The 116,914-nt window shown below is 47.7% G+C and overlaps 4 protein-coding genes, 1 long non-coding RNA gene and 4 other non-coding genes across 20 annotated transcripts in view; all 9 read right to left on the bottom strand.

The window, feature by feature from the left end:
* Positions 1-4,966: 4,966 nt before the first annotated feature.
* On the bottom strand, positions 4,967-28,122 carry WDR74 (WD repeat domain 74). Of its 3 annotated transcripts, none has more exons than XM_029614830.1 (11): positions 27,943-28,122; positions 22,262-22,368; positions 22,055-22,176; positions 14,203-14,272; positions 8,872-9,015; positions 8,680-8,781; positions 7,216-7,316; positions 7,011-7,066; positions 6,760-6,902; positions 6,248-6,304; positions 4,967-6,090 (listed from the first exon to the last, which is right to left on the bottom strand). In XM_029614830.1, exons 1-11 carry the CDS (start codon positions 28,001-28,003, stop codon positions 5,923-5,925), a joined length of 1,131 nt encoding a protein of 376 aa, XP_029470690.1. In that variant the 5' UTR covers positions 28,004-28,122; the 3' UTR covers positions 4,967-5,922. The 3 variants fall into 3 exon arrangements, with proteins under 3 accessions (XP_029470690.1, XP_029470688.1, XP_029470689.1); XM_029614828.1 differs by having other exon boundaries at positions 4,967-6,096; positions 27,943-28,121; XM_029614829.1 differs by having other exon boundaries at positions 4,967-6,093; positions 27,943-28,118.
* A 5,002-nt stretch (positions 28,123-33,124) lies between these two features.
* Positions 33,125-44,426, bottom strand: LOC115098303. The gene is made up of 2 exons (XM_029614827.1): positions 43,716-44,426; positions 33,125-33,642 (listed from the first exon to the last, which is right to left on the bottom strand). Exons 1-2 carry the CDS (start codon positions 44,005-44,007, stop codon positions 33,218-33,220), a joined length of 717 nt encoding a protein of 238 aa, XP_029470687.1. The 5' UTR covers positions 44,008-44,426; the 3' UTR covers positions 33,125-33,217.
* Positions 44,427-57,760: 13,334 nt separating this feature from the next.
* Positions 57,761-65,466, bottom strand: LOC115098302. Of its 5 annotated transcripts, none has more exons than XR_003858466.1 (13): positions 65,397-65,456; positions 65,163-65,202; positions 64,630-64,684; positions 64,328-64,412; positions 64,088-64,125; positions 63,770-63,803; positions 62,129-62,164; positions 60,548-60,717; positions 60,260-60,307; positions 59,970-60,003; positions 58,428-58,453; positions 58,101-58,136; positions 57,761-57,903 (listed from the first exon to the last, which is right to left on the bottom strand). It is a non-coding gene; the product is annotated as an uncharacterized LOC115098302 (long non-coding RNA). The 5 variants fall into 5 exon arrangements; XR_003858463.1 differs by having other exon boundaries at positions 62,138-62,164; positions 65,397-65,454; XR_003858465.1 differs by having other exon boundaries at positions 62,138-62,164; positions 65,141-65,202; positions 65,397-65,411.
* LOC115098419 lies at positions 57,974-58,042 on the bottom strand. Its single transcript, XR_003858507.1, has one exon. It is a non-coding gene; the product is annotated as a small nucleolar RNA SNORD31 (small nucleolar RNA).
* On the bottom strand, positions 58,204-58,326 carry LOC115098420. Its single transcript, XR_003858508.1, has one exon. It is a non-coding gene; the product is annotated as a small nucleolar RNA SNORD22 (small nucleolar RNA).
* LOC115098417 lies at positions 62,248-62,312 on the bottom strand. The gene has a single exon (XR_003858505.1). It is a non-coding gene; the product is annotated as a small nucleolar RNA SNORD29 (small nucleolar RNA).
* LOC115098418 lies at positions 64,826-64,900 on the bottom strand. The gene has a single exon (XR_003858506.1). It is a non-coding gene; the product is annotated as a small nucleolar RNA SNORD26 (small nucleolar RNA).
* Positions 65,467-78,729: 13,263 nt separating the features above from the next.
* On the bottom strand, positions 78,730-109,378 carry LOC115098300 (calmodulin-like). Of its 6 annotated transcripts, none has more exons than XM_029614821.1 (7): positions 109,354-109,378; positions 99,025-99,107; positions 98,715-98,745; positions 82,753-82,896; positions 81,896-82,002; positions 81,186-81,321; positions 78,730-79,388 (listed from the first exon to the last, which is right to left on the bottom strand). In XM_029614821.1, exons 2-7 carry the CDS (start codon positions 99,046-99,048, stop codon positions 79,360-79,362), a joined length of 471 nt encoding a protein of 156 aa, XP_029470681.1. In that variant the 5' UTR covers positions 99,049-99,107; positions 109,354-109,378; the 3' UTR covers positions 78,730-79,359. The 6 variants fall into 6 exon arrangements, with proteins under 6 accessions (XP_029470681.1, XP_029470682.1, XP_029470678.1 ...); XM_029614822.1 differs by lacking the exon at positions 109,354-109,378 and adding an exon at positions 108,696-108,953 and having other exon boundaries at positions 98,715-98,742; XM_029614818.1 differs by lacking the exon at positions 109,354-109,378 and adding an exon at positions 108,690-108,944.
* Positions 109,379-116,904: 7,526 nt separating this feature from the next.
* Positions 116,905-116,914, bottom strand: part of SLC3A2 (solute carrier family 3 member 2) — a 12,872-nt gene continuing 12,862 nt past the window's right edge. Inside the window, exon 10 of the mRNA XM_029614816.1 lies at positions 116,905-116,914. This exon is cut by the window's right edge and continues 835 nt beyond it. The gene's annotated coding sequence lies outside the window, so the exon portion shown is untranslated.

Here is a 116,914-nt window from a genome sequence, read left to right as displayed (position 1 = left end):
GTGGGGGCACCCCTCATTCCTCCCATCCGGCCTCACATATTCTCCAGATCCGTACACACGCCACTGACATTGAGAACTTCCACGTGCAAGCCCTCTCAAGCCAGAACAGAGTTGGGTCCTCGTGAAGGAGCGGACCTTGTTGGAGAAGGTCCCTTTGCAGGGGGAGACAGAGGGGACTTTCCACGAGAAGCCGCCACTTGTCTGCATACCACGCGCGTCAGGGGCAACCAGAAGGACTAATCGTCTGGTGTTTGATCTTGTGGATGATCTTGCCCAGCAGAGGCCACGGAGGGAAAGCATATATAGTAAGTCCTCCTCTGGCCCAGTCTGGACAAGGATATTGATCCCATGGGAGCACTGATCTCATGTGCGACTGAAGAACCGGGAAACCTTTGCATTATGAGATATAGCCAGTAAAGTTGATGGATAGGAGGCTCTAGTTAACAATACCCATTCCCCTGGATCCAGCCTCTCCCTGCTGAGAAAGTCTGCTCTGAAGTTGTCTTTTCCCACAGGGGGGGGCGCAGGACGAGATCCCTTGTAGATTTAACTCAGCCCATTCCCTATCTCCAGAGATAGTTAGTGGCATTTGTTTCCTCCCTGGCAGTTGATGTTGGCTACTGTTGCGTTGCCCGACATCACACAGACTGTCTGGCCCTGGAGTCTGTGGCTGAACTGTAGACATGCTAATCTGACCATGTGGCTTCCAGGCAGTTTATGTTCCAGCACCCCTCTTCCTCTGTCCATCATCCCTGGGTTGTCAATTCCTGACAGTGAACTCCCCACCTTCAGAGACTCACATCCATCTTAAGGACGATCCAGTTTGGTAGGGACAGGCTTACATCCTTGCTTAAGTGAACTTCCTATAGCCACCACTGGAGCCGAGAACATACTTCCATCAGTAGGTGAAGGCAAATAGAGTAGTCTTGAAACAGTGGGTTCCAACATGACAGTAAGGAGTGTTGGCGTGGCCGCATGCGTGCCCGCACCCACAATACTACTTCCAGGGTTGATGCCCTCAGGCTGGGGTGCATTGTATTTGTCAACCAACACAATTGGTACATCAGTTTCCTTATCCTAGAGAAAGAGAGAGAGGAAGACCTTGTCCTGCTTAGTGTCAAACCAGATTGCCAGGTATTCTAAGGACTAGGAGAGCTTGAGGCTGCTCTTGTCCATGTTTACAACCCGAGTTCCTGTAGGAGGGACCTGACCCTGCTGGTCACCTGGAGGCTCTCTTCTAATGACTTCGCCTAAATAAGGGTGCACCAGGATCCCTTCTTTCCTCAATGCCGCTGCCACGACCACCATAATTTTGGAGAATGTTCTGGGGTGGTTGTCAAGCCGAAGGGCAATGCCTGGAACTGATAATAGTGGCCCAGTACTGCACAGCATAGGAAACGCTAGTGATCTTAACAGATTGGAATATGAAGTTAGGCCTCCGAGAGGTGCAGGGAGGTTAAGAGCTCTCCCAATTGTACTGCCATTGTGACTGAGCGAAGAGTTTCAATGCGGAAGTGAATTATTCGCAGATGACTATTGATCCTCTTGAGATCCAGGATGGGTCAGAATGAACCCTTTTTCTTAGGTACGATGAAATAGATAGAATAACCTCCTTATTTACTTGGGGTGTAGGTCCCGGGGTTATAACCCTCAGTCTGAGGAGCCTTATCAACATTGATTCCACTGCCAGTTTTTTGGACTAGGAGTGGCAAGATGACATCATGAACATGTCCCAAGGGATGCTGCGAAATTCCAGAGTGTATCCTCCTCGTATGATGTCCAGTAACCATTTGTCTGACAATCTCAACCCACCGCTGATAGGGGGGCCGACTATCCCTCTTCTATCATCGTCCCATCGATAGGTCGGCCAAACTTCATTGGGAAGTTTGGGTTGAACCTGAGCCTGAACCCGTTCCACTTTTTGGTTGTCGGCTCCAAAAGGACTGAGACCTTCCCGAGGGCAGAGATGTGTGAAATGACGAATTCCTGTAGGGCTGGAAGCCCCTGGCCTGCCCCCTCATGGGCAAGGGGCGCAGCAACCTCTTTTCTTATCTTCCAGTAGTCAAGGCACTGGAGATTCACCCCACTTACTGACTAGATTTTCCAATTCGCTTCCGAATAGGTGGGATCCCTTAAAGGGCATCTTTGTGAGGTTTGCCTTAGTGGTCGCATCCACTGACCAATTTCGCAACTGTAGCTGTCTTCTGGCCACCACCACTGAGGCTACTCCTTTGGCCGATGTACACACTAGGTCCGAGCTTGCATCTGCTAGGAAGGCGGCGGTGGGCTCAATCACCTCTCTGGTATGCGCCCCTGAGTTATCTGCCTCTCTCTTGAGAAGCAGACACGAACAAGCCACCAGGGCACAATAGGAAGCGATCTGCAGTGTTATTGCTGTCGTGTCAAAGGCTTGCTTAAGGATGAATTCCAATCACGAAATTTAAGGCAGCTCCACCCTATACTGGGATAGTTCGCTTTGCGATGGCGCAGACCAGGGCGTCCACTTTCCGGAAACGCAGGCATTCTTTGGCCACCGGGTCCAGAGGGTTCAAGGCCCGACCTCCTTTAAAACTGGCTTCCGGGGCATCCCATTCCATGTCAAATCGACTCCTAGATGGTTTCCAGCATTGGGAAATAGCAAGAGGCTTTCCGTAGAGTCACCAGGATGGGATTCTCTTTGGCTCTGACATAGGATCCATGCCAGGAACATCGAGTCTTCAGCGTCTGAGAGACTAGGGCCGGTAATTCATCTCTGTAGAAAAATCGAAGCATGGTCCAGTATGGCTCCAAGCCTGGAGGGACTTCCCCGTCCTCCATTGAGTCTGCATCCCCTTTGTCATTCGTGGTGTCTGGTTCCCTGTCAAGGATACCCTTGGTGAGGCGAGGCATGTCCTGAGGCATGCTGATAGGGCGAGACCTTTGCAGCTGGGGCTTGTAGGCCCTGAAAGAATTCCAACCAAGAAAAGGCCGCCGGGTCCATATTTAGCCCAGAATGAACTGGGGTAGGAGCTGCTGAACTACCCTCTCCCAGGGAGGACGTATCCCCAGAATTGCTCAGGTCCGGGGTGCTACCAGATAAGGTCGTGGCAGACCAGTTCTCCGACAGGAAGGGGACAAACTTGGAAAAGTTCTGAGAGTCCAGCCTCCCTGGGCTTCCTCACAGTGCTGACACAGGAAGGATTCCAGGTCAGACCGTGCAGCCCTAATATGGCAGGCAGCACAAAGGGAGTGTCGCTTGTGCTTCTTTGCTGCTAGGGCCATAGTACTCTGTAGCTTGTGCATTAAGCTGGTTAGCACCTCTCGAGTGCGCACAAACCCTCCTTGACACGCGTAAGTCTAAGCAGCTGTGTGCACTAATATATGCATTTGCTTATACATGCAGTTATGTGGACAGGTGTACACACACTTATGCGTGCGTTAAGTGCACAGAGGGCTGGCCAGCACCGCATGTACCAATAGACAATGGGAAAAAATGGCACTGCAACAAACCGCACCCAAGATGGCATTGCCACGTGGCGTGCCCACCAAGCCTGAAGGGGGGCCTAGCCCATCAGGGGACTGCTCAACCCGCTCGGAAACCCCCTTCCCTTGCCCCAACGGGATCGGGAACTACGTCGGTACAGCGCACCGAGCAAGGAGACCGGAGGAAAGACTTACTGAAGCCCTTCCACGTCTCTGAATAGGAGGCATTCTTCTTTACGTACCTGGGCTCAGCACTTACCGGCTGAGTACAGAGATGGTCTCCGGCTGTGGGGGGAAGAGGGCTTAGGCCGTCACCGCCACTCTCACCTTCCTGCATCCGCTGCCTTTCAGCTGCTTCAGCAGCAAAGTCCACGCCGGGAACCGGCTACCGGACCAAGGCCCACCTCTGAGGGATCTCAGAAATCACCTCAACTGGGGGAGGGGACCCTTAGGTATCACCACAGGAGAGCGGGGCTTGATCTTTCTCCAAATTTAGAGGTAACATTTGAATTTCTTCTTCAAACAAAGGTTTGTGAGTACTTTAATGATTTTTTTAAATTACAAAGTTCAGTTTCTTTTCATTTTGCATAATTCACCTACTTGGTTGGATTGTAGATACGGTGCAATACATCAAATAACATTTATTAAAAGTACCATTCACATTAGCATTTATTTGGTCTTCTGACGAGTGGATTTGTTTTTGGCTTAGAACCCCTCCCTTTTCCCTGGGTTACTTCAGCTACATTTAGTTTTACTTTGAGCTACAAACCCCATTTAAAATCTGTTCTGGGGCCTTCCTCCAAACTCAATGGAGGGAGAACTCCGGTTCAGGTCGGCTTTCCACTGATCTGAGCAGTGGGGAAGGCTACAAACTTGCCAGCTGTACCCAGCTCTCAACCTGAAAAACTGTGCTGCCAGCGCTAAACCTGGAAGGGTGGCTGCCATTCTTCTACTCATGAAGAATTGCATCTTTCTCTGTCCACATTCTTCTACTCATGAAGAATTGCATCTTTCTCTGTCCAGAACTCTCACTTACAATGATAGCTGGTAAGACAAATTGGCCTAGTCGGTCTGCGCAGTTCATTCTTCCTCTGCTTTTCAACTATCTGGGCCTCATCTTGCACATTTATGCTCTGATTTTAAACTGCAGTCACTCCCCTGCAGGTTACCTTAACCTCTTTGGCACAGCTGTTTAAGGTTGTAATTATCGCTCCTTATAAATGCTCAAAAAAAGTCAACTTCCCACTATTTTTTGCGAGGTGCTTGTCAAAGGAATATGTATGATTATAGAAAGACAAAACCCCTCTATTTTCCAGCAAGAATACATGCAGACGCAAAAATGTTTTTGTTATTTAAATGACCTCACATATAAGCTGTTAATAATGCAATTTCTGCACAATCATTTGAGCCATTGTGTACGAGGCTTATGTATAATCATTGGTCACATTTGAATGACCAATGATTATACATAAAGCCTCGTACACAATAGCTCAAATGATTGTGCAGAAATTGCATTATTAACAGCCTATATGTGAGGTCATTTAAATAAAAATATATTTGTGTCTGCATGTATTCTTGCTGGAAAAGAGGTTTTTTTGTCTTTCTATATCATACATATTCCTTATAGATGCTCCCACAGTTTCTCTATAAGCCCAGTCAGATAACCATTCAAGATCCTATACTTAATCCCACACTCAGCATTTCCCTTCCATATCTTACCCTCAAGCTTTTTACTAATCTAAACAGCTTCCAACATGGCAAAACCTTTATACCCTTCTCCAAAATAAGAATGTTTTCTTCCCACCACCAAAAACATTCTCCTGGGCTGCCTTACGTGGATCACACCCTGGTATTCAAAAGCACACTACTCACAAAGAACATTTCTGTTTCTAATAAACAGCATTTATATAAAAAAATATTTGACCCTGAAATGTCTTGGATATTTCTGTAATAAGATCTGGTATCAGATGCATAGTTACATTTAACATTGTGACAACGTAAAGGCTAATGCCTCCTGTACGTCCTCTCCCTTGGGGGCTACATTTATCTGGCAACACACCTACTGTGTAATCACCATGTGTGTTCTCTTGGGATTGTCTTGGTCTCATCTCCTGAGACATTGTGGTTTTATGTAACCGAAGCTATCAGTTTTTCTTACAGTATTAAGCATCCGCAGGATGGTTAGATCAATGCTGAAGCATTCCAATCCTCAGCAAAGATGATTTCCCCTTAAAAAGGGGGGTGTTTAACCTTGCAACCGTACTCATCGTGGAAGCATGTCATTCTCCAATGCGGAAGTGGTGCCAAGGCGTCTGTCTAATTTGGAAAAGTAGGACAGGCTGTGGGTTTCTAGCAGCCTCTGTATCCCCATCCCCCTTGCTGGTGGCAGCTCGTGTACGTCAGGGGATCCCATCTGTTTTCCTGCAGCATCTGCAGCCCGGTGATGGCAATTTCGGCACGTCAGGGAATCCTTTTTGGTTTCTTGCACTGTTTGCACCCTTGGGGTGGTGGCTCTGTGCTATGCTTACTGCCGGTTTTGTCCTGCACAGTTTCCATTGTGCTCCAGATTTCATCCTCTTCCTCCTCCTTTAGTTCATGCTGGGCTACGGAAGGAATCTCCTCCTCCTCCTGCTGAAGAACAACCAAAGAACAACATCAGAACAACCAACCCTCCATAACCAGAGGTTACCATCTTTTCTCAGTGCCTTCTTTTCGTTTCTGCAACCTCAGGATGAGGCAATCAGCAGGGCCAGATCTTCTAAATCTGCATAACTCCCACACTCACCTCCCAACTCTCTCGCCCCGTCATCAGGAGACAGTTCAGCCGAGACTTCAGGAAAACCTGAGACATACAACAGGACATAGTCAAGGGAGGTACAGCTAAAAGGGAGGGGAGAGGAAGATTTTTTTTCTCATTTAGAAATACTACAGGAAGTCCTAATGCTTAATCCCTACGTGCAATAGTGGAAAATCAGGCCTAGCTGAGCCTTTCCCCTTTTGACCTGATGTCAGTTAGTAACCCTAGACAGAACCTGTAACCATACTACGATCCAAGAGACGTTAAACCCCTTCCACCACCTCATCTGTCCTAAAAATCTACATTCCTCTCACCTTTAGAGTACTCTCTTAGTGAAGAGGGCCTTTTTTTTTTTTTTTTTTCAAGCAGCAGAAGGCATTGCAGGGATTACTGCAGGAAAGTTGGATGTGGGTGTGGGCTCAGGCTCACAGCTCCTACAATTGCAGCCTCTCCTAGCAGACTGTGCTGTGGAGGAGCAATACCTAAGTACATTTTCTTACCTTGTACTGTAGCTGCTTGTCCTCAATATTATGAACCCTCAAGAATCGATCAAGTCCACAAGATGCGACCAGCGGAAGGGATGCATGACATTGGATACTTCGAACACTGCCTGCAAATCCCTTTAGGCACTTCACCAGCCGCCCTTAAAAGAACAACGGATTAATTACATGCTTCACTTGCCCTATGAGCACCCATCGTAGTCTCAATCACTGCTAACCCCTACACTTCCCAGGACCTTGCTGCTGCTTACCCTGGCGCAGGTCAATCACTGCCACACTCCCATGGGTGTTCCCAACAACCACATAACTGCAGAGAGACAAGAAGGCCGAAAACAGAATACACGTTAAAAGAATTGTATGGAGTACCTTATCTACAGCAAAGAGGAAGGGAATATGAGAGAGAGAGAGAGAGACACAGACTCAGGCATCAACAGCTTGATGTTCACAGAGACTCACTTAGCGTCTGGCGTAACAGAGAGTGCTGTGAGAGGATACTCCTGAAACAAGGCTTCCAACACTGGTCGGCACTGAGGAGAGCAGGGGTCATATAGCCGAACCTAGGAAAAGTAATAGGACCTCAGGTTAATGCCAAAGGAGTGATCAGGACAGAGTACCAGGAGAGGCTTCTAGGAAAAGTAAAAAGTCATGGGATAGGTGGCGATGTCCTTTCGTGGATTGCAAACTGGCTAAAAGACAGGAAACAGAGAGTAGGATTAAATGGGCAATTTTCTCAGTGGAAGGGAGTGGACAGTGGAGTGCCTCAGGGATCTGTATTGGGACCCTTACTTTTCAATATATTTATAAATGATCTGGAAAGAAATACGACGAGTGAGGTAATCAAATTTGCAGATGACACAAAATTGTTCAGAGTAGTTAAATCACAAGCAGATTGTGATAAATTGCAGGAAGACCTTGTGAGGCTGGAAAATTGGGCATCCAAATGGCAGATGAAATTTAATGTGGATAAGTGCAAGGTGATGCATATAGGGAAAAATAACCCATGCTCTAGTTACACAATGTTAGGTTCCATATTAGGAGCTACCACCCAAGAAAGAGATCTAGGTGTCATAGTGGATAACACATTGAAATCGTCGGTACAGTGTGCTGCGGCAGTCAAAAAAGCAAACAGAATGTTGGGAATTATTAGAAAGGGAATGGTGAATAAAACGGAAAATGTCATAATGCCTCTGTATCGCTCCATGGTGAGACCGCACCTTGAATACTGTGTACAATTCTGGTCACCACATCTCAAAAAAGATATAGTTGCAATGGAGAAAGTACAGAGAAGGATGACCAAAATGATAAGGGGAATGGAACAACTTCCCTATGAGGAAAGACTAAAGAGGTTAGGACTTTTCAGCTTGGAGAAGAGACGGCTGAGGGGGGATATGATAGAGGTGTTTAAAATCATGAGAGGTCTAGAACAGGTAGATGTGAATCGGTTATTTACTCTTTCGGATAGTAGAAAGACTAGGGGGCACTCCATGAAGTTAGCATGGGGCACAATTAAAACTAATCGGAGAAAGTTCTTTTTTACTCAACGCACAATTAAACTCTGGAATTTGTTGACAGAGGATGTGGTTAGTGCAGTTAGTGTAGCTGTGTTTAAAAAAGGATTGGATAAGCTCTTGGAGGAGAAGTCCATTACCTGCTATTAAGTTGACTTAAAAAATAGCCACTGCTATTACTAGCAACAGTAACATGGAATAGACTTAGTTTTTGGGTACTTGCCAGGTTCTTATGGCCTGGATTGGTCACTGTTGGGCTTGATGGACCCTTGGTTTGACCCAGTATGGCATGTTCTTATGTTATGTTGTGCAAGAGAAGCCCATGGTTCCTGTCAGTCTGCCCCGCGCTCACTTCCTGGAGCTCAGGGCTTTGAGATGCTGCTTGTCCCCGACATTAAGGGACTACACTTACTTGGTGATACCCTGTACATGTCACAATCTTCTGAGATCCTGGTAGGAACTGCAGGTCCTGCACCCAGACAGGAACACGAAGGTCTAACCAGTCATTGCGCACCTAAGAAAAGAGCAGAAAAGCATGAGGCAGCGACAGATGACGGCAGAAAAACAGCCGCAGACAGAGGCAAGAAGAATTTCTGTCACTTACGTTCTTTGCTTTGAAAATTGGCTCATCGGGTCTCTGCAGGTCCCAGACTTTCAGATCGTTTTCTTTTCCACCCGTGCCTATGCAGTGCCGCATCTCTGGGTTTTGGCGCATTTTTGCAATGTTTGGCCCAGCATTTATCTCTGTCTGCCAGGAAAGACAAAAAAAAAAAAAAACTGTCCATGAAATATCAGTGTAGAGGGACTCGCAGCCTAAACATATTCCAGAGACTCAGCACGGCTAAGAGCTTGAATCCCAGAAGGGGTTCCTGCAAAGGTTAGGAGACCTGGGTTTGAGTCTCAGCTCAGGCTCCTGCTTCTTAAGGCTAGGTGTGCTGCAGTAGTGTCTCAGGTCTTTTAAGAACATAAGAAGTTGCCATACTGGGTCAGACAGACGTCCGTTAAGCTCAGCATCCTGTTTGCAAAAGTGGCCAGTCCAGGTTACAAGTACACAATAAATAGATCCCAAGATACTAATGCCAGTAAAGCAGTAGCTATTCCCTAAGTCAACTTGATTAATAAACCCAGCTACACTAACTGCCCTAACCACATCCTCTGGCAACAAATTGCAGAGCTTAATTGTGCATCGAGTGAAAGAATTTTCTCCGCTTTGTTTTAAATGTGCTACTTACTAATCTCATAGTGCTCCCCCTAGTTCTCCTGTTATCTGAAAGAGTAAATAACCAATTGGAGAAAGTACTTGTCTGATAATTTCGTTTTCTTTAGTGTAGACAGATGGACTCAGGACCAGTGGGTTTATGTTCCCTTGCCAGCAGATGGAGATAGTTGAAGCTGACGTCACAGTATACATAGCCCTGCAGTGACCTCAGCCTGCCAGTGTTCTCTTCAAAAGCAACTGTGGACAGACTAACAAAAAACATGATCAGAAACAGGTAACCAGAACTGTACTCGACCAACCATAAACACTAAACTCACGTAAGATTCTAGGTACCCCAAGCTAGGGACTGAACAAACACTTACCAATAATTCCTTGGGACCCAGAGCCCCATAGAAGAGCTATTGATACTCATGCAGCAGCCGAGGGCAGGAAGCTGAGTCCATCTGTCTACATTAAGGAAAACAAAATTATCAGGTAAGTAATTTCTTCATTTCCTAGTGTTTAGACAGAAGGACTCAGGACCACTGGGATGTACCAAAGATACTCCCCAACAGGGTGAGAGGCTGCCCGTGGTCCAGTCAACACCGCACATGCAAAGGTTGCACCCTCCCAGGCCTGCACATCCAGACAATAAAACCTGGAAAAAATATATGTGAGGACCACGTCGCAGCTTGGCAGATATCGACGGGAGACAACAGACTAACCCATGTAAGAGACCTCTTGAGTCATAATTGATAGTCACTTGCGCTTAAAGAAGTTCATAAGCCACACTACCAAGGAGTGCTTCTATAAATTACAGGTGCTCAAAAAAACTCAAGCCTCTACTATACCATCAAAATTTCAGATCTGTTCTCCAAGGTTGACTATTGCAATTCTATTCTACAAGGTCTCCCAACATCTACGATGTTGCCCCCTCAGCTCCTCCCTGCTCGACCTTACACCCCCTGCTCCCCCGCCTCTCAGCTCCTCCCTGCTCGGCCATCCACCCTCACTCCCCCTCCGCCCGACCTATCCCCATCCCCTCCCCCCCCCCCCCAGCCACCCTTCGATCCCTTTGCCACCCGGCCGCCACCAAATCCCCCAGTATTCCTCTTTCCCTCTACACCTCCAGTATACCCTTTAAATAATCGATATCCTAGTGAATACCGTCGCCCAGTTAATACGGCCGGTTTTTCAACACTTCATTAGTACTACTTAAGTTAATGGTACCTGTACATACTTCAACTGTACATAGTCTCCCTCTTCTCTATTTTATTTTTTTGTTTTTTACTTCATCTATCTATGCCTCTTCCCCTGCCTATCCTCCCCCACCTCTCCTTCCCCTATCCTCCCTTATTTTATTGCTCCATTGGTTCATTGTATTTTTGTTTTTTGTTATTAATGTTATATTGTTTTATTGTATTTCCCGCCTGAGTTCATTGTAAACCGGCATGATGTGCTTCACGAATGTCGATAAATAAAAGTTAATAAATAAATAAATAAACCTCCGCCCATGACACTACCTGAGCATGCAATGGCTTCCCAGCATCCACATATGTGGCTGTGACCACCTCCTTAATCCAATGAGCTACAGTAGCCCATGAAATCGAAGCACCCTGCTTACTCCCACCATGGGAAACAAACAGGCAATCCATCTTTCAAAAGGACTCAGACCTCCAGATACCACACAAAACGCTCAACATCCAAGGAGTGCAAAGGGCAAAACTCCTCCATATCCCTGACCTTATCCAAGAATGGCAAGGAAATGGACTGATTCAAATGAAAGTCCAAAACTATCATGGGCAAGAAGGGTGGAACAATACATGGCTGTAATGCCTCCGGAGTCACCCGAAGGAATAGCTCCTGGCAAACCAAGGTCTGCAGCTCAGAAATCCGACGCAGAAAACATATAGCCACAAGGAACAGAGTCTTCAAGGTTAACAATCATAAGGAAAAGTTACGCAGTGGTCGGAACATAGGGCCCGCCAAAAAGTCCAGCACCAAATTAAGACTCTATAATAGAACTGGTAACCTCAAGGGAGGCCCAAGATGCTTCACTCCCTTCAAAAAATGAGCCACATCAGGATGAGACAAGGAAACACCATTAACCAGGCCTCTGAAACAGGCAAGCGCCACAACCTGCACCTTCAAGGAATTATGGGCCAAGCCTTTATACAATCCATCCTGCAGAAAATCCAGAATGAGAGGGATCTTAACTGAACAAGGAACATCCCCACTCCTCACAGCAGGCTTCAAAAACTCTCCAAACTTGCACATAAACCAAGGAAGTGGAGAACTTGCGAGCGCGGCGTAAAGTGGCAATCACCACAGAGGAATAACCACTCTAACAGACGAGCCCTCGAGGGCCAAACCGTAAGACAGAACAGAGTCGGATCCTCATGAAGAACCGGTCCCTGCTGCAGCAGATCTACATGCGGCAGAAAACAAAGGGGGGCCTCCACAGGAGTCGTCGCAAATCCACATACCACGGACACCTGTGCCAGTCCGGCGCCACCAGGAGTACTAGCCCCCTGTAGCCTTCGATCTTGAGAATTATCTTGCCAAGCAAGGGCCACAGAAGAAAGGCATAAAGCAATCTGTCTTCCAGCCAGACATGTACTTCTAATCCCAGGGACCACGATCTCTCCTGCGACTGTAGAATAGAGGAACCATCGCATTTCAAGACGTCATCAGCAGGTCTAGGAACAGAAGACCCCAGCGATCCATAATCAGCTGAAATGCCTCGGCTGACAACACGCACTCTCCTGAGAAAGTCCACTCTTACATTGTCTTTTCCTGCAATGTGAGAGACCGGGATCATCTGCAGATGGCCTTCCACCCCTTCCATTAGCTGGTCTATTTACTGCGACACTTGCTGGTTCTTGGTTCATCCCTGGCGAATGATATAGGCCACCGTCGTCGCGTTGTGAGACATCATACGAACCGCTTGATTCCACAGCCTGTGGCTCAACTGCAAGCATGCCAACCGTACTGCCTGGGCCTCCAGGTGATTGATGTTCTAGTGGGACTCTTCGGCATTCCAACTCCCCTGGGCTCTTAACTTCAGACATTGAGCTCCCCATCCATGGAGACTCGCATCGGTCGTGAATCCCAACCGGGCCAGAGAGGACAAGGAAACTCCTTTCTCAGATGATCCTCCTGCAACCACCACTGGAGGAATGAGCAGATTTCCATCGCCAAGTGGAGCCAAACCACATAATCCTAAGACTGCGTGTTCCAATGAGATAGCAGAAAGCGCTGAAGAGGACACATATGCGCCCTTGCCCACGGCACCACTTTCACGGTATCCGCCATCAAGCAGAGTACCTGTAGGTAGGACCACTCAGTCGGCCGTATGGCATTCATCAACTGATGCACTTGAGACATCAATTTCTGGATCCGAACTTCCAGTAGGAAAACTCTCCTGTCCCATGTTGAATCGGACCCCCAGATATGCCAATGACTGAGATGGCTGAAGAGATGGCTGAGTACAGAAATGATCTCCGGCTGCGGGGGAAGAAGGCATCTGCAATCATCACCGCACTCAGCCTCTTGCATCCACTGCCTTTCAGCTGAACTACTAGCTAAGTCCACACCGGGAAACCCAGCTACCGGACCAAGGCACACCTCTGAGGGACCAGGGAAATCACCTCAGGAATTCTCATCTGGGGGAGGGACCTTTAGGTATCACCGCAGGAGAGCATGGCTTTCTTTTCCTGAATTTAGAATTTCAAATTTCTCCTTCCAAAAAGCAATCCCCATAGGGAGATGCACATCCACCATCTGCTAGAGACTGAGAATACTGGCAGGCGGGGGTCACTGCAGGGTTATATATAACTACTCACTTCAGCCTTGGTTCTTATCCGCATCATGAGTACTCTATCCAACTTGAGGCCTTCATAGTCCTCCCCTATTTAATGTCCCTGCTTTTCGCCCAAGTTATACAGACCCAATTCTCTATACTTGCTTCACCCATTTTATGTTTATCCAGGTTACTTCTACCCTGTTCATTGTTTTAATCCAGGTTACGTCTACCCTGTTCATTGTAAAACAAGACTTTGTCTCTGTTATTTTTTGCTGGTTGTAATGTAAACCGAAGTGATAATTAATCTTGTTAATTGAACCTCGGTATATAAAAAGTTATAAATAAAATAAATAAATATATACTGTGACATCAGCTTGCTCCATCTCCATCTGCTGGCAGGGGAGCATAAACCCACTTGTCCCAAATCCATCTGGGGAAATCACATTTACCCATTCTGGTCTTCTCATGATCTTAAAGACCTCTATCATATCCCCCCCTCAGCTGTCCCTTCTCCAAGCTGAACAGCCCTAACATTTTAGCCTTTCCTCCTAGGGGAGTTGTTCCATGCCCCTTATCATTTTGGTAGCCCTTCTCTGTACCTTCTCCAGTGCAACTATATCTTTTTTGAGATGTGGCGACCAGAATTGCACACAGAATTCAAGGTGCGGTCTCACCACGGAGCAATAGAGGCATTATGATAGTCTCTATTTTATTCACCATTCCCTTCCTAATGCCTAACATTCTGTTTGCTTTGTGACTGCCGCAGTACACTGAGCCAATTTCAATGTATTTGATGTCCAGACTGTTAAAGCAGCACTTGTATCTCCCTAGGGTGAGGAAGCAGAGTTCAAATCTGAGAGCTGCACCATATCCTGCTTAAATAACCAACATGGCCCTGGAAACACTGTAGGAAAGCATAAGATGAACTTTACATTTCCATTTTCAGGGGCACCTTCTTTCCACACTTTCACAAGTCCAGACTCCACACAGGTGATTAAAGAGCTGTGAGAAACAGAAAAAGATTGGGGGGATTATATAGCACTGTAATTGGCTTCTCCTCCTCCTCATTCACTGCTCAAATTACCCAAACATACATCTGTCAGACTACTAGTTACATATTTCCTACTCTGATTATTACAAAGCTCAGTGGTAAGGCATGTATGGAATGGGCTAGGTGTTAAGACTAAGCATGGGAACTTGTATGCTCATCTACTCAAGATGGTAGAAACCCAAAAAGGATGACATAAGCTGACGAATCAGAAGTGATGCCCTAACAAGCTTCTATGGCCAGCAAAGAAAAATTGGTACTTACCTAATTTTCATTCCTGTACCTCCACAGATCAGTCCAGACTCCTGGGTTTTGCCTCCCCTTCCAGCAGATGGAGACAGAGAAAGCTTTGCTGACACTGCCACATAACCTGGTGTGCCACCTGTGACATCTCAGTATTGACCTGTACCCCAGCCAAGATACTAACGAACGTAACTACGAGAAAACAATCACATTCCCCTGAACGAGCAGTAGGAAGTGGAACTTTATAATAGGTACAAATATTTCCAACCTTGAAGTGAGAAAATTAACAAAACCTGTGCCATTCTTCAAACCAATTACCATTACACAACTAGTAGACTCTCCAATTTTCCCCACCTCGACTGGGCGGGACGCTGAACTGATCTGTGGTATTACAGGAACGAAAATTAGCAGGTAAGAACCAAATTTCCTTTCCCTGTTCATACCCAGATAAGTCCAGACTCCTGGGATGTATCCAAGCTTCCTTAGGGTGGGACTATGAGAGTCCCGCTCGAAGTACACTTTCACCAAAGCCCATGGCCTCTGGAGCCTGGACATTTAAACGAAAATGCCTGGCAAAAATGTGCAATGACTTCCAAGTAGCTGCCCTACAGATCTCGTGGTGATACTTGCTGACATTTGGCCCAAGATGCCGCCTGAGATCGAGCAGAGTGAGCCCTTAAACCCTTAGGGATAGGATGGCCCTGACAGATGTACACCGACCCTATCGCTTCTTTAAACCACCATGCTTTGGTGGGCTTTGAAGCCAATTGTCCTTTTTTGCACTACTCCATAGCACAAAAAGATGAACTGATATGTCAAAGTCACTAATAGCTTTCGGCTACCACAGCAAGGGTTGCTTTAAATCCAAGAGTCGTAATTCTCGTGTGAGGAACCGCCACATCCAGGTTTGGGAAGGCCTGAAGTTCTACCAATTGACTCAAGTGAAACGATGATGCCACCTTCAAAAGAAAGGACAGAACTATACGCAAAGAGTCACCAGAATCCGTAATTCTAAAAAAAAAAAAAAAATTCCTAAATGACAGAACCCGAAGTTCCAAAATCCTTCTAGCGGAACAAATTGCCACCAAAAAAAAACAATCTTTAAAGGTGAGATCTTTCATAGTTGCCCTTCTAAGCAGCTTGCATGGAGTCACACACATCCCCTTGAGTACCAAGTTAAGGCTCCAGGGGGGGGACACAACTTCCGCACCGGAGGCTGCAAATGCTTCAGCCCCTGGAGAAAGCGCACCACATCTGGATGTGCAGCTAGGGCTGCTCCCTGCACCTTGCCTCTAAGACAGCCCAACGCTGTCACCTTAACGCTGAGAGATTTAAAACCCAAACCCTTCACCAACCCTCATTGTAAGAAGATCAAAATGTGCACCACAGACTCTCGAGTAAGATCAATCCACTGCTCTGCACATCAAACCTCAAAAACTCTCCAGACCCTCACTTAAGATAAGGATGTTGAAGTCTTCCTAGCTTGCAACAGGTTGGAAATTACATCCTCGAGATACCCTTTCCACCTTAAACGCTTCCTCTCAAAAGCCAAGCCACGAGACAGAAGCAAGCCACCTGATCAAAAAATATGGGACCTTGGTGTAGCAGCTTCGGAAGATGGGCAAGATGCAACGGACCGACCAAATCCACAAAGCATGGCCGCCGAAGCCACTCCGGTGCTACTTGAATCACCTCTCCCGGATGAATCCTATTTGCTGTAACACTTTGCCCACCAGCGGCCATATTGGAAAAACGTACACGGGAACACCTTGTGGCCATGGAAGCCTCCACCCCACGTTCCCCTCTGCGACTGAAGCGCGGAGCCTTGGCATTTTGATGAGGTGCCATTATGTCCATATGCTGCATGCCCCATCAGCAACGGATAAGCTGCATTGTTTCCTCCAACAACTCCAACTCCCCAGGATCCAGCTGTTGACTACTGAGAAAATACGCTTGCACATTGTCTATCCCAGACATGTGAGAAGCCGCCAATAATTCCAGATGTTGTTCTGCCCAGAAAATTTAGCTCCTGGGCCTCCTCAGCCACCACCTGACTCTTGGTATCACCCCGTCAGTTGATGTAAGCCACAGTCGTATCGTCTGACAAAATCCTTACCAGCCACCCACATAAGAGAAGTAGAAACACACCCAACGCAAACTGCACCGCTCTCCTCTAAGCGATTGATCGACCCCAGCGCCTCTTCTGCTGACCGCTGGCACTGTGGTTGAGTCTGGCATACCACTCCCCAATCGGAGAGACTGGCTTCGGTGGTAAGTACTATCCAATTCAGAACCTACAAATCCATACCATGATCTAAGTAGTCCCACTCAAGCCACCATGAGAGACTGGACCTGGCTATCTCCATAAGAGGCAGCAGCAGATTAAACTGTTCTGACAACAGATTCCACCGGGAAAGCAACACCCTCTGCAGAGGCCTCATATGAACGAATGCACAAGGAACCAACTCCAACATGGAAGCCATGGAACCAAGAACCTGTAGGTAATCCCAAACTCTGGGAACCACTTTCTCCAAACTGCAAACCTTCCTCTTTAGTCTGCATATGCGTTCCCTGGTGAGATACACTTTCCCGATTTTGGTGTCGAAATGTGCCCCCAGGAACGCCAACACCTGAGAGGGGTAAGATGACTTTGACAGATTCACTACCCAGCCCAGGGATCTCAACTGCTGCAGTACCAACACTACTGCTTGTCTGCAAAGAACCTATGACTTTGCTCGAATAAGCCAATTGTCCAGATATGGGTGAAGTAGAATACCCTCCCTTCCTAAGAGCCGCCACCATGGCAACCATCACCTTGGCGAAGGTCCTTGGAACAGTTGCCAACCTGAAAGGAAGGGTACAAAATTTAAAATGAGTCCCGAGAATCATGAACCTCAGGAATCTCTGATGATCTGGCCAGATCACTTTGTGTACAGCACCAATGACAGAGTGCAGGGTCTCCATCCAAAAACGAGGAACCTTAAGAGCCACGTTCGCTTTTTTTAAATCCAAAATCAGGCAGAAGGTCCCTTCCTTTTTTGGAACCACAAATTAAATGGAATGCCTTTCCGTCCCCCATTCCTCCATGGGGACGGAAACAATGGCACCCAGCATCTGTAAGCAGTTGGTTTCCTGTACCACCTGCCTTTTGTTTACGGGAGCGCAAGGAGAGACCATGAACAAGTCCTTTAGCAAGCGAGCAAATTCTAAAGCATAACCTTGTCTTATCACACTTAGGGCCCACTGGTCCGTTGTGATCAGGGCCCACTCATAGAAAAAAAAAAAGTCAACTGATCCCCTATGACTGACACCGAGGAGTGGACCGGCCTCGATACATTGGGCTGACTTGGCTCCAGATGCTCTGGCCGGAACCATCGCTGTTCGGCTTTCAACCTCGAAAGGACTGGTTCCAGAACTACTGCCTCCCAGTGCCTTGTCTCTGGGCTGCTCCCGACGCCCTATTCTGCCGAAACCACCACCTATTCACGCTAAAGCGAGGCCACATAGAAAAGGACCCTTTTCCGCCCTTTGGCTTATCCTCCGGTAATCTATGCCCTTTATTCTCTCCAAGATGCTTTACGAGCTCCTGATTCCTCTCTGAAAAGCAGTTTGCCTTTAAAAGGTAACACTCCTAACTGAGACTTAGACCAAACATCCGCTGACCAGTTCCTTAACCAAACGAGCTGCCTGGCCGAGGCTGCTGAGATCACAGTCCTAGATAACATTCTGATGGCCATAACACGCATCTTCTCCATAGATCACCATGGCTTCCAGCTGCTCGGCCTGCTTTACACTTCTGACACAGACATTGTCAGCCTGCAATTGCTGTACCCAGCACAGACCAGCCTGAAGCATAAAACTGCTGCAAACTGCAGCACGAATGCCCAGGACAGTCACCTCAAAGATCTTTTTTTGCGATGGACTTCTAACTTCCTGTCCTGCATATTCTTAAGCGCTGCAGTACCAGCCACTGGAATGGTTGTTTTCTTCATAACTGCAAACACTGAGGCATCCACCTTTGGCAGCCTGAACAATTCAAGCGTGTCCTCTGGTAACAGACATAAATTAATCCATTGCTCTACCAACCTTCAAATCTGTCTCTGGAGTATCCCACTCCCTGACCACTAACTTCTTCACCAATGTATGAAAGGGGAAGGCTTACGCTGGACCACTTAAGCCAACCATGTCTGGGTCCACCTCTTCCTGATCAGATTAGTTTCACGGAACCTTAATTCCCAGCTCCTTAAGGACACAGAGAATCATGGGCCACAGTTCTTCCCTGTGGAGAAGACAAACCATCTTCGGATTATCACAATCAACAGTTGGGGCTTAACCCCTCTCCTCATCCGGATCCTGTTCCTCCAGAGAAGAATCTGCCTCAGGAGGCTCCATATCCCCCGAATCCCCCAAGGCCTTGTCCATAGCATCTGAATGTGCGGCTCTACCAAAGGCTTGCCGAGCCTTGGTTGACCACTGATCCACAAAGTTTTGGACCTCTTCCTAGGCCGCAGACCCTGCAAACCTTTTTTGCCTGGGAAAAAACTGCCCCATGGCCTTCCTCATGAAATACACCTAATGCATCAAAAGAATAAGTTTGGAAGAAAAAAAAACTGCAGGATTATCAGAATCCTCCCCCAGGAGGACCTCATCTTCACCCGACAGACACTCCCGGGCTCCCTGGTCCTCCACAGGACCTCTGATCGGCTGGGGACAGTGGTGGAGGGCGATTTCCCCCTCCCACCCCAATGGCTTCAGAGTGAAGCCAAAATGACCGCCATTCCCACGCTAACCGGGAAAGGGCCTGCTGCTGCCCTCACATAATCTGCAAGCCCTGCGGGATCTCGTTGCCTCCCCAACCCTTTCTCGGCCGTTCCCAAGCTGCCCTCTCCCCCAAAGGGGCAGCAGGAACAAAGGCTGGCTTGGGACAGCTGCGTGCATCCCCGCACGGCATAGCTTTTGCTGGCTCGATCATGCGCCCCGACGGCCACTCAGACGCCGTCAAAGAAAACAAAGCGAGAGCTGTCGTAGCCCCTGTACAGCTGCCTGCAATCTACCCCCAGCGGCGAAAGGACCAGCTAAATAAGGGTCCCCTGCTCGACCAACTCAGCACCAGAAGGGATGGTGCCACCAGAATCTGCCAACCTTCTGGGACGAAATCCTCTTCTTTCCTTTTTTCCCCCTTTCTATTTTTCTTTGATTTTTTTTTTTTTAAACTAATTTCCAGACTGCAAATTTTGCACCTCTACTATTTGCTGGAGACAGAGAAATATTGAGGAACTGCAGGTGGCAGCTGGTGTTATGTGGCAGTGGCAGCAAAACGTTCACTATTCTCCATCTGCTGGAAGGGAGGCAAAACCCAGGAGTCTGGACTGATCTGGGTACCTACAGGAAGCAGATATAGCCTTAGTAATTTGTAGATTGGAATAACTGCAAAGACTTATGAACTAATCGGTTTACTTGCTGTCATCAACTTATGTTATTCACAGAAACACTGAATCTGATGGCACAGAAGGGCCCTTAGGCTCTGCTAGTCTGCCCAATTTATTTTTTTATCCAGTGCCATAGAGCTTTGCTTATCTCTGGCTTTCCAGTCACAATTAGAGATGCTCTGTGTCTGCCCCAGGTCGTCTTACATTCTATCATTGCTTTTGCCTCCTCTATCTCCCCTGGGAGGCCGTTTCATGAGGTCTTTTTGAGTCTATATGGGTGATGACCACACTCAGCCTGACTCGGAACGTGGTAAGGACGCAGAGAAGGGACATGTTATGATAAAATGCAGAGAAATAATGAATTGTGACTTTGAAAATTTGCTTTAAGAGCACACTGGTTTGCAATAAACATAACGTCTGGAGCAATCTGTGTTAGTGCCATTTGTAATCCACACAAGTCTGCTGACTTTTTAGGGGTTCAAATACTTTTGCAAGCATTTGTGTATGTGTGTGTATTTTATTTTTTCAAGTATTCTCTTTAGTAGTTGTTACATTATCTGCAATTAACTCTTCTGATGTATCTGATTTTATTTATTCTCCGTTCTATTCACTTATTGCTCAAATAAACCTATCATAAAATACTGGAACCTAATATACTGAGTCAGAATGTGCATGTGGGTATTTGCATGGGGAATAAGCCCCTGGGTATGTTCATTGTGTGTGGGTATGTATTTATTGGGTAATCTCCCGAAGTATAGTTCTGTGATTGTACAGGTGAGCCCCGTGGGTAAATCCCACCTTTGACCTAACCACCTCTCTACTAGCTTTTTCTTCAGCCTATCCCTCTCACCCACCCCTCCCTCTACCTCTTGCCCCCTCCTCTATCCTCATCAGTCCCTTTATTTAACCTTACTCATCTTAAAGGGATGGAAGTATTTCAATTCCTCTGATTCTCGGATGAGCTTTTTATCAGATATGTATAAATAATTTCCATTGATCTTAAAATGCAATGTTCAGATCAGAATGTTACTTTTCTTTTTCCTGTTAAAACTGTTGAATTCGCTAACTTGTTTACTGTATCGCTATAAGGCGAAATTGAAGTTAAATGTAAACCGGTATGGTTTGTATCTCTACAAGAATATCGGTATAGAAAAAATACAAATAAATAAAATAAATAAGTGTGTTTACATTGGGTAAGCTCCCAGGTAAAAGTTCAGTGAGCATGTAGGTGAGCCCCTGGGTAAATCCCCCGAGTGTGAGGTCTGAACCCAAAACAGTATCTATCTCCTTTTAGTATTAAGAAATATTTTTTATGATATTGAGTCTATCCTCTGAGTCTAATGCAATGACTTCTTGTTCTAGGACAGTGGTGGCCAACTCGGGTCCCCAAGGACCACAAACAGGTTTGGTTTTAGGATATCCATAATGAATATGCATGAGAGAGATTTACATGCACTGCCTCCATAGTAAGCAAATATATCCATGCAAATTCATAATGGATATTCTGAAAACCAGGACAGAAGTGGCCACTCCTTTTCTAGAACATTCTTCTCTCTGAAAATGGATTGCTTCATGTACCATTGTTTATACCTTTGAGGTATTTGAAATGTTGCTATTACATTCCTTGTTTCTCCTCTAATCTAGTATATACATATCTGGGTCCTTAAGTCTCATCTCATAGGGCTTTTGGTACAGACACTGAACCACCTTCAACCTATCTCTATTCTAGATGAGAACGCAGGCCCATATGGAGACCATATGGAGGCATAATCACTTCCTTTATCTATTGGTAATGACTCTCCCAATACAGCTTAGCATCTGTCTGGCTTTGGCCACTGCCTTATTGCACAGTTTCCTTGCCACGAGATCATCAGACACAATCACTCCCAAAGTCTTTCTACTGATTGGCGCACATTGGTATCTAACTTTCTACCCCTATCATGCACTGCTCCCTTGGAGTTCCGCATCCCAAATGCATACACACACACACACACACACCCCTCGTGACACCACCGGTGATTCTCTTCTCTCTTTACCACCACCCATGACCCTCGCTTCCCTTACCTTTCGTGCACTGCTAGGCCCCGGAAGGGCCCGTTTCCTCCGGAGCAGTCGCGGAACTCAGTGAATTTTCCTTTCTCTGGACTGAAGACTTTCACTGTGCCATTTCGGCAGCCCAAGAGGATCTAAGAGAACAGAAGGAGACTCAGCCATAATAAAATTCCACTAGCACTGCAGAGAATGGAGTAGAGAAGGCAGGTCCTCCCTCACCTCTGACTCCAGCTCATCCCCCCAGCACATAGCGCACACCTCCTGCGCCCGACTCAGAGAAGACACCTCCATATAGTTTGTGGCACGCTTCCGATGCAGGTTCACACCTGGGGAGACAGTGCATCACAGGATGAAGCACGATTATGGTCAAACAAGAAATGATTATTACTGGCAGTAAGAACTAGGAACATAAGAACTTGCCATGCTGGGTCAGACCAAGGGTCCATCAAGCCCAGCATCCTGTTTCCAACAGAGGCCAAACCAGGCCACAAGAACCTGGCAATTACCCAAACACCAAGAAGATCCCATGCTACTGATGTAATTAATAGCAGTGGCTATTCCCTAAGTAAACTTGATTAATAGCAGTTAATGGACTTCTCCTCCAAGAACTTATTCAAACCTTTTTTGAACCTTTTTTGAACCCAGCTACACTAACTGCACTAACCACATCCTCTGGCAACAAATTCCAGAGCTTTATTGTGCGTTGAGTGAAAAAGCATTTTCTCCGATTAGTCTTAAATGTGCTACTTGCTAACTTCATGGAATGCCCCCTAGTCCTTCTATTATTCGAAAGTTCAAGACCTCTCATGATCTTAAAGACCTCTATTATATCCCCCCTCAGCCGTCTCTTCTCCAAGCTGAAAAGCCCTAATCTCTTCAGCCTTTCCTCATAGGTGAGCTGTTCCATCCCCTTTATCATTTTGGTTGCCCTTCTCTGTACCTTCTCCATTGCAACTATAACTTTTTTGAGATACGGCAACCAGAATTGTACACAGTATTCAAGGTGTGGTCTCACCATGGAGCGATACAGAGGCATTATGACATTTTCCGTTCTATTAACCATTCCCTTCCTAATAATTCCTAACATTCTATTTGCTTTTTTGACTGCTGCAGCACACTGAGCCGATGATTTCAATGTATTATCTACTATGACGCCTAGATCTTTCTTGGGTGGTAGCTCCTAATATGGAACCTAACATCGTGTAACTACAGCAAGGGTTATTTTTCCCTATATGCAACACCTTACACTTGTCTACATTAAATTTCATCTGCCATTTGGATGCCCAATCTTCCAGTCTTGCAAGGTCCTCCTGTAATGTATCACAGTCTGCTTGTGATTTAACTACTCTGAATAATTTTGTATCATCCGCAAATTTGATAACGTCACTCGTCGTATTCCTTTCCAGATCATTTATATATATATATTGAAAAGTACCAGTCCAAGTAAGATCCCTGAGGCACTCCACTGTTTACCCTTTTCCACTGAGAAAATTGACCATTTAGTCCTACTCTCTGTTTCCTGTCTTTTAACCAGTTTGTAATCCACGAAAGGACATCGCCTCCTATCCCATGACTTTTTAGTTTTCGTAGAAGCCTCTCATGAGGAACTTTGTCAAACGCCTTCTGAAAATCCAAATACACTACATCTACCGGTTCACCTTTATCCACATGTTTATTAACCCCTTCAAAAAAATGAAGGTTTGTTAGGCAAGACTTCCCTTGGGTAAATCCATGTTGACTGTGTCCCATTAAATCATGTCTTTCTATATGCTTTACAATTTTGATCTTGAGGATAGTTTCCACTATTTTTCCCGGCACTGAAGTTAGGCTCACTGGGCTATAGTTACCCGGATCGCCCCTGGAGTCTTTTTTAAATATTGGGGTTACATTGGCCACCCTCCAGTCTTCAGGTACAATGGATGATTTAATGATAGGTTACAAATTTTAACTAATAGGTCAGAAATTTCATTTTTTAGTTCCTTTAGTACCCTAGGATGCATACCATCCGGTCCAGGTGACTTGCTACTCTTTAGTTTGTCAATCTGACCTACTACATCTTCCAGGTTGACAGTGATTTCGTTCAGTTCATCTGACTCATCACCCCTGAAAACCATCTCCGGTCATTACTCCAGAAAACTGAGCAAAGATGATCCTGTTCTGTAAGGTGCCTAGTCTCTTCATAGCTAAAAGAGTTCAATAAGTTACAAAAAGGTGATTCTCCATAGAAACATGGAAACAGAATTTCCAAAAGAAGGGGGGTCACAATGTGAAGCTGGACAGTTTAGAGGACGCATGAGAAAATGCTTCCTGTCTGAGGGGATGTAGATACCTGGAATAATCAAAAGAAGTGCTGGAAATTAGTACAGTAAACAGAATCCAAGTAGGCTTGGGACAGATATAGAGGACAGTAGTGGGGAGAGGACTGAGAGGCGACAGTACTGCAAACAACCCACTCTTCACTTGAGGGCAGGCTGGTGTAAGGTTCCCTTTTCCCCACAGAGCGCGGGGGGAACTCAAAACTGAGCTGTTTTCTAATAAGGGGGCACAGAGGAGAAATGGGATCCAAGGCCCCAAGCGTGCATCGGCAGGTAAAAACAGACTCCCAGGATATCCGGCAGACATTGCCGATTTCCCTGGTTGCGTGGGCTCCCAGGAGAGCAGGCAGAGAGCCTGATTTGTCCCTGGCAGGAGCAGGAACTGGAGAAGACACCGCATGCAAGGTGGAGGAAATCAGCAGGTCAGCTGATGGATGAGAAGATGTTGGAACATTTTGCCGGGGCTATCAAACCCATTTAACTTTGTGAGCCGCCTGCAGGGAAAGGCAGCAATGCTCAGTGATTGCAGTATCAAATTCTCAGCGGGGAGAAATTGCTTGAGAGTGTTTCTCCAACAAGTAGGCAAGGTCAATTAGGAGCCGCAGAAGCAAGGTTGTCCATTGTGAATGTGGCGGCCCCGAGGGCAAACGTGCGATTGGTATTTGGGTCCCAGGTTTAATACCCAAGAAAAAGATGCTGGCGATGGTAGAAGGTTCTTGTTATAATGGTAATTAGTATAGCAGAACTAACAATGACTCCTGGTTGTTTTCTAGCTTCAGCATAGCATACCAAAGACATAAAGCACAACTTGACCTTTAATAGAAAGTGAAGTCAACTCTTGAAGTTTTGTCTCTGCTTCCATCTGCTGGCCGGAGAATAAGAACATAAGACATTCCATACTGGGTCAGACCAAGGATCCATAAAACTGTCTCCAACAGTGGCCAATCCAGGCCATAAGAACCTGGCAAGTACCCAAAAACTAAGTCTATTCCATGTAACCATTGCTAATGGCAGTGGCTATTCTCTAAGTGAACTTAATAGCAGGTAATGGACTTCTCCTCCAAGAACTTATCCAATCCTTTTTTAAACACAGCTATACTAACTGCACGAACCACATTCTCTGGCAACAAATTCCAGAGTTTAATTGTGCGTTGAGTAAAAAAGAACTTTCTCCGATTAGTTTTAAATGTGCCCCATGCTAACTTCATGGAGTGTCCCCTAGTCTTTCTATTATCCGAAAGAGTAAATAACCGATTCACATCTACCCGTTCTAGACCTCTCATGATTTTAAACATCTCTATCATATTCCCCCTCAGCCGTCTCTTCTCCAAGCTGAAAAGTCCTAACCTCTTCAGCCTTTCCTCATAGGGGAGCTGTTCCATTCCCCTTATCATTTTGGTAGCCCTTCTCTGTACCTTCTCCATCGCAATTATATCTTTTTTGAGATGTGGTGACCAGAACTGTACACAATATTCAAGGTGCGGTCTCACCATGGAGCGATACAGAGGCATTATGACATTTTCCGTTTTATTCACCATTCCCTTTCTAATAATTCCCAACATTCTGTTTGCTTTTTTGACTGCTGCAGCACACTGAACCAACGATTTCAATGTGTTTTCCACTATGACACCTAGATCTCTTTCTTGGGTTGTAGCACCTAATATGGAACCCAACATTGTGTAATTATAGCATGGGTTATTTTTCCCTATATGCATCACCTTGCACTTATCCACATTAAATTTCATCTGCCATTTGGATGCCCAATTTTCCAGTCTCACAAGGTCTTCCTGCAATTTATCACAATCTGCTTGTGATTTAACTACTCTGAACAATTTTGTATCATCTGCAAATTTGATTACCTCACTTGTCATATTTCTTTCCAGATCATTTATAAATATATTGAAAAGTAAGGGTCCCAATACAGATCCCTGTATCAACTGTATCTATTAGGACTAAAGGAAAGGAAATTAATGGGAAAGTATAAATTTTACCATATCACCTTTCCTCTAAGGTATAAATGTTTAGATTTTTTAGGTTATCCAAAAATACTTTAGAGCGAAGACCACTGACCATTTTAGTAGGCACCCTATGGACTGACATTAAGACCTGGTATTTGTGGTGCAACAGGCAATGATAGTATAGCCTTTAAGCACTGAATCCAGATTAATCATCGGTCATTCCTCACCTCTATCTTTATGTTGGCATTGAAATTGCTTTTTGCTATAATGAACATGAGAGAGTGCACCAATCAGCATTAAATGAGCATATTCTCGCCAGGAACTCATACATGGGGCAATATCACCTCTTTTTCTGCTGACCATTCCTCTCCCTATGCAGTCAAGCATCTTTCTGGCTTTTGCAGATGCTTTATCCTTCATCAGATACGATCACCCCCAGATCCTGTTCTTTCGTGCTTAGAAGAATTTCACCTCCAATAATTTACCTCTCTCTTGGGTTTTTGCAGCCCAAATATTTTACTCTGCATTTCTTTTTGTATAATTGTTTATTGAATACTATACAGTAACATTATCACTTGCACAAAAACTGTAAGAATGTCCCTGAAATAGAGTACATTTTGTTCATAGCAAAAAACAAGGATTTTTACAACAAAGAATAAGTGGTTTTACTCTTTTAACCCCAAATCCCACTACCCACCAGCCCCCCCCCCGAGCCGTACTGGGTTTTTAAATCCCACCTGAACCTCTTAAAATCAGTTTGTAGTCTCACATGCATCGATAGAGTGTTCCATAGTTTAGATCCAGCCAGTGACAAGACAAATATGATGGTCATCCACCATGAGTCATTAGTAGCAGATTTTTTTTATTTTTTGATGTAGAGATACTGGCAGGAGAGATATCAAATCCTGCAGCTTGTAGGATGTCCACCGCCTCAGTTACTGCAGATATGCGAGAGGACCCTCCGGCAATGGTGAAGCTCACGCCAAATGGGAAACGCCATCTGTACTTAATGTTATTGCCACAGAGCACAGCTACAATATCATGGAACTCCCTGCACTTTCGTATGGTAGCAATTGCCAAGTTCTGATATATTTCTACCTTGCGGCCCCTCCATGACACAGGGCCTGACTTCTGAGCCGCCCAGATAACCTCCTCCTTTTGAGGAGAACTGTGATAGCAGGCCACTATGTCACGGGGAAGACATTCCCGGCACTCTATGCACTCTCTCCAGCTTTACCACAGGAACCCCCATAGTCTCTGAATCCAGACCAAGGACCAGCAGGCCGATACTGGTGACCATCTGCTTGCAGGTTCATGAAATCAGGACTCTCCGGTACCCATCTGAATCGCAGGTTCGATCTACGGGACCTGTTTTTAAGGTCTTCAATTCTATTTAGAAGCTCAGTGAAAGCTTATCCTGGGTGATCTTACAGCCCGCTAGCTCTGAAGCCTGATCTTCTCACTTCCGTCTTCTCAACCCGCCTCCCCAGATCAACAATATCATTCTTCATCTCAGAAATTAGAACACTAAAGTACGATTATTAGGCTAATAAAGATATCTGCCCTGCTCAGGAGGAATTCCTAACACTCAAAGGCTGAGCTCCTGTGACTGTGGTATCTCTCTCACCCTTCAGGATTCCGGTCTCGCTTCCAACCCACACGTGGTTCCACCGCGCCGGGGACGCCATGCCAGCGAATCGACGGACGGACGTCACTTCCGGCGGCGCTTCCTTGCTCGAAGTCCTCCCAGACGAGAGTTCCGGCGCAGCATGGTTCCGACTCTAGCAGCTCTTCCGGGTTGGCAGGTCAGCCGCCTCCGTGAGGGAAGGCCCCCCCCCGGGATGCGTTTTCTCGCTCCAAACTCGGTTGCTTCTCTACGTTCAGAAGCCATTTAAACGGATAACTGAAAAGTTATCCGTGTAAATGGGAAGTTGGTGATATTTAGCGCTACATGTGCCCGGCTGGGGGGGGGGGGGTTGCTGGTAAATATCAGCCCGGGGGATTTTTTTTCAAAACCGGCCCACGAGCTACCTGAATCCCTTATATACTTTCCTTGCAGTGCATAACTTCAACAGCTGACCCGTTTAGAAAGACATCATGTGACCTGGAGCCTGGCAGAACTGAGCCAAAAAATCTCCAAAATAAAAGTTTACATTTTTTCCTAAATAAGAACAGGGATAAGCAAACAGAGCTGTAGTGCCCCTTCTATCCATTCAATTGGTTAGGTCCCCCCACAAGTTTGGTTACATCTCTTATATATATATAGATAGATATCCTAGTACAGTGTTAAAGTCTCTTGCCTTTCAATCAGCTCTTGAACCAATTGCCTAGCAATGAACCAGGTTCTTATGGCCTGTATTGGCCACTGTTGGAAACAGGATGCTGGGCTTGACAAAACTTTATTAGTGCATACACACTGACACCCACACACTGCAGCAAGAAAGTGTGGGCATCTTTGTGTAAAGAGACACTCACACCGTCTCGCTCTCTCAGGCATATACTCATTCTGATGTTCTAGTACTGCTCCTCATGCTCCCACAGTGAATTCCCCCCCCCAGCACTGCCACATCACTATGTAAAGTTTTTGCTTGCTGCTATCCCTTCCCCAGCCTGCAGCAGCCCCTCCCTTTCCCATTTGCAACCCTTCTCAACTACCCCACTCTTCAGAAGACCCACAGGTTCCACAGCCAGCTGCCCTTCTAAGTCACCTCACAATAAACCTCACCAGCACTGTACATGCACTTCCTCATGACTCATCCCTTTCCTTTCTGTGCCTGTAGTTTACCTAGACTTCTCTGCTGCCCCCTACCCCACCAGCATGTTCCCATTGACTGTGCACTACACAGTCTACTGCTTTTATGATTCCCCAGGCTACTACTCTGCATGCCTGCTCGGGGGGTGGTGGAATCAGAAGCAATCTATGATGTTACCTAGACTTAAAAAAAAGAAAAAGAGAATTAAGCCCTGGCTGAAATTAGGGAGAGTTCATGATCTACAGCAGCACAGTTCCAGATGGAACCTTGTTCTCCCATGTGGAGCCAGCAAAGCCAAGACCGATGCAAAAGTATTAAAAATCAAAAGCGAGTCTTGCATTCCTCTCTCTCCCCCAACCTTGCCCTCCCCAAACACAATTACAATTTATGCATTTATAATAACATTTTATCTGAAATTCAAAGTATAGTCTTCTGAGGTAAAAACATCACTTGAAAAATGTGTGTATTATATTTAAGTACCAACCAGAAAACCCTTGTGAAAACAAAAATGACTGTTGGAACCCATATGATATTAGGCCTATTGTAATGCCAGTTGGGCTTGGGCATAGCCCTCAGAAAGTCATGAGTAAACCTCTCATATGAAAACAGCACAAACTGCCAGCACTCAAATTGTTACAACCCTACCTATGAAAAAGCAACAATTCAAATATGATACTAGGCCCTAAAACATCAATACACCTCCTATTAGGAAAACAGAACAAGCCAGGCTGCTATAGATCCCTACACAGAAACTACTCAGTAGAATACTTCAGTTCAGTCATACATGCAGAACACAGACAGATCCTTGCCAAATACAGAATAAAGGGACCATAAAATATACACAGAAATGTGCTGACAAAAACAACTGGAAATCACAATAAGTCAGACTCTATGTAATGCAGCAATGGAAAAACAGAAACAAAATAATAATTCCTCATAAAATATCAAACAATAAAATCAAGAACTATAAAACATCAGTCACAATAGGAAAATCATACTAAAAATATATATTTCAAAATAAATGTAACTCATATACAAATTTTTGAAAATTTCCCAAACACCAATAAAATATTTCAAAAACAGCAGATATCAAATTATATTCAATAATTAAAACTAATAAGGATAAAAAAAATTCCCTGGTTTTCCATACCTGGGAACTTTGAATTCCAGTCACCTTGAGATGGTCATGAATTAGATGTTGTCTAACACACAAGTCACACACACTCATATGCTCACTCATGCACACACACACACACAGTCTCCTCTCACTAATGTGCTTGTTTGCTCTGACATACATGCTTACTGACACACATGCTCTCACTCACGGCCTCATACATGCTTTCACACACATAGAAACATAGAAACATAGAAATGACGGCAGAAGAAGACCAAACGGCCCATCCAGCCTGCCCAGCAAGCTTCGCACTTTTCTTTTTTCTCATACTTATCTGTTTCTTTTGGCTCCTAGTAACCTTTTGGTTCTATTTCCCTTCCACCCCCACCATTAATGTAGAGAGCAGTGTTGGAACTGCATGTAAGTGAAATATCTAGCTTAATTAGTTAGGGGTAATAACCGCCGCAATAAGCAAGCTACATCCATGCTTATTTGGTTGTCGTCTGTATATAGATCCACTTTTCTTCATTCCCCCTGCCGTTGAAGCAGAGAGCTATGCTGGATATGTGTGAAGTATCTGTCTTTCTCCCCTGCCGTTGAAGCAGAGAGCTATGCTGGATATGCTGACTCATTCACTCTCCCTCACACACATGCTCACTGACACACTCACACATGTTCACTGGCATACAAACTCGGTCTCATCCGTCCAGTAATGCTCAGACTTATGCACACTCATTCATGCTGTCATTCTCTCCCTTGCACACATACTCACTGACACACTTGCACTCTAGCGCTCACACATGCTGACATACATACCCTCACTGCCTCACACATTCAGTCATGCTCAATTATATTCGCTTTTCTCCCCCTCTGCCTGTGAATAAGTAAAACAAACATTTCTACTTACACCGGTGGTCAGGGAAAATCCAGGCAGGGCCCAAGAGAGAAGAGTCTGAGTGGGCTTTAGAGGGAGGGGGTAGCCATTTGGTGTAGGAAGGCCCGAGGTCTGTTACGCCACTTAAGTTCTGAAGTTGTTTGTTTTTATATGTATTTTTGCTGAGGCATGAGAATGAAAGGAGCCTGCCGCAGAGGAAAACTGTGGGAACTGGGAGGCAGGCATTCAACCCGTGGGTCAGGTGCGAATGGAGGCGGCGGGAGTATTTCCCGCCACCACGGTGATGATGGGGGATGGGACAAGTGCAGCAAGTAGGCTCCCACTCTAGCCGCGGCCACATGCCTAGTACAGAATCAAGGCGACCAACACCTGTCACGTAATTGGGGTGACCAGCCCACTGGGGCATGCCTGAAGCCCCGATAGGCCAATTCACCACTGCATGTGCCTAAACTCTAGACGCACAACCAGATGTACCCTTAGAATTTAGGCTCGGAGGTTTTTCTGGGAGGACCAGAGTTAGATGCATAAGTTACGATGCTAACTCTCAGCCCATAGGGCTGTTCTGAAGTTAGCCAGAGAGACATAACCGGGCTGCGCTGCGCCGTTGAATATCCTCATTAAGATAGCCAGATAGCTATATCCAGCTAACTTAAGTAGCCACTCTGCGGCTGAATATCGGCCCCCTTGCTACCTGATCTAGGTCACCCTGGAGGCTGATCCAGTTCTGATTTTGCTCCATTGCATCTGATTTTTTCTAGGAAAAACCAGATCAGCCAATCAAGGTTCAGCTGGGTTATATGGCAACTCTAGACAGGCATATCCCCGAATTTTTCACCTTGGGCTATCATTATATCCTTGCCATCATCCTCTGGGCAGGGCATTATATCCGTCCCAGAATTTCCATACCAGGTGTTATTTCTCCATTCACCCCTCTTCTAGGCCAGTGGGTTACCACCCTTGTCCTCCCCAGTCAGGTTTTTTGGATATACACAATGAATATGCATGACATAAATTTGCATGCAATAGAGTCAATGCATGCAAATCAATCTCATGCATATTCATTGCATATATCCTAAACAACTGACTGGCTAGGGGCTACTCCAGGACTGATTTGGGAATGAACCACTACTCCAGACATATATGTTGTGTCACCTCTCAGGAAAAAGAACCAAAGAAATGTCATGCTGGGTCAGATCAAGGTTCATTGAGCCCAACATTCTGTTCCTGAAATAGGCAGCACATCCCACTCAGAAATCCCTGGCACAGTCCTGTTCTTCCCATTGGTCTTCCCTTCCCTTAATCCCCCTTCACACACTCCACTGCTTCAAGTCCAGTCCTCCTGCTGGGAGCCAATAATAGGAGAACAAGTAAAAATCAGCAGTCAAACCGCCACAGATTACTTTAAATATTTAATTATATATTACAAAATAAGCCAAATTAGTCAAAGCATCAATTATATAAATGGAATCCCAACAGAAAAAAAATAAGGGGGGTGGGGTCAGAATACCCCAGAAGATAAAATGCCTCTCATCCACAGGATTATCATACAAGGGACAATCAAACACTGGTCAACAATGACAATAATATATATATTTTTAATTAACAACTGTGATCTCAAGGCAAGATAGCCAAACTCAGCTCCACTACACATGGATGGGAACCACGGTGCATAATGTAACATATACATAGTACATGGGCATTTTACTACGGGGAGGCTGTAAACTCATTTTCATTGAGATTGGGACAATGATCAAATAAGAAAAGGTTCACAGAAGGCAAGCGGACACGATGTAGGACAGGTACACCCCGTGCCCCTTTTCTTCCAGCAGTAACATGAGGGCTGCATACACCTGGGAGAAATTGAAATTGGGGAGTGCGGTCCATCACTGCTGTTCATGGAATCTCCTTCCCCAGGATCAAGACCAGAAGCACAAAAATGTTTCCCCTATCATTGCCAATGCATGGCAGTAGGAGCATGCATGCTAGCTACAACCCAGGGGCATTTCTAAAGCACAGAAAGACACCCCTCCCCCCCCCCCCCCCCCCCCCCCCCCCGTCTCCCAAAGGTGAGTTGGGAGACGTGGAGCGTCACAGTCCCACAGGCACAAATCCAGCAAATGAAGTTTGTCCAATTATCAGCTCAGCGCCTAGGCTCCACCGTCTGTAGTTCATCAGTCTGGTGCAAGCCCTGCGGCAACCCATTTGACTGGGATGGGCTTCGCCAGCGTGTTACCAGGAAGGGCGGGCATTTTAGCAGCGGTCTGAGGGAGTCGCACATGGGCTGGCCCCGGCAGACTGTCTTCACGCAGAACTCAGCTGTGCTCTCCGCGGCCAGAAAGGGCTTTGTCACCTCGAACCTGGCCCCGCATCCCTGGCCCAAGAACTTGGATTCCTCCTGCTGGGGCCTCAGTCGCCACGTCCTAATAGGCAAGGTGACAAGAAGCTGGAAGGGTACAAGATGACCCTCGGGTGGCAGAGCCACTTCAAGGACCACAAAGGCCTTTGTCAGCCTTTCCCCTTTCTTACAACTCAGGCTTCGGAACCAACAGAACTGATCGCCTGGACCTGCAGGACAAAAAGAAAGAAAATTGATTCACAGACAGGAGGCTACTCAGCCATGATAACCTCTCTCAGATAACTCACAGACACACAGCATCTCCAGCAACGGGCTGGCATCATCCACACGATCCTGCTCTGCTCTGCTCTCAACTAGCATTTTCCTGTCTGGCGCTATCCCAGGCTTCTGCTGGCTAAGCAGCTTCTCAAGCAGAGCAGATCTGAGCCTCTAGGCTAGCATTTCCTCTCATCTGGGGCTGCTCAAAGTCTCTCTGGATTAGTATCTCCTTTATTTATGTATGTTTTCATTTATAGCCCGTCAATCCACAGAGCTCAGTGGGTTACAATAAACATACACAATATTAAAAGAAACATAACTCTGTACAAAATTGAGATGTAATATTTAAACAGACAGGATAAAAAATATACATACAAGGTATGGTGGCTTATTCTCAACCACATGTGTCACAATGGCCAGGCATGGAAGTGGCCAAAAGGATAAATTAGACTGGCAATACAGAAGAGAACGGATGTGATTTCAGAAGTTTTCTGAAGTGTAGTAGGTCATTTTCTACCTTAAGGACATCAGGGAATTCATTCCGTAGCTGAGAGCCTGCAACACTAAACATATGATCATGACACTGGGCTAAGCAGATTTTATTTAAATAAGGGACAACCTTGATGTGGATCATAAGGAATAGGTGGAGCAGTAGATAACAGGTTTGGGAAAACCACTAGGTACAAGGCCTTTAATAGATTTAAATACTAATGTCAGGATTTTAAATCTAACGTGCCAGCATATGGGCAACCAGTGAAGCTCTGCTAGATTCAGACAGATGTGTGCATGTAAATGAGTCCTAGAGACTAAACGGGCTGCAGAGTTCTGGATAGCCTGTAAGGCCTGCATCGTAGGCTGAGGTAATCCTAGCTAGAGGGAACTGCAATAGTCTAGAGACAATAGAATTAAAGCCTGGGTGACAAGAAGAAATCAGAGGTATTTAACAGTGCAGAGCATTTGGAGTTTAAAGAAACAGCTACGAACCAGTGACTGTATTTGTGGGTACAGAGAGAGAATAGAATCTAGGAGGAAACCTAAATCTCGAGCTATGGATTTGATTTGAATGTTAAAGTATTTAAAGGACCAGGCGGGGGATGGAATCAATCTCAGTCCATGAAAGAAAAAGTATCTCATTTTTACTAAGATTTAGTCAAGACTGTTCCATGATAACCAATCACTGATCTGTGAAAATCAGAGCAAAAGTTTGTCGACTGCAGCAGAAAATGTAGAAGTGATAGAGGAAAAAAAATTGTATGTCATTGGCATAGAGTTTGAAGGCGATATCGAGCTGAGAGAGAATATTTCAAAGAGGGAGTAGGTAAATGTTATGTTTCGGGAGGCCTTGCATTCTGTTAGGGATTGCTGGGATAGCAGTCCCAACTTGTGGAGATAGTGTGCCCTAAGGCCTCGGCACGACCCCAGAGGACTCCAACGCAGCACCAAGATAGGCAAGACGTGTCCTAGCATGGGTGGAGATGGACAGTCTGACCCTCTGCCGGACCTGCATACTTCTGGAGCCAACATATGGTGTTGGTTATTGAACAGTCCTCCGACCGTTCCCAGCCCTTTCGGACCTGCCACAAGGAATGACAAGAAGCAGCAGGCCGGACTACGGATGAGGGCAGACGAAGGCTCTGGAACATAGAAACTCTAGACGTAGACGAGGAACTTGGAGGTACAGCCGAAGTCTCACTTGAGTGCGCAGACGAAGACTCGTGCTAGGACTTTGGACGAAGGTTCAGAAGCAAGGTACTGCAGGCAAAGGTATTCAGGAGCAAGATCAAGTACTGGGTTGAGACTGCGACGCAGCGCGCCCTACACAGCCACTACCCATGGGCTGGTTGCGGACCACGCTTGAATGCGAAGCAGGCTCTAGATGAGGTGTGGAATAGATGAAAACTGGAACATGGCGAAGATTTGGTAGAAGCCTGTACCAAGGCGTGCCCTACACAGCCCATCCTAGGCTGGTCACGGACCACGCTGGAATGGCACAGGTTCAGTCAGAGTCTTTGGCATGGACAGACGCAATGCAAGGAACTCCGAAGACTGGAACAGAAGCAAGCAAGGATTCAAAGACAACTCATGACTGAAGCAGAAGTCTTCCAGAGGCTTGTACTGCGCAGGTGAAGATGGCCTTGTACCATGAGGGCCCTACACAGCCACTACCCATGGGCTGGTTACGGACCACGACATGGCATGCCAGGAAAGGGGGCGACGAGGAACCTGGGGGAACAGGACATCAGGAACAGGCGAGGAACATCAGGACGGGATCACTGACATCAAGACGAGACATGGAGCTCCAACGAAGAACGAAGGCCTGACGGAGCGCTGGAAGGCGAGACATCCAGGAGCAAGTAACTCCAATGGAAGGCAAAGCAGAACTGAAAGAGAAGTCCTTTTATAGAGCAGGAAGCAGGCAACTCCCTGGGAGGAGTTTAGGTGGGCCACACCTGGCTGGCCCTATAACTAAAGAGAAGAGCTGCGGGCCGACCCCTTAGGAAGAAGGGGCAAGGCCCAAACCAGAAAGTCAAGGAGGAAGCAGAGCAGGCCTCAGGTAGGCCCAGATGGTAACGGTGGCCTCCCAGGCCATGGAGCAAAACCGGGATAGACTGTCCAGGCAAGGCCCCGACTTCGGTGTGGCCTCCAGAGAAAAGGTGAGAGGCCTCTCGTGGCACAGCTACGAGAAGAATCGTAATAGTAAATATTGAAGGAGAAAGTGAGGAGCCTTGAGGGACCTCTGTAATAAGATGTACAATGAAGGAGGATCAATTGCCTGTAAGCACTTAGCAAAACCAGTCTGGTAGAAAACATGAAAACCAGTGAAGGACTATAGAAACAATACCCAGTAATTCAAGACGGCCCAAACGAATGGTAAAATTACTTCTTACCTGATAATTTCCTTTCCTCTAAGGAAGGCAGGCCAATCCACACAAGTGGGTTATGCACTCCTACCAGCAGATGGAGACAGAGTAAAACTGACTCGCTGACGTCACTGACATATAGCCCTGCCCCGACATCAATTTGCCAATATCTCTAGAAAAGCCAAACTGTGGGCAAACTGATTATACTTGAACATGACTATTAACAGTCAACCACTCATTTGCTTCCAGTCAACTGGGAAGCACTGAGCTCAGTAAAAATCAGCTGGTTATTTCACTTACTGTTATAATCTAAGAACATAAGAACATGTCATACTGGGTCAAACCAAGGGTCCATCAAGCCCAGCATCCTGTTTCCAGCAGTGGCCAATCCAGGCCATAAGAACCTGGCAAGTACCCAAAAACTAAGTCTCTTCCATGTTACCGTTGCTAGTAATAGCAATGGCTATTTTCTAAGTCAACTTAATCAATAGCAGGTAATGGACTTCTCCTCCAAGAACTTATCCAATCCAATCTGGTGTGGTGGTGGAACCTGGATCGTAGTGACAGCTGATTCCACCCACTCAACGCACAATAAAGTTCTGGAATTTGTTGCCAGAGGATGTGGTTAGTGCAGTTAGTGTAGCTGGGTTCAAAAAAGGTTTGGATGGGTTCTTGGAGAAGAAGTCCATTAACAGCTATTAATCAAGTTTACTTAGGGAATAGCCACTGCTATTAATTGCATCAGTAGCAGGGGATCTTCTTAGTGTTTGGGTAATTGCCAGGTTCTTGTGGCCTGGTTTGGCCTCTGTTGGAAACAGGATGCTGGGCTTGATGGACCCATGGTCTGAACCAGCATGGCAATTTCTTATGTTCTTATGTTCTTACAATACGTGTGGCCTCAGCTGAGATGGACACAGAAGTAAGAGACTTTATTATACTGGAATCGTGGGTAGTACCCACAGTGTGGAAAGAAGACACAGTCCAGAGTAGCAAGGCTGTTCAATGATGATGTCCCTGGTAGTGGCCCGCAGAGCAGGGTACGCCAGGAAACTCCTCTCTTGATGACACCCCTCAGAATAGATCTGGTAGTGGCCTGCAGTGCGGGGTATGCCAAGGATCAGCGAGTAGTAGTTTTGAGAGAGATGTAGCAGAACAGTAGAGCGAAGTAGATGATGTGCTTACTCCGAAGTGTGGAAAAGGTAGATGGGTTGAGCACGGTAGTGGCCCGAGGCACGGGGTACACCGGCGGTTCCGTCAGCAAGATGGTGGAAGCAATAATAGCACTCACAAGGCTGAACTGGCAGGATCCCGAATAAAGATAACAGGAATCTCCAGGCAGGAAGGCCTTCTGAGAAGCGGATAGCCAGAATGTGACAAGGCCCCCGAGGAGCGGGTACCTAAGGCGTTCTAAGTCCAAGAGTTCAGGAAGCAGTTTGAGTAGTGAAGTAAAGCGTCTCCGAATGGAGTGGAATAAGCAGGAAGGAAGTCCTTGCTAACTCGTAGGAAGCATAGACTGGATGGGTTAAATACTTCTGGTGGGTGGCGTCATGCAGAGGGGATGCCCCCGAGGTTCCCGCCATGACATGAATAAGAGAGAGCCTGGCGCATGCCCTAAGTAATCCCTGATTCAATATGGCCGACGGGATCGCCCACACCGTCCAAGGGACGCCAGGGAAGGCGGCGTTTGCAGGCTGAGGCCGCCATGGCTCCGAGAATTGCTGGTGCAGGGAAAAGAGAGATGAGCAGCAAAGGTCCCAGCTGTCTGTGACCGACGGGCGCAACACTTACCAGTCCTTTAAATGAAGCAAAAGAAATAAAACTCTGCATCGTCCACAAATAAAGGACAAACTAAAACCAAGTAGGCAGCCCAGGGTGGGTTGTGGATTGGGCCTTCCCTTCCTTAGAGGAAAAGAAATTATCAGCTAAGCAGTAATTTCAACCTCCTCTGCACTCAGGCAGGCCAATCACCAGTGGGATGTACCAAAGCTACTCCAGAAAAAAAGGTGGGAGGCTGCCTCCGGTCCCGTCAACACTGCATGTGCAAAAATCACTTCTTCCTGAGCCTTAATATCCAAGCAGTAATGCTTGGATAAAGCATGCAAGGAGGACCATGTCGCTGCCTGGTAAATCTTGACAGGAGACAGCAACTAAATCTCTACCCACGAGACCGCTTGAGCTCTAGTGGAATGCGCTCTGATCTGACTAGGTAATGGCATATCTGCATCCACATAGGCAGCAGTAATGACCTCTTTAACCCATTGCCGTGAGGCTGGTTCCCCTCGTTTACCTCCACCATGGAACACAAAAACTTGATCAGTCTTCCATAAGGAGCGAGTAACCTTCAAGTACCACACTAGATACCGCTTAACATCCAAGGCATGCAACAACCAATAATCCCGCTCATTTCCATCTCTGTCTAGTGTGGGCAAAGAAATAGACTGATTCAAATGAAATTCCAAAACCACTTTCAGTAATAAAGGTGGAACAGTCCCAAGCTGTACCGTCCCCAAAGTTATCCACGGAAATGACTTGCAGCAAGAAAGAGCCTATAGCTCAGAGATCCGCCGTGCCGAACAGATCACCACCAGAAAAAAATGTTTTCAAGTGAGCAGCCGCAAGGAGAAATCACCTAGTAGCTGAAATGTAGGACCCGCCCAAAAAAACATGCAAAACCAGATTAAGGTCCCAAAGTGGCATCAGTAGACGTAAGGGAGGACGTAGAATCTGAACATATCTGGATGAGAAGACAAGGGTCTACCATTGATCCGCTCCCTATAGCAAGCAAGAGCTGCTATCTGTACCTTCAGAGTATTCAAGGCCAAGCTTTTAACCAACCCTTCCTGTAAAAACTCCAATATTAATGGAATTTCTACTTTAAGAGGGTGAGAACCTCGCACCCCACAATAGCTTACGAACACTCTCCAAACCCTAATATAAACTAGAGAGGTAGAAAACCTCCTGACATGAAGCAATGTTGGAAATCACCGCTGAAGAATAACCACGTTTCAGTAACTGAGCCCTCTTAAGGGCCAAACCATAAGACAAAACCGACCCAGATTGATGTGCAGTATCCGGCCCCTGATACAACAGATCCTTCCTATGTGGCAGTCTGAGAGGACTGCCCACCAGGAACTGCTGAAGATCGGCAGACCACAGCTTCCGGGGCCAATCTAGAGCCACTAGAAGTGTGGTCTAAATCTTCTGAATTACACTGCCGATCACTGGCCAGGGCAGGAAAGCATATAAAACCCCACTCCACAGCCACATTTGGATTCCCAGCATTCTTGGATCCCGTCTGCGACTGTAGAACCATGGTACCTTCGTGTTGTTGGAGCTCGCCATTAAGTCCCGATACAGCCGAGCCACTATAAATCGAAAGAACCTGTCTGCCAGCTACCACTGTCCTGGGTCCAAGACTTGTCTGCTGAGGAAGTCGGCCCTTACATTGTCTTTCCCTGCAATGTCTCCTGAAGATGTTGTTCTGACCACACCATGAGCACATCTATCTCCACTGCCATTCCTCGGCATTCCACCAACCTTGCACCATCAGTTCTTGACAGTGAGCCGCACAACCCAAAAGGCTCACATCTATCATGAGCACTCCTTTCAGAGGTAATCTGCTTGTAAGCATTACTGCAAATGGTTGCTCATCTCCAACTGCAAGTGAAGTCTCATTGTGTACTCCTGCAACTGCAGATTCCACCAGGAGAGCAAATCCCACCTCCAACATTGCCACTATAGACCCCAGATCCTGCAGATAAGACCACACCATCAGACGACTAGCCGTCCTCATGGACTGAACTCGAGTCACCAACTTCTGAATGCGATTCTCTGGCAGGAACACTCTGCCCCGCTTTGTATCGTGTTGCATGCAGAGGTATTCTAGGGTCTGAGTCAGCTGTACATTGCTCTTGGCTAATGTTAAAGCTTATTCTGTGCTTATGGCCAGGCCTAGCTCTTTTTTATTATTATTATTATTATTATTATTATATTTATTAATTTATCATTAACAATACAAAGCAATAAATACTTTTTGCAATGGAAACACTTGGAAATCTAAAAAGAACAAATTAAATATAGACTTAGTAAATAGAGGAAATATTTCCGATTCTAGGTCAAAACAAAATGAGGGAAGCTTCTTCCCTCATTTTGGTTTTTTTCTTTTACCTTATTCTCCCTTTTATCAGGAAATAAAAGGGAGAATAAGGTAAAAGAAAACCACTTAGCATGTTCTCTGCTTAATTAACAGATAATTCCTCACTGATTCAAATTAGGAGCTGAAGGAGATATTAACCTTTTGGAATCTAAGAAAGACTGAAGTTGCTGCAGGGCAAAAAAATATAACAATCATTATTAAATCTAATAACACACTTGCAGGGATTCCTAAGCAAAAATGTAGCACCCACAGATTATGTTGCTTGACTGAGAGAAAGAAAGCCTTTCCTGCACAACTCTGGATAAATCTGGAAATATTCACAAAGGTTGATCGTAGAAAGGGACATTTCATTCCTGAAATAAAGTCGCAACACCAGCGTTCTCTAAGAAATTAAACGGTGAAGAATGTGAAGGCTAACTTATCATTGGTGCGTTGCAAGAAGAAACAGAGAGGAAATATATATCTTATTAACCAAAGCCCTCACACCTTCATCGTAAAAGATTGAGAAGTTCCGGCCCCAGAGCCCACATTGTTATGAGGCTTTTTAGGCCGAAAGGACTGAGATCTTCCAGAGGGACGATACTTTTGAGTAGTTGCTTCTCTGGAAGGATGAAACCGATGGGAATCCCTGGAGTGGGCTTTCGCTCCAAAAGGACACGACACCGCTTTCTTGTCTTCCGGCAATTGCCCATCTATTCGCCATTTTCTCCAACTCACTGTCAAGCAAGAGAGAACCCTTAAAGGGTAACCTTGTCATCTTGGACTTGGTATCAGTGTTCGCCGACCAGTTCCGCAGCCACAGCTGGAACCATTCTGCCATCACATCAGTCACACCTCTGGCGGCCATCTGCACCAGGTGGCAGCCCACCGGCTAAAAATATGGCTCCTGTTTCCATCACTGGCCTGCTACCAGACTCCGCTCCTTGAGTCTCCTGAGTGAGACACAACTCAGCCTGAACCACCAGGCAGCAGCAAGAAGCGATCTGCAAATTCATTGCCATAGCTTCAAACGACTGTTTGAGAATGGCCTCAATCCTCCTATCTTTAGAGCTGCTCCCCCTTCCTCCGGAATAGTGGTTTGCTTAGTAACGGCGCACACCAAGGCATCAACCTTCAGGAAGCACAACAGCATCCTTGCCTTTGGATCCAAGGGGTATAAACACACTCAAGAGTGTCCGCTTTTAAAATTTGTTTCCGGAGAGTTCCACTCAAAATCAATCAACTCTTGTAAATTGGCTCCAGGAGGGGTCACCTTGCACAGGATGCCTTGTGCAGGGTGACCAATATGGGATCTTTCTTTTGTAATCCTGTAATGTCACCCCTGTCTACTCAGAGCATTTTCAAGGTCTGAGTCAACAGACCTGGCAACTTGTCTTTGTGAAAAAAGGAGTAGAGACTTATGTAGTTCTAAATCAGATGGAATAGCTTCCTCTTTCAGAGGTGTGAAATCCAAGTCTCCACCGTAATCATCTGGCAGGTCAGAACCCGCATCTTCCTCAACATTTCCAGGGGCAGTCTCTCCTTGGCACTTGCTTGAACTGGAAGGCAAGCAGGATGCCCGCTGATGTGACCCCCTTCTTATTGGGCTGTTTCGCCTCATCTGGATGCCCTTTCAGAAAGGCCTACAAAACCCTGGAAAAACTCCACTCAGGAGAAGGATGAATCCATACCAGGCCCCATAGGCCAAAACAAGACACTCTCCGATCCCTCCCCCAGGGAGCTCTCTCCCATCGGGAATAAGGAGGAAGGGGAGCTGTCCGCTGCATTGCCTCCTATGTTTCTTCCCTCCGAGACCACCATCAGCCAAGGGGATGCCCCTTCTGCAAAATCTGTAGCAGGCAAATCACCTTGAACCTCCATACAGCGCGCACAGGTGAAGAGAGAGTGACGGCTGGATTGCCCTTATATGACATGCTGCACAAATAGAAAAGCACCTTACTTTTTAAAGAGACCTCGTATGTGCACACCAATGGTGTCCGGGTACACCGCACAATTACGTGCTCAAATCTAGGCTGCCGCTTTTCGTGCAATGTGACTGCCCACGTGCACACCCACGCTGATACCACCTCACTGTATGCGCGCACAAGCCCGCAGGAAAAAACTGCCCGCTGCGGTTTACCATGCGGCTGCCTGAACAAGCCTGCGATGCGGGGCCTAGCAAAAGCTGTTCAATCCGTTGACCCGTGCCGTCCCCACTTTCTACTAACTCCCCAGAGAAGTGAGGAAGGGGGGTGGGGAGGAGTAGAAAACTTTGAGGGAGAGAATAATCTGGTAAGGAAAAGAGGAGTACCTAACATTTTTTTTTTACCTGAGCTCAGCCCTTCCCTGGCTTAGAGCACGATTGGCTGTGCTCTGTGTGTATGTGACTGAAATGAAGTACAGATCCCTACAGGCTAGCAAAGATCAGCCTTATTTGTTGTATTTTCTCAATATGATATTGCACTGGGGGTGAACTGCTGCCTTTTCATGGGTAGGGCGATTGCTGTTTCATTTCTTGGAGTTAGTGCTGCTGAGGTATTGCAGGTTTGATAGAAATGTAGAATGGAGTTTGTTTGTTTTTTTTCTTCCCAGGTTTTGTATTATTTTACAATGCACCTGGTAGTAGAGGGAGTTTGCGATGCTGTTAGTGAGATGAGACCAGAATCAGAATATCGTTTTTTGTATGGCGAAGTTGTACAGGGAAAGGTCTTGTTAGGAAGCGGGGGACTCCTGTGGATGCAGAGCATGTGCTTATATTTACTCTCATGGTGGTCGTGTGCTCCGTGTGTCACGCATGTGAGCATCATCTCTCAGGTGTGCCCCGACAGAAAAAAGGTTGAGAACCACAGAGTTAGACAACAGACATCCTTAAGTTAAGTTAGTATTGAGTAGTATTTCAACTATCTAAGGAAGATCACAGGCAGACTAATGCCTAACATTGCTTCAGACCAGCTTTCCTTCACCTGGAACTACTCTGGGGCTCTCTTATTTAGCATCCATTCACCTGACACTGCTCCATGACGCTTACCTTGCAAGGCTTCACTGAACAGGACACTGATCCTCCTCCTGCTCCTCAGCAGCCTGTAGTATGTCTGTGCTGCACAGTGAATTGTACAAGGGCTCATCGGTGGAAGACTGGGAGTCTGCCTGGCAAAGAGAGGGCCCTCTTCTTCCCACTCTGGGCACACAGCTGCCAGGGCTATAGTGCCAAAGCAGCAGACAGCGGTCACCACGCCGTACCCCACCCACAGCCATCTCAAGAGAGAGGGGGCCACGGTGCAGTGCTCTGGAGGCAGGTGGCAGGCACGGGACCACTGCATGGAGCGGTCTTGCAGGTAATGCAGAGCTCTTCCAGCTTGCTGCGCGCTGTGGCCTCGCCCATCCAGGCAGCTCTTGAGGTTGGATGTGATCCCAAGGGCCCGGTGCCAGGCTGCTGTCACAGCTGTGGGTTTTGGAAGAGGTGCCCAGGGCTGGGATTGGGCGAGAGAACACGGGGCGGGGAGATTACATAATCAGAATGGCAGTGTCAGTCCCGCCATGCTTGCAAGGAGGAACCCTTGGCTCCAGTCAAAGAACCACAAAAAAAATAACAAATATTTAACCTCTTAGCCGTAGCTGCAGTTACCCTTTCAATCTTCACCTCCCATCTTTATACAAAACAGCACCAAGTACAAAAAGCAGGACCAGCTTAGCACAATGCCTTGCTTAAAGCGCTTTACGCCCCCTCCCTTCTAACTCTAGCAGCCGCGACGATGTCTCCTCCCCGACAACGCTCACCCCCACCCCCACAAAGTAGCAAAAACAACCGCAACCACACCATTAAAGCAAGAGCATTAGGTGGATGGAAAGGCTGCAGCTTTATTGAACAGCAGGTATCAACTTTAAAACACCCGTGCCCGAGCCGATCCACAAATAGCCAACCAGGTTACCCCGTCACCCGCCGTGAACCAAGCAAGGAGGTAAGTCATCGGGCCCCCCCTGCTGTAGTCCCAAACAAGGGGGTCGCACACCTGAAGCATACTGACACCTCTCCATCAGACGTAAGGCACCAGCCTGGTGCTGTCCTTACCGTGATGCACCACTGCACTACGTCTCAAACATCCAAAACTGGCTCGGGTACTGTTGTTAATCTGATGCCTGGTGGGAGGAGCAATCAGATAGGAGTTAGCAATCTGTTGGTGTTTGAGGTAGTTGTGGGTGGATCCTTAGGCCAGTGGCAGATGACCACGCCCCCAGGGGAAGATCCCGAGAGGGACCACCGGTCAGGCTCAGAGTATGGAGACAGACACACACTAGTTCTTTTATTAAACAGTATATTGAACCACCAGAGGTGGCAGTAGTGAGCTGGAAGGGCCCGGCAGGGCTGTAGTCCCTCAGATACTGGAACAGCGATCCCTGGAGGCTGAGCAGAGGAGAGACTGAGATATAGTGAGTAGGCAGGGTATGCAGATGGTAACATTCACACAATGTCCCCATAAAGCCCAGGAGCTGGCAAGTATAGGCCCTCGAGGAGCGAGTACCTGATTCCAGGGAAAGCATGCCCGCCCCTAAGCTTCCAAGAAACATGGCGGATGCAGTGTTGAGCCGGTCCGGGAACACCCGAGGACTTGCGGCAGGAGGATGGCGAGGCAGCCAATCTTCCCGCGGACGAAGAGGGAGGCACCAAAGAGGTAAGGAGGGCGGAGAGAGGGCATTGGGCACCAACGGACACAACAGTTACCCGCCACTGGCATGAGGTAGGGTGAGCCCTTGCCTCATGCCCCCCACCACCATATATATATAGCTGCGGCCTTAAATAGCTCTTCTAAGGCCTCCTACAGAGCATTGTTGAACAAGTCATATCCTATGTCCGACAAATGCACCTTATTAGGTCTGAATTGCATATCCGCCCAATTGTGCTTGATTCGTCAACCCCCAAACTTGCTGGTCCACACACCATTCTGATGATTCACCTTCTTGCAAACTCGCCCCCATAACCTCAAGTTGCTCCACTTCAGTCACGGGATGATGTCAGACCATAAGAAGCAAATCAGTGGGAACCATGCAGCAAATTCAGCCCAGTCTGCCTTGATTCTGTTGATCAGTTGTTTAGCACAGAAATCCCCAAGGTTGTTGCCGCCTAGGAGAATTATCAAAGTGTCAGGAGCAGCTGATAATTTCTTTAAACATTGCAACAATGAAAACAACTCCCAATGCTTGCCCCGTTTGTCCATCCAGGTCACACGACTGCCACGAGATGTCAATCCAAAGTGTTGTCCCTACGGGCGAACAATAGCTCTTCTTGAGGCACAGTGCACATTTAATTATTGTGAGTGGGTGAGTTTGCCCGATCCAGTCTAACATAGGAATTATTTATTTATTTAATTATTTATTTATTTAATGAAATATTTTTATATACCGGCATTAGTTGTGGACATCATGCCGGTTTACATCAAAACTGGTAAAGTATGGAAATTACATTTTAACAGGGAATTAGAAACTGGGAGGAGGGTAAATAATTAAATTAATGTCAGCAGACCCCCACCTTATTATCTGCTGAATGGCATCTATTTGCAATCCCGCCTGGGCTACGCTAGTCGCAACTCCAATCCTGAAAATGTGTGGTGAATTTCCCTGCATCAAGGCCCATCTTGGTCACCGCCAACCTCAAAATGGCAGAAAACTGGTATCTGGACAGCAGCGCTAAATCAGTGTGCACCACCTGCTGGCGAGGTGAGTTGCTAGGTATTTCTGCAAGTTCTGCACCGAGCATGTGACTTGTAAGTCGATGTGTTTCGGGAAGAGGGTTACACCACTTGCCAGCCTGGTCAGTTTTAGACGTGTGCATTCATATACAGGTATCTTGACCCATACATAGAAACATAGAAATTTATTTATTTATTATTTATTTATTTCTTTTATATACCGACGTTCGATCGAGATATCACATCGGTTTCCAGATAACTAAAAGAATAGGGTAGTAACAGCCCTATTTTACATTATAACATTGTATTAAATATGATAAATTATAACATTGTAATAAATATAACGAATTATAACAGAAATAACAGAATTATAACAGAAATATAACAGAAATTAATGTAACAGAATATAACAGAAAATTAATATAACAGAAATATAACAGAAATTATAACAGAAATAACAGAATTATAACAGAAATAATGACGGCAGAAGAAGACCAAACGGCCCATCCAGTCTGCCCAGCAAGCTTCACACATTTTTTTTTCTCATACTTATCTGTTTCTCTTAGCTCTTTGGTTCTATTTCCCTTCCACCCCCACCATTAACGTAGAGAGCAGTGATGGAGCTGCATCCAAGTGAAATATCAAGCTTGATTAGTTAGGGGTAGTAACCACCGCAATAAGCAAGCTATACCCATGCTTATTTGTTTTACCCAGACTATGTTATTCAGCCCTTATTGGTTGTTTTTCTTCTCCCCTGCCGTTGAAGCAGAGAGCTATGCTGGATATGCGTGAAGTATCCGTTTTTCTTCTCCCCTGCCGTTGAAGCAGAGAGCTATGCTGGATATGCATTGAAAGTGAAGTATCAGGCTTATTTGGTTTGGGGTAGTAACCGCTGTAAAAAGCCAGCTACTCCCCTCTTTGTGAGTGCAAATCCTTTTTTCCACATTTCCTCTTGCTGTTGAAGCTTAGAGCAATGTTGGAGTCACAGTAACCATGTGTATGTTTATTGAATAAGGGTATTATCTCCAGGCAGTAGCCGTCATTCTGGCGAGCCACCCACTCTTTATTGACTTTATGGATCCACAGTGTTTATCTCACGCCCCTTTGAAGACCTTCACAGTTCTGGAATACACGAGGCATTCCTCAACATGCCGCTAGAGCCTGGGTCACCAAAGAAAATGCCAGACAAAACAGGATGGTTTTGAAATCTGATGCACATATGGATGGTAGCAGAAACCATAACTTCACCGACATGTCATGCATGATCGGCAGTCAAGTGTCATTGGCAGGACCATCTTTTTTTTGCCCAACCAGCCAACATCGTTTTGATTTGGAAGGACTTAACAGGATCACCCCAACTACATGCTTTTGTGAAGAAAGCCAGCCCTGCTAAATGACTTGACTACCAAGCCTCTAGCTACTCCCATGTCCTTTGCTGTGGAAATGTAGCAGACAAGCAAGTCCTCTGGCACAGGCCTGGTGACCCAGCCATGCTGACCCAGGAATCCATGCCCATGCCAAATAATTTACGTGGGTAGGACTAGCAGAGCTGTAAAGCAGAGGATCATAGAACATTGCTCCCGATTGAACACGGGTATAGTTACTGCACCAATCGTGTCCCATTGTATAGAATATAATCATGAGTTTGACCAGTTAAGGTGGTCAGTAATAGACAGCTTTGAAGGCATTGGGGTGAATCAGATTACTTTCAATTATCAGGAACAACTCTGGATTTTTAAATTGAATGCTGAGCAACTCGCAGGTCTAAATGACCAATTAGATTGGATGTCTTTGACGTAAAGGCATATGATAGGTCTTTCCAGGCAACCCAGGTGATTTTAAATAGCCAAAGAAAAACTTGTTCGAGCACCCACTGTAAAGATGCATAGAAGGGATGGACGTTACATTGAAGATGCTCTGAGGATGTTTCTTACATTGGAGTACTGGAGAGTATAATTGAAGAGATATTTCTCGATTTTATGAAGGGTTTGCGATAAAAGATTCCTGAGGAAGGCTGATTGCCGAAACTTGTACAAGTTGGACATTTCGCAAAGAAAGGATAAAGGGAAACACCAATCACAGAGCTAAGTACATCATTATTCTATATTGTGTAACTAGCCGTTAAGCCCGTAACAATGGGCTCGGTCCGTTTCCTTCCCACTCCCTCCCCCTCATTCTCCCTCCTCCTTCACTCTCTCCCCCCTCCCTCTCTCTCACCTTCCCCCTCCCTCCCTCTCACCCTCCCCACCCCCTCCCACACCTCCCTCCCCCCTCTCACACCTCCCTCCCCCTCTCTCACACCCTCCCCCCTCTCTCTCTCACACCTCCCTCCCCCTCTCACACCTCCCTCCCCCTCTCTCTCACCTCCCTCCCCCTCTCTCTCCTCCCTCTCTCTCTCTCACCTTCCCTCCCTCTCACCTCCCTCCCTCTCTCTCACCTTCCCCTCCCTCTCCTCAGTCACTCCCCCTCTCTCAATCCCCTCCCCTCTCTGATCATCCACAACCGGCAGATCTCGGGGGGGGGTGTGTCCCTCCCACGCGCGCGGCGCCGCTGCTTCTCCTCCCGCTCCTGCTCGTCTTCGCTACTGCTCCTCCCACTCCTGCTTCGCGGCCGCCGCCGCTCCAGCTTTTCACCCTCGCCGCCGCTCCTGCGGCCCCACCGCCATTTTTTTTTTTCGGGCACGCACGGCTCTGACCGACGTGCTCGCCCGCACATGCGCGGTAGAGCTGCTCTCTACTGCGCATTTGCGGGCCGTCAGTCAGAGCCCATTTATAAGGTAGATAACGGAAGAGCATTTATCCATAGTATAAAGATAATAATAACATCGCAGGTGGTGTGAGAAATTTAGAGGTAGTTGTGCACAGAAAAAAATCTTTCAAATAAAAAAATATTTATAGGAAATTAAACAAACGTTATTGTCGTTTGCTGCATTACAAGACTATAAGAACAGATTAAAAATTTCACAATTAAACATAGGATGGAGGTGGAGAGTTAATGATTAAAAAACAGATTGATAGCGACCCCATGGGTGGGATGCAGAGTATTAATATGAAACCATCACCCCTTCCTACACAAAATTTATTAGGGTTCTAATAATCCCTTGTTTTTTGGATATTGTGATTAACAAACTTGGCAATAGCATTTGTAATATAGGCAATTTTCACTAGGTAGAATTTTATATAGAAGGTATATTGGAACCTGGTGGGTGATCTGTTTTAAAAGAAGTATTTGACCCAGGAATCCTGTCGTGTGTTTGTACTCTTTACAATAGGCTGCCCAGGTGACTGGTGCCAATGCTCCCCGCAGTAGGTCATGGGGTTGTCAGAGACCAATTGTCCATAGGCAGTCCTGTCCCGAGGGCACCTACTTATAAAACACATCCCACTTAGCACGTGATAAAGCATCAGCAACCCTATCATCCCCCGTCATGTCTTGTGCTCTGATTGTGGAGTCTATGTTCAGGCTTGCTAAAAACACCTTCCTCATTATTTATTTGTATTTATTTAAAGCTTTTCTATACCGGCATTCATGGTACAATCATATCATGCCGGTTTACAAATAATGGAGGGGGGGGGGGTGGGGTGCAATAACTTTGTTCTTTTTAACCAGTGCAGAGGAAGCAAAAAGTTACAATATAACAAGGTTGTTGAAACTGGGGGAGGAAAAGACAAGAATAGAACAAGAATAAATATAAATCTTTACAGAAGTAGATTATTTACATTGTGCAGTAATGTCTCTTTATGGATTTTATTTACATTGTGCAGTAAGGTCTCTCAATGGATAATAGACTCTGGAGTGCTTGATTGCTGTAGGATCTCTCCTTGGATATTAGTTTCGGGAAAGGCTTGTTTAAATAGCCAAGTCTTAAGCCTTTTTCTGAATGTTAATAGGCAAGGTTCAAGTCTGAGATCAGGTGGTAAGGTATTCCAAAGAGCGGGGCCCGCTGTAGAGAAGGCCCGGTCTCTGAGTGTAATATGGTGAGTAGATTTAATTGGGGGAACAGTCAGTGATCCTTTGTAGGCCTCTCTGATGGGTCTGGATGATGTGTGAAGTCTGAGGGGGATTTGGAGATTGAGAGGGGCTAGGGAGTGGATGGATTTATGGATGATGGTGAAGGACTTGTGTAGGATTCTGTAGTGTATTGGCAGCCAGTGTAGCTTTATTAGCATGGGAGAGATCTTGGATGTATTGTTGATAAATGTTTTTAGATTCAAGTGTTTGTCCATTACTACCCCTAGGTCTCTTGCTTGTGTAACAATGGTGTTCATTGGAGCAGTTTGTGGGGAGTTGCTGTTTTCGGGTGTGATGAGGAGGAGTTCCGTTTTGGCCGAGTTTAGAATCAGATTTAGGTTTGCGAGGAGTCTGTTGATCTCTTGGAGGCAGTATTCCCAGTGTTTAAGAGTTTTTGTGATAGATTCTTTGATGGGTATCAGAATTTGAACGTCGTCAGCGTATAAGAAATGTTTTAGTTGTAGGTTAGTTAACAGTTGGCATAGGGGAAGAAGGTATATGTTGAATAGTGTTGGAGATAGTGAGGAGCCTTGAGGGACTCTGTGAGGAATTGTAGCGGGGGGATTCATTATTATTGATTTTAACTTTGTAACCTCTGTTACTTAGGAATGTTTTGAACCATGTGTGAGCCGAGCCTGTTATTCTGATGTCCGAGAGACGGTTGAGGAGGGTGGCATGGTTGACAGTATCGAAAGCTGCCGACAGGTCCAGTAGAATTAGAAGGAAAGATTGTCCTTTGTCCAAGCCCATGATGAGGTGGTCTGTTAGCGATAGGAGTAGGGTTTCAGTGCTTAAAGCCTTGCGAAACCTGTATTGTGTGGGGTGAAGTATTTTGTGATCTTCGAGGTAGTTAGAGAGTTGTAAGTTGACCAGTTTTTCCAAAATCTTTGCTACAAAAGGCAGGTTGGAGATTGGGCGGAAGTTGTTTGGATTCTTGGGATCCAAGTCTGGCTTCTTTAGTAGTGGTTTCAGAGAGGCAGTTTTTAGGGCGTCAGGGAAGATTCCCTGTGTTAAGGAACAATTTTCAATGTCTGCTAGTGGTTTGGAGATAGTTTCTGGTATTAGCAGAAGTAGTTTTGACGGTATTAGGTCGAAGGGATGGGAGGACGGTTTCATTTTCTTTAACAGGGATTGGATCTCTAAGGCGGTGGTAGGTTCAAACGCATCCAGTGAGATTCTTTTGTTGAGTAGTTGGTAGGAGCTATTCAGACTGGTGGGACTGGGTGGCAAGAGGGTTAAGAGATTGGTGATTTTACTTTGGAAGAATAGGGCTAGTTCGTTGGCTTTAGATTGTGCTTGTTCATTGGGGATAGATGGGGTGTTAGTTCTGAAATGTAGGAGAAGAGGGCTCTTGCGTCAAAGGTAAGGTCGTGAATCTTGTGAGCGTGGAAATCTCTTTTTGCCTTTAGGGTAGAGTTCCTGTAGTGGTGGAGGGCAGATTTGTAGGTGGAGAGTGTGCTGGGGCAAGGGGTTTTGCGCCATAAGTTTTCCTTTCTTCTGAGGATTTGTTTGAGTTTCCATAAGTCATTGGAGAACTATGGTTGTCTCTTTGGGGAGTTTGGGTTGAGTGTTTTTGTTGAAAGAGGACATAATTTATTTGCTATTTCCTCTGTGATATTGCTCCAGGATGATAAGGCTGAGTTGGGATCTGAGAGGTTTAAGTGAGTAAGTTCTTTAGCCAGGTGGAAGCTGAGGTCATCAGAAGAGCAAGCTCTTCTGTAGGTGAACGGGGATTGAGGGGGGTGAAGATTACGGGTTTCTGTTATTGAAAAAGGAGCGGTGATTAGTGAGTGATCCGACCAGGGGACTGGAGTGCAAACCGGAGTTGATGAGTGCGTGAGGCCGGAGTTCGTGAAAATGAGGTCCAGGGTGTGTCCTGCTTTGTGGGTGGGCTTGTTTATAATCTGTTGGAAGCCCATAGCTGTAAGAGTAGAGAGTAAGGCTTCGCAGTTGGTTGTGAGTGTGGTGTTGTTGACATGCAGGTTGAAATCTCCCAGGATCAAGGCGGGGGAGTCCAGGTTAATGTGTTTTGCAATTAATTCTATTATGGGGGAGGCGTCCGAGTCGAGGAGTCCTGGAGGGGCGTAAACTAAGAGGATTTGGAGTTGGGTTGTTTTGAAAAGGCCTATCTCCAGCTTTGAATTCGATTATACTGGGAGTTGGGAGACTCTCAGTTCTTTTTTGGTCGCTAGAAGTAGGCCCCCTCCCCTTTTCTTTAGTCGAGGGAGGGAGAAGAAGTCATACATCTGAGTAGGGAGTTGATTTATTAGGGCTATATCTGTTGGTTTAAGCCAAGTTTCCGTTATGGCGCAGAAGTCCGGTTTGGCGTCCAGGAGATAGTCATTGAGGATCAGAGTTTTCTTAGTGATGGATTGTGCGTTGAAAAGAGTTAGGGAGAATAAAGAGAGACCTAGGAGTTGGCTGAATGGATGTCAGTTGGGCCCACACCTCCCGGAAAAAAAAAAAAGAGACAACCGTCCCCCGATCTTTGGAACGGAAGGGTGGGCCGGCCGCACTTCATTGTGTAGCCTTGGAGCCCCCATGGGACTGGGGGGCACCGTCCCTGGCTGGGCGATGGCCCCAAAAGGACTGATTCCAAGAGGCCTGTCGGGGCGCGTTCTGACGAAAGGACGATCCGGTGGACTGAGAAGACCGGTATCGACGATTCCCCCGAGAACAAGTTCGCAGAGGAAAGGTACTTTTGGACCGGTGCCTATCCTCTGGCAACCGGTGAACCTTGTTCTCACCCAGAGACTTAATCAAATCGTCCAACTGTTGCCCGAAGAGGAGCTTCCCCTTAAATGGCAAGGAACTCAGCTGCGCTTTTGAAGACGTATCCGCTGCCTAGTGCCTGAGCCATAGGAGCCTGCGGGCAGAAACCGCTGAGACCATCGTCCGGGCAGACGTCCTCAGGAGATCATACAGGGCATCAGCGCCATACACAACTGCCACTTCCAGCCGACTAGCTCGATCCGCTGCAGCGCCAGATAGGTCGGAATCAGCCTGCCAATCCTGAACCCAGCGGAGACAAACCCTCTGGGCGAAGCTGCTACACATAGCTGCCCTGATTCAGAGGGCCGACACCTCAAAAATCCTCTTATGCTGCAGCTCCAGCTTATGATCCTGCACGTCTTTCAAGGCTGTGCCCCCTGTTACCGGAATAGTGGTCTTTTGTGACCGCGGCAACCGCGGAATCAATCTTGGGAAGCCTGAGGAGCTCCAACACATTCTCCGGGAGCGGGTACAATTTTTCCATCGCTCGTCCGACTTTCAAACCTAGCTCCGGATTGTCCCATTCTTTATACAATAAGTCCGTGACCGGCCAGTGAAAGGAACGAGCCGGACCTCGGAGACCCACCATGACGGGGTCCATAGATCCAACCCTGGAATCCTCAGGGGGGACCTCAATAGCGAGCTCCTCCAGGATGACCAGTATCAGCAGCCCCAGCTCATCCCTTCGAAACAGGCGCACCACCTTGGGATCATCGCCGTCCGCCGCCTGGACTGCTCCCGGCTTGGCCGGCTGAGAGTGAAGCTCAGGATCCTCTTCCTGCCAGTCACCTGGAGGTAATGGGGGCGCTGGATTGTCCTCCAATGAGTCTGATTGAGAAGACTCCTGTCAACTTGGACCGAGACCGGAGAGGACGCTTCGGTTTGGGGACATCCACCCCCTCCGACTGTCTAGACCGTTTCTGTGCCGAAGACTCCCGGGGCAACTTAGAGCATAACCTCCGCCCCGACTTGCGAGCTTTGAAGAACTTGCGCATCATGTCCACAAAATGGGAGGAGAACGAGGAACCACCACCAGACTCCGGATCCTCATCTGAGGAAACCCCGGTTGGAGCTGCCCCCACCGGGAGCAGCTGGTCTCGGGGAGAGCAGAGGAGGAGAAGACCCCTCAACCCAGCGCATCCAGCGCTGCCTTTTCCTGGTCTCGGAAGGTCCCTAATAAAGCCTCCGAACCCACACTCAGCTGGAACGGAGCCGGGTCCTTTTCCCTCTGATCGGGTCTCCGGACGCGATCTGGAGCCTTGCCCAGGCTCCTTACCAAGCAAATCCTGTGAGGAGCCCTCCCCCCCCCCCGAGACAGGCCGTGCAAACACCAGCGCAGGAAATCCACGCACTGCCACAGGCAGAGCAGACCGCACCATGCGGCATATCCCCGGGCTCGATTTTCTGGCTCCAGGCAAGTTTTGAAACGAAATTAGAAAATGTATTTAAATTTTCATTAACCTGAAAAAAAAAGTCAGGCTGGCCGAGGGTGAGTGGCCGAGACCCCCGGCATCACCCTGAGCCACGACAGATGTAGGGTCCCCAGCTCTCTGCTCTGCAGCCTCTACCAGGGGGCATGGTCCCACCAGGACCTGACAACCCCCTGGGAGGCTAGAGGTTGTGCACTTCTTGCCTTCTGCTGCAAAAATCTTTTCCTTTTTTTTTTCCTAAATTTAAAGGAACCCTAACCAAGATCCCTCAACAAACCAAAAAGCAGTACTAAGCTATGGAGACCAAACTACCTCTAACTTAGCACCACCGAGAGACACTAGGCTTTGCACCTCCACCATCTGCTGGAGACAGAAGAATACTAGCAGACCCTAGGTGGTACCTCAGGGGTATAAGGACAGAGTCCACAAAGTCTTCTTTCTCCATCTGCTGGTGGGGAGGCAAAACCCTGGATTCTTGACTAATCCAGGTATGTATAGGAACACACCTTATAAGCTGAGTAAGATGGGACACCCCAATTGCAATCTGTGCAGTCAGGTGGGTGACTTGGCCTGAAATTTAACAGCTATGGAGCCAGCTGGTTACAGGATTTGTTAAAGATACCCCTAGGATACTTCTGAACTTCCCACTGGAAGGCAAGTCATCTTCTCAAATTTTTTATTAGAGCATTGGCACATGGAGTACAAGGGGAAATTGCAAAGCAATAGCAATCAGGCAGAGCACCTTCCCTCTCTGCAGTGATCCGGAGATTAAGATGGATACACTAGATTGAGTAATTAACTGCATTAAGGAGGGATGCAATGAAAAATTCAAGGGCACATGACAAGTGTTTCAGCAATGGGTACAGTTAACACCTTGAGCCTAGAGGGAGGGCTATATTTGGAAGAGATGGAAGGCCCTTATTGATGACACTGAAGGAATTCACAATTGTATAGCCTGTCTGGTTTGCATGACTAGACCCATTTAAGCTTTAGTTTCATACACTACACCATCTGAGCACTGGAATGGTTAGGATAGGGTTATGTGAGGGGTTATGGTCCTTGTTCTGGGAGGGTTTAATAACTAACAGGAAAAAATGTATAAAAGTGGATATGCATATTCTAACATTTTGTTTAAATTTGGTAACTTCAGTGACAGTAGCCAATGAGACCAATATATTTATTTATTTATTTGAAGCTTTTATATACCGAGGTTTAGCGCATGCCTTCACCCCGGTTTACATTGAAACGAAACAATGATACATAGAACAAGTAGTGAAACAAAAGTATATGCATATAACAGGTCATGGAGCAGGTTGTAACAGGAAATAACTAAAATAGTTTAAGCCAAATAATGAAAATGAATATAGAAACGAAAAACGAGGAAGGTATTTACAAACTCATGCTCTAAATACAAGAAAGTATGAGTGGGAAATGAAGGAAAGAAGGGGGGAATGGGTGGGAGGAGGAAGGGTTAAATATCTGCGGAAAAGAGAAGAGGGGAGAAGGAGGTGGAGGCTTAAGGCATCACAATTGTCATTTGCTTAAATCATCATTGAAAGTCTGGCTGAAGATCCAGGTTTTCAGTTCTTTTTTGAATGATTTATTATCGATGATATTGGTGAGGTAGCATGGTAGGGCATTCCAGAGTTTTGGCCCAGCTATGGAGAGAGCTCTATTTCTGGTGTTCGTAAGCTTTGCCATGGGATATGTGGGTATTTCGAGAAGTCGTTTGTCAGAAGTTCTGGTGTTCCGTTGAGGTTTGTGGGGGTGGAACATTTTACTGACTGCGGAGTTATCTGTATTGTGTACTGCGTCGTGGATGATCGTCAGGGTTTTGTATTCTATTCTCTGAATGATTGGTAGCCAGTGTAAACTTTTTAATACTGGGGTGATGTGATCCGATTTTTTATTTCCGGTCAGTACTCTAGCAGCAGCATTTTGCAGTAACTGTAGTGGTTTTATGGTGGATTTGGGGAGACCTAGTAACATTGAGTTGCAATAGTCTAGGCTGCTGAAGATCAGGGATTGTAGTACTGTTCGGAATTCCTGATGGTGGAGGAGCAGTTTTAGGTGTTTTAGTACATGAAGTTTATAGAAACCTTCCTTGGTTTTGGTTGCTATGTTTGTTTTTAGGTTAAGATCTTTGTCGATCCATACGCCGAGGTCCTTTGTTAAGCTTTTTAGAGGTATGGAGATGTTGTTGATTAGAAGAGAGTTGAGGGAGATGGTTTGGTCTGAGACGTTTCTTCCAATGAGGATACATTCAGTTTTATTCATGTTTAGGCATAATTTTAACTTGTTGAGCATGTTACTAATTGTGGTTAGGTGTTTGGCAGCAGGGCAGAGCGCGTCTATTGAGTTGGTGATAGGGATGATGAACTGAATGTCGTCGGCATACAGAAAGAAAGTTATTCCAAGACTGGAGATGAGGTGGCAGAGAGGGATTAGGTAGATGTTAAAGAGGGTGGCCGAAAGGGCAGAACCTTGTGGTACACCGGTGTCTAGAGGGAGGGGTTTTGATGAGATGTTATTCATAGTGACCTTGAAGGATCTGTTATTTAGGAAGGAGGTGAACCATTTGAGGGTGGTGCCGGAGAGGCCGATGTTTGTGAGGCTAGATAGGATTTTGTGATCAACGGTATCGAATGCCCCGGAGAGGTCTAGGAGTATTAGGAGGTGGTTAATCTTGATGTCAGCACTTCTTAGAATTTCATTGGATAGGTTGGCGAGAAGTGTTTCCGTGCTGTGATTTTTTCTAAATCCGTGTTGATTCGTGTGTAGTATGTTGTTTGATTCAAGGTGTTCGTTTAGTTGGGATAAAGCAACTTTTTCTGTCAATTTGGCTAGTAGGGGTAGATTGGAGATGGGGTGGTAGTTATTCGGGTCTGACGGATCTAGGTTCTTCTTTTTTAGAATGGGAGTGATGGTTGCTGATTTTAGTTCAGTTGGGAGTTTGCCTTCTTCTAATGATTTGTTCATGATGGCGGCTAAGATGGGGGCGATGATAAGTGCCATATCTTTGAGGTTCCGTGTTGGGATAGTGTCAAGTTCATGACGCGCAGGATTTTATTTTATATGGATGCAGTTTAAATAATGGAAGCACTGTCTTGGTGTTTTATGAATAAAAGTTATCAGTTACAGTTAATTACAAAAAAGTTTACATAGGAAAACAAGGCCAAGCTTCAGATGTTCAAAGTTTATTTAAGGCACAAATAGCACACAAAAAACAAACATGAATCCCAACTAGTCCACCACCATCCAAGCAGGCATTCTTTGGCCCATGTTTCACCAGCAGCAGATATTGGCTGATCCTTAGCACCTGTGGGAGGAAAGCATGGAGTTAGATCTACAGCTTTGCATATGCATATTTTCAGCCTGCGGTGTAGCTGTCAGCTTCAGAAAATACCAGTCAGTCACACAGCATCAGACTGGGGCGGTAACTTCTCATCCTGTGCTTTGTTTCACTGCAGTGGCCACCCCCGCCCACCAATCTACAAGTCAGGAAATTGATCCCACCTTTTGGACTGCTCCACACAACTCCAGCTCTGGAAGCTGCAAGAGAAGAAGGGGCGGTTAGGAAAGATCAGGGCAATAGCCTCAGACAATCCCCAGCAAGCAGCCCCATCAGACAGTCCCTTCTGGAACTGGCTCTCCTCCTTTCCCACAGCCGGTACCAGTGGGTTCACCTTCTCAGGTTCTGGTACCTGACAGCTAGTAAGACGTACTATTTTCATCCTCAGGACTGCCAGCAACCTCTAGACAGCATTAAGTTTTATACAAGTTTTGGGTAAAGGTCAGTTAAAAGCCAGCCCTTTATCCAAAACGGACCTAACAATTTCTTACCTATAGCTGCAATGCATCACATCCACCTGCAAACAAACAAAGATAATCAGCTAAGACAGCATACTTTTTCAGTTGGTGGCATGCACTTTACAGCATTAAACAAAATGCCCAGTTGGCATTCAATATAGCTCCTGCCTCTACCTAAAGCAGAATGGGAGGCTCAGACATGCAGCTTTCCAATCATGAAATCAGACTAGGGTGGCAATGAAGCTCATCCCTGCACAGCTGAGCTGCAACAAAAAGCCCCTATCCAAATGCTATAGTTATGATCATACCTCCCCCATCCAAACTGAAAGGCAGAATATAAGAAATATACCACAGATCAGGCCAAGCAAAGGAGTTTTTGCATTGCTACCAGCAGATAGAGGCAGAGAACTAAAAACTGAGGCACTGCTACATAACAGAGTACCACCTCAGTATGTCTCCAGCAGATGGTAGAAGTGCAAACCTGCAGTTAAGAAAAAAGGGACAGAAGAGAAGTTTATAAGATGCTCCCTGAGGTGTTAAGCTCGTTTGTGGGCCATCTAACACCTCAGGGAGCATAACTTCTGTCCCTTTTCTCTTTAACTGCAGGTTTTCAACTTGACCATCAGCTGGAGACAAATACTGAGGGACTGCAGGTTGCACTCAATTATGTAGCAGGGCCTCAGTTTTTAGTTTCTTGCCTTCATCTATTGGTAGGAATGCAAAACCCACTTGTCTGGTCTGATCCAGGATAGGAAAGGGAACTGGAATTATGTGCCTAAACTTCAAAAAGTGCTTTTGAGAAGGGGGGTGGAGGCATCCCTGGCAGGCTACTGAATAAGTGGTGGCAACCACCACTTAAGCCAGATAAATACTGGCAGCTGCTTCCCACTGCCAGATGAATAAATCTATTTATCTGACTTAAATCCAGCCCTGCCCCAGGAGGAATTAAGTTTCCAGTGCTAAAAAGTGCTGGCCAGATAGTCTTGCTGCATCAGGGAGTACTGCTTAAATGCCCTCATTTCCATGCAAAGGCACTAAAGCAGTACTCCTGTTTAGGAATCAGCAGTAAGTTTTACACCCAGGAAGAGTGTGTGTGTCCAAGTATGCACCTTTCTGCATTGATCTCTCAGGGAGCCGCAGTCTTTTCATTCAATGTTACTGCAGGGACTAGGCTAAGTTGGGGTTGGGCAGGATAAAATTAGGACAAAAAAATATCAATGGCTAGTTACAAAGGAACACAGAAGTACTGAAGAGTAATCAAGTGGTTAAAAGCAGAGTCTGAACCAAGAAAACCAGGGCTCAAATCCCACTGTCACTCCTTGATGGGCAAGTCACTTCATCCTCCCTTACCTCAGGTAATGCCACTGCAATCTGACTGGCCACTGACAGGATGCTGTACTCAATTGACCTTTGTCTGAGCTAGCATGGCATTTATGTAAGAACTGTATCTGAACGTAACTTTGTGTTGAGCGACCAATGAAAAGGTATGAGCTAAACCTAGATCAATAAAGGTGAGGCAAACCCAAAGGAGCAGTTAAGGCAAAAAAAAGCCATTTCAAGCACAGCTAAACTTACCAAGATAGAGGTAATCAGGTAATTGGTGTTGGAGCTGAGGAGAGAAAGGGAAAGAATTAGGAGAGGTTATCCAATCAGACCCAAAACAAGCTTCCCAAGGTCCCATCTTTTCAGTATAGCGACGATCCTGGTCACAGCCAACCCGGCAGGTCAGCTCAGTGTATAGTGGTTAAATCATCACAAGAGGTGGGACGGACAGACAGGCCCCCCCTCCCCCCAAAGCAGATTGAATAAGGGCTTCTAGAACAGGCATCTCTGAATCTACCTGTGTCCCCCCACAAAAAACTTACCCATCTTGCTACGCAGTGGGAGCCTCCTAATAGCTTCAAGAATTTAATCTGAAACAAATGAACACTTCAATCACAAAGCAAGAACTGCAATTAGGTACGGTCAAGTAGCTTTATATGATTCCTAACTGATACTCAGTCTTTTAAGTAACATCAAAGCTCTTCAGACGAACGAGATTCCAGAGTCAGATCATCACACCAGCAGGAATATGACTATCAGTGAGGAGCCAGGGAACATTAAAGTGAAATAAATCCCTCTAACAAAATAGTATAGAAAGTCAAAGTGCTTACTTTTACTGCTCTGGCCTCTGGGGCTCACTGGCCCTGAAGTCGGTACTTTTGCACTTCCCTGCCATCAAGCACTGCAGGTCCATTATGGATCCAGTTTAACTTTTCAAGATAAGGTCCTTGTGTCTTTCTGTACTTGGAATCAAAGAAAACCACTGGCCTTCTCAGATATGCTACAAAGAGAAAGCAAAAAGGAAATTGATTAGCAAGCAAACAAACTTTCCCTTTTTTCTAATTTTCATTCTTGTACCACTGCAGATCAGTCCAGACTCCCGGGTTTTGCCTCCCTTCCAGCAGATGGCGACAGTTTCACTGACACAACCTGGTATGCTCCCTGGAGTCCACCAGTATTGACCTGTACCCAATACAAGATGCTACTGTACCTAAACCAATGTATCTCTCCTGAACAAGCAGCAAGATATGGAAAACCCCTCAATGGGAACAATCCTTTCCAACCTTATTCTCAAAAGAAAACACACCCTGTGCAGACTTCAGAGTATTTACAATAACAGATCGAGCAGGCTCTCCAAACCCTCTCACCCCAAACTGGTGAGGACTCCAGACTGATCTGTGGTACTACAGGAACAAAAATTAGCAGGTGAGAACCAATTTTCCCTTCTCTGTACATACCCGGATCAGTCCAGACTCCTGGGATGTACCAAAGCTTTCCTAAACAGGGAGTGGACTGAGTCCTGCTCGAAGTACACTTTCAAAGCCCATGGTATCCATAGTTTGGACGTCCAAACGGTGTCTGGCAAAAGAATGCAATGACTTCCTGAGGCTGCTGCAGAAATTCTGCCCTCTCAGGGTCCCTGGGTGCTCTAGAATCTGCTTCCCCGAAGAGCTTTTCCCTCCCGACAAGCACCCGGTACAAACTCCGGCCCGCAGGCCACACCATGTGGCATGATCCTGAGCTAAATTAGGATTGGGGCCCGAAAAAAGAACCAGCGCGACCAAGACAAACCCCCCAGGAGCTCGTACGAACTGAAAAGGGCGGCAAAAACTGTATTGGAAGGAAGGAGGGTCGAAAGAGACCGCTTGGCCGGCTCAGAAATTAAATAAATCACATCAGGGGGGGGGGTGTTTCCCGTGTGCAGATCTTGAGGGCGCGTGAACCGGGCTCACTGGTATCACCCTCGGCCACTTACAGGGCTCCCAACCCTCTGCTCCAGACCCTGTTACCATTGGGGATGATCCCACCAGGACCTAGCAACCCCTGGGAGGCTTAGAGATCTTCTGTCTTTTTGTTTTTTTACCTCCATCTGCTGGAGACAGAAATACTGAGACTAGGTGGCACCTCAGGGGTATAGGATGGAGTCTTAAAACTGTCTCCACCTGCTGGAGGGGAGGCAAAACCCAGGAGTCTGGACTGATCCAAGTACATACAGGGAACTGAGCCAAGCTGAACTCTCCTTTACCCAAATTCAGACACTGTAGGAGGGAACAGTAGCTGCAGGGCATGCACAAAATTTTTCAAATTCAGAAAAGCCATAGAAAGCATGCAACTATCCCAGATGACATCACCCCATGACTGGTTTCATCTCTACCCCCCCCCCCAAAAAAAAAAAAAAAAAGAAGACTAACCTCACTCACCAAAAGTCAGATTTAAATTGCAGTGACCTGTAGAAGGAAAGGTATGGATCTGTCATTGCTCTTCCAAGCCTCTGACTCTCTGAATACAAATACACCCCTACCCTGCTGCAGATTCTCAGCTGTTCCAATAGTTTCATTCTTTGTCAAAGTGAGCTAGTATGAATCATCCTAGAAGCTGCAGCATCCAGACCACCCCCCTACCATAATCTGATTATCTAACCCAGAGTAGTAAACTTTATGCACCTCCAGAACTACATCTAGAGCCAGGTCTGCTTCTGACACATAGGAGCAGTGGAAGCATGTTAAGCAGCAGGTGATACATGCAGAACTAGTCTTGTTTTTAAAGTAGCTAGACAATCCCATAAGTCAACAGGAAAGGCTGGTTAAAAGTTCCCTCCTCATATCATGTACCAGCTTTCAGAGGACCTCCACACTCAGGCTGATGCAATATCTGAACAAGAAAAACGGATGCTCATTCATGAGTGCCCATCCACCTCTCCTGGACATGTGATGCAGTAGGCTGAGCGCTGTGTTAAAAAGGAGGCACTAGGGGAACCTCCTCAGCTGTGCATGGGTTAGGAAAACTGACTCAAATTGAGCATCCTTTTTCTTAACTCCAGTCAAGACTTTCACACTAGTTCCTCCAATTTAAGATCGCAATTGAGGAACCACAGAAAAGCAGTATAGGAAAATTGGTTCTCATAGACCCCTGGCTTTTCCTCCCACTGGAAATAAGACTGATCCTGGTACATACAGGGAATAAGGGTCAAGCCTGGCCAGGGATTACCAACACCCCCCATTCAACCAGAGGGTTAGCCCACGAAGGAACCTAACACCTCTGGGAGTGCAATCTTCACCTCTTCTCTCATCTTTTCCCAAGTCTTTTTTGCTAACTTCAGGTTTGCACCTCTACCATCTGCTAGAGACAGATACCGAGGGACTTCAGTTGGCACTCTTAACAGTGCCTGAAAAAAGGCACCCCTACCAGCAGATGGAGACAGAACAAAAACCTGATATGTAGTAGGACAGGAATTTCTGCTTTTCTATTCAACTTTGACTCCAGACTTAAATGCCAGCTCTGGGGCTAGCATTATTTGGGGATGATTTTTTACATCAGGATTCTAGCTAAGCCTCAAACACAGCATTTACATGTGATGAGTGCTATTAGCTACATGTGTTTTGGATGCCCTGATCCTCTTTTTGCATCAGGGGTTATGGACACGCATCCACCTGTGCACTAGCCTGAGCCCATAGTATTGCATCTGCCTGAAAAAGGGGCAAACCCAGAAGAGGCGGGTGTTAAGCAGAGGCCACCCCTCAGTCTGGCCTGCCCACTTTAGCTGGAGAGGAAGGCACTTTAGTTGCCCACCATAAAAATTCACTGCTTATCCTCCATGCCCCCCATACAAGAAGGTTTGTGCTGTCATTACCTATAAGCTCAATGAAAAAATGTTTACTTCACTCAATCCACCTCCCCACCACTACTGGGATTAAGTCAGTCTAAGGAATGAAAGCAGACGGGGCATGCCATGTCAGAACAACTAGCACCAGGTGTATACTTGTGATCTCTGGTACTAAGTTACTTTACTTCAGCTAAATTAAAAAAAAAAAAAAAAAAAGACTAGAACATACCTGTGGGTCAGTGACACTATGTAACAATCCTCACCTAAAAGGAAGAGAGATTAGATTTAGTACTACAGGTTCACATCAACTTGATGCCTCGTCAGAAACATCAAGCAGTCAGATCAGGGCTTTGGTGACTTAATGCCATGAGACCAAGGTCGTCCAATGAATTATGGGTTTTCCCCATGTCATCCTCTCAGACTGTAAAACCTCTTCCCTTATTGTACATAGCATCACCCCTGTTTAAAGACTCCCCCTCTCTACTAAGCTGTACATATCCACAGTGAAAAGCTTTCCTCACAGAAAAAATATTTAAGTTAAATTTACCTGTGGGAGAAAAGAGCTGCACTGTTATCTGCTGTGCCCTAAAGGGGGAGAAAGTAGGTAAGTTATAGCATCATTTATGGAACTTGGGAGTCTGTATGAATCAGGTACTGCAGCCATCAGAACTCCACCATGCTATAAAGTTTCTTCAGAGGGGTTCAGACGAACGAGACTTATCAACATCACATGGAGCAGTGGAAGAACTTCGAGGAACAAAGGAGAAAGCTCCAAGACAGTACTCACCTAGCTTCCATGCCTATAAAGAGCTCCTGCTCATTTAGCCATCTGCTAGGAGACGTGCATAACCCACTGGTGTGGACTGGCCTGCCTGAACACAGAGGAAAAGGGCCATTAATAGCACTGCGGTTATAGCAAGCAAAAAAACATGTTCTCAGAGCAAAAGCTGGCATCACCAAAGTCAGCCATATGCTTGTCATTTATGCTCATCACAGAACACACGAGACTAATATCTACTTCACTGACCCATGAGGCCTACCAGACACTCGCCTAGCACAGTGCCCAGCTTGCCCCACCTGGATACTCACCTCCACGACAAAAACCGTGCTGGGAAGTTTCCTGATGAGTGTGGAGGGGGCATTTCTGGAAAGAAATGATAGAAAGCTTTGAATGACTCCAGAGGCCCCCCCTAGTACTGCTTTATCATAGCACAGCCACACACCAACATCAACCAAATCATGGCACGTGGCCTTCACTAGCCACCATGACTTGGAAAGAGAGAAGGCTACTCAGGATCTGGTAAAAAATGTTCTCCACTGAAAGCTCAGAAAGAGAGAGTTCGCGTTATCATCTTTGTAGCCCTCCGGTCTCCCGAAGCGAACACATGGAAGACAACCAGCATCCGGTACGGCACAAAGAATCGGCACCACCGGGCCAAGACGACGGGCTATATGCGCTAGGGGCCCGCGGCAAGTCCGTGCGGCGAAGGAACGCCACAGTACAAGGCCCACTACTGCCATCACCAACCATGTGCACCCCTCCCCCCCGCCCCAGCGGCTCCTCGCGGAGGCCTTCATCCCGCCACGTGTCATTGCGCACCCCGACCGGAGGCTTCGTTTACCCGTGCGGCGCCTCCACGAGGTCTCCCATCTCGGCGCAGCCTGAAAGGGAACCGAGAAAGAAGAGTGAGGCGGGGAGGAGTGGCGCACCGAGCCCGGGGGGAGAGGCGTGGAATAGCGCGCCTCCCCTTCAGGCTATCAAGTGTCCGCAAAGAGATTCATCTCAGAACAGGTCTGTGAGAGACTCATCACGAGGGCGCAGGGCCGCAGGGAGCACGGACGCCGGGAGCACTCACCCGCCGCCGCCGCCACGCTCGCCTCTCCGCGCGCACAAAATGGCCGAACGACCCCCCTGCCAGCTTATCATATAGCTGGACGCGCGAGGCACGCCGGGAAACCCGCCTTCTCCGCGAGCAGCCAATGGGGGAGGTCGAGTTCAAACCCTGTAATCCGACTCCTCTCCAGTGACGCCGACGCACGAGCATCTTTAGGAGGAAAAAAAAAAATCGGAGCATGACGTCGTGGCGCCAGTGGCGTGACAAAGGGGGCGGAGCCGAGGCCCCCAACCGGGCTGTAGGGGGCGCCCCAGAGCCTTTTTTTTTTGGTGATTTTTTTTTTACCAGCGCCGGGAACTTTCCTGAAAACCCGCTCGGGCCCTGCAGGCAGAAGCAGGCTCGGATGAAATCGCAAGTGGCCAGGCCCGGCGCTGTTTCAAATCCTGGTCCATATATTTCAAACCCTGCCACTTGGAGACCATTAGTGTTAGGCCTACACTATAACGCATGTTAGGCATGGATTTGGACGTCAGAAGCAATGAGTATACTGAATTATAATTACAGTATAGTAAACCCATCATATTCAAAACAGCACTAAAAGCTAGCACTCAAATAACAACCCTACCTATGAAAAAAGGCGACACTGCAAATATTACACCAGGCCCTAAAACACAAATACACCTCCTATTAGGAAAACAGACCGAGCCAGGCTGCTGTTGAGCCCTTCACAAAAACTACACACTGGCAGAATATCTCACTTTGGATACACATGCAGAATGCAGACAGACCCTCACCAAATACAGAATAAAGAAATCATAAAGTATAAACAGAAACATCAGAAAAAGATTGAACTGGAAACTGCAACGAGGCACACTTTATATTCTAGAAGTGTAATACATACCAAAACACCATGCCTCATAAAAACAAACAAAAAAATTAAATATAAAACATCAATCAAAATAGTAGAAAGAATACATATTTCAAAACAGCTGATGAATAGAACATTAAACATTTATATAAAATGTGTTTATAAATTTCACAAACACCAATACAATATTTAAAAACAGCAGATTCATCAAATAATATCCAATAATTAGAATTAAGGATTTAAAAAATCTCCCTTTTTCTATACCTGAGAATTTTTATAATTTCTAGTCACCCTGCAACTGTTGTGGATTATTACAGGACAGAAGAGAGGGAAGATGAAGGGGGCCACATAAAATTTCTTCTCTATTATGCACACAGGTTCATTCTCATACTAATGGACACTTTCACATGCTCCCTCTCTCACATATGCTGTCACATACCTCTCATTCACACACACGCACTCCCTCCCTCTATATACATTTTCACTGACACGTAAACACATGCTCTCTCACATATACACTCACTAACACACATACTGTCACTGACATATATGTTCTCTTACATATGATTTCACTGGCACACACACACTTGGTCACATTTGCATTCACTGACACATGCACTAGTATGCTTTTCACACACACACACACATGCTCATATTCACATATACGGTACTCTGACACAAACATGCTCTCACTGACACACAAACACACACAAGTTCACATATGCTGTGCCACACACATAAATGCTTGTGCTGGTGACTCAGGAAGCTCCCTTTTACCTCAAAGATCTTCAGCAATGCGTGCCTCTTGAAAAAGTATCTCAGTAGTGCATCAGTGTTATCCAGACAGACCATGGTGTGAGGCAAATCAGCAAAGGAGAATTATTTAGCAGGACAGGAAGAGGAAACTTGTGTTATTCACTGGTGCTCCCCGGGGTCCCCGCCTGCAGCAGCAGGAGATTGTACACTCTGGAGTACCTCAGGGCCACTGCAGTGCACAGAGACCCGGTGCTGATTATCGTTACACTCAAAAGCTATAGGGTCATGGGAATGCAGTGGGTCTATATGCTTAAAAGATTTTTTTTTAATTTTTTTTTTAACTTCACATGGCATCTCTGGGGAGAGAAACCGGCCAGCCCGGGAGGAACACAGGTCTTATTTTTCATTAGCCAACCTCACAGAGTTTGTTGTGATTGGACTTGGGGAGCAGGGATGGAAGACTCTAGGCCTGGGTTCGTCTTGCGCTGTTTGCTGGGGCTGCTCTTTGCCATCGGAGCTTATTACTGTTTCTACCTCGCTCTATGCATTTCAGTCTCTGTGCATCAGGCTGGGTTCTGGCGGTGGCGGGCAGCTCTCTCTCTCTCTCTGTCATCAAGCACACTCCCTCTGATGATTGGCTTCAGGCCTTACTGACTGGGTTTTACAGTGTCCGGGTACCCTTGTAACCAGACATTGTAGAATTGTAATAGGGTACAAACAGCAGGTACAAACAGAAGACTTCAGGCACCTGGTCCGAGAAGGAAAAGTTGTATTCTTTTTGCCAGCAAAAATAGATGCAGCTGAAATGGTTTTCAGTAAAACTGCACACCCTCCCAAGCAGGGAGTAACTTCTTATACATTTCACATTTCTTATCTTTTACACATGCGTGCTACACACTGCTGAGCAAGCATATCCCGGCTGAGGGGCAACTGACCCCCTTCCTCCTTCCCAACCTGGAACTTTCCTGAAACTTCTCCTGTGTTCTGCAGGAGAGGCTGCCGGGACTTGCAGTTCTAGAAAGGAATTTGTCAGTCTGCAGCAATACTGCCCTATACATAATACATTCATTGTTCTAATCATAGCTGTATGCTCAACAAGGTTACAGACTTGGCAGGCAAGCAGTGAAAGCTTATCAGACAATAGGAACAGCGAAAGCCAAAAAATGAAAACGTGCTGACAGAGAATTTCTCACTGTCCTACTATAAGTTTTATTCTAGGCAGTAGATCCTTTATGAAGCGGGTGGTTCTGGTACATGAAATCCTGCTGGTAGGAGTTTCAGGTTGTCCCCTGTCAGAGTGAAGTCTCCGCCCACTACAGAATTACCTGCAAAATCGGGCTGTCAGGTCGAAAACTGGGCAGTTGGTCAGCCTAGCTACCCAGTGTGAACACTGGGGTAGATTTTTAAAGTTATGCGCGGGCGTAGATTTTTTCGCGCAACCCGGCGCGAACAAATCTACGCCCAATTTTATAACATGCACGCGCTGCCGCGTGGTTATAAAATCCAGGGTTGGCGCGTGCAGGGGGGTGCACAATTGTGCAACCTGCGCGCGCTGAGCCGAGCAGCTGTTACAGTTTTGGCTGCAGTGCAACCGCCTCACCACCAGGGGTCCCTCTAGTGCTGGCTTTCCAGACAGGCCCAGTCCATCTTATCTGTCCACTCTGTGCTCTGGGTGTGTCCTTATAACCCTGCCTGCCAGTTGCCTCGGTGCTTCGGCATCGAGCTCACCTGGGCTCCCTGCTCTAGCCTGCCTTGCGCGGCCTTCGGGCCTTTCCTTGCCTTGCGCGGCCTTCGGGCCTTTCCTTGCCTTGCGCGGCCTTTGGGCCTTCTTCCTTGATTTCCATACCTGGCCTACGGGCCTCCTGGGTGTGTGTGGCCTACGGGCCTTCTGACCTGCCTTGCTCCGCTTATGGTGTGTGGCCTACGGGCCTTCTGTGTGTGTGTGGCCTACGGGCCTTCTGACCTGCCTTGCTCCGCTTATGGTGTGTGGCCTACGGGCCTTCTGTGTGTGTGTGGCCTACGGGCCTTCTGACCTGCCTTGCTCCGCTTATGGTGTGTGGCCTACGGGCCTTCTGACCTGCCTTGCCCCGCTATTGGTGTGTGGCCTACGGGCCTTCTGTGTGTGTGTGTGTGTGTGGCCTACGGGCCTTCTGACCTGCCTTGCCCTGCTTACTGTGCCCTGACCCAGCCTGGACCCAGACACTGCTGACTGCCGCCTGCCCTGACCCAGCCTGGACCCAGACACTGCTGACTGCCGCCTGCCCTGACCCAGCCTGTACTTAGACACTGACTTGCCGCCTGCCCTGACCCAGCCTGTACTTAGACACTGCTACTTGCCGCCTGCCCTGACCCAGCCTGGAACCTGACACTGTTTCTAGCTTCCTGTCTCTCTCCACCTGGAGCCACCCTGCTGGGTGGTGTTCACGACTCCTGACCGGAGCCCAAGCGTAACAGCAGCCTGCCTCCATTTCCCTCCAAGGCCACTCTGAAATCGGAGCGGCCTCAGAGGGAACTTTTTTTCCGGCCCTCCCATCTTCCCTTCCCTTCCCCTACCTAACCCACCCTCCAGCCCTAACTAAATCCCCCCCACCTTTGTTCAGAAAGTTACGCCTGCATGTCATTCCCCAGCCCGGAGGCTGGTTCGGAGGCCTTGGCCACACCCACGGAACGCCCCCGGGGCTGTCACCATGCCCACAGCCCCGCCCCCAGAACGCCCCCGAATGCCGCGCTGCCCCCGACAAGCCCTCCCTGACATCCCCCCCCCAAGCAAAGCCCCGGGACTTACGTACGTCCCGGGCTTGCGAGCGCCGGCGGCCTATGCAACATAGGCGTGCCGGTGCCGCAAGTCCCCTGCGTGCCTAAATCCAGCTGGATTTACGCGCACAGGGCTTTTAAAATCTGCCCCACTGTCTAACTGCACAAAGCAGCACACCCGCGAGGGAGGACGGCATCAGCGGAAGAAGAGGCCTGCGATGCCCCGGGTGGACCCCAACCCACCAGCGACCAAGAAGAGGAGGCCGCCAGCCTCGTAGACCCCATCCCACCAATGGCAAAGAAAAGGAGGCTGCCGGTGGACCCCACCCCACCAGAGGCCAAGAAGAGGAAGCCCATGGCTGAGAAGGGGAAGCCACCAGTGGACCCCATCCCATTGGTGGCTAAGAAGAAGAGAAAGTCCGCAGCCAAGAAGAGGATGCCGCGGATGGACCCCATCCCACTGGCGGCCAAGAAGAGGAAGTCTGCAGCCAAGAAGTTCGTCAGTAGACTCCAGCCCACCAGTAGCCAAGAAGAAGAGGAAGTCCACGGCCGAGAAGAGAAGGCTGCCGGTGGACCTCATCCCACCTGTGGCGGAAGGAAAGGAGGATGCCCATTCTCCTCCTCTGTACCGGCGTGCAGTATCACGTGCTTCATGCTGATCTTGCGATGCACGAGATCAGCATAGAGGAAGTGCTAGCCTGGCGAGATCTGAGTGGCGTAGGAGCTGGCACACAAGGGAGAGCAGCACAATTGGCTCCCCCATCTGCTACCGATCGTATATGTGTGAATATGAATGACTGGGGTGTGTGTATGTTAACGGGAGCTTGATTGTAGTGTGTGTGATGTGTGTGAATGGGAGCTTGACTGGGGTTGAAGAAGTGAATGGGAGCTCGACTGGGGCTGTAGATGTGAATGGGAGCCTGACTGGGGTGCATGAGTGTGTATATGTGAGTGAGAGCATGTGTCTGTGTGTGAGAGAGCATGTGTGTGAGAAAGAGGGAGCATGTGTGTGAGAGCCTATGCAAATGAGTGAGAAGGCGCATTTATATGAAAGCCTGTGTGTATGAGAAAGAGGGAATAGGCATGTGTGTGAGAGCCTTGTGTATGAGAAAGAGGGAGCTGGTGTGTATGTATGTGTGAGAAGATGTGTGTATGAGAGAGAGAGAGAGCATGTGCATGCTGATGTGCGTATGAGAGAGATGGAACTTGCACGTGTGTGAGAGCCTGTTCATATGAGGGAGAAAGGCATTTGTGTGAGCATGAGTATATAAGAGAAGGAGCATGTATGTATAAGAGAGGGAGTGTGTGTATGTGTGTGTGACAGCCTATGCATATGAGAGTGAGCATTTATGTGAAAGCTTGTGTGTATGAGAAAGTAGCATGTGTGTATGAGAGAGAGGAAACATGTATGCAGGTGTGCCTGTGAGACAGAGGGAGTTTGCGTGTGTTTGAGAGCATGTGTATATGAGAGAGAGGAAGCTAGGCACTAGATGCCTAGTGGTGGCCCAGATAATGACCTGCTGGTGGACTTCCTGCACCTAGCAAACAGGAAGACGACTAGGACCACTTGGAGACAGATGAGTCATATGGCAGTTGTGACTGAGAGGGAAGGGAAGGGGATGAGAGTGAGGGATGGGAAGGGAGAGAGAAAGGGGAGGGAAGGAGTGAGGATGGTGAGTGACAGAAGGGAAAGTAGTATCTGACAGAAGGGAAGGTAGTATCGGGGGAGGGCAGGGGTGATTGAGAGGAAAGGGGAGGGGATGATTGGGAGAGAAGGGAGGTGAAAGGGGTTGAGTCAGTGAGAGGGAAGAGGAGGGGTCGAGTGAGGCGAGGGAAAGGTAAGGGGGGGAGTGAGGAAGTGAAAGAGAGAAGTGAGGAGAGAACATAAGGGTGCATGTGTATGAATGAATGTGTGTAGATGAGAGAAGAGAAAATCTATGTGATCCCTCTACTCCTCCCCATCCAACCTTCCCTCCAGGGCAATCTTGGGGTGATTAGAAATCAAAAGTTCCCAGGTATAGAAAGGGGAATATTTTTTATCCTAATTATTTAAAATTTTTGAGTGTTATTTGACATGTCTGCTATTTTGAAATATTTAATTGATTTTGGGAAATGTTTAAAGTTGTTTTTATGCTTATTATTCATTAGATGCTCTATTCATCATCTATTTTGAAATATTGTCTTTTATTAGTAGGGTTTGTATTATGATGGATTTATATTTCTTGATTTTGTTTTATGAGGAATGTGATGTCTCTGGTTTCTTGGGTTTTTTTATTTTTGCATTATTGCATTGCAAATTAGTCTGGCTGAGAGGGGAGAGAGGTTGGGGAGAACGACTGCTAGGGACTGGTAGGGCAAAAGTTCTGGGGACTAGGGAGCAAGCCTTCTAGGGCCTGGGAGGGTAGGACGCTGACTGCTATTTCTGCCTTTTCTCTGAGATGGGAATTAGGAGAATTTGATTTTCTCTGTGTCATTTTTGGGAAATGTGAATCTGAATATTTTCATATTATTTCCCTGGTGTTATAATGCAGGCAGATTCTAGCTTTTTTAAGTTTCCAGTTCAGCTTTTGTCTCCATGTTTCTCTTTCTAATTTGTTAGTTATTCTGTATTTGGTGAGGGGGCAGGCTGTAATGAGGCTGAAGTGATGTGTTCAGATCAGAAATGGAAAACATGGTCTCCTAATGGTCAGAAGTGTAAGAACTGAAAATTTTGGAAGAATTTATAAATTTAACATATCTCCATGACTCTTGGCCTTATTCTTTATCAGAGAATATTTTTGTTTGCTTGCAGTACCACGGAGGGAAGGAGCAAGGATGGCGGACTGTCTGTAGGCAGGGAAGCTTTTGCCCCGTAGACTGTTCACAGCAGTCTGTCAGTTTGACAAAGTCCCCCATGAGAGGCTTCTAAAAAAATTAAAAAGTCATGGGATAGCAGGCAGTGGACTTTTGTGGACTGCAGACTGGTTAAAAGACAGGAAACAGACAATAGGATTAAATGGTAATTTTTTCTCAGTGGAGAGAGGTAAACAGTGGAGTGCCTCGGTGATCTGCACTTGGACTGGTGCTTTTTAATATATTTATAAATGATTTGGAAAGGGGAATGTTGAGTGAGGTAATCAAATTTGCAGATGACACAAAATTATTCAGAGTAGTTAAATCACAGTTGGATAGTGATAAATTGCAGGAGGATCTTGAAAAACTGGAAGATTGGATGTCCAAATGGCAGATGAAATTTAATGTGGATAAGTGCAAAGTGATGCAAATAGGGAAAAATAACCCAAACTGTAGTTACACGATGTTAGGTTTCATGTTAGGAGTTACCAGGAAAAAGATGTAGGCATCATAGTGGGCAATATATTGAAATAGTCGACTCAATGTGCTGCGGCGGTTAAAAAAGCAAACAATGTTAGGAATTATTAGGAAGGGAATGGTTAATAGAACGGAAAATGTCATAATGCCTCTGTTTCACTCCATGGTGAGACCGCACCTTGAGTACTGCGTTCAATTCTGGTCTCTGCATCTCAAGAAATATATAGATGCACTGGAGAAGGTACAGAGAAGGCGACCAAAATGTTAAAGGGGCTGAAATGGCTTCCCTATGAGGAAAGGCTAAAGAGGTTAGGGCTGTTAACCCTGAAGAAGAGACGGCTGAGGTGGGATAAGATATAGGTCTATAAAGTCATGAGAGGACTATAACAGGTAAATGTGAATTAGTTATTTACTCTTACGGAATTTGTTGCCAGAGGATGTGGTTAAAGAAGTTAGTTTATCTGGGCTTAAAAAAGTTTTGGACAAATTCCTGTTATGAATCGCGCTGCCCGCTGGTTTCCCCGCGAGCAGACTCGCTCACCTCTGTTGCTGCTTCTTCACCCAACGCGGCATGGACGCCACCGTCGGGCCTGCCCACGCGGCCGGAGCCGCGGACTATGTTTTCTCCCGCGGCCCGGAGGCCACCCTGGGGTCTTGTCTTCGCCGCGGCAGGAGCCGCGGACTTCGCTTGACCATCTTCGCAGCTGGGAGCCGCCGCTAGCGTCCTTGTGATCTTCGCGGCCTGGAGGCCGCATCCCCGGGCTGGAATAACAGCTGGCGCCATCCCCGGGGTCTCCTGCAGCGGCTGGAGCCGCTGCCGTCTTCGGGCCTGCGTCCCTGGCGTCTGACGTTGGTGCAGGCCACTATCCGCGGTCCTGCACAGCTCTCCTGCTTCTTTCTTAGGCGCCGGCGTGCACCTCTCTGCAAGGTTTAAAGGGCCAGGCACAGGAAGTGTGCTGGCCCCACCTAGGGAGTGGACTTCTTGCTTCAGCCCTATAAAGGGCTGCTCTGTCATTCAGTCTTCGCCTTGCATCGGAGTTGCTTCACTCTGCAGGCTCCTGCCTGCCAGAGCTCCGTCAGGTCTTCTACGTCTTCTCCATGGAGTTCTTGTTGTTACGTCATGCCATGTCAAGTTACGTCTTCGTTGCCTGAGGTCCCTGTCCAGGTGTCCTGGGGTCTCGCTTTGATCCTCCGTTTCCTGATGTTCCAGGTTCCTTGGTGTCCTGCTGCTATGTCTTCGTCTTCAGCGCTCTTGAGCCTTCTGGTCCTGTAGGCCGGGGGTCCCTCGGATGATGTTGTGCCAGAGTATGGACTAGCCTGCAGGTGGACAGATGTCCTGTGCTCCTGAGCCGTCATGTCCTGTCAGCCGTTGGTGGAGCTTCAGACGACATCGGCTCCGTCGTTGGGGTTCTGCTTCGACTAGATCCTTCCCTGGGCTTGTCCCGCTCCCAGCGTGGTCCATGACCAGCCTCCTCGGGCTGTGTAGGGCGCGCAGTGGGACAGGGAGGTCCGTGACGCAGTCCCGCGGGTGGGCTGAGTAGGGCACCCTGAGAGACAGTGCCAATGTCCTTCCGCCCAGCTTCTCGTCTCGTCTGGACTTCACCAGTTCCTCGTCTCGTCCTGGATGCCGTTGCATCACTCTTGGTATCATGTCTTGTTCCTGATGTCGTTGCATCGACCCTGGTCCGGGATGCCGTCGCATCGACCACTGGTCCGTGATGTCTTCGCATCAGCTTTGGTGTCAAGTCTCGGTCCGTAATGTCTTCACATCAGCGTTGGTGTCAAGTCTTCATCCGCGATGTCGTTGCATCGATCCTGCTGTCATGTCTTCGTCCGTGATGCCGTTGCATCGATCCTGCTGTCAAGTCTTCGTCCGCGATGCCGTTGCATCGATCCTGCTATCTTGTCTTCGTGTCAAGGCCCGTCTGCCCTCGACCTCCATGCTGTTCCATGCAGCAGGTCCGAAAGGGCTCGGAATGGTCGGAGGACCATTCACATTCTAACATCATCTGTTGTTGGCCATGGGAACTTGCCAGCCTGGCAGAGGGTAAGACGGTCAGCCATGGTGGAACACGCTGTCAACCCTCGCTTCGGTCCTGGACTCGTCTGGGGTCGGGCTGAGGCCCAAGGGCACACTAAAACACCCCCGTCACGTAACAGAATGCAAGGCCTTTCGAGGCCGTACTCAACAGAATGCAAGGCCATGTGCCCGACGGTGCTCTTCACCGATGGATCCGCCTTGTTCCAGAGTCTTGTTCGTTCCTGGACTGGTTTTGGGACCGAAAAATATTTTTCAGGACTTTGTGTTCTCAACCCACTGGAGGTGCCAGTTTTGCCACTGTTACGACCTGCTGGAGGCGCCAGCTGTCTGGATTTCTTTTTTGTAATGACCTGCAGGAGGTGCCTGCATCCAGATTTTTTTTTATCATGTTGGTCAGTTTGGGGTCTTTACGACCTGCAGGAGGCGCCTGCACCCCTACTGGTGTTGCTGGTTTTTGTTTTGCCCGCCCTGGGGTCCCCTCCCCCAGGTCTTCTTGGTGTTTCGTGGTGCTTCTTGTCTGGGTCTTGTTTGTTGCTTGTTGTGTCTTGTTCTTTGTTGGTTGCTCATTTGTTCTGTTCTCTGTTTGTTCTCTGTTTGTTTTGTTTTCTGCTTGTTGTTTCCCGCTTGTGTGTTTCCTGTCCTCCTCGTTCCGTGTTTTGTTCCCTCGTTTCCCTTCTCTCGCTCTTCGCTCCCTCACCCTTTGCTCCTTCGCTTTCCACTCTCTCGCTCTTTGCTCTTTCAGCTCCCTTGCTGTCCGCTCCCTTGCTCCCTCTTTTATGTTTTTTGTTTTGTCGGTCACGCGGTCACCGTTCGCTCGGTTGCTGCTCGCGCGTTGAACCCAGCTACACTAACTGCACTAACCACATCCTCTGGCAACAAATTCCAGAGCTTTATTGTACGTTGAGTGAAAAAGAATTTTCTCCAATTAGTCTTAAATGTGCTACTTGCTAACTTCATGGAATGCCCCCTAGTCCTTCTATTTTTCAAAAGTGTAAATAACCGATTCACATCTACTTGTTCAAGACCTCTCATGATCTTAAAGACCTCTATCATATCCCCCCTCAGCCATCTCTTCTCCAAGCTGAACAGCCCTAACCTCTTCAGCCTTTCCTCATAGGGGAGCTGTTCCATCCCCTTTATCAGTTTGGTTGCTCTTCTCTGTACCTTCTCCATCACAACTATATCTTTTTTGAGATGCGGCGACCAGATCAACACCTCATAACCATAACAGATTGCTAACTCCATGGATTCGGCTCAGCTCACCGCTTTGCAGGCCATTCCAGGCCTGGCTCAGCGAATCTCCGAAAAACAGGATTCATTAGACAACTTGACTGTTGCCTTTAATCAGTTACACGCACAGATGAATGCACTGGCTGCCGCAGGTAAAGAAGTTATACCACCAGAAGTGATGGTCAAGTCTACAGTGCCTCTATCTGCTCCGACATGCTTCGCGGGTGAAGTTTGGAAGTGTAGAGGATTTATTAATCAGTGTTGCATGCACTTCCTCTGCCCAGATTGAGGGGCCTTTCACTGGTGCTGACTGACTGGGCAGTTTAGCCTATTTCTCCAACTGAACTACCTGGAGGTGGGTCGAGTGATGCTGGTGGGGAGTGGCTGTCAGCCCTTTAAATTCGACAGCAGGACGGCACCCCGCCGCCGGTGCGCTGCCTAAGCCGCGCGCTCCAAAGAGGCAAGCGGCTTTGTCCAGCTTCATCTGGATTTGCCTGGGTTGACTGGCCAGCTTGCTTTGTTTGATTATTTGTTCCTGATTAATCTGTGGCTGTCAATGGGGAAGAAAAGGAAGTGTTAAATCTTGAGGAGACCCTAAAGTTAACAAAAAAGCAGAAAATACTGCTTTTCTGTAGCTTCTCCGACGTAATATCATGGCAATATAAAGTCGGAGGATCTGAAAAAGGAGTAGGGTAAAAAAAAAAAATTAAAATTAAAAAAAATATCTTGCCGGTGGTCACAGGTTAGGAAAACGGATGCTCGTCTGTTTTCCTAATCCATGCACCCAACCACTTCTCCTGGGCACCCGATGCCAAGGAGGTGCTAGGGACTCACACTTTCCCCTAGCGCCTCCTTTTTAATGCAGCGGCTTATTTGCTTACTGCAACATGCGCCCAGGAGAGGTGGATGGGCGCACGTCAGGAAAGCGGGCACTCAATCATGACTGCCCGTTTTTCGCGCACCGGTATTGTATCAGCCTGAGTGTGCTATGCAATTTTTTTTTTTTTTAAATTTATGTACTGTAAGTGTGCCACAGTTTGGAAACCGCCCTATCTAAAAGCTGTTTGAGCTTACATTTATGAAAGCAATTGTATGTCTCTGCATGCAGAGCAGTAGGCTCTGACCGAGCAGACCTTGATTTGAGCTAGCCAGTGCACTTTTTGCCCTGACAAAGAGGCTGGCGAGGCCCACCCCTCTCCTTCCAGCTGGCCAACAACCATTGTACCAACACTCCCATCATCCACCAGCTATCAAGAGAAGAGGCTAGTGAGACCCACTCTTCCCTTAACTGCTGGCCTAACAGAGTTATCTTACAAGAGAAGAAGAGGTCCAGAGCTGGAGAGGAAAAAAGGAATGAGAGAAACGAGAATGCAGCAGAGCAGGGGAGAAAGGAAGGAGGAGAAGGAATGTAACGTAGGGGCAGAAGGATACCTGACATGGTAGAAGAAACGGTTGGAGGAGGTGGGCTGGAGATGGAGTCCTGGGAGCCGTCAGAAACAGAGAGCACAGGAAGCCTGAGCAGGTTTGCCACCTTGGTTGGATCAACCTGAAGAGGCTGGATCCCAGTCTTGGTTTTGCTCCATTGCATGCATGGAGGAGTATTCCTACTTTCCTTAGGGAAATAAGAACTGCAATGCCATGCTTACACTGCAGGAAAACCAAGACTGGATGGATGGGCATGGGGAGGGGTGAAGAAGAAACCATGGGAACTAGACAAGTGGGGAGAGGCACTAATGGCAGCTACAGAGGTGGGGGAGGGTACATTGAGCCTTCCTGCAGATTTGCACTTGTAATAAGGTCAGATATGAAGGATCCTTTTTATACCTGCCTTCCAGTCTTGCTTTTTGCTTGCTGTTCCTTGTCTTTCTGTTTCCCTTTATCTCTCTGCTCTTGTACAGTGCTGTGTACATTTCTGGCATCATATAAATATGCTTCTATGAAAAGAACCTATAAAGTAGAGGTGTTTAAATCTGTAACAAAATGTAAAAAACCCACCAACTAGCAAGCATGAGGCATAGAGACCTTCTATAAGCGAAGCAGGAGCAGAACCTAAAGCATGAGGACCGTGCTTGCCGTTCACTTTTGCTGCTCGTGAAGCTCACTGGTATATTGTACTCATCGGTCTCATCGAAAGTTACTTGTTTTTGGCAAATATTGTAGAATTGCAAATAAAATAAACATTAAACAGCTAAGTATGTGATGGCATACAAAAGGGGAGAAACTTGTCTTGCGAGATATCTGCAGCATTCATTTTTTTTTTCATATTTTTTTTTTTTTTTCCAAAAGCAGCTTATTTTGTATCATATCAATATGAACACACTCATGACTGAGATCACCACTCCTCTAACTAGACGTACAGGACACTGCGCGGCGTGCCACAAGGAAAAATTGTCCTCGACTGTTACAATAAGACCACACTGAGGATTTATTTAAAAACAGAAATGCACATTGCCTCATAGAATAGGGTGAACGGCTTCTTTCAGCACCTTTATGCAGAGTTCAGTTTCTAAAAGGTATGAAGCAAAAGTAAATCAGACTATCAGTCACGGCACCAAAACAAATTCAAATGTGTTTTATCAGATGTACAAAAGAGAGGCAGCTGTCCCGTCAGAGGGAAAATCATAAACCTCGAAACAAGATTTTATAATCTTTGTGTGTGCTCTTGGGGGAGGGGAAGGGAGAGGAGAGGAGCATAGGGGCAATGATGTAAGTGCCCTGGGCAGATGACCCTGACCATGCACATGTTGTTGACTCTCATAACAGTATTGTGCCAAATGCGCTCTGAAATCTTATTGTTTAATACCTTATAATGCATTGGCATGTCAGCAGGGCAAGTGTGCCCAATGGTTAAAAGGTACTTGTACTGCTGAGGAGCAGGAGATCACAGCGACATGCCGCTTCTCTGAAGGCAATGTTTAAGAGTTGTGGTGCGAGTGTCCATCTGAGACAGAAGCAGGAGGAGAATGGAAGGAAGACAGTCTGTCCAGCTCCTGTGCAAGGAGAATGCAGCCCCTGGGCCCAGTTTTCTATTTGGCAGTCATCATCTGTACAAATTCTGTAAGATACAGAGACCTTTAAAAAAAAATCTGCTATCCATTCCAGGAGAGACAGAATGACAGACAGGGCACGAAACACAAAAACGCATGCAGAGACAGACAAGGCAAGAAACACAGAACTCACCGGAATCCCCTCATATTTCCGAGTACACATTTCCCAATTTGTTTAGTCCAATTAGCCAAGGATCCCAATGGTCATCTCCTCCCTTGTCTAATTCTACCCCCAAATCAATCCTTCTAATGATTGAGTCTTCCACCAGAAGCAGTTTCCTTCTGTTTCAGATCTTCTGACACTACGTTTGGGTTCCTTATTCAGCAGAGCTGCCATTGGAAGACTCTCTATCTATTATAGAACGGGTAGATGTGAATTGGTTATTTACTCTTTCGGATAGTAGAAAGACTAGGGGGCACTCCATGAAGTTAGCATGGGGCACATTTAAAACTAATCGGAGAAAGCTCTTTTTTACTCAACGCACAATTAAACTCTGGAATTTGTTGCCAGAGGATGTGGTTAGTGCAGTTAGTATAGCTGTGTTTAAAAAAGGATTGGATAAGTTCTTGGAGGAGAAGTCCATTACCTGCTATTAAATTCACTTAGAGAATAGCCACTGCCATTAGCAATGGTTACATGGAATAGACTTAGTTTTTGGGTACTTGCCAGGTTCTTATGGCCTGGATTGGCCACTGTTGGAAACAGGATGCTGGGCTTGATGGACCCTTGGTCTGACCCAGTATGGCATGTTCTGATGTTCTTATTGCCAATGCCATAAAAGGATTCTGTCACGGGATCATTTGAGGGATGTGTTTCTGACTTACAGGTCTTATCCTACCAGAACTCACTCTGAGCCCTCCTACAACTTGTCCTCCAGGGCCTTTGTGGAAGTGGAGGCAGATTTTCAGGACTCTGGAAACCTCCAGAAGGTCTCCAGAGACTAAATGTCCCTCAGTTATTAAACCCTGCACAACACCCGTGATCTGTATCCCTTCATTTTTGTGTGCATTTCAATTCGAAGCTTTTTCAAACTTGGGAAACTGCATCTTGTAATGTAGCACAATTGTTTAAAGGGTCACTTTCATTTGGGTGAGTGTAGGTAGAATAAAGCCCATCTGAATAAGAAAACAACGAGTGAGGCTGGTAGTACTTTAAGCCATAAAAGTGATTTATTAAATCAGATAATTAAATATAAAGCAAAATTCAGCAATGCACACAGCCTTCCTTGGGGCCATCCAGGGTAATAGAAAGGCAATGCAAACAGTCTAGTAGCCTGGGTTTTTTTTTTTTTTTTTTTAAAAGAAGCACAGACAGATCAAGAAAGCCAGAAGGAGCCACCCAGAAAGGGCATAAAATAATGACAAAACACACAGCAAGAAACACAGAGAGACAGAGACACAGAGAGTCTTCCTTACCCCTGCCCCCAGGTCGACCCCCTGTGACCCAACTCCTCCCCTCGGTTCTCTCCCAGACTGCTGCTCTCTATCCTGGGTGTCCCTCCTGTGACCCAAGTCTTCCTTGCTTCCCCACTCCTCAAACTGCTGCGTCTTGGGTCTTCAGACTATTATCTGATTCCTCCCATCTCTACCACCCCTCTCCAACCAGATTATTGCTTTGTATCCTGAGTTTTCCTCCTGTAACCCTACCTGATTCCCCCCCCCCCCCCCCCCCCCCCCCCCCGACTACTGCTCTCTATCCGGGTCTCCCTCTTGTGATCTGAACCCCCAGTCCCCTACAAACTGATGCTTCCTAACCTAGGGTTTACCTTCTGTGACCAAGTCCTCCCTTTTCCAAAGATCCTGACCTTCATAGTTGATCTGTCCATTTTGGTCCACATCTGCCTCCTGGATCATCTCATTAACCTCCTCTTCTGTCATTTTTTCGCCAAGGTTGGTCAGAATGTGACGCAGCTCAGCTGCACTGATGAAACCATTATTATCCTAAAGAAGAAGACCGAGAGGGAGTACATATGAGCTCTCAGTACATATGCACCCACTGCCTGAGTATACTGTCCCACAAATCAACACACTGAAAGTATATTCCCACCAGAAATATACATACATTCCCTGAATATAAATTCACAACAAATAATCACTCCCTGAGCACACACTCTCACCAAAATTAGCCACACTCCCAGAGTATACACATACACTTCTGAAGTGTCCATCCCCCATAAATGCCCCCACACTCTCCAACCATGCAAGCACCACAAATTAACAGACAAATACTCGTACACAAAGCCCAACTATAGTTGCAATAAATATTCACACAACCATGAGTACCAATAGATTTACAAGTACGCACATAGCACAGGCACAGGTATTAATACACTTCCGCACAGCAAACACACACACACACACACACACACACACACACATAGATGCACATCTGCAAGCGTGTACTCCACATGTCCTTGTCATGTACTTACAGATACACATATACACAGGCTGGCAGAGAGAAACTGTACTTATCCACACAAGGAGGTCTCCACATCCCCATCCCCCGCCCCCTCACCCTGTCAAAGACTCGGAAAGCCTCAGTGATCTCCTTCTCGCTGTCTGTGTCTTTCATCTTCCTGGCCATCATGGTGAGGAACTCGAGTAAGCTGATGGTGCATTTGCCTGGTGCAGAGGGGAGGGGAGACGACAGAATAAGTGAGCAAAGACTTCCGTGGCCCTCCTTATTAGTCCAAAGGCATTCCTGCCGCTTGCATATAGGGAGGATAATTTTAAAATTATTTTAACTAGGTAACTCCTGGATTACATCTGCGCTTGAAAATTGCCCATCCCTATGGGTAAAATTCCCAGCACAGGGGCTTTTATCCAGGCTGCCCCATGGATAAAAGCATAGGGGCTTTTATCCATGGGGCAGCCTGGATAAAAGCACAGGGGCTTTTATCCATGGGGCAGCCTGGATAAAAGCACAGGGGCTTTTATCCAGGCTGCAAACGGGTGGGGCCAGAGAGGAGGGGAGGGGAGGAGCCTGCAGACAGTAGGCAAGGATTTCATAGAGGCAAATGTGCAGATACTTCTGTACCTTCACGCCTTCGGTAAGTTTCCAAAGAGATGCTACCCATGCCCTTAGCCCCTGCTTTATCTACAGATGGAGTTATTTAGGGCAATGGGTGTATTTTGGGAATATTCCATACGCATGCCTAGTTTTCTCCTCTGATCAAGTTATTTCTCCAGAAACATCTTCATTTAGAGCGGAAACTGAATGGATACATTTAGCCACTCTGTGCATGGTAATCTTCAAACAAGAGATCTAGGCACTCTGCTTAAGTGGCAGGATCCCATGTGGAGATTGCCCTCAAAAGAATAAGCTGGACACGTCAATTAGCTCCCACCTCTCCCTGTTAACTTCTTGCTTACCCCTAGCATCTGCCGCGTTAATCAGATCCTGCAGCTCCGCTTCTGTGGGGTTCTGGCCCAGTGATCTCATCACAGTGCCCACCTCTTTGATGTTGACAGTACCATCCCCTTTCTTATCAAACAGTGAGAATGCTTCCTTAATCTCTGAGCAAAGAGAGAGAAAGTTCTTTACACTGATCAAACACAGGAAACACAAGGAGACAGTTTCTTACACTATGAGCAGAGACAGGAAACATAGGGAGAAAGCTCCTTACAGTCTGATAAAACATAAGAAACACACGGAAAGAGTCCTTACACTATGAACAGAAACAAGAAACACAGGGAGAACATAAAACAAGTTTGCTTACCGTAAACGGTGTTGTCTGTAGAGAACAGGATGAATTATCCATAAAACTTGGGCGATGTCATCCGATGTCATTTGAACGGACATCTCTCTCTAGTTGAAGAGAGCTTTTGCTCTCCTAAGCATGCATGGGAATTCCTATGCACACGCTGCCTCTCAAGTCCCTCAGTCCATTTGTAGAGCTTAGCTTTAGCTAGGTAGTCAACATCTCCAGGATGGTAGGCAGGTATTTAGCATGGCTAATTCATCCTGCTTTCTATGGAGAACACTATCTACAGTAAGCAAAGTTGCTTTCTCTGTTGACAAGAAGGGCTGAATTAGCCGTGATATGGGGGGAATTCCAAGCTGAGGGTTGCACTGCAGAGCATTTACTGATTAGCAACCCAACTCCCATGTGAAGAGTGGACTACTAGGTGAACAGGTTGCGCAAAACTGCTTGTTCCAATATACCGTCATCTCTTGAAAGATTGTCCAGACATAGTGGCATGTGATGATATTAATAGACAACCAAGATGCAGCTATGCTGATGTTTTCAGTGGAGGCAATCAGATGAGCAACTGAAGTAGCCATGGCTCTGACTTTATGAGCCTTGACAGAGTCTGTGGTCTGTAAGCCAGGAAGTGCATATAGTGTGCTATACAGTCTGCTAGCCAGTTGGTTATAGTACATCTGGCAATTGCTACTCCAAATTGATGAGATCATAAGAAAGCTTCATGATGTGAATGACTTACATTTAAGGGACAAGCAAGGGCCTGATTGCTGTTTAGTGTGTGAAGGGCCTTCTTCCCTTATGCACATAGGGTCTTGAAAAGAATGTGGATAAAACAATCGCTTAATGCGGATGAAAAATGGAAACCACTTTAGGCAGACATTTTGGATGGATGCAAAGCACCATTCTGTTGTGGAAGAATCCAGTGCATGGTGAATAAGAAACTATTGTCTGAAGTTCGCTGCCCTTTTTAGCCAAAGTAATGGCTAGAAGAAACCACGTTCTACAATAGAAAAGTCAATGATGTCAACTCCAGCAACTTGAAGGGAAATATCATCAGATGTACCAGGACAGTATTATATTTTTTTTTTATTGATTGATTTTTAAATCTTTTTATTGTTACACATTGACACCATTTAGTACAGACAATGTAACTGTTTACAATTCACATAGTACAACCTGTTACATGCAAATGAAAAACTTGTACATGCATATCAAAAATAGAAATACAAATAAAAACGTGTCAGTTTTACTGTGTCTCTGCTCGGAGGTTAATTTGACAAAGAGAGAAGGCAAAGGTCCCACAGCACAGAGGGTTTCGAAAACTGGTGGCCTTGTATATCACACCTCTTTCGTAAAGCTACAGACCAATAGATGAATAAAGGTTGGGTTACCCTCTATCTGAGCGTGATATACAGCTATAGCACTGAGATGAACCTTTACTGAAGATGTTTTGAGGCCTGAGGAGAATAATGCGAGTAGTTACTGAAGCGAGACATCTTCAGGAATAAAGGGGACCAGAAAATTCAACAAGGAAAAGCATCTTCACTGGAAACCATAATCTCTCTTTATGGCTTATGAGATGAAATCTCAATGTCTTCACATTCCTTAGGGAGTGCCAGGCAGGACACTAATACGCATTCAACATCCAGGGCATCTGATTGGGAACAGCCCGGTTTGGATGTATCAGATGATTATCTTTCTGTGTCTGCAGCAGTAGACCTAATCCCCAAGAAATCGGAGGATGAACTGATATCCAGATGAGACAGGAGAACTGTACTTGTCCGGGCTGGCCTGGCGATGAGAATTAGATGTGCTCAGTTTTTGAGCGATTATTGCACCATCCTCGCCACTATGGCAAACGCATCTAGTATATCTGCATCCCATGGAATCAGAAAAACACCCAGCAGAAGTCTGAATTTGCTCTAAAGAATACAACAAAACTTTTAGACTCTCCCTGTTAACAGAGGTTGAATAACCTCTTGTAAGATCTGTGGACCCATCAACAGCTGGCAGAGCTACACAGTAAAGAGACTGAATAGGGGCTTCACCTATAACAACCCCTTTTCCCCTTGGGTAGAGCCCTCGGGTTCAGGGGGCCAGCAGATCTTAAGCAAGAGTCTCTGTAGCAATGGCGTAGGCATTGATCCAGGACCAGGCTAGGGTCAGAGGCAGGTGGCAAGCAAGAATGGTCAATGTCCAGGTAAGTATCAGATCCAAAAGTCAGTCAGAGGGAAGGCAGGGAGATGAGGCAAGCAGGACTGAGGAGATGAAGCAGGACTTACTGGAAAGCACAGGGCTAGCCCGAGGAGCAGGGGAAGCCAGGAGACCGGGTCTCCGTAGAGTGCGCGCACTGGCCCCCGAGGAGCGGGTACCAGGCAGGGTCCAGAGTCCAAGAGGTCCGGTAGTATCACACCAGGAATGGCAGAGACAGGAGCTTGAAGAGAAGTAGTGGAACTCGTTGCCAAGTTGGCTAGCTGAGGGAGAAGGTGGAGCTTTAGTGCTCTGATGCAATGTCGTCAACAATCCGGGATGCCCCCAAGGTTCCTGCTGAAAGGCCTTTAAGAGAGGGTCCGGTGGCGCGCGCATGTGCCTTGTAAGGCCCACAATCGGCATGGAGGATGGCGGCGTCTTCGGTGCCATGAGGAGCTAGCGGGAACGCAGCGGCAGAAACTAGCCTGCGCCATGATCAGGCCCCGAGCAGGAAGCTGGACGGTGCAAGATGAGAGTAGATGCGATCACAGCCATCTGCGACTGACAGTCATAACATCATCTTGCTGGGTAAGAGAAATTCTCTGATGGAGCTGAAGGGGAGCGGAGGGACATTAATTCCAAATCCCGACAAGGAAGATGTCAGCCACCTCTGAAGGAAAATAATTGTGAAAAAAAGATCCAGGCAGCTCTGGTTGGTTAGGTTCTTTTGCTGAAGAAGAAAGTCCTGCCTTTTTGGGTAGGCTAACTTCCATGGCCTGAATCTCAAATAGAAAGTCTTGCGATGTAGGAGAGGGTTGGACTCCTCTTGCGGGTGTAATTTCCATCTTTTAACAAGAAGGAATGAAGTGAACTGGTCACTAAAGTAGTAAAAGATTCTTTGCTATCCCTGAGACCTGGCTACTGTGACCAAAGGTCTGGTACTACAGAAGAGGAATCGTCTTCTTAATTGTTATGGCTCACCCCACCAGGAGGGCATTGTTAGCAATCTGCTAGGTTCTAGCTCCTCTGGGAGGAGGAGTTAGCAAACTGTTGTGGCTCAACCTGCCAGGAGGGTGGAGTTAGCAGTCTGTATCGACCAGCTCCTCCGAGGGGAGGAATTGGCAGTCTGATATGGCTAACCCCGCCAGGAGGGCAGAGTTGGCAACCTGGTATGCTCTGGTTCCTGTAGAATGAAAGAGCTAGCACTCTGTTATAATTCTGCTTTGGAGTTGAGCAATCTGAGACAGATCCGCTAGGGAGTTAGCACTTAATATAATCTCTGTACTGAAGTAGCAATCTGTTATGGATCTGTTCCCTTGAAGAAGGAGTAACAGTGATGATACTCTGTAGGCAGAATAGTGAACTAATGTGGTTAGCTCCCACAGAGTGGTAGATGATATAATACGGCTCTATTAGTGTAAGGAATGAACACTTAGTAGAAATGGTAAATCCCTTGGCCGATGGCAGATGACAGCGCCCCCAAGAGGAGATCCTGAGAGGGACCACCGGCTAGGCTGGAGTATTGAGACAAACACAGATAGTTCTTTATTAGACTGGAAGTAGAACCACCAGAGGTGGCAGTAGTGAGCTGATGTGCTCAGCAGGGCTGAAGTCCTTCAGATACTGGAATAGCGATCTCTGAGTTGCTGAGCTGTAGAGAGAGACTATAGGTAATGAGTAGACAGGGTATGCTGGATACATAACCAGTAGTGGATGATACTCTCACAATGGTAAATGTCTATAAGGGCCTCTTGTGCAACAGAGAGTCTTCAGTATTCAGGAACAGGAGCCACAGGCGAGTACTGGTTCCTGTAAGCAGTCTGAAATAGTAACTTACAATAACTGTGTATGAGATGGCTTCTGGAATAGAAGAGAGTTGAGGAACATAGGCCCTCGTGGAGTGAGTACCGGTTCCTATCTGCAATCTGTAATAGCAATCCTTAAGATATAGGTATGCGATATCTTCTGAGAAAGAAGAGAGTTTGTGAAGGGTTTTAGGAACATGGGCCCTCGTGGAGTGAGTACTGGTTCCTATCTGCAATAACTCACGATCTCCGTACCTGCGATAACATTTTAGACAGAAAGGAGTCATTGGGATTAGGAGCGTAGGCCCTCGTGGAGCGAGTACCGGTTCTTATCTGAATAGAACTCACAGTGTTCACGTCTGCGATCGCATCCAGGCAATAGGAGTCTTCTGAGTCTTCAGGAACGTAGGCCCTTGTGGAGGGAGTACCGGATTCCGTCCTGTATCTGAAATCAAGAAGAGAGAGAGCGGGGCCCCCGAGGAGTGGGTACCCCTAGGTAAATTTGTAGAGGCAGAGCAGCAGAGAAAGATTCCTTCTTGCTAACTCGATTCGTAGTTGCAAGCAAAGACCTTTTATGCTGGAAGCGGATGACGTCACTATGGGGGGGGGACACCCCCCGAGGTTCGCACCCTTGCCGGCACAAGTCTGGAGCGCGCGCCCATCCGTCATCAGGATCATGGCGGATCCGTAGCGTCAAGCCAGCCCGGGACTCCGGGACACAGAGGCAGAGAGAAGCCGCGGCAGCATCTGTCCATCAGAGCCAAAGGGAGTCGCCACAAAGGTAGAGAGGGTGGAGCGAGGGCGAGAATAGGCACGAAGGCAACATTAATCCCAAATGCCTGCATAAGATCCAGGTCTCAACCTAGAGAGTCCAGAATCTGGAAGGGAGGCAAGACGGGAAGGAGGCCATCTTACATATCACCATTGGCCAGAGACTGGTTTGGTGATGCTCCGTTGTCTTGGTTCTGGCACAAGGGACTTATGCCAGAGGACATTTGCATCCATAACGCTGGAACTGGCATTTTTCCTGCACAATGCTGGAACTGATGTGTTGCCTGGTTGGCATATATGACTTCAGAACCACTGAGAAGGGCACCCTGCATTGTGGTGCCAAGAGCTGCTCATTGCATTGATAGCACCGAGAATGCCGCCTTGTGTAGATGAAGCCAGAGAGAGAGTGCCTTCCTTAACAATGCCTTAGAAGCAGCCTTGTGTTGACAGCGTCAGAAATGGCACATTTAATTGATGGCATTGGAATGGCACCTTGCATTGATGGCACCCGTAACAGTTAATTGCATCAATGGTGCCAAAAACAGCATAAAGCAGTGACCCTTCTGTTGGCAGCACCAGGAACTGCTCAATGCGCCTTGCATTGATGGTGCCAGGAACTCCTCAATGCGACAATGACACTGCATTGTTGTAAGCACCTTGGCTCCATAGCACATATTATGTCAACAGTGCCAGGCACTTTTCTTCAACGCATTAGCGGTGCCAGGATTGGCACACTGCGTCAGTGTCGACTTGGCGTTTGGAGGCGTTTGGAGGCTCTTGAGTGCCGGATGGTTCCACAGCACCAGAGCGCTGTATGCTTTGAGGGTGCACAGAGTTCTTACACCCTTCTCAAACCCAAAGCCACGGTGGATCTGGCACTGTGCGGAGGGAGAATCTTATTCAAGGAGCTCTGCTCGACTTGGTTCTGGAAGCTGTAGTGAGCGAAATCTTGGTAATATCTTTTTTCTTCTTTTCTTCACTGTTGGTTTAGCACTGGAGTGCTATTGAGGGGCTCCCTAGGTAACAAGGTAAAGAAAAACTAAACACAATGACCCAAAGGACAGAAAAAAGAAACAAGAATTTTGTAACAAGTGGTACATGTCTGTGCAGTAGCATGGACAAAAAGAGAAAGGAAAATTGGTTCTTACCTGCTAATTTTCGTTCCTGTAATACCACAGACCAGTCCAGACAAGTAGGTTTATGCATCCCTACCAGCAGATGGAGGCAGAAGACAAAACTTTGGGCACTGCTACATATCTGAGAGTGCCACCTGCAGTCCCTCAGTATTGATCTGTACCCAAGCCAAAATAATTTAATGATAGGGCGGACCAAGCCCCTGGGATGGATACCCCTGACCTTGATAACCACCAACCACAGTCAATAGAGAAACTCCAGAACATGTTAACAAATTCAACATAGCTTTGAAAACCATCTTTGTGTGAGCCTAAAGGCCCAGCAGCAGAACCAGGAGTCTTTCGGCATAGATCCCAAGGATGGGCCTCTGGACTGATCTGTGATATTACAGGAACGAAAATTAGCAGATAAGAACCAATTTTCCTTTCTTGAACATACCCAGATCAGTCCAGACAAGTGGGATGTACCAAAGCTCCCCTATACCGGGCGGGAACCCGAAAGACCCGCTCTCAGTGCACTCTCACCAAAGGAGGCTGCCTCTGGGGCGTGCACACCCAAACGGTAATGCTTAGTGAAAGTGTGAAGCGAGGACCAAACTGCGGCCCTACATATCTCCTGAGGAGACACCAGTTGACACTCGGCCGACGACGCCTCATGAGTGCAAGTGGAATGAGCTTTAAGCCCCACCGGCATTGTGCGGCCCTTAGAAACGTAGGCCGAGCAAATCGTTTTGTTCAACTAGCGAGCTAAGGAAGCTTTAGATGCTTTCTCTCCATTTTTGGGTTCCCCGAATAGCACAAAAAGATGATCAGATCGATGGAAAGAGTTGGTAATCTTCAAATAACGTAACAGGGCACACTGCACATCCAAAAGATGGAGAGCCCGCCCCATAGAGGAATCCCAGGACCAGTCCGGAAATCCTGGTAACTCCACCATCTGGTTCACATGAAAGGCAGAAACCACTTTAGAGAGAAAAGAAGGCACCGTACGTAAGGAAACAGTGTCCGATGATATCTGCAGGAAAGGATCACGGCAAGAAAGAGCCTGCAACTTCGAGATCCGTCTAGCCAAGCAAATTGCTACCAAAAAGACACTCTTCAAGGTGAGAATCTTTAATAATGCTCGAGCCAAAGGTTCAAAGGGATCCTCGCAGAGAACACGTAACACTAAGTTAAGATTCCACTCTGGACACACCTTCCATAGAGGGGGACGCAGATGCTTAATATCCCTCAGAAAATGCACGACGTCAGGTGTGAAGCCAGAGACTTGCCCTGCACCTTCCCTCGGAGGCAACTCAGAGCCGAGACCTGGACCCTAAGCGAGCTAAAGACCAACTCCTTGGACAAGCCCTGCTGAAAAAAGGCCAAAATGTGCGGGACGGAAACCTGCAGCGGGTCCAAATCCTGTCGCCCACACCAATGTTACAACTGTACTCGGATAATGTGGAACCAAGGTCGAAGACCGCTTACCCTTGTGTAGGAGAGGAACACAGGACTGGAGACAGGCAGTGTAATCCAAGGGATAGTCCAGGTCAGGGCAGGCAGCGAACAATCAGGAACCAGGGCAAACAATCCAGTAGGCAGGCGGCAAGCAGGGTAATCCAATAGACAGTCCAGGACAGGGCAGGCAGCGAACAATCAGGAACCAGGGCAAACAATCCAGTAGGCAGGCGGCAAGCAGGGTAATCCAATAGACAGTCCAGGTCAGGGCAGGCAGCGAACAATCAGGAACCAGGGCAAACAATCCAGTAGGCAGGCGGCAAGCAGGGTAATCCAATAGACAGTCCAGGTCAGGCAGGTAAAATACAGCAGGCAAACCAGTAGCAGGAAACTCCAAGAAACACTTGTGGCCGAAGCAGAGAGCATCGGAGAAGGCTCTCTTTAAATAGCCAAATCTCCCGCGCAGACTGATCCCCCGTCGGCGTCTGACATCAAGGGGGCGTGTCCTGGCGCTGAGTATCGCAGGACCATGCTGCCGACGTTGAAGCGGATATCCTAGCATCACTGCCGGAGGGAACGCCCCGACTGGCACGGGACCGCGCCGCTGACGCTGCCGAGGGAGCCCTGCTGCCATTGGGGAAGAGGACGCCCTGCCCCGCGCGGAACTTTGCCGTCAACATCGAGGCAGGAGCCCCGGTGCCACCGGCAGAGGTAACAGTACCCCCCCTGCAAGGCCCTCCTCTCTTCTTCCTAGGTCCGGGTTTGCGAGGAAAATGAAGATGAAATTTGTTAAGTAAACGAGGAGTTTGTATATTATAAGAGGGTTCCCAAGTATTCTTTTCAGGCCCAAAGTTTTTCCAAGAGATTAAATATTGAAGTTGCCCTTTAACTCTTCTAGAATCCAAGATCTCCTCCACTTCAAATTGATTATCATCTTGTACTATGTGTAGATTGGCCCTCCGTTTTTTATTAGGCCAAGACATAACGGCAGGTTTGAGTAACGATATATGGAAGGTGTTGTGAATCCGCAAGGAGGATGGTAAACATAGTCTATACGTGACCGCGTTGATCTGCTGCTTGATAGGAAAGGGCCCAATGAAGCGAGGGGCAAATTTTGCTGAGGGTAAATGTAAGCGAAGGTGGCGGGTGCTTAACCAGACGAGGTCTCCACATTGGAGATGAGGAGCCGGACATCGTCTCTTATCTGCTTGAGCCTTCATTTTGGCGGCGTGTTTTACCAGTAAGGCCCGCGTCTCTGTCCACAATCTGGTCATGGAAGCAATGGTGGTATTCACCGCAGGACAATTGGAGGAGCCAACGATGGGCAAGGGAAGATGCGGTTGCCGGCCAAACACTACGAAAAACGGAGACCTGCCTGTAGCTTGACTCATGTGATTATTATGAGAAATCTCTGCCCAGACCAGCAGAGAGGCCCAATCATCTTGTCGTTGATTGACATATGCTCGAAGAAACGTTTTTAAAGATTGATTCGTCCGTTCAGTGAGTCCATTGGACTGAGGATGGTAAGCTGAGGAAAATTCAAGTTTAACTCGTAGAAGTTTGCAGAAATTAGTCCAGAATTGAGCTGTAAACTGCACCCCTCTATCGGACACAATGCTGAGCGGAAGCCCATGGAGACGAAAAATATGATGAAGAAAAAGTTGGGCTAATTTAGATGCAGAGGGTAAACCAGGTAGAGGGATAAAATGCGCCATCTTGGAAAAACGATCCACCACCACCCAGATAACGGTATTACCGTTGGAAGCCGGAAGATCCGTGATAAAATCGGTGGCAATATGCGTCCATGGGGAAGTGGGGAAGAGGCTCATTCGGCGCAGCGATAGGCAGGGCCGTGGTGAGGTTCCCGTCACCACGGCCAGAAGAAACAGATCGCATTTAAACGCGCTGATGCTCCTCCTCCTTCCTGCCTGTGTAGCCCCAGAAGTAAACGTTGCCGGAGTCGTGTGGGCAGGAAAGAGAAGAAGCATCAGCGCGTGCAGAAGAGGAGCAGCATTTGCGTTTACGGGCCGCCGCAAATTCCAAGTCGCAGCGGCCCGAGAAGAGGAAGAGGCCTGGTAGCAGGGCCACCGCGGCCCGAGAAGATCAGGGCCGCTGCAGAGCCCATCCTGCGGCGACCCACGAAGAGGAGGCCCAGAGGTGAGAGAGAGGCTGAGGGTCTGTAGAGGGTGTGTGTGTGTGTGCGTGTATGAGATGAGTTGAGAGATTGTGTTTGAGAGTGAGGACCTGAATGTTTGCAGAGACAGCATGTGCTTGAGCAAGACAGCATGTGAGAGAGAGAGAGAGAGCCTATGTGTGATAGACAGCATGTGCCAGTGAGAGACTGTGTATATGAATGATTGTATGAGAGAGAGCATGTGAGAGTGAGAGCCTGTGCTTGAGCAAGACAGCATGTGGGAGTGAGAGAGAGACTGTGTGTGTGAGAGTCAGACAGCATGTGCCAGTGAGAGACTGTGTGTATGAATGATTGTATGAGAGAGAGCATGTGAGAGTGAGAGCCTGTGCTTGAGCAAGACAGCATGTGGGAGTGAGAGAGAGCCTGTGTGTGTGAGAGTCAGACAGCATGTGCCAGTGAGAAATTGTGTGTATGAATGATTGTATGAGAGAGCATGTGACAGTGAGAGCCTGTGTGTGTGTGTGTGAGAGAAAGAAATGCATGTGAGAATGAGAACCCGACTCATTCTCTCCATCTTCTTCCCCTGAGGGAAGAAGATGGAGAGAAAAGAAACAGAAAAAAAGACAATATGAAAGGAATTGGCAAAAAAAAAATAAGAAAGGGAAGGTGGAAAAAAAAAGCCTGTGACCAACCAATTAGAAAACTAAGATCAGACAGCAAAGGCAAAAAAAAAATAGAGTACTTTTTAATGATTGGCACATGTAATCTTTGGGAATGTGCAAGAATAGCACTTTCTCTATGCAGATCTCACAATGTAGGAGATCAGCATGGAGGAAGTGGAAGCCCATGGGGCCTGCAGACAGGAGGCAGCAGAATGGACTTCAGTGTCAGTAGCAGGAATCGGCACCTCCCCAATAGCCACGCGGCAGCAGTGACAGTGGCAGCAGAGGAATGAGAGAGGCTCTGAGGTTGTGGACAAAAGAGAGGGGGTCTGCCTTTAGTGTGTGCATGTGTATGATTGGGAGTCAGCCTGGGGGTGTATGTGTGTGTATGAGAATGAACGGGTGTCTTCCTGGGGTTTGTATGTGTGAGAATAGGTGCCTGCCTGTGTGTGGTGCGTGTGTGAATGCATGGGTGCCTGCCTGGGGGTCTGTGTGTGTGAGAATGAATGTGTGCATGCCTGGGGGTCTGTGTGTGTGAGAATGAATGTGTGCATGCCTGGGGGATGGGGAGGGAGTGTGAGAAAATGAATGGGAGCCAATAAAAGAAACAGACTGATAGATGAAGTTTGTAACGCTTGCTTGGGCTTGAAGTGTACGAAACACCAACCTTCAATTGAAGATTTAGCCAATGAAATTCAGCAACAAAAAAAAGTCACTAAGCAGGTAAGGTAAAGAATTATTTGTTTTTGCTTTATTAATAAATACAGTACATATATTAAAATTATAACTTTGTTATTAATTAGAGCTACAAATATCACAAAATTATGGATTTTTCTAGAAGTGACACACCGCCCAAGTTATGCCCGGGTTTTTTATGAATTTTGACACACTGAGCTCAAAAGGTTGGCCATCACTGCACTAGAGCATTGAGACCCACCGCCCCGGTCTCTCTCTGGTGACTGAAGAACTTATCCGTCTTGGCATTGGATCTTGTTGCCATGAAGTCCAGTTGAGGAGTCCCCCAATGGGCATAAATGTGATTCCAGGCTTCTGCGGAAAGTTCCCACTCCCCCGGATTCAATTGCTGCCGGCTAAGATAATCTGCTTGAAAGGTGCCCACTCCTGCGACATGTGAGGCAACAAGCCCTTTGAGATGGAGTTCTGCACATCTGAACAAGAGTTGAGCCTCCCGGGCCTCGGCGTGACTCTTGGTTCCCCCCTGGCAGTTGATGTATGCCACCGTTGTCGAGTTGTCTGAAAACACTCATACCATTCGATCGTGGACCAAGGGCAGAAACACTTGAAGAGCCCTGCGCAACGCCCTTATCTCCAGTCGATTTATGGACCACGACCATTCTGACAACGACCAGATGCCCAGACACACCGCTCCCTGGAGTCTGGCATCTGTGGTCACCACCACCCAATCCGGGACTTCAAGCGGCATTCCTTTCTCCAAATTGCTCCTTGTCATCCACCACGCCAGACTGGACCTGGCCTCCTTTAATAGGGGTAATGGTAGAAAATACTGTTCCGATAGGGGGCTCCAGTGGGACAACAATGCCTTCTGCAGGGGGCGCATATGAGCGAATGCCCAAGGCACCAGCTCCAACGTCGAGGCCATTGATCCCAGAACCTGTAGATAGTCCTGGACTTTGGGAACCGGAAGGTGAAGCAGGCGATCTATCTTACCTTGGATCTTGACCACCCAGTCCGCAGTGATGAACAATCTTCCCTGATGAATGTTGAAATGGGCGCCCAAGTGCTCTAGGACCTGAGAAGGAACCAAGTGACTCTTCGGCAGACTGATGATCCAGCACAGTGACTCCAGTAGAGAACACACCCGGAGCACTGACTGTGAGCACTCCTTCTGCGACTTTGCTCTGATGAGCCAATCATCCAGATAGGGATGCACCAGAATCCCATCCTTCCTTAGGGATGCCGCTCGACCACCATCACTTTTGTGAAAGTACGAGGAGCTGTGGCAAGGCCGAAAGGAAGGGCCCGAAACTGAAAATGCTGACCCAGCACCTTGAAATGGAGAAACCTCTGGTGGTCCTGTCGAATGGGGATATGCAGATAGGCCTCAGTGAGATACAGAGAAGCCATAAACTCTCCTTTTCGGACCACTGCTATCACAGTGCGCAAAGTCTCCATCCGAAAACATGGTACCTTCAAACTTCAAACTCCAGTTGACCTCCTGGAGATCCAGGATGAGTCGAAAGGTGCCCTCCTTCTTTTGCACCATGAAATAAATGGAGTACCTTCCTTGCCCTTGCTCTGAAACCAGAACCAGGACTACAGCTTCCAGATTTAATAACCTTTGGATGGTCCCCTCGATGGCTGCTCTTTTGCTTTGGGAAAGAAAGCGTGACTCCAGAAAGGTCGACCTGAGAGGGCGGGAAAACTCTAAGGTGTAGCCTTCCCTAACGACCTCTAGCACCCACTGGTCGGAGGTGATCTTGTCCACTCCTCGTAAAACCGAGACAGTCTGTCTCCGATCGCCAAATCCAAGGAGTGGACCTGCTAGACTTCATTGGGAAGACTTGAGTCCACCCATTCCCTGGACGGACCCCACCTCTAGAAGGCTTTCTGGGACCTCGAAAGGACTGCTGTCTGAGGGCTGTTGCAACGTTGAAGATCCGGCAGACTTGCCAGAGGGAAAATGTCTTGCCTCTTGAAAATGAGGTTGAGAGGAAAAGGGCTTCTGCGCCGCCTTCTTATCTTTCGGCAGCCTGTTGCCCCTGGTCCCTCCCAGAGACTTCATGAGCTGGTCGAGGTCCTCCCCGAACATAAGCTTGCCCTTAAAGGGAAGGTTACTCAGCTGTAACTTGGACGAGAGATCCCCTGACCAATTGAGCAGCCACAACAGTCATCTTGCTGCCACCACCATGCTACGCGCTGTAGTCTGCCCGAGGTCATGTAAGGCATCGGTCACATACTCAACCCCCGCCTCGAGGCGGGCTGCCTGGAGTGGTGACAGCATCCCTGCTCCTGAGGCTTCTGGATCCAGCGTAAACAGGCGCGCTGCATCAGAATGGCACAGACTGCCGCTAGGGGCCTCAAAAACTCATTTAAGCTGTACTTCCAGCTTCCGAACCTGCACGTCCTTCAGAGCAACCGTCCCAGGAATTGTGGTTTTCTTGTTGACTGCTGATAAGGCGGCATCCACCTTCAGGATTTTGAGGGAATCTAAATGATCCTGCAGCAATGGATTAAACTTTGCATTGCTTTCCCCACTTTCAAGCCGGAGTCCGGGAAGTCCCACTCCCAGTTGATCAGCTTTTGGATCTTTTTAGGAATGAGGAAGGTGCTGGAGGGTTTCTGCACCGGATTAACCCCCTCGTTATCCGATTCCTCCAGGGAAAGCTTCACCCCCAATTCCTCCAGCACCGGGGGGATAAGGGGTCTCAGCTCCTCCCTCTTGAACAGGCAGACCATGCGCGGGTCGTCGCCTTCAGCTTCGGGCCCCTTCACAGGCCCCCTGATCATCCTTAATGTTATCTGGATCCTGGGGATGTCCCACATCTGGGCCAGCATCCAGGTCCTCCACCGGAGACAAGCCACCCTCATCCTGAGGGTCATCAGAATCCTCCGAATCCCCGGTATCTGCACCCAGATGCGGCTGAACGGGGTCCCCAAGGCTGCCCCCCGTGATCCTGCAGTCCTCGACGGGTCACCCCTCAGTCTCTTAGCGGAGTCTGAGGGACTGTCCTTAACACGCCTCTTCCTGGCTTCCCTAGCCAGGAAGGCCTCATGGAGCAAAAGGACAAATTCAGGCGAGATGCCCTGAGGACACTTCCGGGCTGTTGGGATCCGGCCCAGACGCCCCCTCCGCACGCTGCTGGACCACAAGGGGATAAGGGGGGGGGGAGAATCTCGGTCCTTCCCCCTTTCCCAACTCCCCATCCATGGGGGAAGGACCGAGGGCCTGAGACCCTCCCGCGGTCCACGCTGACCGCGAAGCCCTCCGTTTTGTAGGCTTGGCTGAAGCACGCTCCCCCACCCCTGCACACTCCGTGCAAAGGGAGAGGGGGGTGAGATAGGCGGTCCAGACTCCGCAGGCCTCCACCAGTGGCCTATCAGTCATCCTGCCAAAAGAAAAGCACCTCCGTGCGCTGGATTTGCCAGGGGGGAGGGTCCTGCTGGCGCAAATCAGAAGCGCTGATGCCACGGGAAATGCGTGCGGGCGCCGCTGTAAAAAACACACAAGTAGGGGTCACTCTCCCCCAGCTGGGGGCACCGTACTGAGGCGCCAAAGGCCAATCCTCCCCCCTTGTCCAGCCCGGATCCTCCAGGGCCGACCCTCGACGATCCCGCCGAGCAGAGCGCCTGACAGACAGCCCTGGTACTCAGCCTGAGCTGCCGCTCAGCCTCCTCCTAGCTTTCCCTTTTTTTTTTTTTTTTTAAAGGAACCCCAGCAGCAAGAACGCAGGAAAGAAAAGAGCCCCAAAGGGGGATAACTTCCCTGAATCCAAGGGGCAGGCGGAGGAGGATTTCGGGACCCACTGAGGGAACCAGTCCCCTGGCAATCAGTGGTCCCGGGGTCGCAGGCTAAAACCTGCCAGGGGTATCCAACCCCCCCACCCATTCATCCGGCTCAACCCTGGCCCTCAACAGGAACCTGGCACCTCGGGGAGCAGAAATCTTCCAAACACCAGATCAGTCAAGATTGCAGGTAAACTACATCTATCATCTGCTGGAGACAGAGAAGTTCTGAGGGACTGCAGGTGGCACTCTCTGTTATGTAGCAGTGCCTCAAAGTTTTGTTCTCTGCCTCCATCTGCTGGTAGGGATGAATAAAACCCACTTGTCTGGACTGATCCGGGTATGCTCAGGAACGAGGGATTTGCAAGAAATTCCTGCGCATGCTCAGCAGACGACAGAGCTAGAGAGAGAGAGGTCTGTTTGGCGTCATCAGATGACGTCACCCAAGGGTCATGACTAATTCAGCCCTGCTTCTCGATGGAGAGCGTTCCAGACACTATGAACAGAGAGAGGAAGCACAGGGAGGATCTTCCTCACACTCTAATCAAACACTGGAAAACAGAAGGCGAGCGTTCTTACGCTATGAACACAGAGACAGGAAATACAAAGAGAAAGTTCCTTACAGTCCAATCAAAAACAACAACACAGGGAGAAAATTCCTTAAACTCTGAGCAACGAGAGAAAAAACAGAAGAGCAAGTCATTGCACTATGAACAGAGACAGGAAACACAGGGCAAAAGTTATTTACAGACTGAGCACAAAAGGCAAGACAAATGTACTTTTTACTGCAGAGAAAGGATTGAAAAAGGTAGAAAATGTTCTTTTTGGTCCCCAACCAACAGCTTGTGAAGCCAGAAGGCGGCAGGCTTCTCTAACCATGGCTGCAGAAAGAGAGAATGAGCAAAAAAACGAGAGGGAGAGAGGTGAAAATAGTGAGAGAGAGAGAGCGAAAAAAAGGAAAAATGGAAGGGGGTGGGAAACGCCCGGGAAAAGCAGGCCAAGCTCACCTGCAATCTTCTCCTCGGACAGCTGGTCCTGCTGCAAAAGGTAAAGGCCATCATTAGCCCACGCCAGGGAGGTAGGCATGAAACAGACTGAGAGGGCCTCACCCCTATGAACAGACACACAAGCATATACAAGCAGCAGCGCCCTGCACACACACACACACACACACACACACGCACACACACGCACGATCACGCACACACACACGCAGTCACGCACACGCAGTCACATACACCCACACACATGCACACGCGCACACACACACACACACGCACGCACGCGCGCACACACGCGCACACACACGCGCTTCACCTGATTAGGACTCTGATGGTCCATCTCCTCTGTCCTCTTCACCTGTAACCCAGCGTGGCACCACCATACACCTTAATGAGAGCCTGAAGAAAAATCAAACATGGCTAGGTGATAAATGTGGACTTCATAAAGCTCCTGATAACTTTTCCTAGGGGTACTGACTCCAGATGCCACGACAAGAGTGAACCTCCACGCGTAAGCCAGGGTGTGCTGGATAGGATCTTAAATTATTAGTGCTCGTCCTAAGACCTTCATTGTGCCAAAAAGAGCTGGGGCTCATAGAATGTAATATGTACAGGTAACATGCTCTATGAGAGGCCTGCAGCCTCATGAGACTGGGATCAGGGTATGCTCTGGTAAAGAAGACCTGCCGTCTCCTGAGACTGGGATCAGTGTGTGCTCTGGTAAAGGAGACCTGCCGCCTCCTGAGACTGGGGATCAGTGTGTGCTCTGGTAAAGGAGACCTGCCGCCTCCTGAGACTGGGGATCAGTGTGTGCTCTGGTAAAGGAGACCTGCCGCCTCCTGAGACTGGGGATCAGTGTGTGCTCTGGTAAAGGAGACCTGCCGTCTCCTGAGACTGGGATCAGGGTGCGCTCTGGTAAAGGAGACCTGCCGTCTCCTGAGACTGGGATCAGGGTGCGCTCTGGTAAAGGAGACCTGCCATCTCCTGAGACTGGGATCAGGGTGCGCTCTGGTAAAGGAGACCTGCCGTCTCCTGAGACTGCCCATCAGTGTGTGCTCTGGTAAAGGAGACCTGCCGTCTCCTGAGACTGGGATCAGTGTGCGCTCTGGTAAAGGAGACCTGCCGTCTCCTGAGACTGGGATCAGTGTGCGCTCTGGTAAAGGAGACCTGCCGTCTCCTGAGACTGGGATCAGGGTGCGCTCTGGTAAAAGGAGACCTGCCGTCTCCTGAGACTGGGATCAGTGTGTGCTCTGGTAAAGGAGACCTGCCGTCTCCTGAGACTGCGGATCAGTGTGTGCTCTGGTAAAGAAGACCTGCCATCTCCTGCGACTGGGATCAGTGTGTGCTCTGGTAAAGAAGACCTGCCGTCTCCTGAGACTGGGATCAGTGTGTGCTCTGGTAAAGAAGACCTGCCGTCTCCTGAGACTGCGGATCAGTGTGTGCTCTGGTAAAGGAGACCTGCCATCTCCTGCGACCAGTGTGTGCTCTGGTAAAGGAGACCTGCCGTCTCCTGAGACTGCGGATCAGTGTGTGCTCTGGTAAAGAAGACCTGCCGTCTCCTGAGACTGGGATCAGTGTGTGCTCTGGTAAAGGAGACCTGCCGTCTCCTGAGACTGCGGATCAGTGTGTACTCTGGTAAAGGAGACCTGCCGTCTCCTGAGACTGCGCATCAGTGTGTGCTCTGGTAAAGGAGACCTGCCGTCTCCTGAGACTGCGGATCAGTGTGTGCTCTGGTAAAGGAGACCTGCCGTCTCCTGAGACTGCGGATCAGTGTGTGCTCTGGTAAACCCTTATGCATTATTTATTTATTTATTTTTAGATTTTTATATACCGGTGTTCCTATATGAAATAAAGATCACATCGGTTTACATTGAAACAGAACATGAAAATTGCCAAAAGGCATTACATAGAACAAGGTTATGAAACTTCGTCTGTTGGATACTTCTTCCAATTTTTGAATTAAGATCTTTTGGCTAAAATAGCCTCTTTCACCTCACCTTTTAACCATGCCGGTTATCGTTTTGCCTTCCTTCCACCTTTCTTAATGTGTGGAATACATCTGGACTGTGCTTCTAGGATTGTATTTTTTAACAATGACCACGCCTCTTGCACACTTTTTGCCTTTGTAGCTGCTCCTTTCATATTTATTTTCTAACAATTTTTCTCATTTTATCAAAGTTTCCCTTTTGAAAGTTTAGCACGAGAACCTTGCATTTGCACACTGTTCCTCTTCCAGTCATTAAATCAAATTTGATCATATTATGATCACTATGGCCAAGCGGCCCCACCACCGTTACCTCTCTCACCAAGTCCTGTGCTCCACCGAGAATTAGATCTAAAATTGCTCCCTCTCTCGTCGGTTCCTGAACCAATTGCTCCATAAAGCTATCATTTATTCCATCCAGGAACTTTATCTCTCTAGCGTGTCCCGATGATACATTTACCCAGTCTATATTGGGGTAATTGAAGTCTCCCATTATTACTGCACTACCAATTTGGTTAGCTTCCCTAATTTCTCTTAGCATTTCACTGTCCGTCTCACCATCTTGACCAGGTGGACGGTAGTATACCCCTATCACTGTAGTCTTCCCTGACACACAAGGGATTTCTACCCATAAAGATTCAATTTTGTATTTAGTCTCATGCAGGATGCTTATCCTGTTGGACTCTATGCCATCCCGGACATAAAGCGCCACACCTCCTCCCGGGTGCTCCTCTCTGTCATTGCGATATAATTTGTACCCCGGTATAGCACTGTCCCATTGGTTGTCCTCTTTCCACCATGTCTCTGAGATGCCAATTATGTCTGTCGTCATTCACTGCTATACATTCTAATTCTCCCATCTTACTTCTTAGACTTCTGGCATTAGCATACAAACATTTCAAAGTTTGTTTTTTGTTTGTATTTTCATTCTGCTTTTTAATTGATAGGGATAAGTTTGAATTTTTTAGCTCAGGTGAGTTTTTAGTTACAGGCACTTGGACTACTTTTCTTGTTATTAGAACCTCACTGTCGGGATGCCCTAATTCTAATGCATCATTAGTATCCTTTAAAGATACATCTCTCCGAACCATGCGCTGCTGAGCGACTGTTGGCTTTCCCCTTTGTTCTAGTTTAAAAGCTGCTCTATCTCCTTTTTAAAGGTTAGCGCCAGCAGTCTGGTTCCACCCTGGTTAAGGTGGAGCCCATCCCTTCGGAACAGACTCCCCCTTCCCCAAAAGGTTCCCCAGTTCCTAACAAAACTGAATCCCTCTTCCTTGCACCATCGTCTCATCCACACATTGAGACTCCGGAGCTCTGCCTGCCTCTGGTGACCTGCGCGTGGACAGGGAGCATTTCAGAGAATGCTACCCTGGAGGTTGTGGGTTTATGCTTTCTACCTAAGAGCCTAAATTTGGCTTCCAGAACCTCCCTCCCACATTTTCCTATGTCGTTGGTGCCCACATGTACCACGACAGCCGGCTCCTCCCCAGCACTGTCTAAAATCCTTTCTAGGTGACGCATGAGGTCCGCCACTTTCGCACCAGGTAGGCATGTTACCAGGCGATCCTCACGCCCACCAGCCACCCAGCTGCCTACATTCCTAATAATCGAATCACCAACTATGACGGCCGACCTAACCCTTCCCTCCTGGGCAGTAGGCCTTGAAGACACATCCTCGGTGTGAAAGGACAATGCATCACCTGGAGAGCAGGTCCTTGGTACAGGATCCTTTCCTGCTACACCTGGTTGATGCTCTCCAATCATGAGACCTTCTTCCTCCAAGGCAGCACCAGGGCTCTCAGTCTGAAGTTGGGACTTGGCTACTATATCCCTGAAGGTCTCATCTATATACCTCTCTGTCTACCTCAGCTCCTCCAGGTCTGCCACTCTAGCCTCCAGAGATCGGACTCGTTCTCTGAGAGCCAGGAGCTCTTTGCATCGCATTGACATGTACAACTTGTCACCGTGGGTATAAAATCATACATGTGACACTCTATGCAAAAGACTGGGAAGCCCCCCTCTTGCTGCTGCCTTCATCTCAAATTTGTTCAGTTCCTAGTTAAGTTTTAGGTTGCTATGGGAGTAGGAATGTGTCTAATTAACGTCCTTTAAATGTATTAGTGGATTCACTATGTCTGGTAGTGGCCTACAGGGGAATGATCAAACTTTCAATAAGTTGTTTTGTTTTTTTTTGTGATTTCTTGATTGAGGTGGTTGAGATTGTCATCTGAGATTGGTAAGCCATTGTGCGATAAGGCGTGAATGGTCTACATTGACATTGGTAGAATGGTCGTTTGTATGGGTAATAATGTTTGCAAGGGTAATGCTCTGTTGATAATGTGAGTGATGAGACTGCTACACTTTGTTCTTTTAATTGTGAGACCATCTCTGTCAACCTGTCGCCAAATAGGTTGTTTCCTTTGCAAGGGAGGTCAGCAAGTTTTTCATGAACATCATCTCTTATGGCACTCGCTCTAAGCAATGCGATTCTGCGTACCACTATAAACGTTGCCCACATTCTCACAAAGGTGTCAAAGGCCTCAAATCATTCTTATCAGATGGCATAAACCTTCCTCCATATCTGATTTAATTTGAGCTTGTGTTTGTGCATCAGTACTAGAGGGACTTCCAGGTTTTCATCCCTGTAAGCATTCAAATAAGTATTAAGTAATGTAATGTAGAATTGGTGCTGTATATCCTTGAATTCAGCATAGTACCTTGAAACATCTTTTTCCCCAAAGCCGTCCAGATATTTAGCGGCTTTACCTGGGAGTATATCTGAGTACAGCCTTATTTTCTTTGCTTTTTTGAGCGCTGACTCAACAACAACAAAAGCATATGGAAGTTGCACTGATTCATAATGGGCGGACTTTCGTAATCTAAATTTTAGATCTATTTTCCTAGAGATGGTAGGGATAGAAAAAGGACATGTCCAGGATTTGTCTAGTAAGCCCTCCAACACTGTGTGAGAGGGTAGTGCTGAGGGTTCTGATGGTACAAATATACTCAATATTCCATGAACCTCTGACCTTTGATCTGGTATCTTTTTTATTTCAACTTTAAGGAAGGAGCTCACTTCTCTATAAATTTAGAGTATGTCAAGTCTTCAGGAGGTGAAGACGGTTCAGGTGGTCCTGAAGGGATTCCTGTTGATGATCCCGGAGATGTTGGCGAGGAGGCTGGGACATTTCAGTCCTGTTCTGAATCCGTTGGGCTGAGATCATGTCCCATGGATCCTTCTGTCTGTTCATCTCCCAGAGGGGAAGATGGTAAAGATCTTATGAATATGTTATCCTCAGAGTCTCTTGAAGAATCCTGCCTGTGGGGGGATTCGGGTAGTGATGCAAAGAAATTCTTCAGAATATGAGATATATGAGTCATTGCTTGTAATGCTGCAGACCTCCCCTTGGGGCGGGATGTTTAGCTAGTATGGGATGGAACCTTCTTTGGAAGAGGTGCCTGTAGGATGGCAGAGTCTGACTTTCTTTGGGACCCCAATCAGCCCTGGGGCTCTCGGTGGGATTTGTGCCTTTTTACAAGAGGTTCCTGCAACTGGGGCTGTTCTCTTTTATGCTTTGATACCTGTGATAGGCCCGAGTATACCATGCCTTTTGATGAAGAGGAAGAATTGTTAGTAAGTTGGACTACTTCTACGTCAGAACCATTCGCAAATTCTTCTTGAGTAAACACTATTTGTGGATCTGGACACCACTGAGCTTGGTTCCTTCCTGTGGGAAGGTCCCTGGGATTATGGTGCTTCGATTGCATCGAAGAGATTTCTTTCCTAGATATATGAATCGGAGGATCCTTCACTGGTGTTGTGTTGTGCATCGATCGACGCATTGCGTCTTTCTTTGAGCATCAATGCAGTTCTTGCATAGAGTGCTTTTTCACTTCGTGCATTGACCGATGCGACGTTACATGTCGAACGTGTCAATGGATTCAGACTCGACTGTTCTTGCAGCGAGTGAGCAGACACGTTGTGCATCAGATGACTGGACTGCTTCGGCTGCTTCATGCGTCTGGCGTGCCTCATGTAACGGATGAGCCAACAGACTCAAGTCACGTGCTCTTTCCCCAACTCGATGCCTCAGGCCCTGCTCCTGAGGATTTTTTTGATGTATCGGGGTCTTTTGGGCTTTTATCGCCCGAGCATTTTGCATTCTTTGTAGCTTCCTTGGAGCATTTACTTTTTGGCCGAGGGTCCAATGAAGAAGATCTAGTTGTGGTAGATTTTTTCTTTTTTTCCTACTGGCATCGTCTGCGTTGATCCATGGGTCGGGACATATGACCCAGATTGGTCGCCCCTCAATTTAATCTTTTCTGCCCTCTGCCTTTGGGCCCCCGAGGATATCCTGCCGCAATCCCCGCAGGATGTCTGGTCATGATCTGATCCTATGCAAATATGGCAAAATTATGGCAGAATTTAAATTCAGGTGTTCTCGGAGACATATTAGCACTTAAAAGTGCTTTTTGGGGTACATTAAAGTGTGTTGAAAGAAGCTGAAGAGAAAAATTTTGGCACGAGAGGAGCATGATCATGAGCTGCCACTGAGAAAAACTGAGCGGGGGAGAGGAATTGCACGGGAAGAGCCATGCAGGTGCACAGAGCACAACTCTGTATTCTTTGAGAGGATTCTGCATCCAGCTGCCCAGGAGGATATCCCAGAGAGCATGGCTAATTCAGCCTGCTAGTCTATGGAAGAAACCCCAACCCCTGCCATTTCCTCATCTACTACTACTATTTATTTTTTAAATACTACTAGATATACACAGTGCTCACCTATCAGGACTGAGTGAAAAGTGTGCAAAATGTATAGAAGGAACACCTTTCCACATCTCACCATTGGCAGAAATATTAAACCTTTCCACATCTCACCATTGGCAGAAATATTATATGAATACTTCAGTTCTGTGTTCACTAAAGAGGACCCTGGAGAAGGAGCATCGCTAGTTAATAAGAAACTGGAGGGGAGTGGAGTAGATGAAACTCCATTTACAATAGAGAATGTATGGGAAGAGCTGGGGAAACTGAAAGTGGACAAAGCCATGGGGCCTGATAAGGTTCATCCCAGGATACTGAGGGAGCTCAGAGATGTGCTGGCAGATCCGCTGTGTGACTTATTCAATAAATCCCTAGAAACAGGAGTGGTGCCGAGTGATTGGAGAAGAGCGGTGGTGGTCCCGCTTCACAAGAGTGGGAACAGAGAAGAGGCTGGTAACTACAGACCAGTTAGCCTCACCTCAGTGGTGGGAAAAGTAATGGAGTCACTGTTGAAAGAAAGAATAGTGAACTATCTACTGTCGGGAGAATTGCTGGACCAGAGGCAGCATGGATTCACCAGGGGAAGATCCTGTCAGACAAATCTGATTGATTTTTTGACTGGGTAACCAAGGAATTGGATCGAGGAAGAGCACTCAATGTCATCTACTTGGACTTCAGCAAAGCTTTTAACACAGTCCAGCACAGGAGACTGGTGAATAAAATGAGAAACTTAGGAGTGAGTGCCAAGGTGGTGGCCTGGATTACAAACTGGTAGACGGACAGAACACAGACAATGTGTGGTGGTGAATGGAACTCTCTCTGAAGAGAGAGCTGTGTTGAGCGGAGTGCCGCAGGGATCGGTGTTGGGACCATTCCTGTTCAATATCTTTGTGAGCGACATTGCGGATGGGATAGAAGGTAAGGCTTGTCTTTTTGCGGATGACACTAAGATCTGCAACAGGGTGGACATGCCGGAAGGAGTGGAGAGAATGAGACGGGATTTAAGGAAACTGGAAGAGTGGTCGAAGATATGGCAGCTGAAATTCAACACCAAGAAGTGCAGAGTCATGCATTGGGGTGTGGAAATCCGAAAGAACTGTATTCAATGGGGGGGAGAAGGGCTGATGTGCACGGAGCAGGAGAGAGACCTTGGAGTGATGGTGTCTAATAATCTGAAGTCGGCGAAACAATGTGACAAGGCGATAGCTAAAGCCAGAAGAATGCTGGGCTGCATAGAGAGAGGAATATCGAGTAAGAAAAGGCATGTGATTATCCCCTTGACAGGTCCTTGGTGAGGCCTCACCTGGAGTTCAGTTCAGGAGACCGTATCTCCGAAGGGACAGAGACAGGATGGAGGCGGTCCAGAGAAGGGCGACCAAAAAGGTGGAGGGTCTTCATCGAATGACTTATGAGGAGAGATTGAAGAATCTAAATATGTACACCCTGGAGGAAAGGAGGAGCAGAGGTGATATGATACAGACTTTCAGATACTTGAAAAGTTTTAATGATCCAAAGATGACAAACCTTTTCCATCAGGGAAAAAAAATCAGCAGAACCAGGTGTCACAATTTGAAGCTCCAGGGAGGAAGACTCAGAACCAATGCCAGGAAATATTTCTTCATGGAGAGGGTGGTGGATGCCTGGAACGCCCTTCCGGAGGAAGTGGTGAAGACCAAAACTGTGAAGGAGTTCAAAGAGGCGTGGGATAAACACTGTGGATCCATAAAGTCTAGAGGATGTGAATGAAGTGAAGAGGCATGGGGGCAGCTTGCGGGAATGACGGCTACTACCTGGAGATTAATATCCTAATTCAATAAACATACACAAGGTTAATGTGACTCCAACATTAGTCTATGCTTCAACGGCAAGAGGAAATGTGAACAAAAAAGGATTTGCATTCACAAAAAAGCAGGGGAGTAGCTTGCTTGATACGGCGGTTACTACCCCAAACCAAATAAGCCTGATACTTTACTTTCAATGATATCCAGCATAGCTCTCTGCTTCAACGGCAGGGGGAATGATGAAAAGATGATTTATATTCGGACAACAACCAACAAGACTGAGTTGCACAGGCTGGGTAAACATGCGTGGGAGTAGCTTGCTAGGATGGCGGGTACTACCCCTAAACAATTAGCTAGATACTTCACTTAGATGCAGCTCCAGCACTACTAAATACATCGATGGCGGGAGTGGAAGGGAAATAGAACAAAAAAGGTCACTTACAAGGGACAAGAGTAACAGATAAGTATGGGGGGGGGAAAAAAAAAGTGAAAGCTTGCTGGGCAGACTGGAAGGGTCTTCTTCTGCCATCATTTCTTTGTTTCTATGTTACCCCCACTGCCCAGTTTCATCTGTCACAGAATGCATCCCTGGCTGCCTACACCCCAAGATTGAAGGATCAGGATCTGATCATGTCTTTTTGTGCGATGGATCACCTTTTAGATTCTACGGTTTCCCTCGAACTCAGATAGTCAAAAGTCCATCCCTCATCCAGGTACACCATCAGTCTATGCATATCCCAGAACTTGTCTGGCTTGTTTTTCCTCTTGCACCTACGCAGTGGCAACAGGATGCCAGGGACACACCAAGCCAAAACACAAGAGGGCTGGGCACACACTGATCAAAGACGTCAGTTGAGATTTTAGAATAATAATTGAAAAAAAAAAAAAGCCAAAAGTGAGAAACAGAGTGAACTGGTTACAGAAGCAAGAAAATTATGCTGCAAGATTAAAGGGCACAATCAGATTCCCTTCAATAGTTTCCTGGCAAATTCAGGAAATGCTCAGATCTCTGACAGTGCTGGAGGTAGGTACATTATTGCCAGGTGGGACCCTGGTTGCAGGGATACAGATGGAAAGGTATTGATAGAATCAGTTATATGACACCATGTTTAGGTCGTCTTGCAAGTACAGGTAGGTGTTACGTAAGGCAGCAGAAATAGGTAGGTCAAGGACATGAATCTAAACTGTAAAATATGTCAAGTGCAGCTGCCGCTAACTCTCCTCCTCCTCCTCCTCCTTGCTACCACTTGCCCCTCCACAGTACCGCACAGCTATTTGCCTTACCCGCAGAAAACATCCCTGCCACTTACAGCTCATTCTGGATATGGTGCAGTGCTTCCCTGGCACATGCTCCTATCGGCAGACACCCTGAGCTAGGCTGCAGTAACTCTGCAACCTGCCCCTACCTGCAGCCTTCCACCACTGTACTATGCTACCTCTCTGCTACCTACCCCTACCTGGAGGTTGAACAGGACGTAGTCCGAGAGCGTGTCCCTGCTTGCGTAGTGTCGCCAGGAGCTTCAAAGTTAGGTTTACCTACTGCAGATGCCCAGAGCCTAGTCCTGACCTGGTATGAAGAAGGAGGAGCCTGCACAGGGAAGGTTGCTTCTTTCATTGGATCCACCCTCCCCGTCCCTGCAGAACTAGTTATGGTAGATGATAAAGGGAAAATTGGTTCTTACCTGCTAATTTCCGTTTCTGTAATGCCACAGATCAGTCCAGACAAGTGGGATTTATGCATTTCTACCAGAGATGGAGGCAGAGAACAAAACCTTGAGGCGCTGCTACATAACCAAGAGTGGCACCTTCAGTCCCTTCAGTATGGACTGGTACCCAAGCCAAGATTCGACAAAGAAAACCATTCCCCTAAAATAGGGCAAACTAGACACCAGGGTTGGATTCCCTGGGAAAAAACAGTAGACAACAAACTCTTAGCAACTGCTAACCTCAAAAGGACCAGTAGTATGTTCTATTGCAAGAACTATTCGGAGAACATTCAAGACAATACTAGGACAGTCAGTCTTTCGGATTCCCGCCCAGTGTAGGGTGGCTTGGGTACATCCCACTGGTCTGGACTGATCTGGGTATGTTCAGGAAAGGAAAGTTGGTTCTTACCTGCTAATTTTCGTTCCTGTGATACCACAGATCAAGCCAGAGGCCCACCCCTTTTCAGATTCCGAAAGACTGCCTTAAGCTGGAATTATTGGCTGAGTTTTCCTATTGCCGACGCTCTTGAAGGAGCAGGTTCTTAGGCGATATTCTTGTTTTATTATTCAGTTATGGGCGAGTGGGTGGGTGGTTGTGTTTGGGTTCCAACCCCTTCGCCTGTTAGTTGTTGTCGGCTTGGGTACAGGCCAATACTGAGAGATTGCAGGTGATGCTCGGATATGTAGCAGTGCCCAAGGTTTTGCTCTCTGACTCCACCTGCTGGTAGGAATGCACAACCCACTCGTCTGGACTGATCTGTGGTATTACAGGAACGAAAATTAGCAGGTAAGAACCAAATTTTCCTTTTTGCCTAAGCATGCCCTTCCCTGGATGAAAGGAGGTGAACCATGAGTGGGCCGCTGCTCTCAGATCACTATCAGACACTGGCTCTGACACAGGGGCAGTGAGTAATAGTTTCTGCTCTAAACCTCAGAAGGAGGAGTCAGTCTAGGTCTGTTCCTGAACATACCCAGACCAGTCCAGACAAGTGGATTTATGCATTCCTAGCAGATGGAGGCAGAGAACAAAACCCCGAGGCACTGCTCCATAACAGAGCACCACCTGCAAGCCCGCAGTATTTCAGTCTCCAGCAGATGATAGAAGTGCATCCCTGCAGTCCTGACGGGTTTGATGTTGGAGACTGGAAGGTGCTCCTCAAGGTGGCAGGTTCCATTTCTTTGGGCCATCCCTCGGGTCGAGCCAGGCGAATGAGGGGTTGGATACGCCTGCCTGTGCTAGCCCGTGATTCCCGGGGCCCTCGATAGCCAGGGGACTGGCTCCCTCTTGGTGCTGAAGCTGACTCGCTCAGGAAAGTATCCCCCCTAAGGGGCTCTTCTTTTTCCATTGCTGTTTATTGCCTGTTTTGAGATGTAAAGTTTTGGGGTTTTTTTTTTAAACAGTCTCTCTTCTGGAGCAGCAAGGCATAGCAGGACAGTCAGCCAGCATGGCAGTACAGTGAGCAGTCAGGCCCGACGTTCTGGGTCTGTGTCGGGGTGGGGGACCATAGAGGTCTGCTGGCGGAGGGCAATGTTTTTGTTTCCCCAGTGAGGACAGGCCCGTTTTCACCGCAGAGGCCTGCACTGCGAACAGCAAGGCTATCTTTCGTGTGCGCATCTTTCCTGCTGCTGCAGTTTCTCCCGTGTGTCAGCAGCATCTCTGGCGGCCTCCAGGCCACGTGGGTCAGCCATTTTCGCTATTTCTCCCATGGGGGCTGTGTTATGGCAGACAAGCCGCGGATTGAGGCTTGAAAAGCCTGTGGAGTCTGGTCTGTATACCTAAACTCCCACTCCCTTTGCACTTCATGTGCTCTGGGAGGAGAGGGATCCTCCTCTAAGCCCAGGAGGGCTTCTCTGTCATCAGCGTCTGTGGCAGGGGCCAAGGTGAGGGCTTCTGTTCCCGCTCCCTCTGAAGGGGCTCCGGACTGCAACACTCCAGCCAGCGGGGCTTCTGCTGAGGGACCTCCCTCCCCCCGTGGTGCAGGGTGATGAAGGCTCTAGTCTGACCTCCAGTGATTCTGAGGGCGTGCTGCTGGGCCCAGGTGGTTTTTCTCCCAAAATTCGTGTGCTCCTATTACATGAGGCCTTTTTGGCTAAGAAGGCGGCCAAGTGTAGGCCCAGGGAGAAAGGCCTGGGTTCCTCTAAGAGACCTTGGCGCTCCTCAAAGATCTCTCAGCCTTGTGTTTCTAAGATTCAGGGTTCTTGTGCTGGACGTCCTGCTGTGGACTGGGAGGACATGATAGACTCAGAACTGCAGGGGGATGGAGATTCCTTCCCGGTAGTGGAGCCAGATGATCCAGATGAGGATCTTGCCCCCGGTCCAGATGCAAATAAGGATGGTCAAATCCTCCTTGAAGGTGCTGGAACTGATGGAGCCGACCCCCGAGTGGTCTGTCTGTTTAAGTGGAAAGAGCTAAGACCTCTTATCCCCAGGTTTTGGAGGAAGTGGGGGTGAAGCTGGCTCAGGAAGAGTCAGATAGCAAAGGAGTTAATCGGTCCTGCATGGTCTCAGAGGTCTGCCTAACGCTTTCCCGATTCAAAAGCTGATTAGCTGGGAGTGGGATACCCTACAGGCAGGCTTGAAAGTGGGGAGGGTGATGACAAAGCTCTACCCCCTTTTGGAGGAGCATTTGGACTGCCTTAAGACACCTAAGGTAGATGCAGCAGTCTTGGCAGTTACCAAGACGACCACTAGTCCGGTGGCGGGGGCTGCCGCTTTGAAGGATATGTAGATTCGCAAGCTGGAGATGCAACTCAAATGGATGGTCGAGGTATCTGCATAAGGCCTCCGCGCTGCGGTCTGCACTAGTATGATGCAGTGTGCCTGCCTACGTTGGATTAAGAAGCCTCAGGAACCAGCGGCTTCGGGAGTACTCTCTCCTGTGCAGGTGGCCCCTCTGTATGATTTCGTACGCACAGCAGCTCACAGTATGGTTTCGGCAGTGGCAGCAAGGCGCCTACTGTAGCTGCGCAACTGGTTGGCAGACATGTGGTCCAAAACCCAGTTATGTCACCTTCCTTTTAAAGGGAAGCTTTTCTTCGGGGAGAATCTGGATCAGCTTATGAAATTCCTTGTGAGAAACTAAGGGCAACAGATTGCCAGAGAACAGCAACAATGTTAAGAAATTCTTCGCCGGTTGCTCTCGCTTTCAGGAGCAGAGGCAATTTCGCTCCGGAAGAGGAGCGACTTCCTCTGGATTTAAGCAGCCAGTCAGCAGTCCTTTCGAACCTCTGGACAGCCCCCTCCAGGAGCAGTTTCCGGTCAGGGGACCGGAGGAAGTAAGCCATCGAAAACCGCAGGCTTCTCCAGGTCCTCATCCACATCTGCCCTGGAGGGGGAGCTGGTGCTCCGTCCGGAGGCGCAGGAGCCGCGAGGGCGCCCTGCTGCGAAGATGACTCATCATTTGTCTGAAGTCAAATCATCCCCAGGGTCCTCGACTAAGTGTCTCCGCAGGGGAAAGCGGCGGTGGGAGATCCCCTCCTCCAAGCATCCTGGTTCTCAGCGTAGGTTTTGAAAAAGGCCACTGTTCCCGCCCAGTCTAGGGGTGCTTTGGTACATCCCACTTGTCTGGACTGATCTGGGTATGTTCAGGAAAGGAAAATTGGTTCTTATCTGCTAATTTCCATTCCTGTAATACCACTGATCAGTCTAGGGGCCTGCCCTGTTGACCTTGCGCACTCACCCTAAAATTTCTACCAAAGGTGATCTCCAGTTTCCACATTAACCAGACCATCACCTTACCCACGTTCCATCCAAAACCTCATGCTAATGCGAAAAGGTTACACACCTTGGATTGCAAACGTGCACTAGCATACTACAAACAACGCACGTTTTCACCCAATCGCCCTTCACAACTACTTCTTTCATTCAATCCAAATGCACAGGGGCGCCCAGTAACAAAAAAATCTTTATCCATATGGATATCCAACTGTATCCAGTTTTGCTATGACCAAAGGTCGCAAACTCTGTCTGCGACCCCTACGGCACATCAGGTACGTGCCATGGAAGCCTCGATCGCCTCTCTACCTCAAATACCTATCATAGACATCTGTAAAGTGGCGACATGGTCATCACTTCACACCTTCACATCCCACTATTGTTTGGACAAACAAACGGCGAATGATGCCCTAGTGGGTAGGGATGTGAATCGTTTTTTGACGATTTAAAATATCGTCCAATATATTTTAAATCGTCAAAAATCATTAGAGGCGATATTTAATAGGAATTTCCCCGATTTATCGTCAAAAATCGTAAATCGGGAGAAGGGGGAGGGCGGGAAAACCGGCACACTAAAACATCCCTAAAACCCACCCTGACCCTTTAAAATAAATCCCCCACCCTCCCAAACTCCCCCCAAATGTCTTAAATTACCTGGGGTCCAGTGGGGGGGTCCCGTTGTGATCTTCCACTCTCGGGCCACGGGTGCGTTGATAGAAAATGGCGCCAGCGCCATTTTGGTTCCTATCCCCTGACGTCACGAGCGTAGGAGATCGCTCCCGGACCCCCGCTGGACCCCCAGGGACTTTTGGCCAGCTTGGGGGGGGCCTCCTGACCCCCACAAGACTTGCCAAAAGTCCAGCCAGATCAGGATGTGCAGATACACCTCTGTAAGATTAGGGATGCGAGGAACTCCCCTTTGTGCACAGCGGCCACCACCATCCTCAAGGTTTCCATGCGAAAGCAAGGGACCCGAAGACACTGGTTCACCTTCTGCAGATCTAGATTGAGATGAAATGTGCCCTCCTTCTTGGGAACCACAAAGTACACAGAGTACCAGCCCTGGCCCTATTCTGTCAAGGGAACTGGGACAATGGCCCTTAGATGGAGAAGCCATTGTAGAGTGCCCTGCACGTGCCATGCGAAGCCAAGCAGGATTCCACAAAGGCCTCTCGCACTGGGCGCAAAAACTCGAGAGCGTAACAGTCTTTGTCCACCTCCAAGACCCAGCGGTCTGAGGTAATCCTTGCCCAATCCAATTAAAAGCTCGACAATCTGCCTCCTACAGCTATGACGGTGTAATGGGTACCTGTGGCCTCATTGGGAGGGCTTGCCATTCCCTGCTCAGAGGCTCGCAGGCCCTCTGCCTGGATGGTATCCACCCTGAAAGGACTGCTGCTGCCCTGCAGTCTGCTTGGGCCAAATGGAGCAGAGTATCTGCCCGCCCGGAATCTGCATGAATCCCGAAAGCGAGCCCGAGGGGGAAACACTTTCCTTGAAGACCTTCTATCCTCTGGCAACCTGTTGCCTTTGGACTCCCCAGCAACTTGACCAATTGGTCAAGGTCCTCCCTGAAAAGGAGCTTGGCTTTAAAAGGGAAGGTTACAAAGCTGGGATTTGGAAGACAAATCCAGTGACCAATTCCTCAACCAGAGGAGGCGCCGTGCCACCACCAGTCACCATGCTACGTGCAGAGGTACACACCAAATCATACAAGGCGTCCACCTCATACGCGATTCCCGCTTCCAGACACGCGGCCTGCAATGGACCAGCACTGCTGGGGCTAGAGCTGGGAAAGGCCTCCCGCACCAAGAGGCAAGCCCTCTGCATAAAGCTTGCTCAAACTGCTGCCTGAAGACTCAGAATGGCGATCTCAAAGACCCATTTCAACTGTATCTCCAGCTTGTGGTCCTGCATGTCCTTCAAGGCAGCAGCCCCGGCCACGGGAATTGTGGTTCTTAGTCACGGCCAAGAAAGCCACGTCCTCCTTCGGGACCTTAAAGAGATCCAAGACGTCCAGCGAGAGGACAGATCTTCGCCATAGCTCTGCCCACCTTTAAACCAGCATCAGGGGCTTCCCACTCCAGGGTTACCAGCTTGCGGACCTTCTTGGGTAAAGGGAAGGATATCATCTGGTCCCTGAATCCCATCCAGGACTGGGTTAACTCCTTCGCTGTCAGACTCCTCTTGAGAGACCTTAAGTCCCAGGATCTCCAACACCTGGGGAATTAGAGGGCGCAGCTCATCACGCTTAAACAGACGCACCACGCTGGGATCATCCCCACCTGCACATTCACCCACATCCAGATCGTCTTATGGTAAATCACCCAGATCCATACCCAGTACCAAGACCGGCTCAATCCCAGAATCCAGAACTTCACCCTGCAGGGTTAGTGGCCTATCATCAACAGCTGGCCTGCACTGGTCCCCAGGGTGCTACTGGGGGTCCCCAGGACCCCCTAATACCCTGCTTGGGCTGAAGCTCTGATGGGAGCCCCTGGCGAGCCAGTCTCTTAAAGGGCACCTGCTTCCTACCAGGAAAGCCTGTTGCAGGAGGATAAACTCAGGGGAAAACTCCCCCAGGACCTCCTCTCCCTCTGAAGGAAGGTCGGGGATCTTTGCATCATCCCCAAAACCTGCTCCATAAGGGCAATCCTCCTCCTGCGACCCCTGCTGCAGGAGGGGGCATTGGCCTGACCAAAGACCTGATTTTCCAGGCCTAAAGGCCCAAAGAGGAACCCTGACCCGAGCTGCAGCCCAGGCAAAGGAAGGCCACATCCAAGGCCTGCCCCAGCACACCACATGCACGGCCAGCCATTTTGGAGTAGGGTGCCATTAGCGGTGCCGTGCAGCCACATGGTCCGGGCACGTCGGGCCTAAAACATAGCTCCCAGAAGCAAGCCGTTGTCAGAGTCCTGCAGTACTTCTCGCGCTGGCCTCTTCTCCCGAGGGGGACCTGGAGCCCCCCGGGACTGAGCGGTCCTCTTCCGGGGCGGGGAGCGCTCCTCCCTGCCCCCTGACGACTTTCCAGCCTTCCGTCTGGATTTTTTGTAGTTTGCCAATTTTCTAAGCAAAAAGGGCAAAATCAGCCGAAAAGGATCCCTCCGATCCCGAAGAATCCTCTTCAGCACTAAGGCTCCCGGATCCACGAGGCCTCTCCCCCCGAATTCGGAAGCTGTGGTGACAGCGAGGGTGGCTGAGCGCCATCTTGAAGCGCTTTCCTTGTGGCCTCCCTCACTGAGGACAAAATGGCTTCCGTTCCCGCGCTCAGCGGGAACGGGTCAAACGGCGCAGCCTCGATCGTTCCATCGCGCGGCGGCGAGCGGGCACCCCGAGATCGACCCCCACGAGCGACCTCCGACGCCCCTTTGCCCCCCGAGACACAATAGCGCGGAACCGCGGGCGCGGCAGGCCGACTCCCTCGGCATCCCCAGCCGGCGCCCCGACGCTGGGAGGAACAGAAAAAACCCAAAAAACAAGTCAGCCCCCCGTACGCGAGAGAGAGAGAGAGAGCGAGCCGGCACAGCGCAAAAATAAAAACCGCAAGACAGATTTTTTTTTTTTTTTTACACTTAGCCGCTGGCCGAGGTCCTGTAGTCTTCTGCTCCAGCGGGGGTGAGTGAACCGGGCTCCCCGGTGTCACCCCCGACGCTGCTGCCCGCACTGGCCGGGTCCTGACCCTCAGCAGCGGCCTCAACCTGGTCCTCTCAGGACCTTCCAACCCTCCTGGGAGGCTCCACGACGGGAGGACTTCTCGTCCTTCTGCAGATGACTTCCTGTAAAATTGATCTCCTTCTTTTTTTTTTTTTTTTTTTGAAGTAATCAACCTTGAGAATCCTAATCCTCTTATTAATCTTTTTTTTTTTTTTTTAAACTATCCCTGACCGACTAGGCCCGAACAAAAACCCTCGGGATCCCAGAGACTGTGGGTGGACCTGCCCCATCTGCTGGAGACAGAGAAAGACTGAGGGGCTGTGGGTGGCGCCTTACTATATGTAGGGAGCCCGTCAAGTTTTGCTCTGTCTCCATCTGCTGGTGCGGAGTCACAACCCAGGTGTCTGGACTGATCCGGGTACGTACAGGGAACCACAAATAAGTAGACGCATCGTTAGGAGCAGGACTAAAGGAATGCAAACGCCCAGTAAGGATTACACAAAATAGTGCTATCAACCGCTTCAAGGGCTGGGACAAGACCTGTTCTTGCCCCTAGCACTTAGAAAAAGAAAAAAACACCCATTTCAAATGTTACACTGCA

This window comes from Rhinatrema bivittatum, chromosome 8, assembly GCF_901001135.1.
Source record: "Rhinatrema bivittatum chromosome 8, aRhiBiv1.1, whole genome shotgun sequence".
Classification (NCBI taxonomy): Eukaryota; Metazoa; Chordata; class Amphibia; order Gymnophiona; family Rhinatrematidae; genus Rhinatrema; species Rhinatrema bivittatum.
Note: the sequence above shows the minus strand (reverse complement) of the source record. Positions and strands in the feature narration are given on the sequence as shown.

Coding starts and splice junctions, on each gene's coding strand:
- LOC115098303 (XM_029614827.1), bottom strand. CDS start 44,007: ATGCAGTGGTCCCGTGCCTGCCACCTGCCTCCAGAGCACTGCACCGTG. Junction 33,643..43,715: donor GTTCAGTGAAGCCTTGCAAG/GTAAGCGTCATG, acceptor TTTGTCCTGCAG/GTCCAGGCGATCAGTTCTGT.
- WDR74 (XM_029614828.1), bottom strand. CDS start 28,003: ATGGCGTCCCCGGCGCGGTGGAACCACGTGTGGGTTGGAAGCGAGACC. Junction 14,273..22,054: donor GGCCTAGCAGTGCACGAAAG/GTAAGGGAAGCG, acceptor TGTTTCTCACAG/CTCTTTAATCACCTGTGTGG. Junction 6,903..7,010: donor AGTGATTGACCTGCGCCAGG/GTAAGCAGCAGC, acceptor TGTTCTTTTAAG/GGCGGCTGGTGAAGTGCCTA.
- LOC115098300 (XM_029614821.1), bottom strand. CDS start 99,048: ATGGACCATCAGAGTCCTAATCAG. Junction 98,746..99,024: donor ACCATCAGAGTCCTAATCAG/GTGAAGCGCGTG, acceptor TACCTTTTGCAG/CAGGACCAGCTGTCCGAGGA. Junction 82,897..98,714: donor GTCCGAGGAGAAGATTGCAG/GTGAGCTTGGCC, acceptor CTCTTTGCTCAG/AGATTAAGGAAGCATTCTCA.